At 45.2% G+C, this 143614-nt stretch overlaps 9 protein-coding genes across 12 annotated transcripts; 6 read left to right on the forward strand and 3 right to left on the reverse strand.

The window, feature by feature from the left end:
* Positions 1-7031: 7031 nt before the first annotated feature.
* On the reverse strand, positions 7032-9666 carry LOC109756933 (protein RER1B). Of its 2 annotated transcripts, XM_040403121.3 has the most exons (4): positions 9180-9666; positions 8716-8763; positions 7564-7744; positions 7032-7403 (listed from the first exon to the last, which is right to left on the reverse strand). In XM_040403121.3, the coding sequence occupies exons 1-4, from the start codon at positions 9542-9544 to the stop codon at positions 7353-7355; spliced, it is 645 nt and encodes a 214-aa protein (XP_040259055.1). In that variant the 5' UTR covers positions 9545-9666; the 3' UTR covers positions 7032-7352. The 2 variants fall into 2 exon arrangements, with proteins under 2 accessions (XP_040259055.1, XP_020171361.1); XM_020315772.4 differs by lacking the exon at positions 8716-8763 and having other exon boundaries at positions 9180-9664.
* Positions 9667-20266: 10600 nt separating this feature from the next.
* LOC109756930 (uncharacterized) lies at positions 20267-24086 on the reverse strand. Its single transcript, XM_020315770.4, has one exon. It carries the CDS (start codon positions 23634-23636, stop codon positions 20586-20588), a length of 3051 nt encoding a protein of 1016 aa, XP_020171359.3. The 5' UTR covers positions 23637-24086; the 3' UTR covers positions 20267-20585.
* A 2303-nt stretch (positions 24087-26389) lies between these two features.
* Positions 26390-27670, forward strand: LOC109756934 (uncharacterized). The gene has a single exon (XM_020315773.4). It carries the CDS (start codon positions 26521-26523, stop codon positions 27577-27579), a length of 1059 nt encoding a protein of 352 aa, XP_020171362.1. The 5' UTR covers positions 26390-26520; the 3' UTR covers positions 27580-27670.
* Positions 27671-30898: 3228 nt separating this feature from the next.
* On the forward strand, positions 30899-31852 carry LOC109756932 (uncharacterized). The gene has a single exon (XM_073509724.1). It carries the CDS (start codon positions 30960-30962, stop codon positions 31599-31601), a length of 642 nt encoding a protein of 213 aa, XP_073365825.1. The 5' UTR covers positions 30899-30959; the 3' UTR covers positions 31602-31852.
* A 2157-nt stretch (positions 31853-34009) lies between these two features.
* LOC120976318 (uncharacterized) lies at positions 34010-40264 on the forward strand. 2 transcript variants are annotated; one of them, XR_006671502.2, is made up of 3 exons: positions 34010-34334; positions 34436-38673; positions 38754-40264. XR_006671502.2 is itself a non-coding variant. In XM_045234491.2 (2 exons), the coding sequence occupies exon 2, from the start codon at positions 36362-36364 to the stop codon at positions 37424-37426; it is 1065 nt and encodes a 354-aa protein (XP_045090426.1). In that variant the 5' UTR covers positions 34010-34334; positions 34436-36361; the 3' UTR covers positions 37427-40264. The 2 variants fall into 2 exon arrangements, 1 of the variants encoding a protein (XP_045090426.1); XM_045234491.2 differs by having other exon boundaries at positions 34436-40264.
* A 12468-nt stretch (positions 40265-52732) lies between these two features.
* On the forward strand, positions 52733-55508 carry LOC109737146 (uncharacterized). 2 transcript variants are annotated; one of them, XM_020296359.4, is made up of 5 exons: positions 52865-53103; positions 53194-53244; positions 53340-53399; positions 55103-55174; positions 55260-55508. In XM_020296359.4, the coding sequence occupies exons 1-5, from the start codon at positions 52965-52967 to the stop codon at positions 55295-55297; spliced, it is 360 nt and encodes a 119-aa protein (XP_020151948.1). In that variant the 5' UTR covers positions 52865-52964; the 3' UTR covers positions 55298-55508. The 2 variants fall into 2 exon arrangements, with proteins under 2 accessions (XP_073365826.1, XP_020151948.1); XM_073509725.1 differs by having other exon boundaries at positions 52733-53103; positions 53194-53399.
* A 450-nt stretch (positions 55509-55958) lies between these two features.
* Positions 55959-60712, reverse strand: LOC109737145 (1-deoxy-D-xylulose 5-phosphate reductoisomerase, chloroplastic). The gene is made up of 12 exons (XM_020296358.4): positions 60414-60712; positions 59181-59359; positions 58982-59068; positions 58728-58853; positions 58577-58639; positions 58007-58156; positions 57826-57893; positions 57626-57737; positions 57423-57527; positions 57026-57147; positions 56791-56937; positions 55959-56361 (listed from the first exon to the last, which is right to left on the reverse strand). The coding sequence occupies exons 1-12, from the start codon at positions 60532-60534 to the stop codon at positions 56190-56192; spliced, it is 1452 nt and encodes a 483-aa protein (XP_020151947.1). The 5' UTR covers positions 60535-60712; the 3' UTR covers positions 55959-56189.
* A 6718-nt stretch (positions 60713-67430) lies between these two features.
* Positions 67431-68063, forward strand: LOC141042199 (uncharacterized). The gene has a single exon (XM_073509720.1). It carries the CDS (start codon positions 67431-67433, stop codon positions 68061-68063), a length of 633 nt encoding a protein of 210 aa, XP_073365821.1.
* A 51294-nt stretch (positions 68064-119357) lies between these two features.
* LOC141042200 (uncharacterized) lies at positions 119358-120005 on the forward strand. The gene has a single exon (XM_073509721.1). The coding sequence runs from the start codon at positions 119358-119360 to the stop codon at positions 120003-120005; it is 648 nt and encodes a 215-aa protein (XP_073365822.1).
* The last annotated feature ends 23609 nt before the right edge of the window (positions 120006-143614 follow it).

Below are 143614 nucleotides of genomic sequence, written 5' to 3' on the forward strand. Positions count from 1 at the left end.
GATGACCGACACGTAAACGCACCCCTGGGTTCGTCAATCGTGGAAATCACTCCGGGACCCCAAAACAGTGAGTACTAGTCCACGAAACGGGCCAGAATGGGCCAAAACAGTGGGTGTTTATGACCGACAAGTAAACGCACCCCAGGGTTCGTCAATCGTGGAAATCAGTCCGGGACCTCAAAACAGTGAGTAATAGTCCACGAAACGGGTCAGAATCGGCCAAAACTGCGGGTGTTTATGACCAACACGTAAACGCACCCCGGGGTTCGTCAATCGTGGAAATCACTCCGGGACCCCAAAACAGTGAGTAATAGTCCACGTAACTGGCCAGAATCGGCCAAAAATGCGAGTATTGATGACCGACATGTAAACGCACCTCGGGGCTCGTCGATCATGGAAATCACTCCGGGACCCCAAAAGAGTGAGTGATAGTCCACGAAACGGGCCAGAATGGGCCAAAACAGCGGGTGTTTATGTCCGACAAGTAAACGCACCCCGGGGTTCGTCAATCGTGGAAATCACTCCGGGACCCCAAAACAGTGAGTAATAGTCCACGTAACTGGCCAGAATCGGCCAAAAATGCGAGTATTGATGACCGACACGTAAACGCACCTCGGGGCTCGTCGATCATGGAAATCACTCAGGGACCCCAAAACAGTGAGTAATAGTCCACGAAACGGGCCAGAATGGGCCAAAACAGCGGGTGTTTATGACCGACAAGTAAACGCACCCCAGGGTTCGTCAATCGTGGAAATCAGTCCGGGACCTCAAAACAGTGAGTAATAGTCCATGAAACGGGTCAGAATCGGCCAAAACTGCGGGTGTTTATGACCAACACGTAAACGCACCCCGGGGTTCGTCAATCGTGGAAATCAGTCCGGGACTCCAAAACAGTGAGTAATAGTCCACGAAACGGGTCAGAATCGGCCAAAACTGCGGGTGTTTATGACCAACACGTAAACGCACCCCGGGGTTCGTCAATCGTGGAAATCACTCCGGGACCCCAAAACAGTGAGTAATAGTCCACGAAACGGATCAGAATCGGCCAAAACTGCGGGTGTTGATGACCGACACGTAAATGCACCCCGGGGTTCGTCAATCGTGGAAATCACTCCGGGACCCCAAAAGAGTGAGTAATAGTCCACGAAACGGGCCGGAATGGGCCAAAACAGCGGGTGTTTATGACCGACACGTAAACGCACCCCGGGGTTCGTCAATCGTGGAAATCACTCCGGGACCCCAAAACAGTGAGTAATAGTCCACGAAACGGGTCAGAATCGGCCAAAACTGCGGGTGTTGATGACCGACACGTAAACGCGCCCCGGGGATCGTCAATCGTGGAAATCACTTCGGGACCCCAAAACAGTGAGTAATCGTCCACGAAACGGGTCAGGATCGGCCAAAACCGCGGGTGTTGACGACCGACACGTAAACGCACCCCTGGGTTCGTCAATCGTGGAAATCACTCCGGGACCCCAAAAGAGTGAGTACTAGTCCACGAAACGGGCCAGAATGGGCCAAAACAGCGGGTGTTTATGACCGACAAGTAAACGCACCCCAGGGTTCGTCAATCGTGGAAATCAGTCCGGGACCTCAAAACAGTGAGTAATAGTCCACGTAACTAGCCACAATCGGCCAAAACTGCGAGTATTTATGACCGACACGTAAACGCACCCCGGGGTTCGTTAATCGTGACAATCACTCAGGGACCCCAAAACAGTGAGTAATAATCCACGAAACGGGTCCGAATCGGTCAAAACAGCGAGTGTTGATGACCGACACGTAAACGCAACCCGGGGTTCGTCAATCGTGGAAATCACTTCGGGACCCCAAAACAGTGAGTCGTAAACGCGCCCCGGGGTTCGTCAATCGTGGAAATAAGTCTGGGAACCCAAAACAATGAGTAATTGTCCACGAAACGGGCCAGGATCGGCCAAAACAGCGAGTGTTGATGACCGACACGTAAACGCACCCCGGGGTTCGTCAATTGCGGAAATCACTCCGGGACCTCAAAACAGTATGTAATAGTCCATGAAACGGGTCAGAACCGGCCAAAACTGCGGGTGTTGATGACCGAGACATAAACACACCCCAGGGTTCGTTAATCGTGGAAATCACTCCGGGACCCTGAAACAGTGAGTAATAGTCCACGAAACGAGCCAGAATCGGCCAAAACTGCGGGTGTTGATGACCGACACGTAAACTCACCCCGGGATTCGTCAATCGTGGTAATCACTCTGGGACCACAAAACTGTGAGTAATAGTCCATGAAACTGGCCAGAATCGGCTAAAACTGCGAGTGTTTATGATCGACACGTAAACGCACCCCGGGATTCGTCAATCGTGGAAATCAGTCCGGGACACCAAAACAATCAGTAATAGTCCATGAAACAGGCCAGAATCGGCCAAAACTGCGAGTGTTGATGACCGACACGTAAACGCACCCCAGGGTTCGTCAATTGTGGAAATCACTCCGGGACCCCAAAACAATGAGTAATAGTCCACGAAACGGGTCAGGATCAGCCAAAACTGCGGGTGTTGATGGCCGACACGTAAACGCACCCCGGGACTCGTCAATCGTGGAAATCACTCCGGGACCCAAAACAGTGAGTAATAGTCCACGAAACGAGCCAGAATTGGCCAAAACTGCGGGTGTTGATGACCGACACGTAAACGCACCCCGGGATTCATCAAATCGTGGAAATCACTCTGGGACCCAAAAACAGTGAGTAATAGTCCATGAAACTGGCCAGAATCGGCCAAAACTGCGGGTGTTGATGACCGACACGTAAACGCACCTCGGGGTTCATCAATCGTGGAAATCACTCCGGGACGCCAAAACAGTGAGTAATAGTACACGAAACTGGCCAAAATCGGCCAAAACTGCGAGTATTTATGACCGACACGTAAACGCGCTCCGGAGTTCATCAATCGTGGAAATAAGTCTGGGACACCAAAACAGTCAGTAATTGTTCACGAAACAGGCCAGAATCGGCCAAAACTGCGGGTGTTGATGACCGACACGTAAACGCACCCCGGGGTTCGTCAATCCTGGAAATCACTCCGGGACCCCAAAACAGTGAAGAGTGCTCATTTAGTGTTGTCTTCATGCTGTAAAAATTTGGTAGCATTTGGACAAACCAAAAATGCACTTCCTTCACAAAGGTTGCTGCTGGACAGGAAAGAAAACCTTAAAAAATATCATGACATGTTGTGTTATCCTGCACAATATGATTCTTAAAGATGAGAGAGGAATGAACTTGGAATTCTTCTACGATAATGTGGGAAGCCGTGTCAAACCAGCTAGAGATCCTAACCGCATTAGAGCTTTTCTTCAGACATACAAGGAGATTGAAAATGCAAACACACACTTTCAACTTCAGGAGGATCTCATTGAGCACCATTGGCAAAGGGCTGGACAGTGACTGATTTTTGTATTCATGAGAAGTTTTGTATTCTATTATTTAAGTTTGCTACGATGATTTGAATAATTATTTGTAATGTGGATGATTATCGTATTATGTTTTATTTGAATAATTTAGTTTTGCTTACGTTTGTTGTAATATGTTGGATTTGATATTTGCGGGCCGATGAGATGCGGGATGCAGCGGCGCAAAGAGCAGACCCCGCAAAGCCGACCCGTAAAAAAGCATATTTCACGAATATACTTTTATGCGGGTCCGTTTGGGGGTTCTGCATCTGTGGCCGTCTGCGCCGGCCCGCAAAAGCCATTTTGCGCGAACTGCAAACGCGTTTTGCGGGCCGGCGCGATGCGGGGTCTGCTAGAGTTGCTCTTAGGCATGAAAGGCCAAGCTTCAATAAATGGAGGTGTGCCTTCATTCATGATATCTCTCTCATTCAGCATAGAATCAAGCCAACTTTTAGAGATGAGTTGCTAAGATGGATTTCTTTCTTGCCTCCTTGAGGTTTTCTTCATGTACATTTTACTCTTTTTGCTAGCAATAAATTTCTAAATGTTTTTGGGGGGGGGGGTCCCTACAGTTTATAGTAAAAAAATTGCAAGGTAAGTTCATTCTTCAGAAGACATATTGCCTTAGAGCATCTCCAGCCGCGCCCCCAACAGGCCCCCAGGCCACTTCTTTGTCGCCGGCGCCGAAATTTTGGCCCAGTCGCGCCCCCAGGATCCCGTTTTTCGCCGGTTTGGGCCAAAACTGGGGCCGGCGGACCTAGGGCGAACCCGGCGTGTTGGGGGGCGTCTGGGGACGCCGGACGGACCGTTTTGGGCGCGAACGGGGATGGGCCCGCCTAGTCAGTGACACGCCGCTTCGTCGTCCTTATCGCCTCGGTTCTCGCGGGAATCAATGCCAAGGTTGCCGCGCTGCCGCGCCGTCGCCTCCATTGATGCCGCGATGCCACACCAGTCAGGCTCCCATTAATGCGCCGCAGTGAACTGTCGCGTCCACCCCGCCACGCGTCGCTCGGCATGCGCGCCTCGTCGCCCAAGCTTCGGCTATAAAAGCCGCCTCCCCACGCCGGTGAACGCCACAACAGCCACCTCGCCCTCCCCTCCCCCTGCGCAGAACCTCTCTTCCCCCGCCGACGAACATGGCAGAGAAGTACCCCGGCGATTCCGCGGCGAAGAATGGCTTCGGTCGTCGCCACCTCCATGAGGACGAGGCGCGCCTGCTGTTCGAGGCCAACTACCCGGCGCCACCGGACATGCGGGTGCCGAGGGCGTGGCGGTTGAGCGCCGACGGCGTCCCGGTGCCGCCCCTGCCCACCGGGGCGGAGCGGCGGTCGGAGATCGCCCGCATCCGCTCCTCGCCGTCGGAGGAGCACCGGAACCGGCCAAACTACGCCCTCGACAGCCATAACCTGTGGACGATGTATTTCGAGCGCCGCCGCGCCGATCTCATCGAGTCCTTCAATGGCGTCATCCCGCGCGGCCGGCACAACGCCGACAGGCAGCGCGAGTGGTGGGGCGTGCCCGGCTGCACCCTCGAGGCCGTCCTCGACTACATCGAGACGGGCAACACGCCGCGTCTCGAGTACCCGGCGCCCCCGTCCTTCTTTCGCCGCCGTGGCAGCTCGTGGACGCCGCGGCGGATGGACGCGGAGACCTCCTCCTCCTCAGGCAGCTCGCCGGTGGCCCATCCCGCCAAGCCGGAGCCACAGGAAACGGCGCAGGAGTCGCCGCTAGGGCGCCGCACCTGGAGCGGCGCCCTCACCATTCGCGGGGGCGGCGGCCCTCGTTCCCTCCGCCTCGTCCGGCCTAGGACCGAGCCGGAGCCGGAGCTGCTCCCGGTGAAGCCGGAGCATGTCGAGATGGCCGCCGCCGACGAGACGGCCATGAAGTGGGCACGGGACGACTACGTCCGCGAGCAGGTGGCGCGCCAACGCCGCGCCTACGAGGAGCTCAAGGCTCGCCACATCGGCCGCGAGGAGGACGACGTCATCGTCCTCAACGACGACGATGAGGCCGGACCGTCCCGCCCGCCTCGCGTCGGCGACCCAGGCCAGGGCTGCAGTAGGGACGGCGGCTCCAGCGGTCCGCAGGACGGCGACGATGACGACGACGATAGCGGGGACTACACCGACTTCTACAGGCGTCTCGACATGTAGAAGGCGGACGGCGGCGAGGCGTGGCGTGGGCTAGGGGGTTTCGTTTAGTTGTTTTGTACAAATTCGAATAAAAATCGACGAGTTTATGCCGAGTTTGGTCTTTTTTGGGGTCGTCCTGGGGGTCGGGGACTGGGAACGAACTCGCCCCCACGCCGAAAAACTCGCCGGTTCGCTCCAGGCGGCGTTTTTTGAGCGTCCTGGGGCCCGAACGGCTGGAGATGCTCTTAGAGTCCACATGCTCGCCCCATTTGCACAATGCACACCTTCACGCTTCAATAATCAGTGCGAACCAATACATAGAAGCTTTCCAAAACCGCTCCTACAGAAACAACAAGAATTCACATGGTCCGGCCCACTAGCTACCGTCTGCCAAATAACGAGATATAGCTCTCGCGTCAACTACAAGCATATGTACGATCATTTTTTTTACTTCTGTTTATATTTTCGAAATATTCTAACTATCCAAAAATTAATTTACTTATATTCTTAAAATCATTCATCGTACATTTAAAAAATGTTCATACCATTCAAAAAATGATCCTGATATTCTTTTTCAAATGTATGTGACATTTTAGAGAATAGTTCATGCGTTTCAAAAAATGTTCTTGACATTTTGTAGAAATATTTATATAATATTAAAAAAATCATCGTATTTAAATGGAAAAATATATGTAACATTTACAAAAAAAAATCACAACTTTCAAAAATATGTTCATGGCATTTTATGACAAATATTTATAGGATGTACAAAAAAATGATTTGTACAATTCCAAGAAAAGTTTGTGAGATTTCAAAAAATATTTACATGTTTCGAAAAATATTTGTGATTATTTTTTAATTATTTATACAATGTCAAAAAATGTTCTCTTTATTTAATAACATGTTTCGGACCATTCAAGAAAATGTTTCGTGACATTAAAATATGCAAGCACTTACAAATGTTTTGCATGTTTAAAAACAATGTTCAACATGTTTTTGGTTGAGTCACTTATTTTAGGACGGAGGGAGTATTTGAAAAATGTTGAACTTGCATACCAGAAATGTTCAACATCCAACATATATTTGAAAAAGTTTGCATGTATTTGAAACATAAAAGGCTAATAACAAACATAAAGTAAAACCAAAAGAAATAAAAAATGAAAGAACTAATGTAAATCGGTACAGAAAAAAGAAAACCGCACAGAAGCTTCTAAAACCAGTGCAAAACGGGCTTCCAGAAAAACCACAGGAGCAAGACGAGCAAGATATAGCTCTCGCGTCAACTATGAAGGCCCATATGGCTGCGTGACTGGGCCTGTGTCATACAATCATGTATGATTGATTCGCAAAACCAAAAGAGACCTTCGGTTGAGCTACTAATTACATTTTCCAGCAACATTCAGGGCACATGTTTTCTCCAAGCAAAGTATAGTTCGGGCGCCATATAAACAGCAGAGTTGGATCTGGGATTTCACGGCACCACCTACTTATTTTTGCTGCAATAACATTTGGAGCAACCAGAGCCGAGACGGTCTCCCCAACAACAAAGAATCGATCACGCTATACAATGACTGACAGTGACACAAGTAACACGAATATATCGAATTAAACCGTGAACCCATGTCAGAAACATAAGCAGCGAATGTCCCTCCTAGCTCTCTCTAGATATCATGAATGAAGTATTACACTTGTTGGTACTATGTAGCACATCGAATAAGCCTTGTCGTTCGACTGTATCTTCCGCCCGCCCTTCCATTGTTCCCTTGCACACCGGGGTGCGCCGCCGGGGATCAGTCTTTTGACGAGCTGCTGCTCGCGCCACCCTTCTTCCTGCCGTATTTCTGGCACCGCAACCGGAACAGACATTATATGATGATGAATGAAACGGTAAAGGATAAAGAGCGAGATCGAATGATATGCTATGCACACCCATGATGCCAACAGGAATTGATATCAACCAGTGGACAACAAAAACAGAGCGGCAAGCAGAGGCCGACTAACCTGCTTCCCGATGTTGAAGGGCACATATTTGTACTTGACCATGTGCAGAATCTGGCGCTTCATCGTCAGCACAAAGAGTACAATCCAGTAGCAGAGCAGTATAGGCCAGAACACAGGTACGTCGAACACGGAGAAGAATGTCATCACAAAAGCTATAACAAAAGCCTTTGTGATTGCGTACCTGAACCACGGGCAAACAAATATCATGGACATATCGTGTATAGAGGAACAATGTAATGTGCCACACATCTGAAACAGAGCAAACATAAGAAGCATTACAAACATAGAGACGACTGCATGCGGTACCTAAATATGCTTGCTAGTAAAAGCAGTTTCTGATGTTCTCTCTAAGAAAGGTTGCAGCTAATGGTGGTTCTATGGGATCACAATAGACATGCTCAAATTCCATCGTCATAGAACATGTAAACTCAACAATGCATAAATGAAAAGCTCGAAGAATCATTCTAAGTTCCTAAAAACACTGCTATAAGTTACATTAACTTTGATTAATTCAGGCAGATAGACGTTATTAAAAGAAGTGTTTTCTTCTAATGAAAAAAAAAATGCAGTTCAATTTGTCTGAATGGTACGGAGGTTTATTCAGGTAACTCGGCCGCAGTTCATGGTTTTCGAGTCGCCGACTAGTCGATGAGTCACAAAAAAATGTTGACTCAACTTTAGTGTCGACAAACGACTCGAGTCGCGACTTTTTCCGAGTCGCTACCCCAGAACAACTCATCGACTCGAAAACCATGCCGCAGTTACAGAGGCAGTGACATTAGTGACATGATTTGACTGCTTATCACGAGTATACTATCAAGCTGGTTTATATGACGATAGCAGTAGGGAGCAGAGAACCAAACACAGGGGTGTAGGCTGGCTCCTTATTCCCTGGTGTCAACGTATTGACCATAGATGAAAGTTTTTCTGACAGAATTATTAGTATTTTGGTGTGCCTAGAGTTACATGAATGCTGTGCAAGCGCATGCCAAGGTGTGTAGGCCATACATGAACAGGCAGTAAGGCAGCGCAGAAGAACAAACTAATTAACCGGCATATTTTTGACCTTTAAAGGGTAGCAACTCAAGCCCAGATATGTGGAGTTGGATGCTTTGTGAATGACCTTTAAATGGCACAGATTTGTGATCTTACATTTGCACTCGATATATCCTGCCTGGTGTGATTAGCCGAATGCTGCTGCTACAGTTGGTTGGCAAAAGCGTAAAAAAGATGGTCATTTGTTCATTCAAAAGATTCAATATACTCCCTCCGTTCCTAAATATAAGTCTTTTTAGACATTTCAAATGCAATACAACATACGGATGTACGTAGACATATTTTAGAGTGAAGATTCACTCATTTTGCTCCGTATGTAGTCACTTGTTGAAATATCTAGAAAGAGAAGACTTATATTTGGGAACGGAGGAAGTAGTTGACTAATGCGGGTATAAAAATAAATAGATAAGTAAATAAAAATAATGCGGCGGCCATGATTGACAGGGAGATTTCAGCTGGGGTGGACTAAGGCGGGCAGGCAGATCACACAAGTGGAGCGCAGATCTAGATCTGGCTGATGGCGAGGTAGATCTGGGTGATGGAGGCGGGAGCATACATACCAGAACTTGAACTCTGGGAGCCTCCTGATGAATGGCTTAAACTCGTCGGATCCGCGGGTGGGGAGGGCGGGCCCGTCGTGTGCGGCGGCGGAGGGGTCGAGCTCCGGGTCGACCATGGGGGAGAGGAAGCCGATGAGGAGGTTGAGGAGGTAGATCCCGAGGCCGTAGCTGACGATGTAGAAGCCGTGGATGGACAAGACCCGGAGCGCGTAGACGGCGGCGACGACGAGCGTGCCGAGCCAGCGGCCCGTGGCGTGCGGCGTGGAGCGGTCCAGGTAGTACTGGAAGGCCCGCGTCGCGTCCGTCCGCCACTTGGCCGCCGCCGCCGCCGCGCCCCCGCCGGACGAGTCGCCGCCGGAGTCCATGCTGGTGGTGGTGGTGGTGGTGGGGAACCTAGCGGAGCTGCTGCTGGGGTGGGGATCGGGTCGAGCGGACTCCGCTTTGTGCTCCGTTCCGTTTTTTTTTTTTTTGAGAGAAGCTCCGTTCCGTTGGGTGAGAGATTGTGGGGAGTTGTTTATCCTCTTTTTCCTTCTCCTCTTTTTTTGATTGATTGAGGACTATGCTTGTATGTTTGTATGTATGTATGTATGTATGTATGCCAAAATTTGGTGACTTTGACTACAATTTGGTGGTGTTTGGTTTGCATGCGGCCAAAAATTTACGAGCTTTGGTTTTCGACAACTCTGGTTCGGTCTCTCGTCAAATCCATAGCAAAATCTTGTTTGGCCATCTTACCCAATGTTAGTTTGCTCCAAGAGCAGCCGCTCTGCCTCCCTCGACACCACTTGTTCAAAAAAAAGACCAAACACCATGTGTTAAGCATGCATGTATTTACAATACTACTATTCATGTTTTAATTTGTGGTACCGTCTGATTGACCATGGAATAAATTTATGTTGACGCTAGATTAAGGATGTGATTTCCTTTAAATTTTACAGAAATAATGTAATGTGGGGAAAACTAGAACGCTATTGTCCATCTGCAATTCCTTAAGTAGCCATGAAATATGTTGACAGGTGTGATTGCTATTGTGCAACACCAGGATTTTACATTACATTTGTCTGATATGGTCCAAAACAAAACTCCTCTGATTAAGGACAAACAAATGATAACTCAAGTGACATGCACAACTTCTACTATTACAGGATCATATTAATCCACCACCTCCAATATCTTGAGCTGAGGACCCCTCGCTTACCAGCAAATAGGAGGTATGAGACCTGAGCGGAGCTCAGCTAGTCAGGTTCCTTGTGGTTGAACAAGACACCGGAGTTCAAGTCCTAAAGTTGGCACTGGTGCTCGCATTTCCTCGAATTATTTCTTGCTTTCGATGATGTTCCTTCAGTGGAGGTGGCGTTCTCATCGACTACGAGGCACCTGTCGTGTCTTTGTCAATCTCAAGATGTTGTGCCGGCTCGGGATCTCAGAGGTGCTCATAGGGGTAGGTTGTGCGTGCGTGTGTGTTTTTTTGAAACCTTGGGACAGTGAGGGCAGTCCCCCACTAACTTTATATTAACTCAAACACACAAACAGTTACATCACTCAGAATTACATGAAGGGAAGAAGTTGTTAGAATCTCTATCCACTAGGGAAGAAAGGAGTAGAAATAGTAGTTGGGGGTACCAAAGAAGTAGGAAGAGTCACAAAACAGTGCTAGATCGATGCAACAAGTTGTTCAACAAACGACATCAGGGTTTCCTTGACTCTGTGCCTCATCATCCCAAAATCAGCCTTGAACTTTTGGAGCCGGCTATTCTCGGTAGGCATGACCCCCCTAAAGTGCATGTTTGTTACGTTCTTTCCACAGACTCCAGGCCGTGACTATGAAATTTTCCATGAACATGGGCCGAGCCCACCTGCGCCTTGCCTCATGCATGAGCTGAAGTCTTTTCCCACTATCTGGCCAATTGATTCCCAGCTTCCCCCAGCAGGCCTTGCTGAACTCACACTCAAAAACCGGTGTTCCACAGTTTCCTCAGGGGGGGTTGGCGCACAGCAAGCGTGCATAGTCATCATCTCTCAGCTTCATGCTCTTTCTCTTCAATAAATTGCGTATGTTTAGTCTGTCGGCCAGCAGCAACCAGGCAAACACTTTCCACTTGTTAGTGCATTTAGTCCTCCAAATCCACTTGAAAGCATCATTTGCCACGACCTCACAGAAACAATGCAGGTAGTATTTACCGGAGGCAAAACCCTCCGATCCCCAGATGCACTTCCAGCTGTCTGTAGCTCCGCTCAGCTCTATCGTGGCCATGCTGGATTGCAGGTCCTCTAGCTCGTGCGTGTGTGTGTGTTCATAGGAGTAGGTGTATATGTGTGCATGTGAGCTTATGTGAATGTATTGTTGAAGGTTCAAAGATACCGATAATGTCGCCTAGAGGGGGGGTGAATAGGCGGCTACCAAATTAAATCCTTACTTTAGTTGATTTTAGAGTCAAGTGCGGAAATGTAAGTTCTCTAGAAATGCAACTAGGTGATACAACCCTATATGATGCGATACAACTAGCAAGCAAGCTACACAAGGCAACACACAAGCAAGAGTAAAGACAATAATAAAGCTAGGGTAAAGAGACAACCAAAAGTGGTGGAGACGATGATGTAATCCGAAGTTCACACACTTGGGGGTGTGCTAATCTCCGTTAGAGAGGGGAAAGCACGAGAGCTTCCACGGCACCGAAATGCCTCACCTTATTCTCCGAGAACCTCAAGCACTCCGAAATGCTTAGGCTCCCTTCCACTAGGGGTAGCTCTTGGGGCGAGCTCCAAACCCTCACAAACGAGCCCGGGGCACAACCACACGACTTGGAAGCTCCCGGGAAAACCACAACCGTCTAGGGTTCCCCACAAACCCAAGAGTAACAAGACTTGCTAGGATCTCGTGAGGAATCAACAAACTCGAGTTTTGATAGGATGGAATGGTAGATCTGGTGCTCCTCCTTGTCTCTCTAAAATATGAAGTGGATTGAGTGGCTAGAGAGGGAGGAATGGAAGTTTGAAGCTTTTGGATCAATGGCTGTGAGTAGTGGAGTTCGTCAACCTCCCAAGGAGGAAGAAGGGGTTATTATATAGTCAACCAGGAATCTGCCCATTACAACCAGTCCCGTTAAGTCGGATGTTCCGACTATGTCGGATACTCCGACATGTCGGATGTTCCGACATGACCTCCGAGGCAGCCTCCGACTTGTCCTGTGGGTACTGGACATAAGGTCGGATATTACCTCGGATAGTCTGACTGAAACTCTGACAGGTCGGACATTCCGACATACTCTCCGACCCTGAGACAGAGGCTTAAACAGGAAATTCTGGGACACTCTTTTCTCACATAGGGTGTGGATGGTATTTGGCTTTATAGGTTTACTGATTCCACACAAGATCCATGGCGCATCCCCTCTTAATAGTATGGCATACCTACGACTCAAAAACGAGAAATTGTCGGTGAAAATTGACGTGCCGTCTTCCTTTATCCTTTTTGCTTGGGGGGGGGGGGGGGGGTCGCCGACCAACAACATGTTTCACTTCAATAGATGTGTAAGCTGAAAGCATACTCGAAACATAGTTAGTCAACTAATCTCTACTGTCATTAACACCAAAACCCTCATTAGGGGTGGATGTCCTTTCAATCTCCCCCTTTTTGGTGGTTGATGACAATATGATTAGACACATATAATAAAGATATTATGATGAGATCAACAAGGGTTCTAGAGATTTTGGTTTAGCTCCCCCTACATATGTGCATACATAAGAATTATTTCTTTTGCATTTGAATACACTATGCACATGGTAGGATCAATGCTCACCCAAAACTTCTAGAAAGAGGGGTGCAAAAGTGAACATGGATTTGCTAGAAGTGTGTTCCACTTTTTGCAACAACTTGTAACATATGAGATGGCTTAACGAAAGAAAACATGAATAAACAAAGCCCATCTCAAAATGTAAAAAAGAGGTATGTGTGTGACAATATAAAGCAACATAGCGATCAAAAAGCATGAGACAATAACAATAGAGACATGGCATACCAAGGATAAGCAACGCAAGCTACCATGACTCATAAATAACTAGCAGTCTCCCCGAGACCTACTAGATCAACCCTTCTCCCCCTTTGGAATCAAAGACACCAAAAAGCAAGAAAGGAAGCGATGCTAACGTCCAGAACTAAGACTCCGGGGGTGGTGAGGATCTGCTTGCTGAAGAGACCTCTGCAAGCCATCCATAGGGATCTTCGAAAGAACCCTCATCTGAAATCTTCTCCTCTGAACCAGCCGGGATCTCCTCTCCCTGAGCACGCCGGGCATCAAGCTCTCTCTTGTAGCTGGTCTTGCTATGCACGTGATCACGGTACTGCCTGTGGTGAGTCTGCTTTACCATGCAAAACATAGACTTGAAAGCCCTCATGAATCTCCCACCCTCGGTGGGTGCCCTGGAGCCAGACGCTCCCTGTGTATCAAGTTGCCGTGAGGGCACAGAAGGGGCAACAACAAATGCATCAACATCCTCTGAATCATCATCCTCTGAATCAGCAGCAGTAGCCTGAACATCCTGGTCCACATAGAATCTGATCGGTCCAAGCACTTTGACCCTTAGCCCACTCATCACAGGAGGCACATCCTGAGCGCAAACATGACAAATGAGAGCATGAAGATATGGAGCATAAGCACAAGATCTCCTGTCCTTGACTATGTTTATCATCTCATTCCAAATGTAGTCCATGACATCAAAAGGACCCTCATGAGTGGCAGAGGCGTACATGAGATTTACCATAAAACCACGCACCTCGTGCGACTCTCCTGCCTTGGGAGCAATGGTCTGCCGATAGAAATGATGCAAGTTGTAGTAGAGGGGCTTCATACCAGTGACATGCCCAATCCGTCCACCTTTGTCACAAAGACGCTTCAGCTTGTTACGGTTCAAGAATTCACCGCGAGCATGGATGCGAAGGCCTTGATCAACACTATCTCCCATGAAGGTGTAGCCACAAATATCTGCAAGCACATTGAAGTTGACTACCCTCTTTTCATTTCCAGCCATGAAGGTCATAGTTCTCTCCTCATTAGTGCCAAAATGCACGGTTGCGAAAAACTGCATAACAAGTTCCTCACAATAATCTTGATGAAACTTAACAAGGGGCATGAGGTTGCACTCTTCAAGTTTCTCAAGGACACCAGCAAAATGCACAATATTCTCCTGAATATGCTTAAGATCAATGAGTTGTTGGGGAGCTACCTTTTGCTTCTTGGTTATGACAGGCTTCTTCTTATGGACAGCTTGAGATGAACTAGCTTGTGCAGCTCTTGGATTGCGACGAGGAGGGGGAACACGCACAGCCCTGTAAACAGTCCCTGCCTCAAAATCTTCATCTCCATGGTCAGAAAACTCTTCCTCAGAGACATCTTCTACAGCAGCACCAATCTTCTTTTCACGAAGATGAGAACGAGAAAGCTCACGATCCGACGACTCGATGGAATCTCCTGTGAATTAGAGTATAGGAGAGAGCAGGGGATGAGGACATATGATCTCAGGTGGAAAGAAAAAAAATCATAGTGCAAAAAATAGGATCAGCACAGAAGGTCAGAGGCAACTCGGAGGATGGCTCGGACATTATGTCGGATTATCCGACTTGTCGGATGATCCGACGAAATGTCCGACCTCGCAACTGGCTTCTGAGCGTCTGCATCAATGCTATGCACACTATGATTACTGGTACACTGGTCAATTGAACGAGGAACATTGCTGGATCGCTGCATCCCGGATTTGTTCGAAACAAAGAAGAAATGGAGATGAGCAGCAAGAATGGGGACGAACCCGAGGCCATGGCGGTGAGGAACGGCGGCGGAGAGGTGCTGGAGGCGCCCTACCGATGGATCCGCCGACCGGAGGTCTCGCCGGAGGTTCCGACGAGACGGAGGCGCTTGGGGAGAGGAGCTGGAGGCGCAGGTGGCTGTGTGCGTGGCGTGGGGGCGAATGGGTATGGAAACCCTAGCCCATCCCCGCGCCGCACATAACCTAGCCTGTGGGCCCCCAAGTCGGGTATTCCGACAAAGTCGGATATTCCGACATGTCGGAGACTCTGACATAGTGTCCGAGGTAATATCCGACTTGTGTCCAGTACGCTGGTCGTAAGTCGGAGGTTGCCTCGGATGCTAGGTCAGAACATCCGACACAAAACCCCAGAAAAGGATGTTCCAGGAGAAAGAAAGAGATCATATGTCATAGAGAAGAATATAGGATAGGTAAGAGGAAGGTTTTAGGCTAAGATCAAACTAAGGGGAGGTAGGTCCTTAGCCACTCATATTTTTGCAAAACCAAAAATAAATAAAACCAAAATTATGAGTGGTGGACAAGACAACTGCTACCTCTTGAGCACTGCATTGGATTTCCTTGAAGAGGAAAGGGTGATGCAGCAAAGTAGCGTAAGTATTTCCCTCAGTTTTTGAGAACCAAGGTATCAATCCAGTAGGAGGCTACGCGCGAGTCCCTCGTACCTACACAAAGCAAATAACTCCTCACAACCAACGCGATAAGGGGTTGTCAATCCCTTCACGGTCACTTACGAGAGTGAGATCTGATAGAGATGATAAGATAATATTTTTGGTATTTTTGTGATAAAGATGCAAAGTAAAATAAAAGCAAAGTAAAAAGCAAAGGAAATAACTAAGTGTTGGAAGATTAATATGATGAAGATAGACCCGGGGGCCATAGATTTCACTAGTGGCTTCTCTCAAGAGCATAAGTATTTTACGGTGGGTGAACGAATTACTGTTGAGCAATTGACAGAATTGAGCATAGTTATGAGAGTATCTAGGTATGATCATGTATATAGGCATCACGTCCGAGACAAGTAGACCGACTCCTGCCTGCATCTACTACTATTACTCCACTCATCGACCGCTATCCAGCATGCATCTAGAGTATTAAGTTCATGGAAACAGAGTAACTCCTTAAACAAGATGAGGGATAAATTCATGCAATATGATAAAAACCCCATCTTGTTATCCTCGATGGCAACAACGATCACCAGAAATCTGTCCCTTGAGCAAAATTAAGTCATATTCCACCGGTAGCCCATCAGCATTTTATCTGGCAACCAGAACTTTCATGATAAACTCCCTGCCCTGGAGCAGGCATAGATCAAACTACATGTGAACTTGGGTTTCGTAGCTTTAGGTTGCACACAGACGACTGAAAAAAATAGTTGGTGCTCCTGTGGCGCTGTGTCAGAACGTGTATGCCTGGTTTTAAGCTGAGGGACAACGACCCAGCATCTTGGAGATCTATACATCGATACATGTGATAGATGGTGAGATGGTCCAGGAGCTCGGGTGTTGGCCCGGCGAAGCTGCAGTCAGGCTCTGGGCAGAAGCATGGGGCATACCTGCATACCTGCTCGTGTCCTTCTTTCTGGTAGTAGGTGATACTTGGCATTGGAGCAAGGAAATGCGACTGACTGGACGACATGTTCCATATCCCAAAGCAGCGCTGGAAGGAAGTTTTGACAGAGCATGTAGGCATTTCCTGTTCAGTATCTTGTCGCGGCAGGACGAGCATATGAAATGCCCCACAGAACACTGTGGGAACGAAATGATTAATAGGGTCCCCATCAGAACTTTTAACATAAAAATAAAAGAATACCACGCAACAAGATAGGTTAGTACTACACATTTCATCATGTATTAATTATCTTACGTACACAAGAAACACTTTCTCGCCAAAGTTCCAAACTAGTGATAGATTCATAAAATTTATTCTCTTATCTTAAGCTTATAAGAAAAAGCATGAGTCCAAAGACAAGTCAATATGTACATATTCTTGGTGGCATTACCTGATAAATCTCAGACCTGAAGTGCTCGAAGCAAATGGTTTCCTTCAATATTCTGACATCCATCAAAGGGTCTCCCTCTCGTGGATCTTCGGCTCTTCTCTTGTTGGAGTTAGTACCGTCCATCGCCAACAAAACTCAAGGGCACCAGAGCTAAAATTGCTTGCTGTGCGCTGCTAGTACTGTAGACGTACGGGAACCAAGATCCAAACCGACTGATCAACACAATCTCACCACTCTGGTCGCCTGTTCCACAAGATACATATCAATGAAAAAAATAGCGTTGCCACTGAAAATACGTTATTAGCGTGCTAATCTCACCACTCCGTCTCCTGAAGGCAGCGCCGTCGCCGTCCAAGATGAGCTCTCGCGCTTGTTGGTCTAATATGCTCACAACCAAATTTTTTTCAAGACGCGGGACAAGTTTTTTTTTTTTTAAGGAGGAAGCGAGAACGCCCGCGACGGCGGCAAGGGTTTGTGTTTGGGAGGAAGCAGCGGGGAGGCTGTTTCACCAAGGCCTCGTCAACCTCGAGCTAGAGCTGGCCAAATAGGCCGGCCCGCGTGCTGCTCGCTCTGGTCGAGCGACGCTACCCCTTTTTTTTCTGTTTTTTTCTCAAATTTGTTAACTTTTTCAAAGTTTTGATAAACTTTTTTTTTCAATTCGACAAATTTTTATTCAAATTTAATGAACTATTTTCCAAAATCGCTGATTTTTTTTTCAAATTTGGAGTTATTCAGCAGCACGGCGATCAAGTACCTAGCTAAAATAATGATATAAGTTTTTTTTTTGGAAAAATGTTTAGCATGCATTTAAAAATGTTAAATTTGTATAACATAATATTTCCGATGTATAAGAAAAATGTATACTAGAGATATACAATGTGCATGGAACGAAGTAGACATACAAAAATATATTTTTTCAAAAAAATTTAATCATGTATTTGGACAATAATTAACGTGTATAGAAAAAATGAACCTGATGTATAAAAAAATATAGAATGTTTATAGAAACAGTAGACTTAAAAAATGTTTAAAAAAATGTTAACCATGTAATTGTAAAATGTTAAATGTGTATATATATGATGTTTTTGATGTATACAAAAATGTACAATGATTATCGACATTGTACACATGAAAAAAATATGTTTTACAAAATGTTAATCATGTCTTTTAAACATGTTAAACATGCATATAAAAAAATCTTGGTGTATACAAAAAAGGTACAATGTGTATGAGACAAGTAGACATAAAAAATATAAGTTTTCAAAAATGTTAATAAAGTATTTTTAAAAAGTTAGAAGTGTATATAAAAATTATTCTTGGTCTATACGAAACATGTACAAAGAAAACGAACGAAAACTAAAAAAAGGAAAAAGAAACACAGAAAAAAATGACAAAAGAATAACAAAAACCAAAAAATAAACCCAAAAAAGAAAGAAAGCTACATCTGCCCCTGAACTACATCTGCCATCCACGAACCACGAACCCAGCATACGATCCACCATCTTCCAGATGCCGCCGATGCAGACCACAATCTGCATCTGCCCCTGAACTACCTCCCAAGCTCCGCGCTGGCATTGGAGCAAACACGGTCGCAACAGCTGAGCCCGAGGACACAGGTCCACCACGAGGATGTCGCCGTCGCCACGCCATCCTTGCTTGAACAGACTAATTTTCAAATCCATCCCCAACCATAGGACCGATCGCCTTGTCGGAGTAGGATCTGAAGAAATTTTATTCAACGCCGCCATCGCCGTCGCCGAAGCCAAGCCAATGAACAACCTAAAAATCTAAACTGCAAGAGTAAAAAAACGATCCGCACGCGTAAAACTACATTGTTTGTACGTTTATGTATACATGCGTAAAAAATTCAATACACATTCAACATTCTTCAAATACATGACATTTTTGGAACATTTAATAAACATTTAGTATGTTGTTTTTGAAACATTCAACATTCTTCAAACTTCAAATACATGACAATTTTTGGAACATTCTTCGATATACATGTTTGGAACATTTCCTTTGAATAACATTTTTCCAATGCATGTTGAACATTTGTTTTGAATGCTGCAAAAATAATTCTTAATATTATGCAAACATTTGTCTTACAGTCTATTAAAAATTTTAAAATGTCACGAACAATTTGTTTTTGAAATGTGTGGGTTTTTTGAGTCAAATATATATTTTTTGAATTTTTCAACTTTTTTTATATTACATGACCACGTTTTTAGGTTGTATAAAAATTTGTTTTGTAAAAAGTGTCACTACTGTTTATTGGAACGATTGAACGTTTTTTAATCTCATGTGCATGTTTTAAATGGTATGAAATATTTTTTTTAAATTACGCAAACATTTTCAAATTGTTCAAACTTTTTTTCTAATGTCACAGTCATTTTTGGGAATATGTGAACATTTTCTAAATGTCACAAACATTTTTCTGAATGGTACAAAACATTTAATAAAAGTATTTTTACAAAGATTTTTTTCAGAGCCAAATGTATTTCCTGATCTCCTCGAATATCCACTATAAACAGCAAGTAAGTGTGAGGTATCTATCTGAAAACGCTCACTAATTATCTAGGTTTAGTTTTCTCTTTTGCACAAATTATCTGAATTTGCAAAAGCCATTGTTTCCTTTCTTAATTTCACACAACACATTGCACAGGCTAATAGGACAATAAATTCCATTCCAGGGACTCAAAATGATCTGATTCTGAACGAACAAAGTTGGACGAATCATAGTTGTGTTGAACACGACCACGACGAAACTATGCGGTAAAGAAACGCATCATGGACCCTCAGGGTGTGGGAAAGTAAAAGAAGATGGCAAGAAGAGTGATTGTGCAGGCAATGCAATGCAAAATGTACATGCATCTTGAGATAAATCCCTATTAAGATGTGGACTCTTGGTATTCACAGTACAATCAGGTAGCAGCCAAATAAGCTGCTTTTTAGGCAGTTGATGTTTCCTAAGCTTGTATTTATTATGGAATATCAATGCATCTATGCAATTAGTTGAGGTAAATCCTGCACAATGGATGCTAAATCCTACCCCCTAGTGTTGCCAAGATATATGTTGATTCATACTGGGAATGGAATGAATGAATGAATTCACAGCCACATAACTCTGTGGAGATGTCCCCTGGAATGGAAAGCATGGCAACTATGAATCCACTAACCACATGGCTGATTGCTTCTCAATCATCAGTGTGATGATACTATATATGATGATGATGAGATGCATAACAAAATAAAGCAACTGCGACGATGATGATGCAGAAAAGCAAGCAGAAATGATTTGATGATGACAAAATAACGTCTGCCATCCATCCATCCATCCATCCACACAGAAGAAGTCACTGGCTACTACTAGTACATCTAGTTCATCATCATCAACTCGACTGGAAATAATAAAAGCAACAGCGGCAGCATCTCTATGTAATAATCAACAAAAGACAGCCAGCATATGCGAGTGCGTGCGTTCATGCCTAGATCGAAAATATTAAGACGTAGTTCACTAACTAGCTAGCTAAGCTAGGGAGGAGCAACACAAGCCCCATCCATCCATCCATCAGTACGGCAGGGAAGGCCTACGACGACGGAGGAGCCGAGCCCGAAGGCCCAGGGGGCGGCTGCGTCTTGTCGAGCTTGGACAGGAGCCGCTGCATCTCAGCAAGGAGGCTCGCCGACACGGGCGCCGCTCCGGCTCCTCCAGCGGGAGCGGGAGCCGGCAAAGACCGACCGTTCTTCAGGGACGAGATCATGTTCTCCACGTTCTTCCTCATGTCGGCACGAGCCAGCGGGGGCTTGGCAGGACGGGCAGGTGCAAGCGTGATCGCCTCCAGGTAGTTGAGCCCCAGGGTGGCCCAGGGGGGCCCGAACTGCCCGAAGATGCCTGGGATCTCCGCCTTGGTGTAGGCCGCCTCCGCCTCGGTGCTCTTCCCAAACACCACGCGCGCGTCGCGGCGCTCTTCTGATATGTCGCACTCCGACTCCACCAGGACGCCAAACCTGCGGAACTCTGAGAGCAGCTCCTCCTTGGTGGGGACCATGGTGCCGTCCAAGAATTTCACCCGGATCTCTGCTGGGTTGGCAAAGTATGCTGCTGCGGGCTTCTTGTTTCTCCTCTTCTGGGCAGAGTTGGGTGCATCAGGGCAGGGGCTCCCATTGGTACCACCACTAGTACCTTTTGCAGGAGAAGAATGGCTAGCTCCATCAGCAACTGCCTTGTTCTGGCTAGTCTGTTCAACCTTTTGAGTCTCATCATCTCCAGCAGCGACCTCCTCCACTTTCTTGTACGTTTCCGGCAGCATCGCCTGAATCAGAGATGTGTATGACTCTTGAACTGCACGAACTTGCACACTTGCCTTGTCTTTGTTTTCATCGGCGGGCTGGGATATGATATCTCCATGGATAGGTGGAAGCGAGCCACTTGTAGCAGGCACATCTTCAACAGCAGCAACTTGTTCATTTATATCTAGTACAGGAATACTAGCTTCCAGCTCCATGGCTTCCATCTGGACACTTGTGACGACAGGCACATCTACAACACTTTCCACATTCATATCTAATAACTGAATACCACCAGTTTCAGGCACAGTCATCACTTGTGCGTGTGCACTTGCGGCAGGAACATCTGCGTTAAGAATATCCGCATTCATACCAGCAGCTTCAGGCATTTTAACGTCAGCCTGATGTTTGGCAGCAACATCTTGGCTAAGAGTAGTATCCACGTTCATATCCACATTCATAGGCACTGTAACTTGAGTCTGGGGCACATCTCCGTCCACATTCATCATATCAGTTGCTGGCTTTGTTGCTTCCTCCTCATTCTTTTTGGCAGATTGGTCAGATGAAGCATTCACAACGGATCCACCGTCCCCTTGCTCCTGCTCCTCTCCTGATTTTACTCCTCCAGACATTGTAGCTGAAATAGGGCTCTTGGACACCAACAAGCTGTTCTTCATCTTGGGATCAGGAACCCCAGCTCCCATGCCTGGTTTGACTTGGCTCATGATATCTTGAGCACTCACCTGCCTGATAGGAATAGCGGGTGTGATAACCAAGCCAGAGCCAGAGCCAGGCCCAAGAGTTGCTTTTGGGGAGGTTTTGTCCATCTTCTTCCTCTTGTTGATAACAGAGCCTTTTGGGGAGGTTCCATCCTGCTCCTTCTTCTTTCTGCCCCTCTTCTTCTTCTCAGAAACATTCTCCTCTTTCTTATTCTCCTCAGAAGCATCCTCCGCTGCACAGTCAAGAGCGGCCGTCTTCTTCTTGTTGTTGTTGTTGTTGTTGATAGAAGAAGAATCGGCACTGCCATCCTGATCCTTCTTCTTTCTACCACGCTTACCCTTGCCTTGTTTCGGAGTAGCAGCTGAATCTGAAACCAGGCCAGCAGCAACAGGGCCGTCTGCAGCAGCATTCTTGGGCACCGGGCATTCATGGTCCTTGTAGGAGTCATGGTGAGCACCCTCAGCAAATACGGAGCTCCTGAGCAGGCCAAGGAAGTCCTCCGCGGCCTTGGGGAAGTGCCTCTTGTGAGAGACGTCCTCCCCGAAGCAGCGCAGCAGCAGCAGGACCTCCTGAGCAGCAACATTGTCCAGCGGAAGCGGCGGCGGCACCACCTTGCTCTTCTTCTTCAGCTGCTTCTCATGTGGTGACCCCTTGTTATACTTGCTCTCATCCTTGTTAGCAGCGCTGGTGGGCGGTGATTTCTTTGGCGAATCATCTGACCTGTCCTCAAGAGCAAAGACGCCGATGTTGGTGTAGGGCGGCGAGAGATACTTGCTCTTCTTGCGCTCGCGCCTCCCGGAGAGGGCAGTGCCGCTCTCATCCTTGTTCTGGCTGCTGAGTTTCTGCTCCTCCTCCTCCTCGGAGTCCATGAGCGAGGCTCTCCTTCTCTGCTTGGGGGTCTTGTGTGCCATCTCGGCTTTGTCCTTGTCCTCCTCCTCCTGCTCCTCCTTGTCCTTGGGAGTGGGGGCTTTGGTGCGGCTCTTGCTCTGCTTGGGCGTCTTGTGCAGCGGCACCACCACGGCCTTCTTCTCCTCCTCCTCCTCCTCTTCAGAGGCGGCCAGCATGTCGAGATCAATCTTGTCGATGAGGTCGTCTTTGGTGCGGCGCTGGTAGCCCCATCCCTGGGCGAGCGCCTGGACCCAGCTCTTGAGGCGGGCGTGGTCCAGCAGGCCGAGGGCGGGGGCGTCGACGGCCGCGCTGCCGAGCGCGGCGAGGAACTCCCGGGGCTCGAGGAGGTTGGCGACGGCGGTGATGACGACCTTGTTGTTGTTGTCGTCGGCCTCGGATGATTCTTGGGGGCCGCGGGCGCAGGGGCAGGTGAGGGCGTCGCAGAGGATGCCGACGGCCGTGGCCCTGGCGTGGGCGACGGCGGCGACAAAGGCGAGGCCTTTGTTGGCCCGCGCGAGGGCGTCGGCGTCGGGGGCGGCGAGGAAGGGCTTGACGGCCACGGCGGGGCGGTGGTCGTCGGAGTACTCGGCGCCGAGGGAGGAGACGAGGGGTGGTTGGGTGGAGGTGGATGGGGCGTGGAGGCGCGCTGGCCACCAGTGGTGGCGGCCCTTGGTCTTGGCCCAGACGAGCTCCCCGGCGGCTAGGGTTTGGGGTTGCGGGGGCTCGGGATCGTCCGTCGCCATCGGCGCAGGGGAGGGGATTGGGATTGGGATTGGCGGCGGGTGGGTGGATGGATTTGGGGGAGGAGGGGAGGGGGTTTAGGGCTGGCGGATGGATGGATCCGATTGGATTGGATTTGGAAGGAGATTCCCTTAATGCGGGCGGGGCGGTTTGAGATGAGGAGGCGCCGACGGGAAAGAAAAAAAGGTTGGAGATTTGAGATTGGATGAGATCTCCTTCCCTTCTTCTCCGGGTCCGGTGGGGTGGGGTGGGGCGGCGCCGGCGCCGGCGAGGGTTGGGTGGGGAGTGGGGAGTGGGGAGAGGAGACGAGCAGGCAGCCTGCCTTCTTGCTATTCACTTCACTAGAGGGGAGTGGGTGAGTGGAGCGGTGGCATAGTTCTCCTGCACACCACGTGGAGATTCTCTCGCTCGCTCGCTCCAATCTTCTAGTACTACAATGGGTTTGTGATGAACCGGTGGAGAGGTGACGACCCATGATATTGTCAGCTCTGGCCATGGTGTGGAGGCATTTGATAATGAAGCCTGGAAGAACAAAAGGATGGAATGGGCACATGCAATATGGGATAACATAGGTCAGATAAGGATCTAAAGAAGAAGAAGAAGAACAATAGAGGAGAAGAAGAAGAAGAAACAACATAAGCATAACAAGAGGAAGAGGATGGACTTCCACCTAGTTAGCACCGATGAACTTTTCCCTATTCATCCATATGGCTCTTCATAATTTGTACTGCCATTTGTTAGTAGCTAGAATGAACTGTCATTTGTTTCCTAGCTAGAACTGAAGTTATGTTCAGATCATGTATAGTAAGGTTACCACTAGTGAGAAGTGATGACAAGATTTTATGCAGTTTGTAACCAAATAACGTGTGTTATGTGCACCTAGTCAACACACACAACAAAACGATGGGTCAATATTAGTTCCCTTGTGCGGAAAACCCTATTCGCCGCTCTCTGCGGCGAATTGTCGGGGTTTCGCACAGGGGCAAGTATGAGAGCGAGGAGACTTGGGCCGGCCCACTTACAGCTTTACACAGTGCGGCCAACGGTTTTGGAAACCTTCTAGAAGGTTCTTGGAACCGGGTTTTTTTCCTGTGCTATTTCCTTTCGTGTTTTCTCGGTTTTCATTCGTTTCTTATTTTTGTTTTTTCCTTTTTCCTTTTTTGCTTCTATTTTTCTTTTCTTTTTATTTTACTTTCTTTATTTTTTTCGTTTTTCACAATAAGTTTAGAAATTTCAAGAAAATCACATTTTCCAAAATTTGTACCAAATTTCACAAAATTTGCCTATTTTTCGTTTTTGTTCGAAATAGAAAAAATGTTCAAAATTCAAAAAAATTAGAATTTCCAAAGTTGTTCACTTATTTTCAAAAAACATTCAAAAAATTGATTTCTTTTTATAATTTTAAAATTGTTCAACATTTGAGAAAAAAAACATTTTCAAATTTTGTTCATAATTTCAAAAAATGTTCTGGAATTTCAAAAACTGTTCGCATTTTAAAATTTTGTTCATGAATTCAAAAAGAATTCATATTTTAAAGTTCACAAAATAAGAAAATGTTTGGGAATTTCAATAATTGTTCTTGTTTTCGAATTTGTTCATGTTTTTAATTTTTTCCACAAATTCTCAGTATGTTTGCGCTATTTAAGAAAATGTTTGCACTTTACGAAAAAATGTTTGTAATTGCATAAAATTGCTCGTGTTTTCAATTCTTGTTCACAATTTTTCATAAAAATGTACATGGTTTCAACAATTTGTTCGCAATTTAAAAAAATGTTACAATGTTTCAAATTTTGTTCACATTTCGCCAAAAGCATGCCAATTTTGTTTACAATTTCGAAAAAAGTGTTCATGTTTTAACTTTTTGTCCAGAATTAAAAAAATGTTCTTGTTTCCAATTTTTGTTCCAAATTTGAAATCTGTTGATAATCCGGTAATTTCAGAAAATGTTTGCATTTTTCTTTTTTTTTTTGATAAAAATCGGAATTACAAAATGGTTTCACTATTTAAAGAGTTTGGAATATCAAAAGAATTACGGCATTTCAAATCTCGACGACTGCAATGTGTTCTTGTTGCGTTTTGCGCCTCTATCACTAGTGGTTGACGTGTGGTGTATTGGTTTTCCGCTTGAGGTTTGAACCTGCGTAGTGCGAGGTCGCAGGATTGAATCTTGCTTCTATCAGTTTTTTTTGTTCGCGCGACAGGAAATAACAAGTGGCGTGTAGGTGGGCGGCCCAGGCGAAGGACTGCCCGCGCGAAACCCTGCCATTCTGCCTCGTGCAGCCAACCCTAGATGTGGGCAACCAAACTATTTGCAGATATTGGGTTTGGGGGTGTTTTACCTCAGCCAGACCCATGAGAGAAACACAAGCAATGTAGGAAAAATGGGCGCAGACAACCAAACACCATTTGCCTCAAGATGTGTTTTGCTCGAGTCTCACCCCCATCCATTTATTTTTCAGCATCTCTTTCTTCCTGCTGACAGGCAGGGCCCACACTGTCGATCCAAAAACCAAAGGTAGATTTTATTTTTATTTTTGCAGAAGCCCCTGGATGGACATGGATTCCCTTCCTTGTAAAAGCAGCAAAGGCACTACTGGAAAACTTGAGAGACAGGGCAGAGCCGGAGGGAGCAGAGAGAGATATTCCAAGTTTGTGTAAGTGTATGTAGGGGTGAGTGCACGCAGCATCTGATTCCATTTCCATGCCGCCGATCATCTTCGATCCTCTGCTAGCTTCGCCTTCCCCCTCTCGATTGAGACCGCCTTTCTCCACTATAAATAGCAATCCCACCGCCGTCGCCGTGTAGTCAACCAGCAGCCAAACACATTGCCATCGCCGGCCGGTGTCTTCAGCTTGCTCCCAGTCCCAGTACGTACGTTCAAAGCCATGGCGGACGGCGACCAGAACCAGCAGCCGCCGCGCTACTGGTTCCCCTACTGGAGCGGGCCGCCGCCCCCGGTGCGCCCGCAGATGTCGCGCCGCCTCTCCCCGCCCGCAGCGCCGTCCTCGCCAGCACTGCCGTCCTCGCCCGCAGTGCCGTCCTCGCCGCGCCGCCCGTCGCCCTCCCACCCCCGCCAACCCACTCCTCCTCGTGCGGCTCAGAGCCAGGCGTCCTCCCGCCCGTCCCCGTCCCGGGCCTCGCCGCTCGCGCCCATCCGAGAGCCGCCCAACAGCAACTCCAACGCCGGTGCTACTGCCAGGCCGCCTCCAAAGCCCAAGCACAAGGACGTGGAGGTCGTCCCGCAGCCGGAGAAAGCCGCCGTGCACCCGACTGCCGCTGCGGCTGAGACCAAGCACGGCAAGGCCGCCCAACACCACCACAAGGAGAAGGAGGCCGACAAGGAGAAGAAGGACGAGCACAAGAGCAAGGACAAGAAGAACCACGCCGGTGAGGACAGCAAGCACAAGGATAAAGAGAAGAAGCACCATGCCGACGCCGGCGATGAGGACAGCAAGCACAAGGAGAAGGAGAAGGAGAAAGACAAGGAGAAGAAGCACCATGCTGACGGCGGCGAGGAGGGCAAGCACAAGGGGAAGGAGCACGGGAAGCTGCACGGCGAGCTCAAGGCCGACATGGTGCGCAGGGCCACCGGCTCCGGGCACGGGCACCCGGGGGCGAGCGCGATCACGCTGGCGGGGGAGAACAAGGGCGCGTCCATGAAGGTGGGCGGCAAGAGCAAGGACGGCTCATGGAAGGAGCACCAGGGCGGGCACCGGCTGGACGGGAAGCCGGTGGACGGCGAGAAGAAGCAGGGGATGATGAGGGCGCTGATCAACAGCAACGTGCAGGTGATCAACAACTCGCTGCTGCTGCACAGCTCCTGCAGCGGCGGCGACCCAGGCGTGCACCTCAACCTCTCCGCCAAGTCCTCCGCCAGGAAAGACAAGCAGAAGCACGCGGCCGGAGCCGACAAGAGCGACAAAGCTGCTGCTGCAAAGAAATGAGCGCCGTCGCCGACTCGCCGGCCACTGGAAACGGCGGTAGATACTCAGTCGAGGATGTAACTATATGCAAATAAATAAGAGCAATCCTACACGCACGGGCTAACAACGGGGTGCCTTAACACTAATTAACCTCTCCCCCCTGATTTTCTCTTTCTAACCCCAATCAAACTATGCCAGCCCGTAAACCCTGTAAAATTCTGCCCGTGTGCATCGCCGGAAAATTTATTATCCTCGGCCTGAAAGCTCTCCTAAAAATACTCTTTTTTTTAGAAAATCCTAAAAATACTCAATCCGATGATGTGTCATGTACTAACATGAAACGGGCCTCTTATTTGGTGCCGGCCGACCAATGAATATACGCTTCATTGCTGGCCCAAACTCCACAAGAAACTGCTTCAAAAAAAAAAAACTCCACAAGAAACTTGTGAACTTTGTGGAAGTATCTAGAGTGTATGAAATTAGCAAATAACATGATAGATGTTTCTAAATCTACAAGACTTATATTTTTTAGGTGTAATAGTTAAAAGCAGAATTCGAGAGTGTATGAAGCATCAACGATTCTTTTTGTCTTTGAACCCCCGCACATGTCACAGTTGTGCTCCTTCCTTGGTCTCGCACTTGCTATGAAATCATAGTATTTAGAATTCAAAAGCCTTATCTGTTTGACTCTTATAGTAGTTCTTAGAGCAACAACAAAAAACTAGTGTAACGCGTCTAAACCTTGCAATGTCGCCTTAGTTAAAAAAACCCTTAGTAGATTCCGATGGTTAACAACGGGCGGTTTTGAAGGAAGTAATGTTAGTAACAAGCGTATGTAGAGTCTCGAAACAAAAATTTATCTCCCACATCGTTACCGGGAGTGGCTATATGTGCATTAGTAACACCAAAAGTGTTTGCGGTACCCTTACATGTTCCCTCTATGGATGTAATTGTTGTTGTGCTCCTTCCTTAGTCTTGTAACTTGTATCAAATCATAGTAGTTAGACTTCAAAGGTGCCTGGGTTAGGTCTTTGTTTGTTCGACTTTCATATTAGTTCTCACCACGACAACAATAACAACAAGAAGAAATTAGTGTAACACATCTGAACCTTGCAATGCCGTCTTAGTTGAAAACCCCTTGGTAAATTCCGGTGGTTAACAACGGACGACTAAAGGGACTAATGTTAACAACCAGCATATGCTGACGCTTTAGTCCTTGAAACAAAAATGTATGTCCAACATTGTTAACGGAGCGACTACATGCATCAGTGACACCTAGGGATGTAAATGGCACGGACAATTTCCGTTTAGAATCCACATCTGCATCTGTTTTTAGGGATATGGTATGCACTTGCACGAATCCACCGAGTATGGATGCGGATACAAATTTTGATCAGCCCAATATTCGGTGGATATGTTATCGATAATATCCGACGGATGTGGATTATGAGGGTCTTTTTGCAGATGACCCGAGGTTATCAAATAAGATTATTCGATAAATTTAACCCTTGACAATCCAAAAATACCAGATTAGCCCACTAATTAGAATAATCGTATATAAACTGTTCTAGAGGATTGACGTGAGTTATGACTTTAAACGCTTGGCCACTGTCTAGTGTTTTGCAGTTGGATAAAAAAATTGTGATCATATTATTTGCATAGTAGAGAAAATATCACTCTCATTGCACATATGACCCGATACTTTTGTCCGTTATTTTTATTTTTATTTTTTAGAAACAAGTTTTTTTTAGTTTTTGTAAATTTGCAAGGATTTTTTAGTTGGCCCAATGCCATGCATACCATAGTATTCTGTGGGTTGTGGCCCAAAAGCCCACCTGGCTGCCTAAAATAAACCAAACCCTAGGAGAGGAGAGAGCCCCCTCTCTTTGTGTCCACTGAAGCAACCAAGCAGCCCCTTTGTCTCTCTCTGTGGCTGCCGGTGGCCGGCGGCGAGCGATGAGGGCGGTCATCGGCGCCATCGTCTCCTCCAAGCCGTGCTCGCTCCTCAAGGCCAAGGGCATCCTCGCTGGGTTCTACAAGAGCTCCGCCTCCAACCTCCCCTCCTCCGACGTAGGCACGTACCTCCTCACCGCCGCCGAGGCCGTCGACGACCTCCTCAGGGCCCATCACGAGGTCAAGGTGGAGACGAAGACTGTTGCGATCCCCTATACTTGAAGACTGTTGCGATCCCCTATACTTTGTGGATTATCACGTGGCGGAGATGAAGTAGGCGATGATGCGGAGTCTCTGGACACGTCGAGGTATCAAAGGGAGCATGGTGGCTGCGTTTATGTCGACTGCGCGACCATGGAAGCTTCGGCCATGGCAGAAGCAGGCAAGGGAGAGCGAGGGGGGGGGGGCAGTGAAGGACGTTAGCTCGATTGGGACAACAACTCGATGCTTATCTGCAGCGTCCGTGAGGCAGGCAGGCTGGTGGTGGTGTGGCGCGCGTGCGTGCGCCGTGTTTGGTCTTGCCTCTGCCTATAGGCAGAGGTTGAAGATGATCGGCACAAGTCAGCACAGTGCTGGGCCGACCAGTGGGCCGCTAGGTAGGCCTTCCCTCTCTCTGCTTTTCTATTTTTTTATTTCTCTGTTTTGATTTATTACTAAATCATTTTAGTAAATTCTGAGAAAAATAGTGGATGCAATATGGATTATTCCAGAGACCCTCTATAACTTTTAGAATTATTGGAGCTATAGAAATATTTATAGGATTTTTATAACTCTAATTCAAATATAATATGAGTTAACTCAAAGTCCATAAATGCCATGGAAAAATGTGCATCATCTTTGGTTAAGGTTTTAACCTCTTTCCCTATATTATGAACATTTTTGAAGGGCATTTTGGGTTCATTGAGAAATTTATTTTAGTTGAACCTAGTTTATTAATGTGATGCTAGGGTTTAGTGAATCCCCAATTAAAACTCGTTTGAAATTTAAACCAAAAATTTACTAGCCTAGGACATTACAAAAATAGGGATGTGAAAAGTTTTTTTTCTAGATGTTTGAAATGTAATGAAGATCCGCCGTGTTTGCATGAATCTCGTTTGGATTATATGAAAATCCACCGTGTTTGTGTGAAGGGAATTTCGTCCGGTTAGTTGAAAAGTGGTTTGAAATGTACGCGGGCGATGGCGGCCTTGTGCATCCCCCCTCCACGGACAGATGCGGGGGGAAATTTGCGGGGTCGATGTTGGAGATGCCCTTATAAGAAGGATAGAAACAAGTTTTATTTTTTAGTTGGCCCAGTGGCATGCATACCGTAGTAGAGTATTTTGTGGGCTGCGGCCCAAAATCGCATCCCCATCAATCAATCCACCTAAAACCAACCAACCCAACCCAACCCAACCCTAGGAGAGGAGAAGCGTGTGTGGAGAGCGGCTGCCGGCGGCGCGGCGGCGATGAGGGCGGTGACCGGCAGCATCGTGTCCTCGAAGAGCAAGCGGTGCTCGCTGTTGAAGGCCGAGCGCGTCCTGGAAAGCTTCGGCGAGCGCAACTCGTCGGGCCTCCCCTCCTCCGACGCCGCCACCTACCTCCGCACCACCGCCGACGCCGTCCGCGACCTCCGCTTCTACCTCATCGACCTCCGCAAGCGCCTCCAGCTCCAACAGGTGGACGTGGACGTGGAGGAGGACAGTGAGAGGAAGCGGAGGAACAAGCAAGAGAGGCGTGTCGTCAAGCAGGAGGAGCAAGAAGATGTCCCTTTGATCCAACTCCAACAGGAGGAGGAGGAGGCGGCGGTGGTGTCCAAAGTAGGGATCAGTTTGCTTCCCAGGAAGAAGAAGAAGAAGAAGGAGGAGGAGGAGAAAGACATCATCATCATCAAGCAGGAAGAAGAACAAGAGGAGCACAAGAAGAAGCGGAAGCATGCCGCACAAGAGTTGGTCGAGGTGAAGAAAGAAGAAGAAGCTGATTTCGTCGACCCCGATTTGGGGAGCGACAAGAAGAAGCAGAAAAAGAAGAAGAGGAGCAGAGATGGCGCCGATGACAATGGCAACGCCGCCCAAGAAGCAGAGCATACCAAGAAGAAGCAGCGCAAGTAGTAATAATACTGTCTGGGAGGTTAGTTTAGGCCTTGGAACAAGAACCCATACTGCCTACTTGCAAATGTGTCATGAGGAGGATATTTTCAATGATTTAGAAGAACGGTGAGGTTGATTTAGCTGTCTGTCGCATTCTAGGCTTTATTATTCTAGTACAATTGAGTCTTTTAAAGACAGGCCACTCTGGTAGACTCTGTTTTTGTCTTGTGACACTTATCATTATGCAATGCCATTGTCTTGTCGCAATGAAATTACTGGCTTACTAACTTATCTGTCCATGCTTATGAGGATGTGTATGACCTTTTCCACTTATTGGAGCCTGTTAACAGGTGCCATAGATGAGATTTCTCACCTTCAGATTAGCATTTGGAATTATACTAGTATCTATTTGGTTTAACTCAAGTCCTTAGTGCAGCATTATCTTTTCACCTGCCCTCTAATCAAGCGTGTCATTTTGCAAACCAGCTGTGTGCAAAATAATGTGTCACGAATGATATAAATTCATAGGTTCATCCGTGCCTCAGTTCCCCGCCTTGAGATGCCTCAGTTCCATACTATTACTATGCTTAGTTGCTTACGCTACTGTTAGTGGCCTTATTCATCTGTGCTTATGATGTTTGTAGTGAAATCTACTTATTGGAGCCTGTTGGTCCTTCAAATTAGAATTTGAAATTATACTATATTTTGTTACAAGTTATACAGAAACATTTAACTGAGCGCTTAATGCAGCATTATTTCCTCGCTACTTGTCTTTACATCTATTCACAGATCAAGTGTGTCATTGTATGAAAAATAATGTACCATGACTGATATAAACTTCAGTAAGTTACAGTTTGGACCACGAGCCAGCTCTGAGCCTGAAAAACAAACACGAGCAATCGCTGATTCAGTGCTGTCTTTGCAGCTGATTCATTCTGTGTTTTGCCTCAATAGTCATACACTGATAACTTTTGTGCATGAGATGATTTTCCTTGCTGACAGCTGACACAGCTGTCTGAGTTAGTCAACATTTGCATTTTGTGTCCCATTATGTTGCTCGCGCCTTTGATATCAAAACTTTGCATAAACATCAACTTTGCTGTTTTAAGAGAAAATTATATCGGGCAGAATTTAATTTGCTTTAGAGACTATTGTTGCAAGCATTTTCTGTCAGCCGTGTCCAGTCTCAGATGCTCGCTGGAGCCGTCGCCGTGCCTGGAGCCAAGGGAGCTGATGTGCCGAGGATCGGTGCCAAACGGAGGATGATCACCCTGTTGGACAGCAGTACAAGGCAGAACAATCATGGACCAGCAGCAGAGTCGGATCCAGGTACACCCAACAGCTCTGTTCTGTGACACCTGATATGTACGCCATACTGCTTGGAGATGTGTCATGAGGAATTTTTTTGAAGATTGGTACAGTGAGGTTGATGTTTATTTTACAATCGAGGCTGCGGTCTTTTGACTCATAGCAGCTCTATTTTGTCTTTTGTGCCACCTGATCGTTATGACAAATTATGCTCACTCTGGTTCTGGTAGGCTCAACAGCTCGCTAAATGCAAACTTATTATGCCCACTCTACTGTTATGGCTTACTAATATCTGTGCCTGTGAGAACATGTAGGATCTCTGTAGTGAAGTTTATTACTGAAGCCTGCATTACTGTCCTGCAACTTGTGTGTACACCTGCCCTCCGGTCAAGTGTGTCATTGTATGAGAAAATAATGTACCACAAATGATATTGACTTTAGTAAGTTGCAGTCTGAACCATGAGGCAGCTCTGAGCCTGGAAAAGCAAAGACAAGTATTAATTTTCTATTTTGACTTTAGTAAGTTGCAAGCTGATGTGTCCAATGTTCATTTTCTATTTTGCTGCAATAGTCACACACTGACAACTCTTGTGCGTGAAATGATTTTCCTCACTGACAGTCTGAGTTAGTCAAACTTCGCATTTTAGGCCCAATTATGGTACTCACATGTTCGATATCGAAAACTTTACATAAACATCACCTTCTCTGTTTTAGGACATAATTTAATTTGCTCAAGAGACTAGTGTTGCATATCTTTTCTGTCAGCATGGTCTTTTAAATAGCAGTAGTAAGGTGTAATCATCACTATTTTCTTTTAAGATGTCAAGAGTTGATAAACCATAGTCAGGCGCAAAGTTAGTGGTGGAATGCTTATTGAAAAGAGAGGTTCCACAGTCACCGAGGTTGAATAAGACCCAAAATTATTTTTTCAGATGATTTATAATTACAGTCGGACATGGATGTATATGGATGAAAGACCCAAAAGTACTTCCTCAGATGATTTATAATTACAGTTGAACATGGATGTATGGATGAGTTCCTTCCTTGTGTGCAGAGCAGAGCAGATACTAAAGTGCACTTAATGGAAGGTGGAAAGAATTAAAGGGAAGGTGAGGGTTGTTGAAACTTAGCAATTGATTGTTTTGTAGGTGGAAATTGTCAGTCAACTTTATAATTCCTTTGACCACTTGAAATTGCAGCCAAGACCTTGCAGCGCACCGAAGCCAGCAGAGCATTTTTTGGTATTTGAATCAGGAACTATGACACTGGACAATGAGGAGGACAGGAGCAGGGTCCTGGTAATAAAATTGGTGGCACAGGTCACATAGGATAGGCAAGCATATTGTTGTACCTCTGTCCTCATGAGCTAGGGATGCTGCGCCTTTTGATCCAGCCAAGGCGCAGCTCCTCAAAAGCTTCATCGACTCCGGTGTTGCTCTCATCAAGGTATAAGATTAATATCATCATCTGTTGTGTGCTCTCATCAAGCTACACTCTGTTTTCACTGTTTTTCTCTGTGGATTCTTATTTGTCTGTCTGATGACCAGAGATATTTATTTGACCACGGGAGCCTCGTAGATGCAATCAAAGTTGTCATCTCTGCCGTCAGCTCGACGAGCAGATGAGGATTGTCATGGCAATCAAGGAGGCCGGCAATCTCATCAAGGTCAGTCAGGTTATCAACTTTGTCTTGTTTCTTGATGGAACCATGTGGCTACAGATCGATCACCGGATAGTTGATGTTCAGAGTTCCTGCCTGCCATCCGAGTTTGGCTCTGACGTAGAGAGGGTTCACACCGTGGATCCAGCGGCCACACTGTACACTGGTAAAATCAGACTTCACTGTCTGATCGAGGCAGAGGGTATACATCATACATTTGTCTGCTGCAACGGGTTCGCCGAAACCTAAATAGATTCTTGTTACTAGAGCAGCGCAATTGTTTTTTCAGAATTTCCCGACATTCATAAATAGGATTTTTTAAATGTAAAAATCGGGTGGTTGGGTGCACTGGATACTTTATATGTCCTGATTGCTTCCCTGATGGGGTAATCTTTAGCAAAAGCAAAAGCCAAAGCAAAAAGCAAAACGATCACCAACACGCAAGGCACAGCACCATCCTCAAAAGCCCACCATTCATTTGAGAACCTCCTCCTCCCCTTGATTACACAGTGACTTGCTACTCATATCTTTGTTCCTAGACTAGACAAATAGAAAGAAAAAAAAATACTCTTGACCCAGCTCGAGCGTGCATGGGTCTCTCAGGCGATGTGGTGGTGGAATGGTGGCAGGAGTGGCAGCTGCGCATCCTCGTCCTCGGCAGCCTCTTCATCCAGTACCTCCTCTACTTGTCTTTCTGGGTGCGTCGATCTCCTACCATGCGTAGGAGATTGCGAGTGCTGGTGTGGATCGCATACATAGGCGGCGACGCCGTAGCGATCTACGCCCTCGCCACCCTGTTTGACCGCAGGAAGCAGAGTTTGGATGGGAAGAGCAGAGGCGCCCTGGAGGTTGTATGGGCGCCTGTCCTCCTCATCCACCTGGGCGGCCAGCCATGGATAAGTGCCTACAGCCTCCAAAACAACGACCTTTGGCTTTGGGGACAACATAGAGATTGTAACCCTGGTATCTAAGGAAGGTCACGCTAGCCTTGTACCTCTTGTGCAAGTGGTGGTCTGGCGAGAAAACTTTGCTAGCAGCAGAGCTCTCGCTCTTTGTTGTTGGCATCATCAAATTAGTCCAGAAGCCATGGGCCCTCAGGACCGCCAGCTCCATCAGCACGCAGGCCCTCGGAACCATGCAAATAGATGAAGGGCGCACATACTCACTTGAAAAATATGTATATGAAGCAAAAATGTCTGTTTTACAGGAGGATCACGGTCAGTCTGCTCCATACTCTGTTCGGTATGAAGAAACCCTGAGCTTCTATATGTTTGTTACTTGTTATCAAACACTAGAAATGTTGAAGGAACACATTTTTTGATTACATGATTTTTAATGCATGAACATTTTTTATTATAAGAATACTTAAGAAATACATTGAACACTTTTTAATTACATGACCATCTTAAGATAATATACTGACCACTTAATTTTATTTCATGGATACATTTTCTACTAACATGAACATTTCTTTTAAATGCATTCAACTGTTTTTTCAATTACAGGAACATTTCTATAAATGTGTTGAACAGTTTTTTGTTACATGGATTTTTAATAGAAGAAAAAACTGTCCGCTCCATACTCTGTTCGGATTCAAGAGCTGTCATATTTCGTGAGGTTGGGTTATACGCATGCATACACTAGGCTTTATGGGAGCCTCGAATATAGATTCTATATCTTGTACACCAGAATAGTATCAAATTTGACTGGCCTTGGTGCGGCGTGCTCAGTTTACCTTTTTCCATCCCTGGCCTTAGCTTCTGTGGTGCTCTTTGCTGTGAGCCACAAGGATGGTCACAACAAGAAGGATATCATGGTGACTTACATTCTCTTGTGTTGCACCACCGTGCTGGAGTTGTTGCTTCCCTGCATGCTACTCGCCCAGTGCATCCCATGTTGCAAGCATTTGTTTTCTTCATATGGCCGCGAGCATTTATCTCAAGGGTGGCACGGTATGGTTTCTCAGTTCAACATGATGTCCTTCTGTGTTCGCAAGAAGAAGCCCACATTCCTGATGAAGCTTGCTGCCTTTGTATTTCTAAGGGAGTTTGTTAACCAGCATTGGTATATTCGGCAAGTACCTATAGCGTACCAGATCACAGAGACAGTTCAGCGGCACGTGCAAATTGGTTGGGAGAGGTACATGTACGACGCCGCAAGCTACAGGAGATTCAATGATCTCCGAGGCCAGTGGGCTCTAAGGAGGCACCGTCGGCTGGGAAGGAGCTTGAATAAGCCATTCGATGTGAGTGTCCTCATTTGGCACATCGCCACGGACCTCTGCTTTTATCACCCCAACACATCCCCTCAATGTCGACAAGGAGAAGCCACAAGGCGCGGCCGGGAGATATCCAACTATATGTTGTACCTGCTTCTCTCCCATCCTGAGATGCTAATGCTTGGCACCAGATCGGATCTCTTCACCTTGGCCAGCGGCGAAATTGTCAAACACAGCAAGGCGTCTACGGTCGACATGACAGACGAAATTCTTGCGAGGGAGATCCTTACGATGCCCACATCTTCAGGTGGTGTGATTTACAATGCAAACTCGCTCGCCCAAGTACTGATGGAGCTGGTGGATGAGGTGGAGAGATGGGATGTGATCCAAGGTGTGTGGGTGGAGATGCTTTGCTATTCGGCCAGCCAGTGCAGGGGGTACCTGCATGCCAAGAGCTTGGGTGAAGGTGGGGAGTACCTCTCTACAGTCTGGCTCCTTTGGTCGTTCATGGGGATGGAGGCGTTAGCGGACAGGCATCACAGGTCGTCACAGCCTCCTCAAGAGGTAGGAGAAGAAGAAGAAGAAGAAGAAGAAGAAGAAGAAGGAGACGAATTAATAAGCATGGACTTGCCGTTCCCAAGGCAGAGCCAATCAATGTGAAGACATGCATCTTTCAGCATGGCGCCTTTGGAAACTACCTACTCATCCCAAGTCTGTTTTTGGATGCTTCATTTATTTCTTGAATGTTTGCTTAGATTATGTTTCTTTCCCATGCTATGTGTGCGTGTGTGTGTGCAAATGCAAATCCAGAACATATGATGATTATCCATTGAGCGCTGCTGTGGTTTGGTGGTGCTGCTGAATTTCCATACTAGTAAATTTTAAATGCTTCAAAGTTTCAGATGAATTTTGTAGACTATCTATTCACGGCCAAGTCAAGCTTCTGAGCACGCTGCTGTGGTTTGGGGGGAATTTCCATACAGCAGCTGCAGCTTGGTTGTATCTGAGAATATTTTATTTTTATAAAGGGTGGGAGGGGATCATTTCTTCTAACTAACTTAGACCCAAATTGGTACACATGTCCTTTGTGGCGGTGTCATGGAGACAGAGAGTTGCAGGTATGTCCTCGTAGAGCCGAGTTTTAGGATCTGGTGAGTTTATGCTATTGCGTTTATATGTTGCTTCTGTAGGTTTGATTTTCTTTGGAGATGGGTTTTTGTGGTAAGACGACCTGAACATCTCCCCGGCCCAAGATATCTTCCTATCCTTTTGGATGGCCGACTCAAGGGGCTTTCAGAAACCTCTAGTAATATCAAGTTTATGCAGGTGAACGAGTAGTACGGTAAGGTTTTCCTAGCTGTCGTATCCTAGGATTGATTTCAGACTCACTCAACAGCTCTGTTTTCTGACTCCTGATACTTATGCCATGCTATATATTGTTGCAATGAAATTAATTAGTGAAAAATTATTGTGCCTCTGTTTCATATCATGGATGGTTGCTCCTCTACTAATGTTAATGTCTTACTGGCTTATTCCTCCGTGCTTCTAATATTTGGAGCCTGTTAACAGGTGCCATAGATGATACTTTTGATCTTCAGATTAGCATTTGGAATTATACCATTGCTCTAAACTGAATTGATAGATGTGGTAATGCAAAGAAAGAAGAATTACATAAAAGAATATATTTAACTGAAGTAAGTTACAGTTTGAACCTTCATTTTGTGTTTTGTCGCAATAGTCACAGTGACAGCACTTTCTTTTAAAGCTGTTGCTAGCCAATAAAACACCCATGCTATTGTTTTTATTTTTATTTTTATTTATTTTGGCTGTGTCCTTGTGAGAAGAGCAGATACTAAAGTGCTCTTAAAGGAAGATGGAAAGAATTAATGGGAAGAAAGAATTAATAGGTAGGAATTGTCAGCTTTATCATATATATAGGAGTATCACACAACAGCATATCTTATACGTACTATATAATTCATGTCAGCACTTGAAATCACACCCTTGCACCACCCCTGATGCTGGACAAGGAGGGACTATGGTGCTGGACAAGGAGGAGGAGAGTGTCCGACCTCTGTCCTCATGAGCTAGGGATCCAGCCAAGGCGCACGCAGCTCCTCAAGAGCTTCACTGATTCCAGTGTTGCTCTCATCTCATCATGGTATAAGATTGATATCATCTTCTGTTGTCTGCCTTTCAGCTGCTACTCTCTGTTTTACCGAAAAAGGCTTTCGTCCCGTTTTATAAATAAAGCAAACCGCCAAGAGCACACATACACGGACTAGTCCAGCACGCACACACCCAAGTCACACAACAAGAAGTACAAAGGTTCTGCTGAGGGCACAGCTCAACAAGCCCAAAAGAACACAAAAAAAGAAACGGCCGTAGCCGTAGACCAAGCCGGGCGTCTAATCTGGCTCCGGGGGAGGCGGCGACAGACGGACGGCCATCGAGCGCAGGTCGGCGATGAAGGCGGAGAAGAAGATGTGATTCGAATCTTCAGGGGTACCACACAGCGGGCATAGGCCGGAGCCAGGGCCATTGCGCTTGCGCACCTCCACCCCAGATGGGAGCCGTCCGCGGATTCATTGCCACATGAATATCTGGATTTTCAGTGGCAGGCGTATAGACCAAACCGTGGATCCAAGGGCCACACTGTACGCTGGTAAAATCAGACTTCACTGCTGATTGAGGCGGAGGGACCTCATACTGTTTCATACCATGGATGGTTGCTCTACTGTTAAATCTGTCTGTTTATTGGAACCTGTTGGTGCCATAGATGAGACCTGTGATCTTCAGATTAGCATTTGGAAGTATACTATACTATTGCTGTGTACTGATACACGTGGTGATGCAAAGAAAGAATAATTACATAAAAGAATACATTTACCTCAACTACTCAAGTTGTTAATGCAGCATCGTTGTCCTGCTACTTACCTGTACAAAGAAGGCATCAGTTTGGTTCCCAGGAAGAAGAAAGAGGAGAAGGAGAAAGACATGGTCGATCGTCAAGCGGGAAGAACAAGATGAGGAGGTGATTGGTGTAGAGGAGGAGCCGGAGCACAAGAAGAAGATGCTCCATGCCGTAGTTGGTACGGAGGACAAGGAAAGGAAGAAGCGGAAGCACGCCGCCCAAGAGTTCGCCGAGGTGAAGAAAGAAGAAGCTGATTTCATCGATGCCGATTTGGGGAGCGACAAGAAGAAGAAGAAGAAGAAGAAGAAGAAGAAGAAGAAGAAGAGAAGCAGAGGTGGAGCATACCAAGAAGAAGCAGCGCAAGTAGCAATGCTGTCTGGGAGGGGAGGTTAGGCTTTAGAAGAACTTTTTTGGAGCCTGTACTGTACCATGAGGAATTTTCTCAAGATTTGTACGGTGAGGTTGACCTAGCTATCTGTCATATTTTAGGCTTTATTTTGTGGTTTGCCGCAATGGCGCTTGCACGTTGTATGCCAAAATTTTCAGTCCCATTAGTCATCTAAATAAATGCATTAGGTTGTGTATCTTCAATACAAGAATGCACATGTACTGAAATCATCTTCAATGTTAGTAGTAAGCTGAGTAGTTATGGGTATTTGTGTGCGGTGCTGTGCACGGTCTGCATATCACCACCCTTGTACTAGTATCCAGACCAATCCGCCGTGCATTTATTCTACACTCTCTCGACACGACAGCCGAGAGTGTCCTCAATAACTTGATTGATTCCGGTGTTGCTCTTGTCACAATATAATTAAGATCAATATCATCTGGTGTTGTCTGCCTTGCCTTCCAGCTACTCTTTTATTTTCACTGTTTTCTGTGTGGATCCTTATTTGTCTGTCTGTCTGCCTGTCTGTCCGATGACAAGGGAGGCTTATTTGACCACAGGAGCCTCGTAGATGCCATCACAACCTGCCTGCATTTACCTGTACTGATCATTGGTATACACAGCTGTGTTTGTGGTGGAACAAGACATATATAGCTGCCTGTTAGAAGTATAATTATGTTTATAAGTTAGAGATTAGGAGTTGGAGATAGGATTGGTTTAAACCATGTACGACTTGTCCCCTACTCCAAGTCTCTCTCCCTCATATTGTACTCTATATATACCCCATACCTGTGTCAGATCAGTACAACATACAACAACAATATTAGTCATCCTACAATTTCCACATGGTATTAGAGCGGTTTGTCCAACAACGCCGATCCTAGGACCTTCAACCACTTTCGCAGCGCGCCGCCCCTGAGGAAATCAATCTCCTCTCCCCGGGGGCGCCGCACCCGATCGATCAATGATCAGATTGGTTCCATAGATTAGATTAGTTTCAATTTTCGAAATTCCAGTAGATTATCTTTTACTTTAGCCACAAATAAATCTGATGACCCTCGAATCCCGTGACCATGAGACAAGAAAAATCAAGCACCGACGTTCGTGTGGCAGCGGAGATCAAGACGAGCAGCCAACCAAGGGCGTTACGCACCACGCATCGTCTCGATCTCCCGACGCGAAGCTCCATCGACATGCTCAAGACGCCGCACGCAGGAGCTCCATCGACCTCCCATGAGCCTGCTTCTCCGACAACGACGCGTACCGCCCGATCATGGGAGGGCGAAACTCCCACAGCTTCCTGTTGGCCGGAATAAGCCGCAGCGACGGGTCGGGCACGTCGGGCGCGTGTATGGGGCGCGCCGAACGTGTCGGGTGCGTCGGGTCCGCGGCGGGGTCATGTGCGTGTGTGTGTCTATCAGTTAGACGGACGCGCAGGGTGTGGCCGCGCCGGGCGCTGGAACCAGTCGCGTCCCGTTGGCGTGCGGGCGCGGGAGCTGAGGAGCACAGGGCGGGCGTTGCGTGGGCACTGCGTCTAGTTGCATGCATGGCTGAGTCAGTCAGCACGTAGTTGTATTAGCTAGTCTGTTAGGAGTGGCCGATGGAGCTAGCGCGCGCCGTGCGCATGGCCGGTTCAATCGCTTGCATGTACTTCCTCTATTCCTAAATACTTCCTCCGTTCTTAAATATAAGTCTTTTTAGACATTTTAAATGGACTACAATATACGGATGTATGTAGACATATTTTAGAGTGTAGATTCACTCATTTTGCTTCGTATGTAGTCATTTTTATTGGAATTTCTAGAAAGACTTATATTTAAGAACGGAGGGAGTATAAGTCTTTGTAGGGATTCCATTAGGTGGACTACATACGAAGCAAAATGAATAAATCTACACTTAAAATGCATCTATATACATCCGTATGTGGTTCATAGTGAAATCTCTATAAAGACTTATATTTAGAAACGGAGGAAGTAGCGGAGAGCTATCTAGGAGAAAGCTGCGTCGCTGTGAGACTACAAAGCCACGGCTGCCAGTGTGTGTTTGTACTGAGTTCATGCTCAGGGGAAAGAAATATAAGCGGCCGTTCGTGCATGGAATCCAGGCTCCATCTGGGCTCATGGCCGAGTACGTGTACAAGACCGCAAGAGGCTCCACCTGAGGTATGTATGCATATTCAGCAGGTCTATGTACGCGTCGATACGCTCCACCGACACAGCGACCCACGAAATATTCTAGCCGTCCACGGGCATCTACACCGAGCAGTACGTCTGCACTGTGCCGACATGCCATCTACTCCCTCCGTTCCGTCTTTTTAGAGATTCCACTATATATGAAGCAAAATAAATAAATCCACACTTAAAAATATGTCTATATACATCCGTATGTAATTTGTAGTGAAATATCTAGAAAGACTTATATTAGGAACGGAGGGAGTACATTAAGCCGAACGACCACGCCATAGATCTGCAACTACACCGACACCTCTACATCAAGCCAAACATCAACAGCAAGCTGGTACGACCACATCGCCCCAATGAAAAAAAAATTCTTCGTCGAGCAGATCTACGAGAAGCTACCACTACATGCACCATCCACGCGCCAAGCCGGTGCGGAAAGCGTGCAGTTCTTCATCGTCTTCTTCAGCACGACACGGCATTGACACCTGTCGCCACGAGCAAGCGACGCATCATCGTCGACACGCCGCTGCATCGCTGAAACTTCATTGCCAAGGTCTTCATTAACGTGGTCTTCATCACCATCATCGTTAACACACTGCCGCCGCCTCGTCCACAAGATGGACATGTAGCGTCCTCTGACAGACTATTCTGCAAGATGCCACCTCGACGACGGCAATGACCGCGTCACGACGACGGCATCGACCGCGTCACCCACGACGGCACGACTGCATCGACACGGCGTCACTATAGTGACAACCCTACACGGCCACATGGTTCTGGCAAAACCGATGTGTGCTCGATGGGTTTCCTCCGGTCTTGGCAAAACCGGTGGACTCATCGCCGACGGCACCCTCTGACATTCGCAAGGTGCATTGTCCACGTCTGCAGCTCCGTCATAGCGCATTTTTTTGCGCCTTCGGCTTTGTGCGGCTTCATCATTCACGACGATTACACCATCGACCACGGCTACATCACCATGATCGGCTACCTTGACATCGACGTTAATGGCTTGTTCTATAGTAACACATCAGCAACAACTCCAGTCAACAACGTCCGCGTCGTCACCAACGTCCACGCCACTCCCGCTGTGACTGCGGGAGGGAATAAAGGAGAAGGCAGGAAGGCAACAGAAGGGGACGCAGTCACCGCCCTAGGTGCCGACCCATCAGAGACACACTTGATGATGGCGCAACGGAGACGACGACGGAAGCACAAGAGTTCAAATTCAGTCGTCATCGTCCGCTTCACTCCCGCCACGACTGAGGGGGAATGTTAGAAGTATAATTGTGCTTAAGTTAGAGATTAGGAGTTGGAGATAGGATTGGTTTAAACCATGTACGACTTGTTTCTTATATCATGCCCTAGAGGCAATAATAAAGTTATTATTTATTTCCTTATATCATGATAAATGTTTATTATTCATGCTAGAATTGTATTAACCGGAAACATAATACTTGTGTGAATACATAGACAAACAGAGTCACACTAGTATGCCTCTACTTGACTAGCTCGTTGATCAAAGATGGTTATGTTTCCTAGCCATTGACATGGGTTGTCATTTGATTAACGGGATCACATCATTAGGAGAATGATGTGATTGACTTGACCCATTCCGTTAGCTTAGCACTCGATCGTTTAGTATGTTGCTATTGCTTTCTTCATGACTTATACATGTTCCTATGACTATGAGATTATGCAACTCCCGTTTACCGGAGAAACACTTTGTGTGCTACCAAACGTCACAACGTAACTGGGTGATTATAAAGGTGCTCTACAGGTGTCTCCGAAGGTACTTGTTGGGTTGGCGTATTTCGAGATTCGGATTTGTCACTCCGATTGTCGGAGAGGTATCTCTGGGCCCACTCGGTAATGCACATCACTTAAGCCTTGCAAGCATTGCAACTAATGAGTTAGTTGCGGGATGATGTATTACCGACGATCGAATCTCGGGCAAGTAACATACCGATGACAAAGGGAACAATGTATGTTGTTATGCGGTCTGACCGATAAAGATCTTCATAGAATATGTGGGAACCAATATGAGCATCCAGGTTCCACTATTGGTTATTGACCGGAGACGTGTCTCGGTCATGTCTACATAGTTCTCGAACCCGTAGGGTCCGCACGCTTAAAGTTTCGATGACAGTTATATTATGAGTTTATATGTTTTGATGTACCGAAGGTTGTTCGGAGTCCCGGATGTGATCACGGACATGACGAGGAGTCTCGAAATGGTTGAGACATGAAGATTGATATATTGGAAGCCTATATTTGGATATCAGAAGTGTTCCGGGTGAAATCGGGATTTTACCGGAGTACCGGAGGGGTTACCGAAACCCCCCCAGGGGTTAATGGGCCATAGTGGGCCTTAGTGGAGATGAGAAGAGGCGGCCAGGGCAAGGGCCGCGCGCCCCTCCCCCCTAGTCCGAATAGGACAAGGAGAAGGGGGCGGCGCCCCCCCTTTCCTTCCTCTCCTCCACCTCTTTCCCCCCTTCTCCTATTCCAACAAGGAAGGGAGGGAGTCCTACTCCCGGTGGGAGTATGACTCCTCCTGGCGCGCCTCCTCCCTGGCCGGCCGCACCTCCCCCCTTGCTCCTTTATATACGGGGGCAGGGGGCACCCCAAAGATACAACAATTGATCGTTTGATCTTTTAGCCGTGTGCGGTGCCCCCCTCCACCATAGTCCACCTCGATAATACTGTAGCGGTGCTTAGGCGAAGCCCTGCGTTGAGACGACGCCTTATGAACTGTGGTTTGGCAAGAAACCAAAGTTGTCGTTTCTTAAAGTTTGGGGCTGCGATGCTTATGTGAAAAAGCTTCAACCTGATAAGCTCGAACCCAAATCGGAGAAATGTGTCTTCATAGGATACCCAAAGGAGACTGTTGGGTACACCTTCTATCACAGATCCGAAGGCAAGACATTCGTTGCTAAGAATGGATCCTTTCTAGAAAAGGAGTTTCTCTCGAAAGAAGTGAGTGGGAGGAAAGTAGAACTTGATGAGGTAACTGTACCTGCTCCCTTATTGGAAAGTAGTTCATCACAGAAACCGGTTCCTGTGACGCCTACACCAATTAGTGAGGAAGTTAATGATGATGATCATGGAACTTCAGATCAAGTTGTTACTGAACCTCGTAGGTCAACCAGAGTAAGATACGCACCAGATTGGTACGGTAATCCTGTTCTGGAGGTTATGTTACTAGACCATGACGAACCTACGAACTATGAAGAAGCGACGGTGAGCCCAGATTCCGCAAAATGGCTTGAGGCCATGAAATCTGAGATGGGATCCATGTATGAGAACAAAGTATGGACTTTGGTTGACTTGCCCGATGATCGGCAAGCCATTGAGAATAAATGGATCTTCAAGAAGAAGACAGACGCTGACGGTAATGTTACTGTCTACAAAGCTCGACTTGTTGCGAAAGGTTTTCGACAAGTTCAAGGGATTGACTACGATGAGACCTTCTCACCCGTAGCGATGCTTAAGTCTGTCCGAATCATGTTAGCAATTGCCGCATTTTATGATTATGAAATTTGGCAAATGGATGTCAAAATTGCATTCCTGAATGGATTTCTGGAAGAAGAGTTGTATATGGTGCAACCAGAAGGTTTTGTCGATCCAAAGGGAGCTAACAAAGTGTGCAAGCTCCAGCGATCCATTTATGGACTGGTGCAAGCCTCTCGGAGTTGGAATAAACGCTTTGATAGTGTGATCAAAGCATTTGGTTTTGTACAGACTTTTGGAGAAGCCTGTATTTACAACAAAGTGAGTGGGAGCTCTGTAGCATTTCTGATATTATATGTGGATGACATATTGCTGATTGGAAATGATATTGAATTTCTGGATAGCATAAAGGGATACTTGAATAAGAATTTTTCAATGAAAGACCTCGGTGAAGCTGCTTATATATTGGGCATCAAGATCTATAGAGATAGATCAAGACGCTTAATTGGACTTTCACAAAGCACATACCTTGACAAAGTTTTGAAGAAGTTCAAAATGGATCAAGAAAAGAAAGGGTTCTTGCCTGTGTTACAAGGTGTGAAGTTGAGTAAGACTCAATGCCCGACCACTGCAGAAGATAGAGAGAAAATGAAAGATGTTCCCTATGCTTCAGCCATAGGCTCTATCATGTATGCAATGCTGTGTACCAGACCTGATGTGTGCCTTGCTATAAGTCTAGCAGGGAGGTACCAAAGTAATCCAGAAGTGGATCACTGGACAGCGGTCAAGAACATCCTGAAATACCTAAAAAGGACTAAGGATATGTTTCTCGTTTATGCAGGTGACAAAGAGCTCATCGTAAATGGTTACGTTGATGCAAGCTTTGACACTGATCCGGACGATTCTAAATCGCAAACTGGATACGTGTTTACATTGAATGGTGGAGCTGTCAGTTGGTGCAGTTCTAAACAAAGCGTCGTGGCGGGATCTACATGTGAAGCGGAGTACATAGCTGCTTCGGAAGCGGCAAATGAAGGAGTCTGGATGAAGGAGTTCATATCCGATTTAGGTGTCATACCTAGTGCATCGGGTCCAATGAAAATCTTTTGTGACAATACTGGTGCAATTGCCTTGGCGAAGGAATCCAGATTTCACAAGAGAACCAAGCACATCAAAAGACGCTTCAATTCCATCCGGGATTTAGTCCAGGTAGGAGACATAGAAATTTGCAAGATATATACGGATCTGAATGTTGCAGACCCGTTGACTAAGCCTCTTCCACGAGCAAAACATGATCAGCACCAAGGCTCCATGGGTGTAAGAATCATTACTGTGTAATCTAGATTATTGACTCTAGTGCAAGTGGGAGACTGAAGGAAATATGCCCTAGAGGCAATAATAAAGTATTATTTATTTCCTTGTATCATGATAAATGTTTATTATTCATGCTAGAATTGTATTAACCGGAAACATAATACATGTTTTTTCATTTTGTGAATATTTTTCTAATTTGCGAACTTTTTTTCAAAATCATGACTTTTTTCAAATTCGTCAACATTTTTGATTTTGTGAAAATTCAGAAACTAATTGTCTACTTGACATTTTTTATTTAAATAAAAGTGGTAATGTGGTCTTAATAACATGAAACGTGGGATGGATTCATTATATGTCCTCTAGAAGCTTGGGTTAAGTTTTGAGAAAGTTATACAATAGTTTTGATATACGTTGCTTAGAAATCGAAGGATATCCGGGGAGGATCAAAGTTTCAAAGGGGAAGTGTTAGTTTGAAAGAGAGCTTATAGTTTTGTTCCACATTTGACTTTCAAATTTTTATACATTGTGTATAGACCATTTCAAGTTTCCTCAAAGGTTTTATGTTTTTAGAGATAGTTTACTAAATTTTGGAGAATTAAATATATTTATAATTAGTGGATTTTGTGTTCTATTGCACACCACCAGTATTCTTATTAGTTGTGTTGGCGGTAGCATGCACATCACTAGTTATGCTTCAGTTCTTTAGCATATATTTGGGTATTTGAACTATTTTAGGACTTGGATTGTGTTAGAACATACGTGATACAATGAATATGGAACATTAAATTATGATGCAAACATTTTACAATTCTTAGGTTTGTTTTACTATATTTATTCTTTATATTACACAGATTTTTGTAAAAATTTGAAGTACTAGTACATTAAATTGATCAAAATTGGAAGAAAAATATATTTAAGCTTTTTAGTCTAGTGTTATGGAAGAAAATGTTGAAATGTTGAAACATCTATATGAGAAAATTCAAACACTAATTTTGTATTTTATAGTTTTGAATATAAAGCAAATGTAAATGTGGCATGAAGATATGAAACTTTGCATGGGGTCATCATATGACCTCTAGATGATGCCTCTACATTTTGAGAAGGTTGTGAGATTCATGCATCACTTGATTGGTAAGGTTTCACCAAACAAAAAAAATGTAAATGTGGCATGAAGATATGAAACTTTGCATGGGGTCATCATATGACCTCTAGATGATGCCTCTACATTTTGAGAAGGTTATCAGATTCGTGCATCACTTGATTGGTAAGGTTTCACCAAACAAAAAAAGAATGTGATGCTGATGCCAAAATGGTCAGGACTTAGCTTGTTGAATACATCCATGATCCATCCGTGCATGTGCCAGCAGCAAAAATTAATATATAGTTCCTGCATCCAAAAGTTACAAGCGGATCACATGTATGTATGTATGTATGTATGTATGAAGTTTGAGCTGCAAAACAAGGGATCTGGGCAATGCAAGAGAAGAGAAGCAAGGGACTGCACCCATCAGTGTAAACACAAGCAGTTAGGCTTCAAATTCAATACAAGCAGAGTAGGCAGCTCCTGTTTGTTTGAGCTCCTCTAGCTACCTGCATCAAGGAGGCCGGCAATGTCATCAAGGTCAGTCAGATTATCAGTTTGTTTGTTGGTTGAACCATGGCTGCAGATCAATCACTGAATCAGAGTTGCTGCCGTCTGAGTTCGGCTCGGACCCAGACTGTACGCTGGTAAAATCAGCCTTCGCCGTCTGATCGAGGCGGAGGGTATACCTCATACGTACATATTTATATATGAGGGGCGACCAAGCCAACTTCGACATCGAGCCGTCTTTTGGTGTTGAGGCCACCGAGCTGTACCCTGACGTGAAGTACACCACCGTCAACGAGTACCTGGACCGCCCGCCTCCTCTGACAGTTCTTGGCTGGATGGAATGTCAACCCTGACAAGATTTGATGGCCTCTCCAAATCAACAAAGCAATATATAAAAATGTTTCGCGTCTCGCGTGCGTGTGGTGTCTCGGCGAGTTGTGCGCCATCGGTCGATCCAGCCGGCGAATTGTATGTGAGAATCAATCCACCTGGGTGCTTGCCTGCTTGTTTCCATGGCCTGTGCGTTGCCTTGGATCGATCATGACGTGTGCATCGTCGACCTCGTCGGCAAGTACGCGACGAATCATATCGGAAGGCTTGGCCAACAAGCAAGCAAGTGGGATGAATTTCTCCAACAAAGTTTTAAAAGGCAACAGCAAGCTGAGCAGACCTCATACACCCAAACTGGGTATCCAGATTTTGATCAGACAAGTGCACATTTTTATGTTGCTACTGATAATTGATTCAAACAAGACATATCCATATGCTACTGATAACTATTCTGCTCCAAGACGTTATGCTGCTGCTTATGGCAAGTTTCAGCATGACGATTTAGGAAGGACCTATGGGCGATATTTTGTCATTTGTCGAAATGTTGTCTTCATTGTCTCCTTGCCAAAAGAATCTGGATCTGAAATAATCCAGTCTTTGCAAGACCCCTCTTGGGAGTTGGAAAAAAGAAAGCATATAGAGAACCATGCTTGTGAGAACAGAGTTGATCAAGACCAGTCGTCCTCCAACAGAGAGCAACTTGCCTTTCCAACTGCTCAATCGTTTCTCTAAACGCTCCTCTACATATTTCCACTCCGCATTAGTGAGACGACGGTAATGAATCGGAATTCCCAAATATTTAATTGGGAATTGGCCTTGTGCACAACCAAACAGGTCAGCATAATCAGCTGCCGCCTCAATGGCTTCTCCAAAGCAGAACAATTCACTTTTATGGAAGTTGATTTTAAGGCCCGACATTTGCTCAAACGCCGAAAGCAAGAGTTTCCCTGGAGGTGCCATAATATGATGATACATTTAAGGATTATTGCCATGCTTCCTTATTTCCAAGTTAATAGTTCACATATATATTCCCTGGAGGTGCTCTACTCCACCCTCCTGGACCTCATCAACCTCTGCAGCACCAGCGCCCGCCCGCTGAGATGATAAGACAAGTGTGCTGCAGTGTTGGATTGTGTGTTGCGCGATGTTGTAAGCGCTAAGATAGATAGAGACACCGTGTTGCAGTGCTAGATTGTGTGCCGCGCGATGGTGTAAGAGCGAAGATAGATTGACACCGTGCTGCAGTGTTGCAGTGCGCATTGTTATAGCATAACTTTGGCATGTATTCTAAGTTGTGGTTGTTATAGCCTCTGAGCACAATCTTTTTCTTTTGCATGGATCGAAAAGATGTGCGCATCAACCAACGAAGAGTTGGGGTTGCCCCTTCATAAAATAAATAAATACATGTGCATGATTGTCTCCTGCATTTGAATGTAACTTTCTTGGATAATTATTTCCGGTCTACCACCCCAACACAGTTGATATTACAAGTCAAAATGCGTCTAAAAGACATAAAAAAGGCTTCTAATCATTTTTCCTGCTTTCATTAAAACGCAAGAGATGATAGCAAAGGGAAGGTCAACATGATGTTCCTCGACAATGCCTCGAATGTGTTGGCGTTTTTTAATTGAGAAAATTAATTTATGTTGTTAATCCAATCAAAGAGAAGGTGTTGTCATACTCTGCAAAGTTAGTCTATGTTGTTAATATATTATTATTATTATTATTATTATTATTATTATTATTATTATTATTATTATTATTATTATTATATCATGTGTTTGTTTATATACATACTATCCTTAGATTTGCGCTAAACTTGGGAACTTTTAGAGCCATCTAGAGTGCATAAAACTAGCAAACAAATTGATAGATGTTTCTAAATGTACACAAACTTGTATTTTCAGGTGTAACAAAAAGAGTATTCAAGAGTGTACGAAGGATCAAAAATTGTTCTGTCCTTGAACTCATGTGCATGTCACGGTTGTTGTGCTCTTTCCTTCTGCCGTACTTGCTATCAAATTGTAGTATTTAAAATTCTAACATTAAAGATTTGTTTAGGGTTCAACGGCGACGACCGCGGCTCCAGGGCGCTGGTCCATAGGGGCACGTGCACGAAGATTTTCAGGTTGGCGTCGATAAGGTCAAGCCGGCTCCGGTAAGGGAGTAACGACATCGGCACGTCAAAGGCTCGTTCTGGCGGCACTAGTGGTTGTTCGGTGATCTTGTAATCTCAATGTAATTTTATTATGTTTGAGATGCTTTATACTTTTGATGAATTTTCTGCAAAAAAAGATTTGTTTGTTTGACTTTTACAGTAGTTCTTGGAGCAGCAAAAAAGAAAACTAGTGCAACATGTCTAAACCCTGTAATGTCGCCCTACTTAAAAGGGAAATGTTTTTTTGTCCCTCAACTCTTTTGAAAGTACATAAATGGTCCCTTTGTTTGAAAACCAGTAAATATTAGTCCTTGAAGTTTAAAACCGGATAGGTTTAGTTTCTCATATCGTTTCAGGTGGTTTCATGGACATAGTTTTGACGAAAACTAGACACATCATACAGGTTTGAGCGGTCTTCAGCCCACAGGGAAATATTTCTCTTCCCTTTCATCTATCTACTCATCTATCTACAGTGTGGACATTTTTTTTTTGCGGTTGTACAGTGTGGACATTTCATCGTGCACCTCCCGGGAACCATACATATGTTGGATTTGATTTCAGTGCCTCTGAAGTTTGGGGGTCCTGTGTGCGTCAAATAGTCCATGTTTGGCATAGGGAAACGATCGAGGTAAGGTGTGATGGGTTGGCCTATCTAAGATATCCGCGTTATACAGATCCTGGTTTTGGAAACCTTCTAGAAGGTTCTGGTTCTGTCTTTTATTGTTTTGGGAACCTTCTAAGTGTCTAAAGGATTATGGTCAGCTTTTGTGTTATTTTTCACTTACCAATTTTTTGGCTATTTATTTTTCGTTTTTTCATAAATTTTGAAAAATTCAATTTTTGCAAACTTTCATAATATAATTTTTTTTGCATTTTCTAAAATAATGTTTGAAAACATAAAAATTGTTTGCATTTTTTTATGAAATTTGAAAACATGTTCGCGGTTTTAAGAAATGTTCTCGATTTTTTTTACAAATCACGCTTTTCCAAAATATATTCTCGTTTTCTAAAAGATCATATTTTTAAATAAATTTCCTATTTTTTTAAAAAAATCTTCATGATTGTCAAAATATCTTCTTAAATTTTCAAAATATTATCATATTTTTTAAAATTCACTTTTAAATATTAATTTTCCATATTTTCTAGAAAAAGGGAAAAAATAGAAAAACCTGAAAAGACCGAGTTGTGACTGTATCCCCCAAGCCGAGTTGCTACAATACACATCGCTCAGGTGCGTGATAAATGGGCTGACCCAGTTATGGCCTCCTCTGTTCACTGGGTCCCTATTATGTGATTAGGACGGAGACACTTGGGAGGGGGGAGAGGCCTGCCCCCCTTATGGATCGAGACTTTGATTTACCCTTTCCAAAGGTCACTCCAACCTCCTCAGGTGCTGAAAAATGTCGCACTGCATGTGCACCACTTGTCGCATATTGGGAGTCTTTTTTGTAGATTCGTTTATTAAAAAAAAATACATGAAGTGGTTAGGAATAGCGACCATTGTTGCTAAGATGGTGGCTTCAGACAAACTGTACTACTTTGTAAGGTCTTTATGAATAATTAATAAAATGGATGCCTGCATCGCCCAGATGCAGAGGCCGGGTTAGTTGTTTTTGAGGAAATATGAATAAATAAATAAATCGAGAATTTAGAGAATAGATGAGTGGGGCCTCTTTGGTTTTTGAACCGAAATCTGATTCTGAAATCAAATCAGAGTCGGTTTTGGTTGAGAGAGAGATAGATAGATACGGCCCAACCCCACGGCGCAGCAGCAGCAGCCCCAAAGAGAAGAGAAGAGAAGAGAAGAGAAAGAGGAAGAGGAAGCCCAACCAACCCCAGCACAGAGAGCAGACAGAGACGCAGAGAGAGGGAGAGGATGTCGGCCATGGAGACGGACGCCCCCGACGCGCCGCCGCCGGCCCCCGCCGCCGACGCCGGCGCCGGGTCGTCGTCCCGCAAGCCGGGCAAGCGCTTCGAGATCAAGAAGTGGAACGCCGTCGCGCTTTGGGCGTGGGGTAAGCGCCGATCCGATCCATCCCTAACCCTGGATAGCTTGGATGGATCCAGTCTCTCTGATGTATGATTTGGTTTGGTGTGCACTGCAGACATCGTGGTGGACAACTGCGCCATCTGCCGCAACCACATCATGGATCTATGTATGTAATAAGCTTTCTTTTTCTTTTTCTTTTCTTCATCTTGGGGAATTGGGGATCTGATCCGAACTCACTTGAATCTTGCTTGGTGAGTGCAGGCATCGAGTGCCAGGCCAACCAGGCCAGCGCCACCAGCGAGGAGTGCACCGTCGCATGGGGTACTCTCTCTCTCTCTCTTAAATTTTCAAATATCACTCTTGCTTCCTTCACCGCCGAGTGCCAAATTTAATTTATATGCCTCTAGTCTAGATTAAATTGCCTGTTTTGTGCGGCGTCAATCAAGTCATAGTCTCTTACAGGCGGCTACACTGATATGTTTAAGCCCTGCACCCCCCTGTTATGTTTAACCCCTGCCCGCCCGCCCTGGACAACCATACGTCTTCTCAGTTGATTCATATTTATCATGTCATGGTGATTTCCATTTCCATGTTTTATCTACTCTACTAGTTGATTCATATTTACCTACCTCACCGATTATGGGCTCTAGTTGCTGAATCAGCCAGGGCCGCAACCTCCTCTGTTTTCTGCATGTTACACCACCTATACTAACTCTATATGGGATAACTAGTAGTAAAACCTGTTACTCTACTATAGCTTAAAGCTGTGCATCTCATGTTGTTGCAGAGTGCGACATGATGCTAAATAAATTGCTTGTCTATCTGTCTCTTGAAATGATAAATCAACTTAGTATCTACTAGTATTTATTCCATAAAGTGCAACTCCGTCTGTCTGCGTTTCTTAGGCCAGGGGGATATTTCAGCAAATAAGGCACCACAATTAGCGTGCGCGCCAACTTTTTTCACTTTAGAAAATCACCTATAATCCCGCTAGATTTAGCTGACATGATATCCCCCAAATTGTCTGCTTTAATTAACTGCCACAATAAGCAGATTGTCCCCTTGCGTGCTCACTTGTATGCTGCCTCGTGCGCTCATCTTGCATGCCTGTAGCGTCTGGGAATTAATTTCCCTTGATGAGTGGCCTAATATGAGTGGGCGCAGCTCCCTTGCTCGCTGGCCTGATTAACGCTAACGGACTAGATATGCTCTATTTCTCCAATATATACCTGTCATGCATCTATAGAGTTCTAGGGCTTGCATCTGGAACTATTTATTATGTGACCATCCACTCTTGGTGAAGCCTAAGCTAGGAAAACATGTCGTTGTACTTATGGTAGTGTTTTATGCATCATTTCCATGCTCCTTTTGTGCAACTTGCCTTATCGATCTTAGCCTGATATTACTGCATTAATAGTAGGAATATAGTTTGCCCGTTTGTAGATTTTGAAAATAATAATCACTGTTGGTGGATCATGAGGTGTCATACAGTGCTTTTATGTTTGCACTTGACAAGTTAGTATGTGCTACTTGTAGTTTGGATTGTCTGTCTCTTTGCTCGCTCATGGAATTATGAACTTGTGAGATATGGATTTTTTTATGCTATACCTGGTCATGTTATTGTCTCAAGGCCCAGAAGTTAGTAGGATGCCCTCATGGGGCAGTTAATGGGGTGTTTGGTTAATTCAAATGTTTGATATTTGGTACTCAAGTCAGTAATATCTTGTTGCGAGCGAGTAACTTTACTCCCTCTGTTCCTAAATATAAGTCTTTTTAGAATTTTATTAATATGGACTACATACGGAGCAGAATGAGTGAATCTACACTCTAAAATACGTCTATTTTCATCCGTATGTAGTCCATAGTCAAATCTCTAAAAAGACTTACATTTAGGAACGGATGGAGTATCTTAACTAGTTTCTGGGGTCAAATATTTCCCTTGTAAATAGATTTATTATTGTAAAGCAAGCTGTTTGGTATTAAGCTTCAGTGGACCTAACATGATGTGCTCTTGTGCACTACAGGTGTCTGTAATCATGCTTTCCACTTCCACTGCATCAGCAGGTGGCTCAAGACTCGCCAAGTGTGCCCACTAGGTAACCACAGTTACTGTATGGCTTAAGTTCATCTTGTTGGAAATCTTCATACTGACCAGTATCTTTTTGTTGCTCCATGTTGCAGACAACAGCGAATGGGAGTTCCAGAAATACGGCCACTAGACCACCCTCTGCCGCCCAGTGGCGGCATGTTACTTGCGTACTACCACCCCACCGGATGCCCAGGACTATCTCTTGTCGAACGTCGCTATCTCCAGCTACTTTAGAACATTTGCATCTACATCTCAGTGTTTGATGAGTTTGTATAAAGGATTCATGTACTTGCACATCTAATGCTATCGTATCGTATTAAGGGATTCCCCCATTAAATTTACCCGTGCTGCGGACCTGTGGTTGGTGCCTTTTCTGAGCTTGCTGGGATAAGGAATATCGCTTTGGGAATGCTGTCCCGGGTTGGTTATCTTTTTGAGTAGAGATATGTTGAGTGTGGTAGTATTATTATGGAAGGGCATCAGATTCTGGTGAGTGCTTTTGATGCTACCTAAAGCTGCATGGCTTCTCCCGGAATCCGGTGGGAACTGTCTCAGGTCGGTCGCGTGCTTCCTTTTGTCGGTGATTTGATAGACTACCTTTTGTCGGTGCTTATCTTTGTTGCAGTTCTTGTGAATTGTAATGTGGATGATGATCTGGGGAGCACCGCCTAGCGAAAAGGAAGAAAAATACCACAATCTTGGCTAGGTTCATTCTCTTGACACAATTGTGGCTCCACCTTTGGATGTTGTTGGATTCTTTTCTGAACTTGTCAGTCAAAACTGTAGGGATGTATGTGTTTGATTCTTGCCTATTTCATTCACCCATCCATCCATCCATCCATCAAAACTTACATGATTTATTTGTGCGAACACATGATTTACATTTCAGGAAGGCAACCTAGGTGTGCCTTGTTGAAATATCTAAGCTTGGTTTCCACATGGCCAGTTTTAGCAAGGCCAGGCCATGGGAGTAGTAGTGTACATCATCTGTGCTTCATCAGCCAGCTCCAGGAAGAAGGGCCTTAGGCGAGCACAGGGCTCCGTCCAGACGACGATGGCTGTAGGTTGGCGGCGAACTTCCTTGCCCACTGGTCGTAATGTATGATCTCCTCGAGCGACGGCCTTGTCACCAGCTCGTTGCGGTGCGCGTCACATGTCATCTCCACCACCTTGAAGATGTCCAGGTAGCTGATCCTGCAAAAACAACAGGGGAGGTGGATGAGGACTTGTGCCTTTTATGTCCACATGTTCATAAAACAGTTTTTACCGCAACAAATATGCAACAACAACAACAACAGGTAGGCCAAACTTAAGCTAAACTTATATCAAGTGCTCATGAAATCAAGGTTCCACAGAGTTATTATAATCCGTAACGTATAGGTTATGGTTGAAAGTCAGACTACGCAAAGAATTATTAGCAGAACATACATTCTCCTTTCAAGTCAGACTACGCAAAGAATTTTTGTGAACCTTTTTAATCGTGATGCTGTTATCAGCAGAACAGACACGCGGAACATAGTTACGTCAACCAAATCAGAACAATGGCATCCACTATGCAATGCTTTGTCTAAAAAACAAGACAGAAGAAAAGGATGATAGCATGTAGAAAAGAAAGAATCATACTTTTCGTCGATGAACAGCTCCACTGCCTTCTCATTAGCAGCGCTCAAAACTCCCGTCATGGTGCCCCCTGCTCGCCCTGCTGCATACGCGAGATCCACCGATGGGTATTTCACGTTGTCAGGAGCTTTGAATGTCAGTGAACCCAGCCTGCATTATCCAATTACAGTTAGCCAAAAAGTAATTAAGTGGCCATTCTTGAACTGAATTATGGAGTTATTAGGGAGAGTGCTTTTACTTGCAAAGGTCTAGCCGGGGCCAGGTGACCTCGGAGCAGTAGACTCGGTCTGGCCAAGACAAGGTGTATAGGATCGGTAGCCGCATATCTGGCCATCCCAGCTGAGCCAGGACTGATGAATCCTGATGAAATAATAGAGCTTCATGAATACTTGAAGATTAACTTTAAGCCATATGTGAATTCTTATAGTAGAAACAATTTAGCATATCAGTCCCAAGGACCTGAAAGAACATAAACCTCAGATTCTGCTGGTCTGATGCGCTAAACGTACTACCAGAGAAAGCAAGAATAAACGATATGCACCGCATCACATCGGCATGACGTGTGCACGTGTTACAGTGTCCTTAAGAATATATGCTTCTTGGAAAAAGGGGATAACTATGTTGTAGGGGCTCACCTGGGTTTCAATCATAGAGTGTATGATGGACTGTGGGTGAATCACAATCTCAATGTCATCATATTCAGCACCAAATAAATAATGCGCCTCGATAACTTCCAACCCCTGCAAGAATCAAGTTGTCGCTATAGTGATTAAGCAGACACACACACACACAAAGAGAAGAAAGTTTTGACATAAAAGTTGAGGAAATTTCTAAGCACCTTGTTGAACAAAGTAGCAGAATCTACTGTGATTTTCTTCCCCATGCTCCAGTTTGGGTGCTTCAAAGCATCGGCAACCTTTACGTCTTTCAGCTTCTCTACTGGCCAGTCCCTGTCATCATCAATTGGTATAAGATGGAGTTCGATGCTTCCAGAAGTAAAACATGTAGTACAATACACATGAAAACAAACAGACTTACCTGAAAGCACCGCCAGACGCAGTCAGAATAACGCGACGAAGTGATCCTTCAGACAAGCCTTGTATACACTATGGGATAGGAGCAGCAAACTTAAATTCAGACAAGCCTAACTGTGCTAAACTTGCAGCATGGTGAATTTTTTTTTAACTGCAATAATAGGTAACTATTTTATGGTATGTACCTGAAATATTGCAGAGTGCTCTGAATCAGCAGGAAGTATTTTCACATTGTGCTTGTGCGCAAGGGGAAGCACGAACGGACCGCCTGCGATGAGTGTCTCTTTGTTCGCCAATGCTATGTCTTTCCCAGCTTCAATTGCTGCAACTGTAGGCTGTCACACAGAAAGAAAATAATGGATATTTTAGCTGCCCTTCGCAGTAGCTTCAGCAAGCATGGACAATCTGATTTGGCTAGATCTATATTTTTTTTCAATCCATCCATCCAAAGTGGAGGAGAGAAAATTTAACAATAGCATGATAATGTTGACTTCTCCGGAAATGCGAAGATAAGATAAGATACTAAGCAGAGTCTGAAAGTAGCACCACTGAGGCACGCATGATGGGCCTACTGATATGCAGTTTCATAAAGGAGCCATGGACCAAGGCTCTAAACTGTTAAGGATAGGATATTGGTTGCACCACTACGGCACTATTGAATTAGGTTGTTCCATACCGACTTGTCTTAACGCCTTAATAGAACCATTAGAAAGAACGGATGAAGGAAAATATACAATATAGAAAGCATAAATTACCTTGAGTCCTGCACACCCTACTATGCCTGTCACGACTGTAACTGCATCCGGGTGACGAGCGACCTATTATTGAAGAGTTGAATATCAGTGAAAATTCAGTATAAAGCATTGATTCCTTCTGCATATAGGATCAGAAGAGATGTCTTGTTACCTCTATGACACCCTGCTCCCCAGGAATAATTTCCGGCATCTCTTCACAGCCAGCTAATGCTTCCTTTAGCTCGTTAAGTAATGACTCGTTTCTTACAGCCACCAGCTTTGGCTTGAACGTTTTCACCTGTTAAATTCAGCAGTAACTTTCATAGCGTTAATACTACGATATGCACGCAGTTTTCTCTTACATTTCACAACAAGGGGTGAAACTGAAACCGAATAAATATATACTCTGAAGAGAGATCATTGAACCTGATCAGCTAGAAGAGTGACGTTGGAGCCAGCAGCAAGAGCGACAACCCGGAACTTGTCAGGATTCTCCGCAACGATGTCCAATGTCTTTTCAGTTACGCAAAAAAAAAAAGCAAAGAAAAACTGTTAATTATCAGCGGATCCACCAAGTTGAACAAAAAGAAGCACTACTATCTGAACATGTAACATTGCATCTTACCTGTGTTCCTATGGAACCGGTTGAGCCAACGATGGAGATGGGCTTAGGGCCCTCCCATGACCTCCTCTCGGGCTCCGCGACGGCTCGGCCAGGCCAGGCTGGCGGCGGGCCCTGCTGCATCGAGCAGCATGTCCTCAGGTAGGCTGCTCTTTTGTCCCTCCTTTGAAAGGTGAAGTCCACTGGAATGGGGGCACAAGTCAAGTCAAACTAAGATTAGTTGAAACTTGAAAGCAACATACACCACTAACCAACCAAAGTTGCACAGTTCCACTAGAATTAGGCCACTATGCTAAAGGTAGTTTATAAATTCAAGCCCTGAATTATTGCGCCCTATCCCTATGTAATCTATGTTGAGCATGAACGTTGATGTTTGGTCACTCATGTAAACTCCCACCCAGTTCATGTCTAGTGCACCAACCAACCAACCAATCAGCCTAAAAGGATAGGCTAAAAAATAAAATTCAAAAAATCAGCTTAAAAGCAAGCAAGGCACTGAACAGAGCAGAGCAGTGAAAGTTGGTGTGAATGAAAATATAATGTCACTGGAAAGTAGGAGGTGGAATGGGATCCAGGCCAGGCAGAAGAGAATATGTTCTTGGAACTTTGGAAGGAAGGAACATTAGATATTCCAGGCAGGCAGCGCAGTGGGATGGAATTGGCAAACGGCCCCCCGGACGATATTTCAGAATTTGATGCAGCCGGTTAGTGGATTGCAAAAGAAGAGGGGATTCTCTTCTTTCTGGACTGAATGACAGGTAACTGACAACTGCTGCCTAGACAAAAAAGCAAGTAAGTTGTAGTATGAAATTTCTGCCTTTTTTTTTCACTCTAATAAATGTGTTTTTTAATATGATGAAAGGAAAGGAAATCGTGGCTTTTGAAGGACGTCCAAATCAAAACGGTTAGGCATCGTCAGAATATGAGATCACAATGACAGACAGACAGACTGTATTTACTATGCTTGTTATTCTCCGAGAACCCACCCGCTTGCGGCTGCCATGCGCCGCGCAAACGGAAGAAATGATTTCGGAGCAGAGCTCAAACTTTTATTCTCTGTTCTTTCTTGGCAAATCAAACTGACGACTAATTGCTTAAAAGAATGGAGTAGTACACAATTAAGTAAGTAGAGTAGTAAAACAAGAATGGCAGGAGATTAGCAAGAACAGTAACGCAATCCTAGGGGATCCGGGAAACAAGGAAGGGGAGGGGAAAAGAAGAGTCCGGCGGCCCTACCTTTGCTAAGCTGGTGCTGGTGCTGGCGGGGGCGGAAGGCGGCTCCCCTCCTGCTCCTGGTGGTGCCGGAGTCCAGGAGGGAGGAGAGCTCGCCGGGGAAGGAGGCCACCTTGAGCGCCATCGCCGACGACCTCTGCTGCCAAAAATGGAATGGGTGGAGATAGATAGTGGAGGCGGAGGCGGAGGTGGATGGGTGGAGGTAAGCAAGGGACGATGAGCCTTCTGCTTATATAATCTGAAAAACATGTGGATGGAGATAAGACGACGAGGGCGGCATCTGAGACTCCCATGGCCTTCATGATGCTCTTTTCAGGATTCAGTTTGTTAATTGCAGAGCCGGACCGGCCACGTCACCCGCCGCCCGGTCCCACATGTCATCCTCCTCCCCCTCGTCATCATCATGCTTAAAGCATGCAAGGTTGGACGGCAGAATATTTATTTATATCCGCATACTAGACTGGCGTCCACGTGTACGCGCGTCTGGGACCCACCAGCGTCCTCATGCCTAGCTTGCAGGGAAGGGATTACTGTCTTCATTTTTCCCTTTCTAAGTATCTTTTGCCGTCTCGCTTTCTATTCTACTTATTATTTAGCGAGCAATAAGAGTCAATTTATACTACTCATAACCAGATTATCTTACAAAGGGTGCTGAGATTTTCTTTTGAAGTAAACTCCTTTTTTTCAAAAAAATAATAAAATCTTATCCTTGTATTCCATAGAACTACTGGTGGGCTAGCCGATTTTTTCATCACCCATCTTCTCTCCCTCTCGCTGGTGCTTGACGGCGGCACTACCGAAGCTGGTTTAGGTTTCCGGCGAATCCATCTGGATTCGGCCAGTGTTGATGGTCATCGGAGTTTTTACATGCCCTTATCGGCATTTTATTCTCCCGGGGTGGCGATTTGCTTCGCAGATCGTGGTCGTTGTCGTCTCCTAGTCCGCATCGATGACTTCCTAGCCGTTGCTTGTAGAAGCTCTTGGGTTTTATAAAAGCCTGCTCCACCTCGGTCATCACTCACGATGTCCTGATGACTCTCATTATCGAGCCGAGTCCCTAGTGGGCCTGACTCAAGGCAATGAATCCCCACCTTGTGGGCAAACAATTAAGAAAAGCTCAAACCCTTGAGGAATGTGCGCCAAATTTCATGTTTTCCTAAGGTTTAGAGCAAATTTGATCCCCTTTTGAACGATTTTTCACCGTGTATTCTCAATTAAAGGCTTATTATCTAGAGACTCATTCTGGCGACACACTTGACTTATTATGGTACGTTTGGTGAGACCTTGGGTTAGCGACTAGCCTCTATGCGGGTTCCTATATGGCGCATAGGGCGCCGCCGAGCAACCTGGCGCGTAGGCCCCCCCCCCCCCCCCCCCCCCGGCGCGCTGGCCGTTTGTATGGGCCGACCCATATCCCATTTATTTTTCTTTTCGCTTTTTATTTAGTTCTCCTTTTTCTTTTTCTTTTATGTTTCCTTTTTCCTTTTCTTTTTTCTTTTTCTTTTCTTTCCAAATTCGTGAACATTTTTTAGTATCAAATTCAAAAAATGCTCGACAATGTGTAAAAATGCTCATCGATTCAAAAAATATTCATCAAAATTCCTTTTGTGATCATCGGATTGAAAAAATGTTCATCAAAATTCAAAATTTGTTCATCAAATTCAAAAAATGTTCATCAAATTCAAAAAATGCTCATAGATTTAAAAAAGTGTTCAACAAATTCAAAACAATTTCATCGATTTTTTTAAATTTTTTCAAGATTTAAGAGAATGTTAACAAATTTGTAAAAAAATTCAACATTTCGAAAAAATGTTCACGATTTCGAAATAATGTTCGTGATTTTTAAAATTTCGAAAAAAATGTTCATGATTTAGAAAAATATGTTCATGGTTCTGAAAAAATGTTCACGATTTCTAAAAATTGTTCATGAGTTTTAAAAAATGTTAACGGTTCCAAAAAAATGTTTATGATTAAATAGAAATGTGCACGAATTTGCAAAAGCAAAACCTAATTTTTAAAAAAAACACATATTCTAAAAAAATTCATTATTAAAAAATCTTGAATTTAAAATATTTTTGCAAATTGAAAAACAAGAATAAACTGATAACAAAAAAAGGAAAAAACTTCATCAATTTCAAAAATTGTTCACCAAATTCAAAATTTGTTCGTTCATTTCAAAATTTGTTCATCAAATTAAAAAATTGTTCAATGAATTCAAAATTTGTTCATCCATTTTGTCAAAAAAATATTCATGAATACAAGTTTTGTCCATCAAGTTCAAAAAATGTTCATCGTATTCGAATTGTGTTCGTCATATAAAAAAATGTTTATTACTATTAAAAATGTTTATATAAAATTGTTCATCAAAATAAATAAATTTTCATTGAAATTAAAAAAATGTTCAATATTTTGAAATCACAAACATCCTTTTTTAATACAAAAATCACTTTCGTTGAAATTTGGAAATTTTAGAAATTACGAATTATGTTGAAGAAAAACGAAACGCCAAAATAATAATAAAACGAATTAAAATACTGGGGTGTACAGGAGCGGAGGGGTGCGTGCTGGCATGTTCGCCAGCACGTCACGCGCCATATAGGAGCACTCAGCCTCTATGGCATGAATTAATATCCATTATATTTCAGCGTTCCTAATGTTTAGAGCATTTTGGCCTCTTTTTTAAAAAGAGAGCATTATAGGTGGATTTCATATGGGCCTGCGTACGTGGAGTTGGGCTGGCCTTCCTCTTTAGTTGTTGCTAGGCCCGCCTTGGTTCTTGTGACAGATGGTCAAGCATGCATATGCATGGCGTGGACTGGAGAAACACGAGTCTGAAGATGGCATGCGTTTGAATTTCTACTTCACGACAGCACAACGAATATACTCACTAATTTATTAATTTTGTTGAAAAGGTCACACTTATCCTTGGTCGCTACCAACAAAAAATTCAACATCGGTCCTGCTGCTTCCCGGCCGGCATCCAGACTAGACTAAGTCGTACCATTATCCAGTAAAACAGTTTTTTTTAAACGAATCAAAAGATTTGTCATTTTAATTGATTAAGAAAAAGAGAGTTACGTTGTTAATTAGCGGAAAACCAACACGCCCATCGAATAGGGCACTCCGGCCGACATGGCACTCACGAGACCACAAACACCGCTGAGGAGAGGACACCGTCGATCAAGGCATCCATAGTAGACTAAGTCGTACCATTACCCGGTAAAACAATGGATACAAAACTAATTAAGCCCATAAGTACATACAATCTCTCCGCCTCAAGTTAATCACACAAACTAATCAAATTGCATGACTAATTATTTCCACTCTGCAGACAAGTGAACTAGACAACAACATGATTTGATGATTGCACTAGAACAAGGCATACAAACTTCATTGTGTTCTGTGTTCCTCGCGCTAAAATCAACAATGACAATTCAATTCAAACTCTTTGAGATCCTTATCTTTCCTTCGTCCTGTTGTCTCATGTTCCCAAGGTTTCCTACATTCCTTATGTTCAACTCGATCTCAGCCCCTCCTCGTCTTTGTAATTGTATATACATCAGTTTCACCTACTTGGCGTACTAAGCTTACTTGTGCTGCAGACATGTAAAAGTGAAGTGGCTTAGTGCACTTTCCTATCTAGCCATGTGAAGGTGTATGGTGGTATATATATATATATATATATATATATATATATATATATATATATATATATATATATATATATATATATATATCAAACAACGGAAAGTTAGTTGTTGTGCCTTTTTTTTTAAATCATCATACAGTAGGATCTTAGAAGCCCAAAAGCATGCACACCAGCTTGGTCATTGATTAAAAAACCAAATAGTATTTTATCATTCGTCCCTTGAACAATTTCAAGTAGATCCGGACTAGAAGGCGGTTCACACATGTAACAACCAATCAACATGAGCAAGAGATCACGAAAAACCAAAATAAGTTAGACCAATGGTTTGTTGGCAACTAGATCATTCATCTCTCCAGCATCGGCGATTGGTCGTTTGGCGCTTGACTTCCTCTGGTGAGTTCCTCGTCCGTTGTTTTGATGACTTCTCCCATCTTCTCTCCCTCTCGCCGCCGCCTGATTTGCATAAGCCAGTGCTTGACGGCGGCACTGGCGAAGCTGGTGGCGGTCAGAGGGATCTGGTGTGACAATCTTTAAGGCAGCAAGCTCGATATCATACCCGGACATGGAAGGCAACGAGCTTGATATCATATCCAGAGGGATCCAGAAGCGCACATGCCTGGAAGGCAGCGAGCTCGATATCATATCCAGAGGGATCCAGAGGCGCACAGGCCTCGAAGGCAACGAGCTCGATATCATACCTGGACATGGAAGGCAACGAGCTTGATATCATATCCAGAGGGATCCAGAAGCGCACATGCCTGGAAGGCAGCGAGCTCGATATCATATCCAAAGGGATCCAGAGGCGCACGTGCCTCGAAGGTAGCGAGCTCGATATCATACCCGGACATGTCGTGCAGCAGCATGGGTAATTTTTCTTCTGGTTTTCTATAAGGAGTCTTCGCGTTTGGTTTGAGGCGGTGAGGTGGCGGCACTCCCCAATTGGAGGAATAATGCTCTCTCGCCCTTTTCCCTTTCCATTGGTGGGCTTATCGCCAGCGGGGAGTGCCGTGTTGTGTCTCTGGCGGGTTTTCTGGATCAAGTGGGTGTAGGGTTAGTTCTTTTGGAGTTTATGGCTGGATGTGGAAATGAGTTGCGCCCTCCCTAGCTTATTCTAGAAGCCTAGCCTAAAATTTTATTTTAGAAGCCTACTAGTTAACACTTAATTAGGAGGCTTCTAAAAACATTTAGATTGGACTTCTAGAATAATTTTCACAGTCATAACCGCTGAAGGAACCGACCCTTAGGTTTCTGGTGAATCATCTAGATTCGGCCAGTGTTCATGGTCATCGGAGTTTTTACATGCCCTTACTGACGTTTTCTTCTCCGGGGTGGCGATTTGCTTCACAGATCGTGGCCGTCGTCGTCCCCTGGTCTGCATCGATGACTTCTTGGCCGCTGCTTCTACAAGCTCTTGGGTTTAGAAAAATCTACTCCGGAGGCAGTGCCCCAGATGCGGCCTCGAGCTATGCTCACGGTGTGTCACGTTGGATGCAGGAGGAAGAGGACCTTCGACACTCCCAAGAAGACTTTGTGGCAGGGATCGATGGCTCCACCGCGGTCGTCACTCACGACCTCTTGATGATCCCCATTATCGAGCCGAGTCCCTAGGGCGAGGCAATTAATGCATATCCACCTAGTGGCCAAACGAGAAAAAAGCTCAAACGCTCAAGGAATGTGCGCCAAATTTCATGTTTTCCTAAGGTTTGGAGCATTTCATCCTCTTTTCAATGCCGTGTATGTAGATTCTCAGTTAAAGGCTTATTATGTAGAGGCTCATTTTTTGGCGACACACTTCCTCGGGCCAGACGGACATTGGTCCTCGAGTGCAAAGGCAGAAGGGAGCTTGACTGCAAGACTCACGAGTTATTATGGCATGTGTTGGTGAGACCTTGGGTTAGCGACTTGCCTCTGTAGCATTAATTAATTAATGTACTTTATTATATTTCAACTTTCCTACTGTTTAGAGCATTTTGGCCTCTTACCTTTTTTTTTGAGGTAGATTTTCATATGGGCCCTCTGTACGTGGAGTTGGGCTGGCATTGACCGCCTTGGGCTGGGTTGGGCCTTCCACTTTAGTTACGTTGTTGCCGCCTTTATTTTAGTTCTGGTGACAGACAGATGCAGACGGTGAAGCATATGCATATGCATGGCGTGGACCGGGGAAACACGAGTCTGAATTGGATCAACACATTCCTAGGCATGCGATGACACACTTATGAATTTTCTACTTCACCAGCGAAAGTGAAGGCCCGGTCGAGACCAACAAATATAATCTATTTTGTACTGTATTTTGTAGAAAAGGTCATGAGCTACAATACACTTGCAGCTTGTAGTATCTGTCACACTTATCCTTGGTCGCTACCAACCATATGAAATTCAGCGTCGGTCCTGCTGCTTCCGTATTTTGGGCTCTTCCCGGCCGGCCGGCGAACTTGCATCCAGATCCAGACTAGACTAAGTCATACCATTACCCGGTAAAACAATGTACGTATACAAATTAAACTAAGCACATAGGTACAATCTCTCCGCTAATCAAAAGTTAGTTACTACTATACTCCCAATATTATCTATCTAAGTCAGCCACAACAGTGACCCTTTTGCGCGACTAATTAATTCCACTCGATCGGCACCCATGATTTGATGATTGCACTCGAACACGACACACAAACAGCACTGTGTTCCTCGCGCTAAGATCAACAATGACAATTCAATTCAATTCAAGCTCTTCGAGATCCTTATCTTTCCTTCATCCCGTTGTCTCCTGTTCCCAAGGTTTCCCACATCCATTCTATTGAGTATATATTTTGTATTGCACGTGTATTAGACTTGTGGCTCATCTCCTAATTTTGTATAGTTGAGGTAGAGACCTTTCTTTGTATTATATATGCGTACACCAGCACCCCATCAATACATCGCATTGCAAATCATCTGTTAACATGGTATCATCCTTTTCGATCTAACTCCGCCGCCGCCACCGCCGCCGCGCCTCCCCGCGCCGCCGCCGCCGCCGCGCCTCCCCGCGCCGCCGCCGCCGCCGCACCCCACCACCGCACCCGCGCAGCCGCCGCCCATGCGTAGCTTCCGCCCCGCTCGCCAGCCGCTGTCGCTGCCTTTTTTCCTCTACGCTGCCGCTGCTTTTTCCTCTAACGCTGCTGCGGCCTCGCTAGCCAGCCGCCGCACTGACTTTTCTTCACGTAGCTAGCCAGCGCGTCCGCCTCGCTCGCCTCTTGTCGTGCCCGTGTAGCCGCCTCGCTTGCCCACTGCCGCGATCTTCCACCCGCGCCGCAGCTTCCTTCAGCCGCCGCGCCCGACGCCGCTGCCACCTCCTACACAAAACCCTAGCCGCTATCCCGCGCCTGCACGCCGCCGTCATGTCGTGGCCGTCCTCCCCCGGCTCCTCCACCACCCACTCGTCTAACTCGTTCGCTGGTCCCGAACCCTCAGCCGCCGCCATCCGTGACCTCAATATTGAGGACCGGGTCCCTATCCGTTTCGACAGCTCCAGCACGTCGTACTACGCGTGGAAGACCTACTTCTACCTCGTCTTCCGCGAGTACTATCTCACCGAGCACATCGACGGTTCCGTGGACAGCGCGTACATGCGCGGCGACCCGGAGTGGTCCGCCATCGAGGCCACGCTCATCCGTTGGTTCTACCAAACGGTCTCAAAGGACATCTTCCACACGGTTGTCGCCGAGGACGACGACGCCTGCACCGTGTGGGCCAAGATCAACGCGCTCTTCACCGACAACAAACTTCAGCGCCTTGTTTTCTTGCAGCAGGAGTTCTTCGGCTGTCACCAGGACAACTCCACCATTGACGACTACTGCATGAGGCTCAAGATGCTTGCCGACGAGCTTTGCGACATCGGCGCTAAGGTCTCTGACGACCTCTTGCTGAGCACCCTCACCGCCGGTCTTAATGAGGACTTCGGCAACGCGGCGTCCAACCTCACTCTGCTGCCGCAACCCACTTTCCAGCGCGTCGTCGCGTACCAAACTTGAGGAGCGCCGGATGACGCAGCTGAAGCAGCGGGTCCAGCACACCGCTCTCGCCGCCGGTACCACCCGCGGCGGCCCTGTCTCCGACCGCCCCCGCCAGCCCGCGCTGCCAGCACCCGCCGGCTACTACCCGCTGCCGCCCGCGCCCCCAGCGCCTCCCCAGCAGCCGCAAGGTGGCGGGGGCGGGCGCAACAGGCGGGGTGGCGGGGCCGCCGTCAGCAGCAGCCGCCGCCGCAGCAGGCGCAGGGCGCCGGGGGGCGCCCCACTTCCAGCAGCCGCCTCCACCGTGGTCCGCCGGGCAGGACCCATGGACGGGCGTCGTCCACGCCTATCACATGCCCGTCCCGCGGGCTCCTACACCGGGTCTCCTTGGCCCCCGTCTAGCGGGCCACCAGGCGTTCGTCGCCGCCCCCTACCAGCCCTACGGTGCCCCGCTCGTGCCGTCACCCCTCGGTGGCTACGGCGCGCCCGCCCAGGCGCCGACCTATGGAGGCCCGCTGCCACCGCCGGCACCTGCACCGTGGGACCCTGCCCTCCTGGCCGCCCTACACTCGGCACCGTCGCCGAGCAACTATGGTGGTGGAGGCGACTGGTACATGGACTCGGGTGCTACTACGCACATGGTAGCTCATCCCGGTAACCTTTCCTCTTCCACTCCAGTTCACACCCCTACTCGTATCACCCTTACCCATCAGCCATGTCGGTAGCACTAGTTTTCCTTCCAATTCCACACCTATCACTATGTCTAATGTTCTTGTTTCACCTGACTTAGTCACTAACTTAGTCTTCGTTCGTTGTCTTACTCGTGTGAACCCTCTTACTATTGAATTTGACGGTGTTGTTTTTTCTGTGAAGGACGCCCGTACCCGGATGGTGCTCCACCGATGTGATAGCCCTGACGAGCTTTACCCCGTGCACGCCGGCGCCTCCACTTCCACACCCGTCGCCGTCTCCGCCGGCATCGACCTTTGGCACGCTCGTTTGGGCCACCCCAACCCCGCCATTTTGTGTCAGATTCTTAGGAGTTTTTCTTTCTCATGTAATAAGCTCGACAAGCATACTTGTGAGGCTTGTCGTTTGTGCAAGCACGTTCGTCTTCCTTTTAGTGCATCTACTTCAGTTTCCACTTTTCCGTTTCAGTTGATTTATAGTGATGTTTGGACGTCTCCCGTTGCGAGTAACACGGACTATCTATACTATTTGGTGATTTTAGATGATTATTCTCATTATGTGTGGACTTTTCCTCTTCGTCGTAAATCCGATGCTTTAGCCACGCTCACCGCCTTTTACTCCCATGTCACCACTCAGTTCGGCCGCCCCATACTTGCACTCCAAACTGATAATGGAAAAGAGTTTGATAACGTCGCTATTCGCTCACTTCTCGCCTCTCATGGCACCATCTTCCGACTGACTTGCCCCTACACCTCACAGCAGAACGGCCGCGCCGAGCACATTCTCCGCACTCTTAATGACTGCGTTCGCACGTTGCTCTTTCACGCTAACGTGCCCGCTCGGTTCTGGCCCGATGCCCTTGCCACCGCCACTCTTTTAGTTAACATTTGTCTGTGTCGTCCTCGGTGGAACTACGCCCCTCACCACCTTCTCTTCGGTACAACACCGTCCTATGATGGTCTCTGCATCTTTGGGTGTCTCTGTTATCCTAGCACCGCGTCCACCACGCCACATAAGCTCGTACCCCGATCCGTCCCATGCGTCTTCCTTGGCTACCCTCCCAACACCAAAGGTTACCGGTGCTATGATCCTGTCACTCATCGTGTGTACACCTCGAGGCACGTGTACTTTGTCAAGACGGTGTTCCCTTTTTTTCAGGTTCCTCCGGCCGCGGCCTCTTCGGTGTCGGCCCCCGCGCCCCCTACCTGGAGCGATGCGCGGCGGCACCCCCCGGCCCGGCGCCTTCTGCCGCCCCCTCCCGGGTTCTCGACTCCCTCCCCCGAGGTTGAGTCTGACCGGGACTTCGGGTCCCCGGCTCCCTCCGACGAGGTCGAGCCGGTGGGCACACCGCCCACCACCCCGGCTGGCACCGCTACCCCTGTGACGGGCTCGACCTCGACCTCGCCCATCGCCTCCTCCGCCGCTGGCTCGGCTGGCCCTGCCGCCGCCGCGGCCCCCGCCGTCGTGGCCCTTGACGCATTGGCCCCCGCTCCTGATGTCGCGGCCCCCGCCACCACGGGTGCACCCGTCCTGGCCGCGGCCCCTACCGCCGCCAGTGCCCCCGCTGCCGACATCGCTGGCATGGTTGCTCTGCCGCTCGGCGTGACTACCCGTGCCCGTGCAGGAGTGCATCGGCCGAGCACGCGCTACTCCTCCAACGAGTATGTGTGTGCTGCCTCGACATCAACGCCATCACCCATCCCCACTTCCGCTCGTGCCGCCCTTCGGGATCCCCATTGGCTGGCCGCGATGCAGGAGGAGTTCGACGCCCTGCAGCGCAACCACACGTGGCAGCTTGTTCCACGACCCCCTCAAGCCAACATCATCTCTGGCAAGTGGGTGTTTCGCCACAAGACTCGCCTAGACGGTTCTCTCGAGCGTTTTTTTTGACACCTGAAACAGTAGGAGAGCCTCCTACTGTGTAATTAAATTAATAAATGGGGGGATTTACATATGGAGCTGTACATGCCATCCCCTTTGGGGATGGTTGGGGGGTGGGAAAGTAACAAGTCAAAGGGTAGCTACGAAGGAGGTTAGAAAGGAGATGTGTTTATCTCCAACCTTATGAGTTAGGAGAGATAGGTCTTCCTTTAATCTTGAGATCCAGGATGTTTTTGCGGGTGCTATTCTTCTGAAGACTTTATTATTTCGTTCCTTCCAGATGCTCCAAGCAGCTTGTAAAAATATTGCCATGAACATTGGCTTGTTCCATACAGTTTTAGCTGTGCTTATCCAATCCAATCGTGAGCCCTGAGAACTCCAGCAAATGGCAATATCAGACCAGCAATCCTTGCTGAAAGCACAACCAAAGAAAAGATGTTCAAGTGTTTCTTCCACGTTGGACTCGTAGAGGGGACAAGTATAGTCATTGCCAATGTTGTAGTGTCTTCGCTTCAGCATGTTTCTGGTGTTAAGTCTATCAGATAGAAGCAGCCACCCAAAAACCTTTATTTTCATTGTAACCTTGGACTTCCAAAGCCAGGTATAAGTTTGATGGGCCTGAACCTCCCTGAAGTAGAAGTTGTAGTATTTGCTGGCCGAGTACTTCTGAGTCATCCAAGTGCAGTTCCAGCTATCATTCCCCGAGAGGCTATCGTGCAGTTGAATGTCACGTACAAGACATTGAAGATCTCTAGTCTCTTCATGCGCCTGTACCGAAAGCGGTAGATGAAACGTTTCGCGCAAAGTCGTGGCCCCCAAGAAATCTCTAACCGAAATATCCTCCTGGGTGACGAACGAAAAAGCCCGCGGGTGTGTTTCTGCCAGAATACCATCCATCCAGTGATCTTTCCAGAAGAGAATGTCATTCCCCGTGTGAACTTGGGCTTTTGTAATCCCTCGGTAAATTGGCATTAGTCTCATCACATCTCGCCACCAAAAGGACCCACAGGGATCAGCTGCATGGGGGATCTTGTTGCTATAATATGTGTTCCAAATGAGCTCCACCCAAGGCAAGTCCCATCGGTTATAGAATTTGTGGAGGTATTTTAGCAGGAGGGCATCACTTTGTACCTTGATATTAATGACACCGAGGCCTCCCGAAGCCTTGGGTTGGCAGACCATGTCCCAAGCCGCAAGAGAGTTGCAAGAATCCCCATTCTCCATTTTTTTGGTCCATAAGCATTTGCGTCTGATTTTGTCCAAAAGTTCAATAATGCTCACTGGCAGCTTGAGAGTACAAAGAGCAAAGATGATTAGGGAGGTGATGACCGAGTTGAGTAGTGATAGTTTCCCCCCATAGGAGATCATGTTGAGTGTAGCAGAGAGCCTTTGTTCCACCCGACAAACAAGAGGGAACAGATCTAGCACAGATGGCCTGGTCGTCCCCATAGGCAAACCGAGGTATGTGAAGGGCATCTTACCCACCACACACCCGAAGATGGTTGCAATGCAGTTGTACGTGTCTTCATGACAGTTTATGGGGATCAAAGTAGACTTGTGGAAGTTTATTTTGAGACCGATAGAGGTAGCATAGTCCAAGAGAGTATCTTTGATGATCCTTGCTTGCGTTGTGCATGCTGGCATGGCGAGAATAGTGTCGTCCGCATATTGAATGACAGGGTAGTCCGTTTGAATGGTCGTGGGGAAAGGCAGCTGGATTGCTCCTCTAGTGTAGGCGTCATTGATTGCTGCTTGCAGGAGATCAGCCGCCAATACAAAGACCAGAGGCGAGAAGGGATCGCCTTGCCGGACTCCGCATTTACAATGGAATTGCCGTCCAGGTACACCGTTCAAGAGAACCGCAGATTTACCAGACCCAAAGATGCATTGCACCCAAACAAGCCACTTGTCATTAAAGCCCATATTCTTCATTATTGTAAGCATGGCTGTATGATCAATAGTGCCGAACGCCTTGGCAAAATCAAGCTTGAGTAACACAATATCTTTCTTAGAGGCCTGGCATTGGTAAATGCATTCAAATGCCCAAGCAAGGCAATCTTGGATAGTGCGGCCTTTGAGGAATCCATATTGGTTTCGATGAATTATGCGTAGGATCACTCTTTGCAGTCGGTTGGCAAGAAGCTTTGTTATGACTTTGAGACAGCAGTTTAGCAAAGTGATTGGTCTATAATCATTGATTGATGATGGGGCATTATTTTTGGGTATTAACGTGATGAAACCATCATTAATGCATTCAAGATTAAGATTACCATCAAAAAATTGGAAGCAGAGCTTATAGAAGTCATGTTTGATAATGTGCCAACAAGATTTCAGAAACGCACCATTAAAGCCATCTGGGCCAGGTGCACGATCAGCAGGCATGAGCTTAATAACATTATCGATCTCATCCGTGGTGAATGGAACAGTGAGCTCCTCTAACCCATCAACTTTTTTAATAATTCTGTCCAGATTGAATTTCATCTCATGATGTGATGCCGAGCCCAATCTTTGCTTGAAGGTATTAAAGATGAGTGCCTCTTTTCCAGCATGATCCTCCACGATGGTGCCATTGTCATTGGTCAGGGAGGCAATGTTGTTAATTCTCATCCTTTTAGAGGCCATCGCTTGAAAGAACTTGGAATTCTCATCTCCGAATTTAACCCAACGTATAGTGCAACGTTTTTTTCCAATATTGCTGCTGATAGGATAGGAGACGCAGAATATGTGACTTGAGAATCCTCCTAAAGTTTGCTTATGGTAATGATAGTGGGCGTTTGTTTTCCAACTCATCAAGTTCAAGAAGTTCCTTATTGGAATTTTCAATGGCAATAGAAAGTCTAGAAATCCCTCTGCTCCAAATCTTAAGAGCATGTGTGAGAGCCTTTAGCTTTCTGCAAAGCACCGTGGCCATATTGTCAGACCGAATCTGTCTGCCCCAAACTTGCTGGACAATATCAAAGAAACCCTAATGCTGTACCCAATAGGATTCAAAACGAAACACCCTTGATCTTGGAATGGAGGTCTCAATTGTGACAACACAAGGTATATGATCCGAAACTGGTCTCCCTAGAGGTTTAACCATGGTCTTGGGGAAAGAAGCGGTCCAATTGGAGCTAGTAAAGAACCAATCTAGTTGCTCTAGGAGGGGGTCGGTTTGCATATTGCTCCATGTGAACGATCGACCTTTAATAGGTAATTCAATAAGGGCTTGTGAACGAATGAAATCATTAAAGGTTATCATGTCATTAAGATTACCACCTGGTTTATTGCGGTTGTCGGGGCTTCTGATGTAATTAAAATCGCCGACTAACAACCAATCTTCATGGTGAGGGATGTTTAATTGGACAAGCCATTGGATGAATGCAAGTCTCTGTTCCCCCTGGCAAGGTCCATGTACATTCACAAGAGTCCAACGGTGAGCGGATTGCATTAATTTGAAAGTGATGACCTGATTCTGGTGTTACAAGGCTCGATGGGTGGTTCGCGGTTTTCGGCAGGGCGCGAGCGTGGACTTCACCGACACCTTCGCCCCGATTGTGAAACCGGGCACGATCCGCGCCGTCCTCCAGCTGGCGGTCTCGCGCGCCTGGCCTGTGCATCAGTTGGACGTTTCCAACGCCTTCTTGCAGGGCCATCTTGCCGAGCAGGTGTTCTGTGAGCAGCCCACTGGTTTTGTCGACGCCGAGCACCCCGACTTCGTGTGCTTGCTCTACCATTCTCTTTACGGGTTGAAGCAGGCACCTCGGGCTTGGTACCAGCGTATCGCAGCCTTCCTGCAGTCTCTGGGATTTCGGTCCACTCGCTCCGATGCCTCACTCTTTGTGTATCATCAGGGAGCTGACACTGCATATCTGCTGCTCTATGTCGACGACATCATCCTCACGGCGTCCGCCCCCGGTCTCCTTCAGCGGCTGACTGCTTGTCTTCGCGATGAGTTCACACTCAAGGACCTGGGGCCCCTGCACTACTTTCTCGGCATCGAGGTGATCCGCCGGGCCGATGGCTTCTTTCTGCATCAGCAGAAGTACGCCCACGAGCTTCTGGAGCGTGCCGGTATGCTTAACTGCAAGTCGGCGCCCACCCCCGTCGACACGAAGCGAAGGTCTCTGCACTGGAGGGGTCTCTCGCGTCCGATGGAGCGTTTTACCGCTCCATTGTCGGTGCTTTACAGTACCTGATGCTGACTCGACCCGACCTGCAGTATGCTGTTCAGCAGGTGTGCCTCCATATGCATGCCCCGCGTGACTCTCACTGGACCCTGGTGAAGCGTATTCTCCCTGACGGCCTCCGCCTCCACCGACCTCGTGGCCTACTCGGACGCCGACTGGGCTTGCTGCCCCGACACGCGACGCTCTACGTCAGGCTACTGCGTTTACCTTGGGCCCTCGTTGATCTCTTGGTCTTCAAAGCGGCAGCCCACGATCTCCTGCTCCAGCGCCGAGGCAGAGTATCGCGCCGTGGTGCTCTTGGATATGTCAGCTGCTCCAGGAGTTGCTTTGGTGATGTTCACAAGGCCACTCTTGTCTACTGCGATAACGTCAGCGCGGTCTACCTCTCCGCCAACCCGATGCACCATCGACAGACGAAGCATATTGAGCTCGATATTCACTTCGTGCGCGAGCAGGTTGCCCTTGGCCGTGTTCGGGTTCTTCACGTGCCGACGACGCAACAGTTTGTTGATGTGATGACTAAGGGATTGCCTACTCCCGTCTTCGAGGAGTTTCGGTCCAGTCTCTGTGTCTCCGGCGACGCTTCGACTGCGGGGGGTGTTGAGTATATATTTTGTATCGCACGTGTATTGGAGTTGTGGCCCACCTCCTAGTTTTGTATAGTTGAGGCAGAGGCCTTCCTTTGTATTATATATGCGTGCACCAGCACCCCATCAATACATCGCATTGAAAATCATCTGTTAACACATTCTATTAAACTTAATTTCAGCCCTCCTCTTCTTTGTATACAATACATGGGTTTCACCTCCTTGGCGTACTAAGCTTACTTGTCTTGGCTGCCGACATGTCAATGTGAAGTGGGTCAGTGGACTTTCCTATCTAGCCAGGTGAAGATGTATGGTATATATAAGGGAACATCCATTACTCAAAGAAGTGAAGGTTGTTGTGCATTAACTTTTTCTTCCTGGCCAAGTCGGCACTCAGCAGCCACAGCGGAACGAGTATCGAGTAAAACAATGAATATAACCCTAACCTCCTAACTACAGTCTCTCTGTAGAAGATATGCACACCGCACCGTGCTCCTCCCGCGAAGATCAACAATGACAATTCAGTTCTACCTTCTCAAGATCATTGGATGTTTCATTCATCCCGTTGTCTCCTGTTCCCAAGGTTTCCTACACCCCTTCTGTCCGACTCTCATCATCTCCTTGTCTTTTTACTTGAGTTTCACCTAGCGACTGCTCCCGGCATATATAAAGGGCACATCACTATTCAAACCAGTAAAGGTTGTTGGAGCATTGATAGTTTTTTCATCATCATGGTATGAATGTTCTCGAAACATGCTCTCGCCCTGCTTTATATATAAAGCACCACAACCAAGTTACATGGCCGAACGATACACGGTAGTGAGGTGGCCCTCTTACAAAGCGGATCCTGGGATAACTAGGCAACACAAACGCATGCGACTGTCATGCCGAAAGAAAACATAGAACGTCAAGATACAACACCACAAGATGCCCTAGAACACTTAAGCTCCACGACAACGCCCACAAGATGGGAAATGGTGTCAAGTGTCGCCATTGTTGAGCCCGATTCAGCGAGGGTTCTCATCCAGAACTTTGGCACGGAGAGGAAAACCACAACTGCGTCCCCAAGAGGATAGCGGTACCCGCGCGTCTCACCACCGTCGGCGCCAAAGCATGGAGCTTTCGCTCGGCAGCTCACCCGTGCCACCACGTGGCACCGAGGACACTCATGATGCGCACCAGCCTCCAGATCTGGATCTGGGCAACCCATTACCAAAGACAAATCGTGTCCCCGAGCTATCCACCGCTACACCCTTGCCATCGTGATGACCAAGAAGTATTGCCAACACCGCTGCCATGGCACCCGCCGACGAGCCATACATGCAAACCATCATCCCGGCCGCCGCCCCGGCATCCATGTATCGAGATACCACCAACCATCCTCATACCAACGCACCAACCACGGTAGGAAGAGTGGAAGACACCTTTATCCACGCCTTGCCCAGCTTCAACCACAAGGTCTGGGTCGACACCTCCACCGTAGGAGGCGTCCACACTTGTGTCCCTAGCCTGTCCTGGTGGACTGGAAGGGAGCACAACCTAGCGGTTGTTGACGGCCGCCGTCCTGCTAGCCTCAGCCCATGATATGAATGCTCGTGAGTAGAGATCTCCAAACACCAAAAGCAAACCAGTTTGATCATTGATTTCAAACCACATATTTATCATTCACCCCTTGAATAGTTGCAAGTAAATTCTGGATGACTCATAGGCAGTTTCACACATGTAACAAGCAATCAGCATGAAACAATCGGATTTGTTTTGTCAAAATAAGTTAGAATTTTAAGGCATGTCTATAACAAAAGGGGAAATACTTCGTACACATGGGCACATCGATATATATATATATATATATATATATATATATATATATATATATATATATATATATATATATATATATATATATATATATATATATATAGTACTATATATATATAGTACTATATATATATATATATATATATATATATATATATATATATATATCATGGAATGAATGCTCGTGAGTTGCGATCTCTGAACTACCAATCAGCACGAACAAAATCAGAAAAAAATCAAAATAATTTCGAATTTAAAGGGAAAAAAAGTTAAACCTATATAAGGTAGCGGTTGGAATGTGAGTGCTGAGGCCCTCATAATTGTTGCTTCTTGTGACTAGTCGAGCGAACATACAACCTCGATTTTATCTCGTCCTCCTTTTTTTTCCCTCACCAACATGGACGGATATCCTCAAATCACCATCCCATCGTAGCTACGCAAGAAAAAAACACACACTAATGCTTGCTCTGGATTTTGTTTGATTGTGGCTAACAAGATGGAAGGATCAGGAGGGCGTGACACATAGCGGATGGAGAATAGTCCTGGCGGTAGGATAAGAGGGAAAATTTGGACGTGTTTATCACAGATGAATAGATGTTGTAATTTCGAGGATCAATGGGTGATTGTTCTTTTCTTAGGACAGCCTAGCTTGCTCTTTGTAATGGAGCTGAGTGGTATCATCGGCATGAAGTTAGGCATCATCCGGTATGTTAATAGCTAAGCATCTTTTGTTCAGGAACTTGGTCCTTTGTTCATGTTTTATAGACTTTTCTTTTTGAGAAGGAAAAACTTTATGGAACGTCTAACCTAGCCATTAAGCTGGTGCACTTAGAAAAAACACTTTAATGGAAGAGAAAGCACAATGGTTAATGTTTCATCCTTGACCAACCTAAGTAGAATCAATGTCGTTAGGTCCAAATGCCATGTTGCATATTGGCATCTGCTTGAGAAGAAATATAATGGCAGTACTTAGAAAAACAACTTTACGAACTACTAGTTGTTGTGACAGTTGCAGACGGTGAAGCATGCATATGCATGGCGTGGACCGGAGAAGCACGAGTCTGAATTGGATCAACACATTCCTAGGCATGCAACGGCACGAGTTTTAATTTCTATTCTAGGTCATGAGCGGAAGTGAAGGCCAACAAATATAATTTATTTTGTATTTTGTAGAAAGGTCATGAGCGAAACTCTCCTCCAGTTATATATATACTTCCTTCGTCCGAAAATACTTGTCATCAAAATAGACAAAAAAAATATATCTAAAATTAAAATACATTTAGATACATGCCCTTTTATTCATTTTGATGACAAGTATTTCCGGACGGAGGGAGTACATCTCTGTCACACACAAAATTCAGCATCCAGAGTATACTAAGTAGTACCATTATCCATAGTAGACTAATTAAATCAGCCACAACAGTTACCCTTTGCGTGACTAATTACTTCCACTCGGCAACAAAATGCACCGTGTTCCTCACGAAGATGGTGGTATATATAAGGGAACATCCATTATTCAAGCAAGTGAAGGTTGTTGTGCATTAACTTTTTTTCATCATCATAGGATAAATGCTCATGCGTTGTGATCTCAGAACCCTAAAAGCACACCCGTTTGATCCCTTGAACAATTTCAAGGAAATTCTAGATGACTAGAAGGCAGTTTCTCACATATAACAACTAATCTTTTTTTTGCGGGTCATATAACAACTAATCAACATGAACAAAACCAGAAAAATTCAAAATAAGTTAGAATTTTAAGTAAACAAAAAACAGAAGAAAAACCAGAAGTACGTCTACAGAAAAACGGGGGAGTGGTGGGGGTATAGTTCATAAGTGTGGGCACGTCTATATATAACCACAACAGAGTCTATATGGTGTTTTCTACCATTACATTTGTCTAAACATATACACTTCTTTTGCGGGTGTTCATGAACTATTCGTGGCCAGCCATATTTTCTTATTTTATAGGATACTTATGATTTGTTTTATTTTGATCTAAGAAAATTTCTGTTTTATTTACTTTCATTTTTTCATTATTATTTTGGTTTCCTTTCTAACCCTTTTGGTCTTTTTTATGCCGAAGTCAAAGCCATGTCATTCAAAATTGTACGTCTTGCACTGTTTATTGACAACATCCGTATGGTTTTGAGTTTCAATAGTTAACTATTAAACTTGTTTCAGGGTGGCATCATCGGCGGGTGGTTGGTTGGTGACTAGATCATTCATCTCTCCAGCATCGCCGAGTGGTCATTTGGCGCTTGACTTCCTCTGGTGAGTTCCTCGTTCGTTGTTTTGATGACTTCTCAACCACAGGTAGCAAAGTCATGCCGGCTCCAGGAGTGGATCGGAAGTGGCAGTGTGCCACCGGCTCATTTGGGAAGTAGAAGATTATCGGTCCCTAAGGACTTGGATGTAATTATTATTATTTAGGGTGCTTTGTAACACTAGACTCTGGCTAATGCTTTTGATGTCCCGTGCAAAAAAAAGGACGAAACCTAGAGTCCGAGAACAACGAGGGGAAAAAGTATACTTTCCACTGGTAGAAAAAAGCCCTTTAGTCCCGGTTCGCAACAGCCTTTAGTCCCGGCTGTGCAACCGGGACTAAATATGCGCGACTAAAGACCCCCTTTAGTCGCGCCTCTTACGGACCGCGACTAAAGGCTTTAGTCCCGGTTCTTGTGGCTGACCGGGACTAAAGGCCTGTCCACGTGGCCGCCAGTGGTCCGTCGGGGCGGAGGACCTTTAGTCCCGGTTCTCGTGGCCAACCGGGACTAAAGGCCTCCTCCGCAGGTTTAGGATTTTAGCCCCCCTAAACCTGGTTTCTTTTTAGTTTGGAGTGTTTTATTTCTTTTATATTTTATTTTGTGTTTTATTTTAATTTTGATGAAGTTTCAGTACACATATTCTACGCTACTATATACATGCATATGAAATTTCAAACAAGAAGAATTCAAGAGGAATATATAATATATATTCAATCTCGGGTGACCATATACAACTTCGAACAAGTTTCCATACACAATTAGGATGGATGACCATATACAACTTCGAACAAGTTTCAATCTCGGGTATGCATATAAATTTCTTCGTCCTCGGTATAGTGTTCTCCTTTAGGATTGATGACTTCCCTCATGAAAAATCCTGCTAATTCTTCTTGAATTGGTCGGAAGCGAGCTTCTGGACTAAGCCTCCTCCGCAAGTTATCCGTCGTGTTCCGCACGCTATCCGATGCCTTCCGCTCAGAGGTGTGTCTCCGGATGTTCTCACAAACATAGTATCCACATAGATTGGTCCCCGGTGGCTGCTTATCCACATTAACTAACCTTCTGAAATCTAGCTCATGTTTGAATTCACCGACAATTTCTTCTGAGAACCGTCTCCAAACCCTACAGGGCAAAGAAAATTAAATGAACAAGGGAGTTATTAGTTACTTGATATTAGGAAATGAACGAAAGAGACCGATCGATATAGAGCTCAAATGATTGAAAATAATTACTTTTGCAACATTTTTCTCATGTCGGCCCAACGCTTTGGATCCGAATCCATAGAGTCCATGATTAGAACTCTGGAGGTGTGAAGTTCAATATTTAGCAGAATCCAGTGAAACCTGCGGACACGTTACATGCACAGTCATGCATAACTCATCGATTAGACATACCATGCATGGAGTAAACAAAAGAGAATGGGCACAAGAGAGAAACACTCACCCAAAATGGTAAGGAAATAGAATATGACTTTTGAGTTGATGCTTTCTAAGAAACTTGTACAAGTCTTTCTCCACGTCTTCGGGGTGATGTTGTAACACATGTCCATTAACGATATGTGGGTCAATGAACCCAACATCATGGATGTTTCTTATTTTGCATTCCCAAATCTTCAATCTGCATAATAGCGTACGCAACAATATAGTTAGGACTATATATATATATATATATATATATATATATATATATATATATATATATATATATATATATATATATATATATATAGTGCAGGCAATGAAGAACGAGATGAGGTAGAAATAAATCACTTACAGAACGTAGCAACTCAGCATAGATTTGTCGAGGTCGCGCAGATTGAACAGCTGGAACAATTCAGTCATATGAACTTGTACAGAGTACCGTTTGGTGTGATGCTCCTCTGTAACATCCGCATAAACATATTCTTTGTCGGCCCATGTTATGAATTGCTTGTACCAACGTAGCAGATTTCGCATTTGTGGTGGTAGACTCTTTTCCCGCGCAGGCTCGACGAGAGGCCCATTCCGCACATATTGTAATGCTATCTCACATACTGGCGCATCCTCAAGGCCTAAGAAGGCACGAAGAGTCAAACCCATCTCGGGCGCTTGTTTCATGGCACTCGCTACAGTCAATCCAAGTGCTGCCGCAGCTGCTATGATCTCGGGGTCCTCTTCCGGACCGGCTTTCACTATGAGCGGGGGGATCGATTGTTTCTTCTGCATCCCGAGCTGGTCAACTTGTTTCCCGCTTTTTTTACTTTCTTCTTTCTCCTCCTTCAATATTTTTGCTTGCCTACGAAGTTCATGTCCATAGTCGTCAGGCATATTCAGCTCGGCTTGGGACGGTGTCGTCAAAAAATCCTTAGCCCACTTCTTTTGCTTCTCAGTGAATACTTGCTTGGGCTCAGGCTCTTTTATCGCCTTCATATCCGCCTTCCATTTCTCATAATCAGCAGACGCGGCCAATTTGGTTTCAGCTTCACTAAGTTCCCAAGGCCTTGGGAGGAGAGGCTTCAGTGATGGCTCCGGTACCCTTGTGGTCTTAGGTACATAAGGGTCCGGGTTAATAGTCCAGGAGCGGGTTTCCTTGCTGTCCGCCTGCTTCTGCTTCTTCGCCGGAGGTGGATTGGGGGGCGTCGTACCCGCCGGAGGAGGATTGGGGGGCGTCGTACCCGCCGGAGGTTGTGGATCGGGGGACGGCGTCGAATGGCGTGAAGGAGGTGTAGGTGAACCACCACGACCACCACCACCGCCACCACCGCCACCACCACCACCACCACCATCGGAGGGGGATGGACTTGCTAGCCTTGGCGCCTCGCCTGGAAACACTATGTACTTCTTTTTCCATAGAATGAACTGGCGCTTGACATCTCCAAGTCTTCTCTCCACTTCGGGTGTAGGTTTGTCAATCTCCAGGTCCTCAAACCCTTGGACTATGTCTTCCACCGTGACACGAGCATAGCCATATGCAATGGGGTTGTTGTGGTGGAGTGCTCCAGGTGTACAGGGTAAAGCACTGCCGCTAGCTACCTTCGTGGAAACGTTCCCCACGGGATAATGCAGATCACATTCTTTCATCTCCTTTACATCATCCACGGGGTAGTGAGGCTCCGGTGCACGAATCTCGATCATCGGTGCACTAGCACCAGGCGGGGCATCCGTGGAAGCCACGCTGCTTCTCCGCTGCTGGCTTCCGCGATCCGCTTCATGATCTTCATGCGGCCCTGCAGCCGATTTTTCTTTTACTAGTTCATGCACGGTCTGCTTCAACTCATGGAGTTCCGATGCAAACTTCGTCATAAGATCTGCATCCCGGTCCGTCTTTCTCTTACGGCTTCTGTAACAGTACGGATCATTGTCCTGGGAAAACCCTACTTTCCACGGAACTTTGCCTTTGCCTCGTACACGTCCTCCGTGTTCATCATTCCCGAGGGCTGTTGTCAGTGCGTCTTTCTCTCTATTGAACTTGATCAAGCCCTCTTGAGCTTGGGTCATTGCGTCAATAAGGGCTTGGGTGGGAGCAAACTGTCTCTGCCGGTGAACACACACCCCTGTCTCCGGGTCTAGCGATCCCCCATGCCCGTACCACCAGCTTTTGGCCCTTGGGTCCCATCCCTCTGTACCTAGAGGGATTCCTCGCACCCTCAGGTCCTCCTCCATCTTCTGCCACCTAGGCTCCGAAAGGCGGTATCCTCTTGGCCCCATAATATGATGGAACTTTTTCTTACTCGCATTATCCTTATTTTTTTTCGATATTTCCTTGAAATGCTCCGATTGCTTTTGCCTCACAAATTCTGGCCAATCATCTTTCAGTTTCTCATGTTGTCCATTGAAATCCGGAGTCTTGCCCTTGTTGACATAGTCACGGGTTAAATTTTTCTTGAAGTTCCGGAATGCTTCGCCCATCTTCTGAAGAGCGAACTCTTTAACTAGCCTCCTCCTCTGACGTCCACCCGGAACCTCGTTACCGAATTCATCGACTTTGTTGTATTCCGGAGGTAGAATGAAATGTTCCATAAGCTTTCTCCAGCAATCCTTTTTCGTTCTCTTGTCGACAAAACTGAAACCAAGACGTGCCTTCTTTGGCTCCTTCCATTCCTGGACGGTGATCGGGACGTTGTCTCTAACAACGACTCCGCATTGGTTGATAAACTTTGAGGTGTGTTGTAGGGGCTTGCCGGTTTCACTGACAAACTCAATGGCATATGTTTCTCCTGTTTTCATCGCCTTGGATTTGCCACGCTTTGTCGTACTCGATCCGGAGGGCTAAAAAAGAAAGAGAGTCGCGCGCGTTAATACATATGTATTCACATTTCAGTAAGTTTGTATCACAAGAGGCTCAATGTATATATATACCTCGCCGGAGGTGGTTGCTACTTGCAATTCGAGATCGTCGTTTGTTGACGGTTGACCTCCATCGACAATGTCCGTTCCTTCACCTTCTTGATCATCGACAATCTCTGTTCCACCGTCAAGGTTCAGAAAAGAAGAGACTACATCCTCTTGTTGCTCATATTCTGAGCCCGGCACATAAGGAATCTCGTTGTTGATGATGCCCATTAAATAACGTTCAGCCTCTGGATCCCTAAGCGGCTCGGCTCTATCATCCGCCATATGTCACTCCTGCATGTAGTAAAAATTCTTTAAGTATAAAGGAATTAAAAAATAAGATTAAGGGGACATAGAGGAGGAGGAATTAGAAAATAAGATTATTGAGCACTGCCAAGTATTTTGTTTTGTTTTCTTTGTTTTTCTTTTTGGTTTTCATTTGGTTTCTTTCTTCTTCCTTTTTTCTTCTTTTTTTCTTCTTCTTCCTTTCTTCTTCCTCTTTCTTCTTTCTTTCTTCTTCTTCCTTTTTCTTTCTTCTTTCTTTCTTCTTCTTCCTTTCTTCTTCCTTTCTTCTACTTTTTTTCTTCTTCCTTTTTCTTTCTTCTTTCTTTTGGTTTTCATTTTTTTCTTCTTCCTTTTTCTTTCTTCTTTTTTTCTTCTTCCTTTTTCTTCCTTTTTCTTTCTTCTTTCTTTTTTTCTTCTTCCTTTTTTCTTCTTCCTTTTTCTTCTTTCTTTTTTTCTTCTTCCTTTTTTTTCTTCTTTCTTTTGGTTTTCATTTGGTTTTCTTTCTTCTTTCTTTTTGGTTTTCATTTGGTTTCTTTTCTTTTGTTTTCTTTTTTTTCTTCTTCCTTTTTTCTTCTTCCTTTTTCTTTCTTCTTTCTTTCTTCTTTCTTTTCTTCTTTTTTCATTTGGTTTCTTTCTTCTTTCTTTCTTCTTCTTCCTTTTTCTTTCTTCTTTCTTTCTTCTTCTTCCTTTCTTCTTCCTTTCTTCTTCTTTTTTTCTTCTTCCTTTTTCTTTCTTCTTTCTTTTGGTTTTCATTTGGTTTTCATTTGGTTTTCATTTTGTTCTTCTTCCTTTTTCTTTCTTTTTTCTTCTTCTTCCTTTTTCTTCTGTTTTCTTTTGTTTTTCTTCTGTTTTTTCTTCCTTTTTTCCTTTTTCCTTTTTTCTTCTGTTTGTTTTTCTTGTGTTTTCTTTTGTTTTATTTTTTCTTTCTTCTTCCTTTTTCTTTTGTTTTCTTTTTTTCTTCCTTTTTCCTTTTTTCTTCCTTTTTCTTGTTTTTCTTCTGTTTTTCTTTTGTTTTCTTCTTCCTTTTTTCTTCTTCTTCTTCCTTTTTCTTTCTTCTTCTTCCTTTTTCTTTCTTCTAGCTTCTTCCTTTTCCGGTGGCGGGAGGCGCGCGGAGGACGGCAGGCAGGGGCAGCGGGCGGCGGGCGGCGGGCGGCGGGCAAGGGCAGGGGCTGCGGCGGGCAAGGGCAGGGCACGGGCGGCGGCGGCGCTCACTGGGGACGGGGGCGGCGGCGCGCAGGGCTTCGACGTCGGCGTCGGCGTCGGGGCAGGGCTTCGGCGTCGGCGTCGGCGTCGGGGCAGGGCTTCGGCGTCGATCGGCGTCGGGGCAGGGCTTCGGCGTCGAGAGAGGAGAATGGGAAGTGGCGGAAACTACTAAGTGCAGTATATATAGACGTACCTTTAGTCCCAGTTGGGGAGGCGGACCGCGACTAAAGGTACCCTTAGTCGCGGTCCGCCTCCCCAACCGGGACTAAAGGGTTTTGGCGCCGCTTTCGTTCCCGCGCAGAAAGACCCTTTAGTCGCGGTTGGGGACAACAACCGCGACTAAAGGGTACCCTTTAGTCGCGGTCCGCCTCCCCAACCGGGACTAAAGGCATTGTGCTACTACCACTGCCGCTCCCCTCGCTAGTTTAGTCCCACCTCGCTAGTTGAGAGGGGCGCGCAGTGGTTTATAAGCCCCACTGCCGCTCCCCTCTTGAGCTCCTCTCCATTGCAGGCTTACGGGCCTAATTGTCACTGCTATGCCTGATGGGCCTACTGGGCCTTCTGCGGGCCTGAATCCTGGCCCATCGATGGGTTTCTAGTCGTATTCAGGCCGTGGTGGCCCAGTAGGTGGCATATTTTTTATTTTTTGCCTGTTTTTTGTTTTCTTTTTTGCTTTATTTATTTTGTTTTGTTTCTACTTACAACAAAAAACTTATTTATTTTATTTTATTTTGTTTCTAATTACTTATTTATTTTACTTTATGATAATTATTTTTGCTATTAAAGTTTCTAACAAAAAAAGTTCTTTATGAAAATTCTTTTAGCTTTCAATGATTTTGAACAGAAAATACTTCGATAATTTTAGTTGAATCAATTTTATTTATGTTATTAAAATTTATTTTATTTTGTTTGTACTTATATATTTTATTAAAGTTTATATTATTTTGTTTCTAATTCATTTTAAAATCTTAAAAATACAATTATATATCAAAAAAATCAGAAAATAAAACTAATTCATTTTAAATTCTTAAAAATACAAATAATATATCAAAAAAATCAGAAAAATAAAACTAATTCATTTTAAAATCTTAAAAATACAAATAATATATTAAAAAAATCATAAAAATAAAACTAATTCATTTTAAAATCCCTTGAAGGTTTGACAAAAGGTTTGATACATCATTCAGTTCATCGACCAAATACAAAGTTTGGTACAATAAATTATTACACATCAATTCTTCCCTTGTGTCCCTGCTTGCTTACGATTGTGCCGTATCCATGGAGCATCCTCATCATTTAACTTAATGCTTGGGTCAGTGTTCACTTTGAAGGGCGGAATTTCACCAAACATATTATAATCTTCTGACATGTCTGTCTTGTCCTCCACTCCCACGATGTTTCTTTTCCCTGAAAGAACAATGTGGTGCTTTGGATCATCGCATGATGTACTGATCGTTTTCTTATCTTTCCGTTTCCTCGGTTTGCTACTCATGTCCTTCAAATAAAAAACCTGAGCGACATCTTTGGCAAGGACGAATGGTTCGTCAAGGTAACCAAGATTGTTGAAATCCACCATTGTCATTCCGTATTGCTCGTCCACCTTTACCCCACCTCCTGTTAGCTTGAACCATTTGCACCGGAACAAAGGGACCTTAAAGGAGGGTCCATAGTCAAGTTCCCATATCTCCTCTATGTAACCATAATATGTGACCTTTCGCCCATTCTCGGTTGCTGCATCAAAGCGGACACCACTATTTTGGTTGGTGCTCTTTTTATCTTGGGCGATGGTGTAAAATGTATTCCCATTTATCTCGTACCCTTGGAAAATCGTTATAGTCGAAGATGGTTTCTTGGCCAACATGTACAGCTGATCTCCAACATCATTGTCATTCATTAAATGTTTTCGCAACCAACTGCCGAAAGTCTCCATGTGGGCCTTTCTAATCCAGGATTCAGGCTTCCCCGGGTTGTCCGAGCGTAAAATATTCTTGTGTTGCTCGAAGTACGGAGCCACAAAGCTGGAATTTTGCAGAACTGTGTGGTGTGCTTCAGTCATAGAATGACCGTCCATACATATCGTGGATTTCCTTCCGATCTTGCCTTTTTCACTTAGTCTCCCCTCGTGCCGCGATTGAGGAATACCAATTGGCTTAAGGTCAGGAACATAGTCAATACAGAACTCAATTACCTCCTCATTTCCATAGCCCTTGACGATGCTTCCTTCTGGCCTAGCACGGTTACGAACGTATTTCTTTAATACTCCCATGAACCTCTCAAAGGGGAACATATTGTGTAGAAATACAGGACCGAGAATGGAAATCTCTTCGACTAGGTGGAGCAGGAGGTGCGTCATAATATCGAAGAAGGATGGTGGGAACACCAACTCGAAACTGACAAGGCATTGGACCACATCGTTCTGTAAACGTGGTAGATCTTCTGGATTGATTACCTTCTGAGAGATTGCATTGAGGAATGCACATAGCTTCACAATGGCTACTCGAACATTTTCCGGTAGGAGCCCCCTCAAAGCAATCGGAAGCAATTGCGTCATAATCACGTGGCAGTCGTGAGACTTCAGGTTTTGGAACTTTTTCTCCGCCATGTTTATTATTCCCTTTATATTCGACGAGAAGCCAGACGGGACCTTCATACTGCTCAGGCATTCAAAAAAAATGACCTTCTCTTCTTTGGTAAGAGCGTAGCTGGCACGACCTTGAAACCATTCCGGATGCCGGTCATCTGGGTCTTTCAAAAGTTGCTGGTCCTGCCGTGCTTCCTTTGTATCATTTGTCTTCCCATACACGCCCAAGAAGCTTAGCAGGTTCACGCAATTATTCTTCGTAACATGCATCACGTCGATTGCAGAGCGGACATCTAGGACTTTCCAATATGCTAGCTCCCAAAATATAGATTTCTTCTTCCACATGGGTGCGTGCCCGTCAACTCCCCGTGGAACTGATTGTCCGCCAGGACCCTTTCCAAAGATGACTTTCAAATCCTTGACCATATCAAATATCTCAGCACCAGTACGTTCCGCAGGCTTCGGCCGGTGATCTGCCTTGCCGTTGAAATGCTTGCCTTTCTTTCTTACGTTATGATTTCGGGGAAGAAATCGACGATGACCCAGGTACACGTTCTTCTTACAATTAACCAAACGTACACTTTCAGTCTCATGTAAGCAGTGCGTGCATGCATTGTATCCCTTATTTGTCTGTCCCGAAAGGTTACTGAGAGCAGGCCAATCGTTGATGGTTACAAAAAGCAACGCTCGTAGGTCAAATTCCTCTCCTTTGTGCTCATCCCAGACACGTACACCAGGTCTGGCCCACAACTGTAAAAGTTCATCAACTAATGGCCTTAGGTACACATCGATGTCGTTCCCGGGTTGCTTTGGACCTTGGATGAGCACTGGCATCATAATGAACTTCCGCTTCATGCACAACCAAGGAGGAAGGTTGTAGATGCATAGAGTCACGGGCCAGGTGCTATGGCTGGAGCTCTGCTCGCCAAAAGGATTCATGCCATCAGTACTTAGACCAAATCTTATGTTCCTTGCGTCAGCTGCAAAATCTTTGAACACTCTGTCGATCTTTCTCCATCGCGTTCCATCAGCGGGGTGTCTCAACTCCCCGTCGGACTTACGGTCCTCTTTGTGCCATCGCAACGACTTGGCATGCTTTTTGTTCATGAACAGACGTTTCAACCGTGGTATTATAGGAGCATACCACATCACCTTGGCGGGAACCCTCTTCCTGGGTTTCTCGCCCTCAACATCGTCACCAGGGTCATCGCCTCTGATCTTATAACGCAATGCAGTGCATACAGGGCATTCATTCAAATTCTCGTATTCACCGCGGTAGAGGATGCAGTCGTTAATGCATGCATGTATCTTCAGAACCTCTAAACCTAGAGGGCAGACAACCTTCTTTGCTTCGTACGTACTGGCGGCAACTCGTTATTCTTCGGAAACATATTCTTCAACATTTTCAGCAAATTTTCAAATGATGAGTCACCTACACCTTCCTGTGCCTTCCATTTTAGCAAATCCAGTGTGCAGCCCAGCTTTTTCAGACTATTATCGCATCCTGGATACAACGACTTTTTGTGATCCTCTAACATGCGATCCAAATTCTCCCTATCCTTGTCAGTTTCGCAGCGTCTCCGTGCATCAGCAATGGTCCGACCAAGATCATCAGCGGGCTCATCATGTGCCTCTTCTTCACCTTCACCTAACCCTTCCCCACCTTCAGCATCATCCTCCATGAAAGTATCACCGAAATGATCATGATAGTTGTCATCGATATCATCCCCTTCTTCATCTTCTTCCATTCTAACCCCTCTTTCTCCATGCTTGGTCCAACAATTATAGCTTGGCATGAAACCGTGCCGAAGCAGGTGCATGTGAACGTCTCTTGAGGAGGAGTAACCCTTCTGATTCTTACAGACAGCACATGGACAGATAATAAAACCTTGCTGCTTGTTCGCATTTGCCACTACGAGGAAATCTTTCAAACCCGTAGTGAACTCGCCGGAGAGTCGGGGACTGTACATCCATTGCCGATTCATCTGCATTATTATTATATAAAGTATATAATTAACCATCATGCATTTGTTAAACTAACTAGCTAGAAATAATACAAATTAAACAATGAACTACACACATGCGTATTTTATCAATGACACATGAAAGGTTCAAGTTGCTAACCGCGATCGCGGAGGAAAAATAAATGAGAAAGCTCAAGTGTGGCTCGGACACTTCATATCATGTTTGTTTCAGGCTCTCGGGCATTTCATCGAACACCTTGTGTGCATAGGAGGAATCAAAAGCAAACCCACCACCCCCTTCTGAAAATTGTGAAGTGAGCTGAGTGAAGTGAAGTGAGCTGAGTCCTATATATAGGGATGGGCCTTTAGTCGCGGTTGGCCAGGCCAACCGGGACTAAAGCCCCTCCCGTCCGCCAGCTGGATGGGCCTTTAGTCCCGGTTAGTCCACTATGCTAGTTACCTCGTTACCGGTATTGTTCTCTTTTCTCGTTATCGTGTTCCGGCATCCCCGTGATCAAATCACAAAGTGTCTGGCCAGACGATGATGGATACCGTAACACCGAGAGGGCCCAGAGATATCTCTCCATCGTCGGAGGAGCAAATCCCAATCTTGAGCTATCAAGTTACTTGACACACTTTTCCATGAACCCGTAAGCCGCCGTAATATCCACCCATTTACGGATGACGTTTAACAAACCCCAAAGTTCATGAAGCAAGCATGAAGAAACTCGATACTCTCATGGTCTAAGGAATCATGCAAACGTTAACCATCTCTGTGTTATGTACCAATAAACTTGTGACGAATGAATCTCATAGCATAACATCAATCCGGGTCGATTCAACACAAATGTTCTCTTAACATTGTGCCCTCAAAATTGTTGGCATAGACATGCCCATGACCAGGAAAACAGAATCATCATGCAACACTTGAGCTAGTCTTAGAGGCCAGACTAGGAATACTTTTTACCGTTTATTATTCCACACGTGCATTTGAGTCTTCCTCCAAGCCTCGTGGATATTGCAGACTCGAGAATCATTGCAGTTATAGCATGGAACATAAACATAATTATGAACTCGGAGATAAATAATATCATTTATTATTGCCTCTAAGGCATATCTCCTATAGACTCCCACTTGCACTAGGGTCAATAATCTAGCTTATGCTAATGCACTTCACACCTGTGGAACACCGGTGTAAATATGCTTCGCTTGTGGTATAGCCTGATGTCCAACGGATCTGACGACTTCAGTTCCGTGTGTATCTTTGCATGTCCTCGCGTTTTCACGTTTTCACAAAATTCATATTTTGTGTGGACTTGGCTTTGTATGTATGTGAATCACAGGTCGAACCTGGATTCCTCAGACTGAGTTATGGAGCAACTACCTGCAGTAGTGTCCCATTGTCAAAAGCCATCTTGGAACTATACTAAGTTCATGAATGAACTATATGATTCAACATCTTCTTTGTCGCTTCTAAAGCGTCAACATACTTAGCCCTTGTTATAGAATTCGCCACAGTAACTAGTTTGAACAAATTCCAACTAACTGTGCCACCACATTGTGTGTTACACAAAACCCTTAATTTAAATCGAAAATCGCATGGAGAAAAGATGAAGACTCTATCGATGTAACATTTTACAACGAACTCTTCATGATCTCTGCTTGCGAGAAAACCATGTCATCAGTACTTACTCTAGTACTCTGTGACATCTTTCACTGTTGTCCCATGATCACTAATTTGATCACTTTGGTATCCATACTCGCAACACCTTGGGAGTATCGGACATATCTGGTTGTTTTACATACCATGGAATACATGATTAATCCAAACACAAAAGTGTGTGGAATCTGCATCATGTATTTTACTCATCAGTGTTTTGGGACACCGAGTCTTGCAAAAACTCTTTCCATGTGACTTTGGCAAGAATCACTCCTTGGCGTTTTAAATGCTAAAAGGTTTTAGCATCTTGTCAATATGTATTCATTGCTTAGCCCCATTAGGTAAATCTATCTCCATAGATCATCATGCCTAATATTGAGGCTATTTAGCCTAAGCACTTCATCGAAAAATTATTTTCAAATGAAGTCCTAATTTGTGTCAAGAAATTTATTTCCAATTACCAATGTGCCAAGCACATAAGGTTTTTAGAAATATTATTACGCTCCCACTTACTTTCTTGAATTACAAGCATCTTCGTTACCCATTGATGAAGTCAAAACCCCTTTGACCATTTCATCAAAACACGAAGATTCCAACTCCATTTTGCTCTCTTCTGTCCATTGCTGGAACTCTGAAGTTTGCATACCTACTAGCATCCTCTGGATCGACAAATTACTTTGGACTGTATCATATACAAGTCCCAGCTTTCATTTCCATCAGATGGAAATGCTTTTATCATCCATGTTTCATATCTCATGATTGAAATATGTAATAATTGCTAGTTCAACCCGAACCGACTTTAAGCATCGCTACGATGAAAACAACCTCATCGTAGTCAACTCTTGAACTTGTTATTTCAAGAAGTCGAGCTTTATGGATAAAACATTTTATCCGTATCAGTTTTAAGTTCCATAAATATTCGTTAGACTCTAAGTCTTCCGAAAGGTGTATCAAGGTTTTAATCTTGAATCACTTATATGGAAACTAACTCGGGTTGTATTGGCATTTAGCCAATTCCAGAGTCAGGGCCCATCAACGCTTCCTTGTGTATCGTAGGTATAATGTTGTCTAACAACAATATCTCGTTTGCGCACCTGAGAGGTTTGCACGAGCCTTGCCTACGTGGTTCAGCTGCAAGTTCGACCGAAGTTCATACATTTTATTGTAGAGACTTCCGTATCAGTCGCAGTAGGAAACTCTGGAATTACTTCCAAGGTCTCTTTCCTTTGATCTGATGAAGATACTGTTTATCTCGTCGAGTTGCACTATTCTCCCACCCACCTTTTAGAAAGAACCATTCTCTTTTAAAGCATACAGTTCTTTGTGGCAAACCTATTTGCCTCGGTATAGTGAGGGAGGAATACCCAATGACTTGGGATAACCTACAAAGTAGCACTTGTCTGATTTGGAATAGGTTTGTAACCTTTTACACAAGCCCCATATTCCAAATGTTAAGAAAAGATACAACATGGTTGGGCGTACCATACCATGGCTTCATTTCAACAAACCCGATGTAGCTCTTTTTAGTGTAAAAGCCGCAGTCTCTAAAGCATCACTTTAAAAGGGATAATGGCAAATTTATTTATGTCATCTTTGACCTTACCATGTCATAAATGGTTTCATTACATCTCCATGGACTTTCCACTTGCAGTGGTGTTCCGGGAGGTGCAAGTTATGAAACCCCTTTCACAACTCATCAGACATTCGCTAAACATGTAACTCAAATATTCCTTTGTGCAATCAAATTGCAGAAGCATAATTTTCTTGTTACAATAACTTCTACTTCATTTTTGAGAACCTTTCGAATGATTTCAAAAGATCCAGACTTACGTCTCATCAAGTAAATATCCATATATCTACTTGAGTCATTTCTGCAGATAAATAAATCCACCACTAACAACACTTATCGGACTACACACATCAAATGTATGATCACTAATAAGTTTGTTGTTCATTCCTTATGGCCTGTGAACGGTATTTTAGTCACTTCACTTTTCGGAGGAAAGTTGCAAGTGTCAGATGATTCAAAATCAAAAAGACTTCAAAATCCATCATAATGGAATTTTCCATGCGGGTTTCTCAAATGTGACCAAATGTAGTGCCACACTTGTGTGGTATTCTTTTAGTCTTGCGACATTTAGCGTCAGTGTTATGGATGTATCATATTACCCTCAATATTCATAACATACGTCCCATCGATGATGGAAGTATGGCCATTATGTTATTCATAATACTTAACAACAATTGTTGTTTTTATGAACAACTCTTTTGCAACAAACATTGTGCAATGGGCTAGAGTGTATGAAACTCTAAAATGAATTATGAAAGTAAACCCAGAGGTATTGTATTATTATCAATATTCAGAACATACATCTCATTCATAATGAAAGTATGGCCCTTGTGTTATTCATAACATCGAACATAAAAAGTTCTCTTATGAACAACCTTCTTGCAAGATACCTTATGCAATGGGATAGAGTTTGTAAAACTCTAAATGAATTATGAAAATAAATACAGACGGCAATACACCGATGGAAGGTATAGTAACATTTACTATGTTCCCTGTGTATACCTTAACCTCATTTCTAGCTAGTCTTTCAGGCCATAGTAGTTCTTACATCGAGTTGCAACAGAATGCAATCGAGCGGGCATTTTTGTGATGAACTCACAATACCCAAGAATTAGTGATTAACATGTTTAACCATAATTCGCAAGAACTATATCTTTGACCAGCCTTCTATACATCAAAAACTTGTATGACATTCATACATGAGCTGGATATTCCAGTCTTCTTTCCTTTTGCCTTTATACTTCTAACAGTTTAACTTTTAGTATTTCTCCTACTCTCAGAAGAAGCACCCAACTTAAGAGTGGCATTAGCCCCGGACTTCCTAGGTGTGTAAGTCATACTAACACCCTTTGGACACTTCCTTTCTCTTTAAGTTGTTGTTTTATTCACCTTTCATTATATGACAGGCGTTTTTCTGGATCCCTTTCCCAACAGTCAAATGCATAGTAAACACTTTTACTAATGCTTGCAAACAAACATTGCTTTGTTTGTATCTGAAAATAATTTTCAGTTCCATGAATATCATATAACTATCCCAACTTTCGAAGTTTGGGTTTCATGGAAGCAAACATATTCCACTTGACCATAACAGAATTCTAGCTTTTGGATCGAAGGACGAGAGTCACATGATCCATAGCATTAGCGGGAGGATACGGAAAGCATGCGATAGGACAAAGTCCTTCTCGGCACTTTTGAGGACAATCCTCATATTACGTTACCAATCGTAAAGTTTTAACCAGATATTTAACAGCTATTCAATTTTAGTAGGGAAGGTGGAAATGCGAGCCATTATTCTACACCTATTATGCAAGAAACACTTAGACAGTGTTCATAATTAATTGCACTGAGAATTAAACTTTTTAATTCAACAGTGCGCTCCCACTCAAATCAATATCTCTCACAATTAATTTTGAGTGATACAAGATCCAGACTTCAATTCATCGCCATAGAATCATCATCTCATAACGGGAATTTTAATCGGTAGGCCAACTTGCCGATCACATCTCTATGTGACTCTTGCTCATCTTTCGATGCGTGTGTTCCGAGCTCAGGACGATCCTGCCATGAACGTCAAGGCAACCAAGTGATCTTGCTGCGAGGTCTAACCTCACCTGCCTCACACTTCTCTAATTGTTCGTACCCATGCATCCATGGCGCACCCCGAAAAGATAGGTGCCGTGACGGTGCTACACTAGGGAGAACACTAGCTACTTGATATTTTAAGTGAGAGATCACCCTAATAAAAGCGACTACCGCGCAATCAAGAAGGGTGCATCATAAGGGATAAACATCTCAGGCAATTCATAATAGCATGATATGGTATAGCCCTTTCTGACGGAGAAGTATTTCATTTCTTCGTCTTCGGCATTCGCGTCGGTGTTCACCTTCGCGAAGATTGCCACCACCTTGTTGATGCACCAGATAATATTGCTATCTCTATAGCTAACAAAATAATGCATTACAACAAGGTTGACATGCAGGTCATTAAAGTGCAATCATATGGCTCCAGCCATCATGCCGAATCATGACACGCAGGTCATGTTAATCAAATTACATCATATAGTCATCTCATACATAATCGAATTAGTATGAGCACTGCTATACCACATCACATGCACATCCTGCAAAACCAAGTTAGACGCCTCTAATAGGTTTATGCAAAATTTTATTTTACGTGGCTTGTAAGGTTTTGACTTAAACCGCAGCTACCAACATTTTATCATCAAGTATGATAATTCAAGTTGCTACATTAACATCTCGGGGTGTATGAAACACGAGATAATTAAATCTCGAGCCCCATACTAAACTTCGTCATACGCATGACCCCCATGCAGATAATATCTGCAATGCCCTTTCATCTGCGAATTTCATCTTTCTTTTGACTACGGCAGAACCCAAAGAACTGATAGCACTTCCATGATCAATCAGGATCACGGATTGCCAGAACTTTGTCAAATTCCACCATGCTGTCTCGAGATTGAGCAAACACAAATTCTAGGGAAGCAACAAGAACGTCGGGTAACAGATTTCATCTGTCACCCGCATAAATAATTTTCAGCAATAGATCTCATCTACTACCTAATTATATTATGCAATACCCATACATCTCCATGTATTCTAGATCGAAACCTGCATCTACGCATAGCACGGCTCTTGATGCCACTGAAGGGGTACGCAGCAGAAAACAAAAAATTTCCGACCTACGCACCAGCCCAGGACCACTATGGAGACTGCATACATGGTTTGATCTTTTTCGTTACCGACTCGTAGCGCAGCGGGAAGTAGAGTCGATGACGATCGGCGGTGCAGATCCCCGCAGCTAGGATTTACAACCTCCCAACCGCGAGGATGTATACCCTCATCTGCTCCTCAGACAGCTCTCCGGGAGGCGGTCGAACAGCCCCCCGGACGGTGTCGCGGACAGCCCTTCGGGAGGACCTTCGAAACTCGAACGGTCACTCGGACAGCCCTTCGGGAGGACCTTCAAAACTCGGACGGTCACACGGACAGCCCTTCGGGAGGCACTCACGAACTAAGACCGAAACTACGATCTCTCTACAGAGTTGCACACATACGGTGTCATCTATCCAGCAGGGCTTCGCCGTCCAGAACTAGTTCCTGCCGGAACCCAGACAGCCTTACGGCTCTACGAAACTCTTTTCGTGGGAGGGAGAGAAGAAGCCAGATAATGCATGGCATGTGTATGAGAGCAAGGGATGAGTGTGGAGGGCTGCCCCTCCACCTCTATTTATAGGAAATCCCAAGGGGGTAGGGTAGTTTCACAAAAAACCCAAAATGCACATGAATGAAGTCCTTCCACAAGGACCTAGGAGTGAAACCAAGGAACAAGAGGGTCCCCAAGGGGGGATACCCCATGTGGCCGGCCACATCCCCATGAGGGGCCTAAAAAATGGCTCCTATCCATCCATGTCATCCCCAAGATCTTTTGGAGCAAAGCCCCAAAAGGTGGCTTTCCATAAAGTAACCATAAAGCTGATTTTCACTATTCACGACGACATTTTTCAGCGTCTGATCGAACTGAAAATATTTATGTGGGCTAAGAACATTTCCAGTACCCACTAAAATGATTTTCAACGCGTTCCGAAACAATTCCGGTTTTAGTGATTTTCATCTGCGAAACGCATCTGAAGTGGCTCCGGCAGCTCCGGAACATTTCCGGTTTTTATCTCAGAAAATTCCAAAAAGCTTCCAGAATGATTCTGGCATCCTCCAAGAATTATCAGGCATGTGCCGAAACCAATTTGACTTAATGGTGTATCCGAAACAACTTTTCGGTATCATCGAAACTTATCCGATGACCTCTCTCTGCGGTACGATTCCGCTGTCCGAAACTTTTCGGTGTCCGAAACTTTTTCGGTGATTTTCTCTCAGACTCCCTGTCTAGTATTCAGCAGATAGATGACCCTTAAGCGTGTGACCCTATAGGTTCGGTGAAGTATAGACATGACCCGGAACCCCTTCCGATCAATGATCAACATCGGAGCCGTGGACACCCATATTGACCCCTATACCCACACGAATAAATATTCGAGTGAACCTCCAGTTGCCGTGTGCTATTCCTGTTGCTTCGCAATATGTTACAAATACCCGAGGTGAGACATGTTGGCATTCCTGTGGATCAACAACTTGTCCACTATGCTAGTTACCTCGTTACCGGTATTGTTCTCTTTTCTCGTTATCGTGTTCCGGCATCCCCGTGATCAAATCACAAAGTGTCTGGCCAGACGATGATGGATACCGTAACACCGAGAGGGCCCAGAGATATCTCTCCATCGTCGGAGGAGCAAATCCCAATCTTGAGCTATCAAGTTACTTGACACACTTTTCCATGAACCCGTAAGCCGCCGTAATAGCCACCCATTTACGGATGACGTTTAACAAACCCCAAAGTTCATGAAGCAAGCATGAAGAAACTCGATACTCTCATGGTCTAAGGAATCATGCAAACGTTAACCATCTCTGTGTTATGTACCAATAAACTTGTGACGAATGAATCTCATAGCATAACATCAATCCGGGTCGATTCAACACAAATGTTCTCTTAACATTGTGCCCTCAAAGTTGTTGGCATAGACATGCCCATGACCAGGAAAACAGAATCATCATGCAACACTTGAGCTAGTCTTAGAGGCCAGACTAGGAATACTTTTTACCATTTATTATTCCACACGTGCATTTGAGTCTTCGTCCAAGCCTCGTGGATATTGCAGACTCGAGAATCATTGCAGTTATAGCATGGAACATAAACATAATTATGAACTTGGAGATAAATAATATCATTTATTATTGCCTCTAGGGCATATCTCCTACAAAAATCGCATGGAGAAAAGATGAAGACTGTATCGATGTAACATTTCACAACGAACTCTTCATGATCTCTGCTTGCGAGAAAACCATGTCATCAGTACTTACTCTAGTACTCTGTGACATCTTTCACTGTTGTCCCATGATCAGTAATTTGATCACTTTGGTATCCATACTCGCAACACCTTGGGAGTATCGGACATATCTGGTTGTTTTACATACCATGGAATACATGATTAATCCAAACACAAAAGTGTGTGGAATCTGCATCATGTATTTTACTCATCAGTGTTTTGGGACACCGAGTCTTGCAAAAACTCTTTCCATGTGACTTTGGCAAGAAGTACTCCTTGGCGTTTTAAATGCTAAAGGGTTTTAGCATCATGTCAATATGTGTTCATTGCTTAGCCCCATTAGGTAAATCTATCTCCATAGATCATCATGCCTAATATTGAGGCTATTTAGCCTAAGCACTTCATCGAAAAACTATTTTCAAATGAAGTCCTAATTCGTGTCAAGAAATTTATTTCCAATTACCAATGTGCCAAGCACATAAGGTTTTTAGAAATATTATTACGCTCCCACTTACTTTCTTGAATTACAAGCATCTTCGTTACCCATTGATGAAGTCAAAACCCCTTTGACCATTTCATCAAAACACGAAGATTCCAACTCCATTTTGTTCTCTTCTGTCCATTGCTAGAACTCTAAAGTTTGCATACCTACTAGCATCCTCTGGATCGACAAATTACTTTGGACTGTATCATATACAAGTCCTAGCTTTCATTTCCATCAGATGGAAATCCTTTCATCATCCATGTTTCATATCTCATGATTGAAATATGTATTAATTGCTAGTTCAACCCGAACTGACTTTAAGCACCGCTACGATGAAAACAACATCATCGTAGTTAACTCTTGAACTTTTTGTTTCAACAAGTCGAGCTTTATGGATAAAACATTTTTATCCATATCAGTTTTAAGTTCCATAAATATTCGTTAGACTCTAAGTCTTCCGAAAGGTGTATCAAGGTTTAAATCTTGAATCACTTATGTGGAAACTAACTCGGGTTGTATTGGCATTTAGCCAATTCCGGAGTCAGGGCCCATCAACGCTTCCTTGTGTATCGTAGGTATAATGTTGTCTAACAACAATATCTCGTTTGCACACTTGGGAGGTTTGCACGAGCCTTGCCTACGTGGTTCAGCTGCAAGTTCGACCGAAGTTCATACATTTTATTGTAGAGACTTCCGTATCAGTCGCAGTCAGAAACTCTGGAATTACTTCCAAGGTCTCTTTCCTTTGATCTGATGACGTAGATACTGTTTATCTCGTCGAGTTGCACTATTCTCCCACTCACCTTTTTGAAAGAACCATTCTCTTTAAAAGCACACCATTTCGCGGCAAAACTATTTGCCTCGGTATAGTGAGGGAGGAATACCCAACATTTTGGTAAAACCTACAAAGTAGCACTTGTCTGATTTGGAATAGGTTTGTAACCTTTTACACAAGCCCCATATTCCAAATGTTAAGAAAAGATATAACATGGTTGGGCGTACCATACCATGGCTTCATTTCAATAGACCCGATGTAGCTCTTTTCAGTATAAAAGCCGCAGTCTCTAAAGCATCACTTTAAAAGGGATAATGGCAAATTTATTTATGTCATCTTTGACCTTACCATGTCATAAATGGTTAGATTACATCTCCACGGACTTTTCACTTGCAGTGGTGTTCCGGGAGGTGCAAGTTATGAAACCCCTTTCACAACTCATCAGACATTTGCTAAACATGTAACTCAAATATTCCTTTGTGCAATCAAATTGCAGAAACATAATTTTCTTGTTACAATAACTTCTACTTCATTTTTGAAAACCTTTCGAATGATTTCAAAAGATCCAGACTTACGTCTCATCAAGCAAATATCCATATATCTACTTGAGTCATTTCTGAAGATATATAAATCCACTACTTGCAACAACATTTATTGAACTACACACATCAAAATGTATGATCACCAATAAGTTTGTTGCTCGTTCCTTATGGCCTGTGAACGGTATTTCAGTCACTTCACTTTTCGGAGAAAAGTTGCAAGTGTCAGATGATTCAAAATCAAACGACTTCAAAATCCATCATAATGGAATTTTTCCATGCGGGTTTCTCCAATGTGACCAAATACAGGCCACACATGTGTGGTATTCTCATAGTCTTGCGACATTTTGCGTCAGTGTTATGGATGTATTATATTACCATCAATATTCATAACATACATCCATCTTGGATGGAAGCATGGCCCTTCATGTTATTCATAATACTTAACAACAGTTGTTGTTTTTATGAACAACTCTTTTGCAACAAACATTGTGCAATGGGCTAGAGTTTATGAAACTCTAAAATGAATTATGAAAGTAAACCCAGAGGTATTGTATTATTATCAATATTCATAACATACATCTCATTCATAATGAAAGTATGGCCCTTGTGTTATTCATAACATCGAACATAAAAAGTTCTCTTATGAACAACCTTCTTGCAAGATACCTTATGCAATGGGATAGAGTTTGTAAAACTCTAAATGAATTATGAAAATAAATACAGACGGCAATACACCGATGGAAGGTATAGTAACATTTACTATGTTCCCTGTATATACCTTAACCTCATTTCTGGCTAGCCTTTTAGGCCATAGTAGCTCTTACATTGATTCGTAACAGAATGCAATCGAGTGGGTATCTTTGTGATTAACTCACAATACCCAAGAATTAGTGATTAACATGTTTAACCATAATTCCCAAGAACTATATCTTTGACCAGCCTACTATACATCAAAAACTTGTATGACATTCATACATGAGCTGGATATTCCAGTCATCTTTCTTTCTGCCTTTATACTTCTAACAGTTTAACTTTTAGTATTTCTCCTACTCGCAAAAGAAGCACCCAACTTAAGAGTGGCGTTAGCCCCGGACTTCCTAGGCGTGTAAGTCATACTAACACCCTTTGGACACTTCCTTTCTCTTTAAGTTGTTGTTTTATTCACCTTTCATTATATGACAGGCGTTCTTCTGGATCCCTTTCCCAACAGTCAAATGCATAGTAAACACTTTTACTAATACTTGCAAACAAACATTGCTTTGTTTGTATCTGAAAATAATTTTTAGTTCCATGAATATCATATAACTATCCCAACTTTCGAAGTTTGGGTTTCATGGAAGCAAACATATTCCACTTGACCGTAACAGAATTCTAGCTTTTGGATCAAAGGACGAGAGTCACATGATCCATAGCATTAGCGGGAGGATACGGAAAGCATGCGATAGGACAAAGTCCTTCTCGGCACTTTTGAGGACAATCCTCATATTACGTTACCAATCGTAAAGTTTTAACCAGATATTTAACAGCTATTCAATTTTAATAAGGAAGGTGGAAATGCGAGCCATTATTCTATAACTATTATGCAAACCACACTTAGACAGTGTTCAAAATTAATTGCATTGAGAATTAAACATGTTAATTCAATAGTGCGCTCCCACTCAAATCAATATCTCTCAAAATTGATTGTGAGTGATACAAGACCCACATTTCAATTGTTCGCCATTGGTGTAACACCACTGATGACGAAAAATCTCAACCGGTAGGCCAACTTGCCAATCACATCTCTATGTGACTCTTGTTCATCTTTCGATGCGTGTGTTCCGAGCTCATGACGGTCATGCCTGAACGTCAAGACAGCCAAGTGATCTCGCTATGAGGTCTCAACTCACCCGCCTCACACTTCTCTAATCGTTCGTACCCGTGTGACACGGCGCACCCCGAAAAGATAGGTGCCGTGACGGTGCTACACTTGGGAGAACACTAACTACTTGGTATTTTTGTGAGAGATCACCCTAATAAAAAGCGACTACCACGCAATCAAGAAGGGTGCATCATAAGGGATAAACATCTCAGGCAATTCATAATAGCATGATATGGTATAGCCCTTTCTGACGGAGAAGTCTTTCATTTCTTCGTCTTCGGCATTCGCGTCGGTGTTCACCTTCGCGAAGATTGCCACCACATTGTCGATGCACCAGATAATATTGCTATCTCTATAGCTAACAAAATAATGCATTACAACAAGGTTGACACGCAGGTCATGAAAGTGCAATCATATGGCTCCAGCCATCATGCCGAATCATGACACGCAGGTCATGTTAATCAAATTACATCATATAGTCATCTCATACATAATCGAATTAGTATGAGCACTGCTATACCACATCACATGCACATCCTGCAAAACCAAGTTAGACGCCTCTAATCAGTTTATGCAACATTTATTTTACGTGGCTTCTAATGTTTTGACTTAAAACGCAGCTACCAACATTTTATCATCAAGTATGATTATTCAGGTTGCTAGATTAACATCTTGGGGTGTATGAAACACGGGATAATTAAATCCCGAGCCCCATACTAAACTTCGTCATACGCATGACCCCCGTGCAGATAATATCTGCAATGCCCTTTCATCTACGAATTTCATCTTTCTTTTGACTACGGCAGAACCCAAAGAACTGATAGCACTTCCATGATCAATCAGGATCATGGATTGCCAGAACTTTGTCAAATTCCACCATGCTGTCTCGAGATTGAGCAAACGCAAATTCTAGGGAAGCAACAAGAATGTCAGGTAACAGATTTCATCTGTCACCCGCATAAATAATTTTCAGCAATAGATCTCATCCACTCCAAAATTATATTATGCAATACCCATACATCTCCATGTATTCTAGATCGTAACCTGCATCTACGCATAGCACGGCTCTTGATGCCACTGAAGGGTAACGCAACAGAAAACAAAAAATCTCCGACCTACGCACCAGCCCAGGACCACTATGGAGACTGCATACAAGGTTTGATCTTTTTCGTTACCGACTCGTAGCGCAGCGGGAAGTAGAGTCGATGACGATCGACGGTGCAGATCCCCGCAGCTAGGATTTACAACCACCCAACCGCGAGGATGTATACCCTCATCTGCTCCTCAGACAGCCCTCCGTGAGGCGGTCGAACAGCCCCCCGGACGGTGTCGCGGACAGCCCTTCGGGAGGACCTTCGAAACTTGAACGGTCACTCGGACAGCCCTTCGGGAGGACCTTCGAAACTCGGACGGTCACACGGACAGCCCTTCGGGAGGACCTTCGAAACTCGGACGGTCACACGGACAGCCCTTCGGGAGGCACTCACGAACTAAGACCGAAACTACGATCTCTCTACAGAGTTGCACACATACGGTGTCATCTATCCGGCAGGGCTTCGCCGTCCAGAACTAGTTCCCACCGGAACCCAGACAGCCTTTCGGCTCTACGAAACTATTTCGCTGGGAGGGAGAGAGAAGCCAGATCATGCATGGCACTTGTATGTGAGAAGGGATGATCCTTTAGGCAGCCCCCTCCACCCCTATTTATAGGCCAAGCCCAAGGGTGGCTTCTCCAAGAAGCCAAGGGGGGAAATACCAAAAAGGCCCTCAAGGTGGCTTCTCCAAGAAGCCAAGCAAAAAGCACTTTCACTATTCATGACGACATTTTTCAGCGTCCGTTCGAACTGAAAATATTTATGTGGGCTCAGAACATTTCCAGTACCCACTAAAATAATTTTCAACGCGTTCCGAAACAATTTCGGTTTAGTGAATTTCATGTGCGAAAAGCAAACAAGAATGCGTTTTCACTATTCATGAAGACAATTTTTCGCGTCCACTAAATCCGAAAATATTTCTGTGGGTCTTAGAATAATTCCAGTACCCACTAAAATGATTTTGGATTCGTTCTGAAACAATTTCAGATTAGTGAATTTCATCTGCGAAAACAGCCAAAGCGGTACCGGCAGCTCCGAAACATTTTCGGTTTTTATTTCTGAAAATTCCAAAAAGTTTCCAGAATGATTCTGGCACCCTCCAAGAATTATCAGGCATGTGCCGAAACCATTTTGACTTAATGGCATACCCTGAAACAACTTTTTCGTTTTCACCGAAACTCATCCGGTGACATCTCTCTGCGGAACTTTTCCGCTGTCCGAAACTTTTCGGTGTCCGAAACTTTTTAGGTGATTTTCTCTCAGACTCCCTATCTAGTATTTAGCAGATAGATGACCCTTAAGCGTGTGACCCTATAGGTTCGGTGAAGTATAGACATGACCCGGAACCCCTTCCGATCAATGATCAACATCGGAGCCGTGGACACCCATATTGACCCCTATACCCACACGAATGAATATTCGAGTGAACCTCCAGTTGCAGTGAGCTATTCCTGTTGCTTCACGATATATCACAAACACCTGAGGTGAGATTTATTGCATCCCCGTGGGCCAACACTTTGTCCACTAGGCAAGTTACCTCGTTACCGGTTTTGTTCTCTTATCTCGTTTCGTGTTCCGGCATCCCCGTGATCAAATCACAAAGTGTCTGGCCAGACAATGATGGACACCGTAACACCGAGAGGGCCCGAGTATATCTCTCCATCGTCGGAGGAGCAAATCCCAATCTCGAGCTATCAAGTTACTTAACATACTTTCCCATGAACCCGTAAGCCGCCGTAATAGCCATCCAGTTACGGATGACGTTTAACAAACCCCAAAGTTCATGAAGCAAGCATGAAGAAACTCGATACTCTCATGGTCTAAGGAATTATGCAAACATTAACTATCTCTGTGTTATAAACCATTAACTTGTGACGAATGTATCTCATAGCATAACATCAATTCGGGTCAATTCAACACAAATGTCCTTCCTGACATTGTGCCCTCAAAGTTGCTTGGCATAGACATGCCCATGATTGGGAAAACATAATCATCATGCAACACTTGAGCTAGTCTTAGAGGCACGACTAGGAATACATTTTACCGTTTATTATTCCACACGCGCATATGGGTTCTCCCCAGAGCCTTTATGGATATACGGGCTCGGGAACCATAGCAGTTATAGCATGGAACATAAACATAATTATGAACAAGGAGATAATCAATAACATTTATTATTGCCTCTAGGGCATATCTCCTACAATACATGGATATGAGAGCCTTCCCGGCTTTGCATTTGCATCTATCAATATGCCCTGCAGGGTTTTACGTTCATTTGCTTGATCATTGATTTCTGTATTACAAAAATTCATCGAATAAGACCAACTGTAGTTCTTCTTGCCACATATGCTAGACCGAGCAGGCCCCAGGCCATGGTAAAAGGTGTGGGGACTAGGGCCCATCTCAAATAAGGCCAAACGCATCTACATATCTAAATAAATTACAAAATATATATGTTTTGTAGAGCATAACGTCAACACTACTATGGTGTGGATGGGGGCATTTGCCCCCCTCCCCCTCGACGCACTTTATCACATTGTATTTATTCAGCAGTTGTTTATGGTTGAGTATATGTATCTTATAATCATAATTTGCATTATATAATCACATATACATGATGTATTGACTTTATTTGCTAATTAAAGTTATATTTTTATGTTTACGCCTTCATATTTTTGTGATATGTGATATATACCGGTAAAAGAATTTATATTTAATTTCTAAGTTTTTATGTCTATTATACCTCATTCACACGAGGGCCAGACCATTATAATGCTAGGGCCGGCACTGGGGCTTGGGATTCAGTCATCCAGATGCAGGCGCTTGCGGCCATACTCTCCTCGGAGCTTTGCCAGCTTCTCTCTTAAGACGGTTATTTTGGGATGGAGGGACTATATCTTTCTGAGCTATAGTAGGGACGGAGATCAGGTACGTGTCACCATCGAAAAGTCTGCACGTACTGAAACTTGGTTTCTTTTTTCACATATATAGAAAGCAACAACTATCTTTCGAAACAACATCCTTCAAGTCTGCTTATTTATTTATGAACTAAAAATGACAGCTGCTGCATAAAATAAAAAGCTAACGGATTAAACATGCCAGCCTAGGAAACACATAGTCAACAGTTCAGGTTCAGCCAAACAACAAACTTGACATCATTAAATACAATGATACCACAAATATTCACACCTTTTCAGGTTCACCCAAAACTAGCAACATCATCGGGACATGCCTGATAAAAAATTACACACTTATCATTAGTGAACTGGTACAACATCACCCACTCAACTCTTCAGGCATAAGCGAGAAATTACACCACAAAAATCACTGAATTCGACTGGCAACTTAGCTTTCCACAAACTCATCAACGATCTGTTACACCTCGCCAAAATACTTGGGGGATCGAACGGTAAACTTCCTAGGTATTGGGTTTTACAACTCCTAGCTAGAAACGTTGGCTTAATGCTGAAATGCCTGTCTACGCACTCATCTGCTGTTGGAGTCGACTCATCATCGGGACTGAGGTGTCCGGTATGTATTTTCCTTGCCCTCTCACGGCTTGCTCTCTGTTTCTGTAGTTGTCTTTCCTTTATTTGTTTTTGGTTTGTGAAATATGTTAGAATGAATTTTGCTGCAATGTTTTCTAGTTATAAGTTAGCACTGTGGAGGACGTGTGTAATGATTTATCTGAAGAAAGGATAGTTACTATGGGTTGTTCCTCTGTTTTCATTTTAGACATGTCTGAAGAATGGGTGGTCCTACAGCCTTATATAAATGGCAGAGAGCTATAGGCCACAAATCTCGAATGATGTCCCCGTTTTCAAATAATCACGCTTGAGTCAAAGATAGAAAGTGAACCATATTACTTTTCCAACCAAGATAAGTCAATTAACTTGCTTGAATCTTCATGCTTTATATATATTATTTTGCATTTTAGACTTCTGCATGGGTTAGGAAGAGTCATCAGAACATTTCACTTAAGCTTTGGGAGGGGAGATGACCTTCTCACCTTTGGCCCGTCGGCCAAATTGGTCTTTGAGCCCATTGCATTGTGTTTCGTCTGCATCCCCCTTGCTCTCTCACTCCCAAGATGTTTTCCATTCTGCTTCTTTCTTGTGCAAAAGAGAATAATGAAATGGTCTATGCGCAAATAAACTTGTTTAAATCAGGCTCTTGGTTTTTCTTCTCATCGATTTAAGGTACTTATACATATATAATGGTTGTCATTATCAATAGAATTCTCCGTTTTAATCGGCTTCGTGTGCCATGGGCTCAACGGGTCACTTAGTACATGTAAGGGATGACACATAACGGACAAGAGATTGACACCTTCGTATACAAGCACATCTCTCTCTCTCTCTCTCTCTCTCTCTCTCTCTCTCTCTCTCTCTCTCTCTCTCTCTCTCTCTCTCTCTCTCTCTCTCTCTCTCTCTCGTAATGATCAAGGAGTCCAACTTTTGAGATTCAATTCAAAAAGCATCCATTCCATCTTCTGGATAGATCACTCAAAAAATAGCGTACTATAGCGCCGCTGATAGCACACTATTACGTGTAGAGAATTGTCTAGCTAAATTGATGAGTGTATAATGTCTCGCTAATAGCACGCTAATAGCATATTTTCAGGGGCGGCGCTATTTTTTGTAGCACGCTATTTTTTTTCTTGGTATAGATACCTAAGTTTACATAGGATCCATCAAAGGATATGACACATCAAGGTGTGGTGTCCGTTGACAACATCTGTGGAGTTTTGATATTTAGATATTAAACATGTTTGTTCGCACTAATAAGGAGCAAAATTAAACTTAAATTGCAAGTTCCTAGCTAACCACAGTAGTTATGAGAGAAGCCCTCTTCCAGCTATATATGTACGTCTGTCACTTATCATTTGTTCCTACGAACCAAAAAATCTGCACCGATCCTGCTGCTTCCGTTGGGCTCTTACCGGCCAGCAAACTAGAATCCAGAGTAGACTAAATTGTCCCATTTACCAGGTAAAACAATAGATATAGACCTAAGCTCATAACTACAGTCTCTGGTACAACCTTATGAGAGCACGAATTTAGTCACTAGTTACTACACTCAGTGTGACCTAATTAATTCAGCCAGGACTGCGTCCCTTTGCATGACTAATTAATTCTACTCAACTCACAAGTGAACAAGACACCCATATTTTGATCACTGCACTAGTATAAGATATGCTGACTGTACCATGTTCCTCGCGTGAAGATCACCAATAGCAATTTAATTCTAGCTTTTCAAGATCATTGAACTTTCGTTCATCCTGTTGTCTCTTGTTCCCAAGGTTTCTGTATCCCTTCTGTTCAACTCTCATCCCCTCCTCATCTTTGTACATAAGTTACACCTACTTGGCATATATAAGCTAGCTAGTGCTGCGGGACATGTCAAAGTGAAGTGTGGCCAGTGGAGTTTCCTATCTGGTCAGGTGAAGAGAGTGGCATATATAAAAGGCAAATCATTATTCAAACGGGTGAAGTTTTATGGAGGACGGTCCATATTGCTTTTAATATTACGCCACCGAGTTCTGTCAACACGTTATTTGGAACGGGCTTAACGGGATAGAGCCTGAGTTAGCGAGACATATTCGTGTAGGAGTCTGTGCCTTGTTGTGGGCGCTCTGGAATTGCAGAATGATTTGGTTTTTAACAGGACAACACGCATTCATTTTTTGCAGGTCATTTTCAGAGCCACGGCATTGATCCGTTCGTGGTCGCTACTCGCTCCAACGGAGGCCAGGGAGCGTTTGGTTACTGGATCTATCCGCTGGGAGATGGTAGCTCGGGATATCTTCAACCGGTTTGGATGGCGGTCATGTAATAGGATAGGCAATTAGTTTACCTATCTCTTTTTTGCCAGCCGGTTGTGGCGTCCTTTATTAGGCTAGTTTTGTCTTCTAGCCTTTCTGGCTCTGCGTGAGCTACTTTTTACTTTTCTTTTGGAGACTTTGAGACCTTGTTGGAACCTATTTATTTGTTTTAATAAGATGGCTGTATGCATCGTTCTGATGCAGAGGCCGGGGAATCCCCCCTTTTCGAAAAAAAAATCATGGAATGAATGATCGTGGGTTGTGATCTCGAACAACCAATCAGCATGAAGAAAATCAGAAAAAAAAAATCATAGTGAGCTAGAATTTTCAGAAAAAAAATAAAAAAATTCAGAATATGATACGGTGCCTTCTACTATTAAATGTGTTTAAACATATACACTTCTTTTATGGGTGTTCATTTATTATTCGTGTCCTGCCTTGATTTTCCATTTCTATAGGGTACATATGATTTGGTTTATTTTGATCCAAGAAAATATTTGTTTGATTCACTGTTAGCTTTTTAATTATTACTCTGGTTTCCGTTCTAACCCTTTTAGGTATTTTAAATGTGAACGTCAAAGCCATGTTATTCAAAATTAGACATCATTCCCATTGACATCATCCATAGAGTTTTGAGTTTCGATGGTTAACTGTTAAACTTCTCCAGCAACTGGAACATTCATGCTCAACAACAGGTAGGAAAGTCATGCCAGCTCCAGCAGTGAATCGGAAGTGGCAGCTCGCTAACTTCATTGTTACTCGCTCATGGTTTTACAGCCGCAATCGATCTAAGCATTTCCATAGCTCTGTCTGCTTCAAGATCAAGCGGATCATTAACGGACTTAGCAACCTCCCCACTATTCGTCCCCAGAGAAACCCCTATCTTATCAGCGTTGTGAACAATTTCTACCAACAAAAGATTCACCATCGGTCCTGCAGCTTCCGTTGGGCTCTTCCCGGCCGGCGAACTTGCATCCAGATTAGACTAAGTAGTACTAATATTACATGGTAAAAAAATAGATATTGTTGGAGTATAATATCCGGCCCTTTCCCATAGCTTGAGCTCATCAGTGAACTGGTTAGATGCATAAACTAGCAACCAAGAGGTTCAGGGTTCAAAACCCAGTAAACGCAATAAAGAATTGTTGCCTGCCCCCGCTTCCGTTGCCCACGTCATAACATCCAAAGGAGCATAGACGTGAGGGCAGTGTTGGAGTATAATGTCCGGCCCTCTCTCTCATAGCTTTGACCTTTTGGGTGAACTGGTTGGCGCGTGTACTTCTCACAACTAGAATCTCTGTCATGGTACAGACGAGTTGGAGCAGGAAGCTAATCACGAGTTAATCAGTACTCCGTCGAGTGGGACCAGGAAGTATATACATACGTTCATGCGCATGCAACACGTTCTTTGAAAGGGAAGGCCGGGCAAGACAAGAAACAGTACTATAACACGTCTGGACTCTTTCCGGCCGGCCAGCACCCACGTATAGAGCAGTACTATGACGCACCTATATATGAGTGGAGGCAGTTAATCACTACTAGTTACTAAACCTAGTGACAGTGTGAGCTGACTAATTTAGCCACAGCTCTGGCCCACTTCTTAATTCTACCACAAGATCATCGTTGCCCCTCGATGCACAGGCGTGATCGCCATACTGCTCGAGTGAAGATCAATGATGGTAGTTCAATTCTACATTTTTCATGATTATTAGATATTCCGTTCTTCCCGTTGTCTCATGTTCCTGTGGTTTCCTATACCGGTCCTATTGTTCACCTTTCATCTCTCCTCATTTTTGCACGCGAGTTTTGCCTACTTGACATACTGAGCTAGTGTTGCCAACCCTGACCAAATTCTTCGAAGCTTGCCGGCTACGAAAACCTCCTTCCAATAAGATACCCCCCTCTCGGTGTGGCAAGTTAAGAAGGTGGATTTCCAATTTCTCGAGGACAAAGTGGCGGCGAAGCTTTCCCCTTTGGAGGGCAACAACATCACCACTGGGCGTACCTCTCTTGTCAAATCGGTCATCTCCTCGCAAGTGGTACTACATCACACCATTGCCCCCCCCCCTCCGAGCATCCTCCACAACACAAACTAAATCGAGCGGGCCTTCCTTTGATCCGGTCCGGGTCAGACCACTGGTGCTAAATGCAAGGTAAATTGGCACATGGTGTGTCCGCCTTTCGAGCGTGATGGCCTTGGAGTCCTAAGCAAGTCAAAATTCGCGAGAGATCTAAGATTTGAGATGGGCTTGGTATGAATTGAAGGAGCCCACAAAAATGTGGGTTCGCATGGGAAACCCATGTGCAAGATGGACCTTGACCTCTTCTGCAGCTCCTCCACAATCACCATCGGCAACGAAGACAAGACCCATTTTTGGGTTGCACCTAGGGTGCAAGATCGGAAACCCAAAGAGATCACACACCACAACGATGCATGGATATCTTAGATAAGATCACTGTAAACTTCACCTTCGAGCATGTAAGAAAATTCATATACCTATGGACTCTCCTCCAAGGGTTCCACCTTGAGGAGCATGCTGAAGATGATATCGTTTGGAAACACATGGATAATGGTCATTACTCCGTGACCACCACATACTTGGCTTAATTCATGGGCACTATCTACTCTCCAATTCCACACACACGGTGTGGAAAGATTTGGCACTCCCTAAAGTCAAGTTTTTCGCATGGTTGGCGATTAAAGAAAGGATTCAGACTGTTGATAGGTTGGTAGAGCGTGGTTGGCCAAATTGCCATATTTTCCCCCTTTGCAAGAGAGAACAAGAATATGATGCTCACCTCTTCTACAAGCGTGGATTCACTCTTCGTGTGTGGAACTTTGTCAATGAGTGGTTAAATCTTGAGCACCTCAACACCTCCTCATGACATCTCATGAAAACGGTCAAAGTTGGTGGATCAACCACTCCGGCAAGAACATTCAAAATCGCAAAGCATGCGCTTCCCTTACAATTCTAATTTCTTGGTCTATATGGAATGAAAAAACCGTGTGTGTGGTTTGCATCAAGTGTTCACCACCAACAATTTTGCTCAGCAACATCAGACTTGAAGCATCTCTTTAGTTGGCCGTGGGAGCCAAAAAATTAGGGACCATCATTCCGGGATACAACCCTAAAGCCGCTTGCATAATAAACCAAACGGCCCGTGCAAAGCAACATTCAAAGAAAAGGTGTCGAATAGTCTCATCTTTGTGACAAAAGCACCAATTTTTACTGCCTTGCCAGTTTAGTTTAGCCAAGTTATCCCTAGTTAGAACTACTCGAGTCGTAAGTACCAAAGGAATATCTTAACTTCGAGTGGCGCCCTGATTTTCCATAGGACTTTGTTGATATTGGGAACATCACAGTGCACAAGAGCAAGATAATGAGACTTCAGCGAGAACCCCCATCAGGAGTTAAGTTCGAGTGAAAACGTCTTGCTCATGTATAAGAACAATATTAGCAACTCGAGGAAGTAAATTATTCAAAGCTACTAATTTTGGCCCCACAAGGTCTCTCCTCCATTGCAACATCGGAGGGGAAGTTTGGAGGACGTCTGCCACAGTAGACTGTTTGTGCCCTACAATTTAGTAAAGATTTGGATATTTTTTCCACAGCGGGATATTACCCAACCATCGTGAAAGTCCCAAAGCAGAGAAAAATCTCCCTTCAGTTTGATGATGGTGAACTAATTAGCAGCCACTCGATAGTGGTGAACTAATTAAACATCCTAGGTCGGTTGTGTACACTAGGAAAAAACAGAGAATCTACACAGTGGCGCTTCTACAAAGATCCATGATGGCATTCCGGTTCTATATTTTCATGATCATTAGATCTTCCATTTTTCCTGGTGTCTCCTGTTCCCTCGGTCTCCTATATCCCTGTTGTTCAACTTGCATTCCCTCCTCATTTTTCTACATGAGTTTCACCTACTTGGCATACTATATATGCTAGCTAGTCCTGCCAACATGTCAAAGTTAAGTGGGTCAGTGGAGTTTCATATCTAGTTGGGTGAAGATAGTGGTATATATAAAGGGTAAATCATTATTCAAACAAACGAAGGTTGTTGGAGCATTGATTTGTTTGGCAACTAATGTTTGGAAAAGTAGTATTTCAACCATTCAGTTCTGAAAAAAGATAAATAATATCAGTTCAGCTCAAGATATTTGCCATCAATTATCTCCATAGTCTAAATGTCCAAACTCCAAAATCAGATAAGAGTTTAGCCTTTAATTCAAGAGAAAGTTGTTAATGAGCTCACATACAGGTACACTCCTTATCTCAGCCATTCTTGTGCTATGGGATATGTGTCACTGGCAGTGCTTGTTGGACGCAAATAAGCCGTGGCGAAGACGAGGACGCAGCGAGCGCGTGTACGTGCGCGTGGTGGCTGCGTCGGGCGCGTCGGGTCCGCGGCGAGTGTGTGCGTGTAGGTGTGCGTGTGTGCGTGCGTGAGCCAGCGTGTGTGTGCGCGGGGCCACGTGAGTGTGTTGGCGAGGTTTAGGGGGAGTGGACCGCGTCGGGCGCGCAGCATGGCCGCGGCGATCGCGTATGGGCGCGATCGAAGCGCGCGAGCCAGTGCGTAGCGGGACGTGGTGAGTGGCAAGTGGGCACGTTCGAGCGTGGCCCGGCATGTCAGAGCTCACGGGCATAAAACCCACTCCTCCTCTGTGTAATCGCTGAGGCAAACGAGTTCGAGCTCGTGGAGTAATACACTGAAAACCCATTCGTGCGGGGGCGTTTGTGCGCCGGCATATCCTCTGTGTTCCTCCTCCTCCTCTCTGATCGTGTCTCCGGTGATCACCGTTGAGTGCTCGAGCCCGCTGCGCCAACATTTGGTATCAGAGCGAGGTTAGGGAGCGAGGTGACGGAGCGAGCTGACGGAGATCGCCGGCGATGGCTCTGGTTCCACACGGCGGAGGCAGCGCGGGCGGATCGATGTCCATGGGGATGCCGGTGCTCGCGCCGGACGGCTACACCGTGTGGGCGATCAAGGCACAAGCGATCCTTGATGCCCACACGCTGTGGGAGGCGGTGGCGCCGGCGGGCGACGCGGCGGTGAACGCCAAAAAGTGCAAGACGGCGAGGGCGATGCTCCTGTCGGGGCTGCCGGAGGACGTGCTGCTCTCGGTGGCGACGAAAGCCACCGCCAGAGAGGTATGGGACTCTCTGAAGGTGCGCTTCGTCCGCGCCGAGCGGGTGCGCGCGGCGAGGAGGGCGACGCTGCGCGGCGAGATGGACCGACTCAAGATGGAGGACGGCGAGTCCTTGGACGCGTACGCCGGACGGCTTGCGGGCATGGCGGCGCGGTTCGCGGGCCTGGGGGAGACGCTGGGTGAGACGGAGCTGGTGAAGAAGCTCCTGGACACCGTGCTGGACCGCCTCTTCCCCGTCGTCGCCGGCATCGAACAGTTCTGCGCTCTGGAGGAGTTGACGTAAGACGAGGCGGTCGGGCGGCTGCGCGCCTTCGACGAGCGGGTGAGGCGCCGCGGGCAGAACATCGGCGAGTGGGCAGACGGCCAACTACTGTACACGGCGGCGCAGTGGTGTGCACGGGAGCGGCGTCAAGGGGGAGCTCGGGACGATGACGACGACACGCGCAGCGTGGCGACGCGGGACGGAGGTAACAGACGTGGCCGCTGCTACAAGTGCGGCGAGCGCGACCACTTCAAGCGCGATGGCCCGGAGCTGCGGAAGGCGCCGGCGGCGGAGCGGGCACTGGTGGTGGACGTCGATGTCGAGGACAACGGCCTCCTCTAGGCCACGACTTAGGGGGAGAGTGTTGGACGCAAATAAGCCGTGGCGAAGACGAGGACGCAGCGAGCGCGTGTATGTGCGCGTGGTGGCTGCGTCAGGCGCATCGGGTCCGCGGCGAGTGTGTGCATGTAGGTGTGCGTGTGTGCGTGCGTGAGCCAGCGTGTGTGTGCGCGGGGCCACGTGAGTGTGTTGGCGAGGTTTAGGGGGAGTGGACTGCGTCGGGCGCGCAGCATGGCTGCGGCGATCGCGTACGGGCGCGATCGGAGCGCGCGAGCCAGTGCGCAGCGGGACGTGGCGAGTGGCAAGTGGGCACGTTCGAGCGTGGCCCGGCATGTCGGAGCTCGCGGGCATAAAACCCACTCCTCCTCTGTGTAATCGCTGAGGCAAACAAGTTCGAGCTCATGGAGTAATACACTGAAAACCCGTTCATGCGGGGGGCGTTCGTGCACCGGCATATCCTCTGTGTTCCTCCTCCTCCTCTCTGATCGTGTCTCCGGTGATCACCGCCGAGTGCTCGAGCCCGCTGCGCCAACAGTGCTGCACCAGATGTTAGCATTGCTATTACCAGAACCATGGTTTGACATCGTTAATAAGGCTTCAGAGTGGCATGCTCCCTCTTCATCTTCTGCAGTGACCTACGGCAGGTGAGGGGGCTGTTCGGCCAGGCACTCAACACTAGCCTCTGATGGCTCCAACGGCTCTGGAGCGGTCTGGCAACGTGGAGGGCGATGGGGGTGGCGAGGTGGCGGAGGGCGTCGGCAAAGGCGTCTCGGAGGCCTGGGTGGTGGTGCGCGCATCGGGGCGACCGGCGAGCTCGCCTTCGGCGGCATCCGCGGGCGCGGCGTCGTCCCCGGGCTGGTCGGGGAACAGGTTTTGGGCGTTGGCAGAGGTAAGTGACGGCGAGATCTCGGAGGAGGAGGACGACGCGGGCGCTGAGAGGCGTGGTGGCGGTGTGCTGCCGTCGGTAGGCGAGTTTGTGGCCAGGGCGGAGGAGCTAGGGGGCTCGCTCAAAGCCGGCCGGCGCCGCGCGTTCGCGCCTGGCGGCCGCGGTGCTCGCAGACCAGGGGAGTCGTGTCGAGCTCCGCATCGGGGCATGGTGTCGGCGTAGAGGGCCTGCGCGTCGCGGGTGGCTTCGGGCGGCGCAGTGGTCGCGTCGTCGTCGGCGGCTACCCCGCCCTGGTCTGCGCTGGTGCCTGCGCCGGTGTCGGCGGCGGAACCAGAGCCCTGGCCTAGGGTTGGCTCGGGCGGTATGGTTGGGCCGGTGGGCCAGTTTCCCACCACGGGGCGCACCGTTACGTGCGCGCCTTGGAAGGCCCAAGTGGAGGGCCCGTCAGCGCTGGCTGAGTCCAGTGGGGATGAGGGTGGCGCGGGGCGGCCCAGGCCCGGTCCAGTTAGCGCACGTACGCCGCGGCCGGTACTTAAGTGGCTCTGGATCCGGCGGGGTGCCCTGGACTGCTCATTAGGGTTTCCAGCTAAAGCATCGGAGGTGCGGCATTTCGGTAGATCCGCCAGCTCCTTCTCCCCACCCTTCCCTCCCCCACCCCTCGTGCGCTCGTTTGCCGCGGTGGTGGCCATGGGCTCCAAGGCAGAGAGGCGTGCGGATAAGCGGGTGGCACCGGATCCGGAGGCAGAGCGGCGTCGCGAGCGAGATCTGCGTGCTCAGGCCAAGGTGCGTGCGGCGGAGCGCGCCGGCGAGGAGTGGGGCTGGGGGCCTCCCCCTACCTGGTGGCTCAAGGAGCAGGAGCGCAAGAAGAAAAAGAAAGAGGAGTACAAGAAGCGGGGCCTGGAGCTCAAGCGTAAGGATGCGCTCCTTCCCCACGGCGGCGACCGCGTCGGCGACCCCTACGCCAAGCAGAAGCAGAAGAAGCACAAGCCGTCCATGCCGGCGCCATCCAAGCCCTCCTCTCCCAAGGGCACGGCGGCGGAGCCCATCCCGGTGGAGGAAGTGGAGGGGCCCGAGTGCTTCAGATGTGGGCGCACGGGGCACTACCAGAATGAGTGCGCCTTCAAGCAGCTCTGTGTGCTCTGCAGCCAAGAGGGGCACGCATCGGCTTACTGTCCCACGCGGGGTAAGACGCTGATGCTGCAGAACATGGGCCACGCTTTCGCCGGCGGAGGCTTCTTCTGCTTGCAGTACCCTGAGGAGGCGGATGCGGTGCCAGCGGGCCTGCTGGGTGCCAACGCGGCTCTGGTCTCGGCGACGCCTGGTGTTCTGTCCAAGGAGCTGTTGGAGGCGGAACTGCCCCATCTCTTCGAGGGCGAGTGGGACTGGCAGGTGGCCCCTTTCGACTCCGAGTGCTTTTCGGTGGCCTTCCCCGATCCCGTCATGCTGAGAATGGCGACGCGCAGTGGCAAGCTTTTCCTCTCCATCAACAACATCATGGCGGATATCCGCGACGCGTCTCTCACCGAGCCCAAGCCTCTGTCCATGCCGGAAGTTTGGGTGGAGATGTGGGGCATCCCTCCGAAGCAGAGGCGCGTGGAGCAGCTAATGGCAGCCACGACCATGATCGGCAGGCCAGTGGTGGTGGACAAGCTATCGCTGATTCGCTCGGGGCCGGTGCGCATGCGCTTTGCATGCCGCGTGCCGGCCAAGCTGAGTGGATCGGTGCAGATCTGGTTCAATGGCGAGGGGTACACCGTCAAGCTTGAGCTGGAGTTGGACCGCCCCCGCCAGGTGGCCCCTGCCCTTCCCCCTCCTCCACCTCCCAGCGGTAGGGGTCCAGATGGCAATGGCAATGACAAAGACAGGTCCAAGGACAAGCGGCTTGACCAAGATGCAAGCATGGATGATGATGACTCGATTGACACCGCAGCATGGGACAAGCTCGGATTTTGGGCCAGGGATCTGCTGCGCCGGCGGAAGGGGCGACGGCGACTCGGGTGGTTGAGGAGCTGGGCTCGGTGGGGGTGGCACTCTCGATCCCCAACCAGTACGGCTCCAACTTGGGCTCGGTGTCGTCCCCGCCCTTGGGCCCGGCCCCTGCCGTGGTCGCGGGCGCGGTCGGTGGCCGTTCCCCGCTGGCCCTCTCCCCAGCCCGTCTTGTCTTCGTCCGGCTGAGTCTCCTGCCTCTGCGGGCCGTGGTTCCCTGAGCGGCTCAGTGAAGCAGATGAAGAAGACGGCGGGGCGCAAGGTGTGCGTGGACGCGGTGCGCACGATGGAGACATTGGGCGCGCCTCCCACCCCACGCCAATCCGTCATGGCGTTGGCTGCCCCAACCGTGCCTTCTGCCGTCGACCCGCTGCTGCATGAGGCCTCCAAGGCGGCTGCGTTCTCCAAGGCCAAGCGGACCAAGACGGTGCCGGCGGCGCCGGTGCGCACCAGCTCGCGCTCCAAGGGGGCCAAGGGCAACATGCCGTCCCTGCAGAGAGCTCAGCTTCTCCAAGCGCAGAAGAACATGGAAATCTCAGGTAATCCACCTCCCCGCTTCATGGTGCTTGAGTCTTTTTCGGATGATCATTTGCATGAAGTTTTGGAGGCGAGCGGTGTGGATGCATCCTGTGTGGGTGGGGCGCGTGAGTTGATTTCGCTCGTCCGCGCTAAGGAGCTAGCGCAGGCAGCGCTTGCGGCTACGGCTGCAGCGCGTGCCGAACAGAGAACTGGGGATCCCGAGGGAGGGGAGGCCGGTGCTCTATCTCTACCCGTCGAGGGGGTTCAGGCAACAGGGGTTGCCCCCTCTCCCACGCCTTGCAGGGGCAAGGCGAGGCGAGTGGCAAAAGCGGTCACCTCGAGAGGTGTCCGGCTGCGTAATCGTGTGATCTAGATGCGCGCCATTTTCTGGAATAATCGCGGGTTTGGCCACGCAGGGCGGCGAACCCAGCTCAAGGAATATATGCGCAAGGAGGGCATCGATATCGTTGGCTTGCAGGAAACGATCAAGGCGGAGTTTTGTTTTCACGACTTGTTGTCAATCGACCCGCTCGAGCGTTATGAGTGGCAACATGCCCCTGCTGTTGGGCATTCGGGGGGCATGTTGCTGGGTTTTAGCCGCAGCACGTATGAGGTGATCGCTTGGGACGTAGGGACGTTTTTCATTGCCGCTCATTTCCGCATTCGTGCTTCGCTCCATGAGCTTGTTGTCATTCAGGTTTACGGCCCAGCCGATCACTCTCGATCGGCGGAATTCCTGGGGGAACTCCAAGCCAAGGTCACCACGGTGACCGCCGCTGCGCTCCCGGTGCTAGTGGGTGGGGATTTCAACCTGATTCGGTCGGGAGCGGACAAAAACAATTGCAACATAAACTGGCCTAGGGTGACCATGTTTAATTCTGCCATTGCTGCCATGGCCCTTAGGCAAGTGGCCAGGACGGGCGCGAGGTTTACTTGGACTAACAAGCGACTCGACCCGGTTCGCTCGGTGTTGGATCGAGTGTTCATGTCTTCGGACTGGGAAATGGGCTATCCTCTTTGCTCGTTGGTCGCGGAAACGCGTATTGGTTCGGACCATGTTCCGCTGATCTACTCCTCAGGGGAGGATAGATTGCGCCGTAGCCCTGGTTTCTTCTTCGAAACGGCTTGGTTTGAGACGCCAGGCTTCGAGGAGATCTTCAAGGAGAAATGGTGGGCTTGCGTTCACTAGGTTGGGCCGCAGCGGGGCCCGATGGAGTTCTGGAACGCGGTCGGGGGCCGACTTCGGGCTAGCCTCAAGGGGTGGGGAGCCAACCTAGGGAGAAATGACAAAGTGCTTAGGGCTTCGCTCCTCGATGAGATTAAGAGGATTGATGCGGAGGCTGACGCTCGAGTCTTCTCAGAGCAGGAATGTGCTCATCGATATGCCCTCGAGGGGCAGGTCGAGGCTCTGCTGCGTGTGGAGGAAGAGTACTGGCGTCATCGTGGTGGTCTAAAATGGACACTTAAAGGCGATGCCAACACCAAGTACTTCCACGCCTACGCAAACGAGTGGCGTAGAAAATGTGCTATCCTCAGGTTGCAATCGGACCAAGGGCTCCTGCTGCGACAAGAGGATATCTCCCATCACATATATGAATTTTACATCAACTTGATGGGTTCTTGCGAGGCTCAGGGGAGAGGCCTTCGCGCGAACGTGTGGGATCCAGCCCAATACGTTCTGGAGAGGGAAAACGACGAGCTGGGGCTTGCTTTCCTCCCCGAAGAAATTGACGCTGCCCTAATGGGCATGAAGTCGGACACTGCCCCGGGACCGGATGGGTGGCTGGTGGCTATGTTCAAGCGCTTTTGTCCAATTCTTAGAGGGCCAATCTTTGACTACAGTGGAGGGTGCTTGTAGTACACACGATTCTTATCGATCCTGGCTCGTGCGCCGTGCGCGGCCGGCCCAACGCTTGGCCGGTCACAATGGTTTACCTATTTCCTGTCATTACTGCAGATGTGTACACTAACCAAAGTTTTAAATAGCGCGTGGCGGACCTTCTTAATGCTATAGCGGTGCTATAGCGCGCTATTTAAAATGTTTGCTTATATATTTGGACAAAAGAACCATAGCGCAAGACCTCTTCTAAATGCCATAGCGCTTAAAACCATGACACTAACTGACAATTTTTTGGGCTGGGCCTGGTATTTGGGCGTACGTTGGAATTTTTTTTTTAGGCAGAAACACGCACTTTATTACTCAATAACAAGGTTTACAGGTATTTTGTTGGGATCAAAAGGTTGACCCAACCAAGTATGTCTTCCAATACCTAAAGTAGCTGCGTGTTTTGCGAGGCAATGAGCCTCAAAATTGAAATTTCTATGCTCATGAACTAAAATACATTTGTCAAGCATATTCTTCCGATCTACGAATTCTTTGATGGTTGCACCATATGGACCAGCTGCTTCTTGTTCTACGTCTTTGATGACCTCTTGACTATCAGCTGGTAAACAACATTTCTCGGTGTTAGGTCTTCAGCTAGTGCTATACCCTCTCGGCAAGCTAGAGCTCCCATTATAGCCGGATTTGATATATTCTCCACAACAATCGCTGAAGCTCCAATGTATGTTCCATCCACGTTTATTTTTGAACACCCCCAGAAGGCGGGATCCATCTCTGAGTCCTGTCACGAGGCGGGACTGGGCCTGTGAGCCTTGGAGTCTTGATTGACTCAAGCTCTGCTATAAAGGATAACACAAACTGTTGGACGGAGCGTGGACGCTGAAAAATGCTTTCGAGGATAGCTTTCCTTCTCGCGTACGGGCACACGTTGGAGATGCTGTAACGGCTGCCGCCAGGAATAATCCACGCTTTGACCGCCTTGGCTGCGTTGTTGCCTCCTTGGTCCTTGTGACAGTTGCAGGTGGTCAAGCATGCACGTACACACTTCTTTCGCGGGTGCTCATGAACTATTCGCGGTCTGCCTCGATTTTCTTATTTTATAGGATACTTATGATTTGTTTTATTTTGATCTAAGATAAAGTTTGTCTTATTTACTTTAATTTTTTCATTATTATTTTGGTTTCCTTTCTAACCCTTTTAGGCCTTTTAAATGGGAAATTCAAAGCCATGTCATTCAAAATTGTACGTCTTGCACTGTCTATTGACAACATCCATATGGTTTTGAGTTTTAGTAGTTAACTATTAAACTTGTTTCATGGTGGCACCATCGGCGGGTGGTTGGTTGGCGACTAGATCATTCACCTCTCGAGTATCGGCGAGTGGTCGTTTGGCGCTTGACTTCCTCTGGTGAGTTGCTGCTCCGTTGTTTTGATGACTTCTCAACCACAAGTAGCAAAGTCATGCCAGCTCCGGGAGTGGATTGGAAGCAGCAGTGTGCCACCGGCTCGTTTGGGAAGTAGACGGTTATAGGTCCCTAAGGACTTGGATGTAGTTATTACTCCCTCTAGTTCAAAATAAGTGTCACAGTTTGGAAATAAGGCTAGTTCAACCTTTGTTCACAACTGCGATAGAGGGAGTATTATTTAGGGGGATTTGTAATGCTGGACTTTGGGTAATACATCTAGTGTCTCTCGCAAAAATAAGGGTGAAACCTAGAGTCAAAGAACAACCAGGGACAAAAGTATTAATTTCCCATAATTTTAAAATTTTATTATCAACCAGGTTGTGCTAGAAGCTACAGCTGATGTGGAAATTCTGTCCATTGCTTTGAGGTGAGCAGGTTCTTTATGATCACTCCACCGTATAATCACTGGAGAGGAGGATATATATAAATGTTGCTAAGCGGCATGACACAACACAAATGTCGATATATAAGCAAAATAAGGCATAAAGAATATTGATCGTGGTCAGCCTCAGCAAACTGCTTGTTGACAAACCTTTATGATCAAGGTAATAGCCATGTGGTTTGAACAGGAAACATGAGTCTGAATTTTATGATGACGCTCATGGCCAGCAACACCTTCTTTGGAACGGAAGACCGGGGCAAGACCATTGAGTCCATAATGTTGAAAATATTGTATTAGTTCATGCATATAGTCATATTAGGAAAGGTTTTGTAAACCGGTGTTGTACCAGGTCGCGTCAAGTTAGGTATGTGTTGTCTTGAACGCAAATTATATCCTTATATATAGCAATGAAAAGGACACTGAAAAGTAGCTCATATTGTTGCACCAAATTATCTTCTTTCTTGTTTTCTTGTCTAGGGTTTTCTTGGCTAGATATTATTGAGTTCTGCATATTAGTTTTCGCCCTAAGATACAACAGTTGGTATTCAGAGACTGGCTGCATACTAACCTAGTAACGGGAAGGCATGGGCGAAAACGATAAGAAGGAGACATGGGCGTGTATATGTGTATTATTTCAGCATATTAAAGGTAAAATTAAATACTTCTGCTTCGGTACACCCCTCTAAACATATCGGCGGCTGAGAATACCTCATACCCCTTCATAATAAAGGGTAGGATGATCTTTCTTGAAAGTAGGTTTGTCTGTGCCAAGCGTGCCGATACGCAACATTTCCATCTCCGCCATGGGCCGGCCCATTTATGCCCTTTTTACTCTTATGTTAAAATTCAAAAAATCCACGCCCAACATGATTAAAAGTCCAGACCCCTAGGCAGCATACGAACATCGGTAACCAACGGGACACCTTAGTTGTTGTGACTTTTATACTTCCTTTTCTCCTTCAATAACACTAAAAAAAACACAGTGATTTCACATATTTTTGGTTTTATTTTTGGTTTTATTTTAGCTTTTTGGTTTCTGTTTGGCCGGTTTTTCCTCTTGTTTTTCCGTTTTCTCTTTCTACTTCTCTTTTTTTCATTTTTAAAATTCAAGAAATTTTCTTAAATTCGTGAATGTTTTCAAACCAAGAACTTCTCTTCAAATTCGTGAACTTTTCTTAAAAATCATGAACTTTTTTTGAATTAACACATCTCTTTTTTTTCAAAACACATGATTTTTTTCCAAATTCATGAACTTTTCTCAAATCAGTGTTTTGTTAAAAATAGATGAACATTTGTTTCAGAAACAATGAACATTTTTCAAAATCGATGAACTTTTTCAAGACTAATAAACTTTTTTAAAATTGATGAACTTTTTTCAAATTTAGGATTTTTTTACGACCACAATCACTACAATCAGACATGCAGGATGTAGGGTATTACCTGAAAACTACGTCCAGAACCTGGGTAAATCTACGTCCCGTTTGTACCCTAATCTATCGTCTATGCATGCTCCACCCCTGGAGGAACCCTGTCCAGACTTGCAGAGATCAATCAGTTTTCGGTACCATATTTCCTCACAATCAACAAAGCCACACAGTCCTAGTCCCATCGTTACAAAATCACAACTAGAAAATGTATGTGGTCATTATTACTTTTAACGATGAAGCCTATATTAACCAGAAAGATGTCGTCGTTATTAACTTTTAACAACCAGATTCTAACTTTAACAATCACTTATCTTTTCATTCAAAATTAGTTTCCTACTAGGGTGTTGTGTCCATCGTGGTGTATGGCCTCGTCCTCTTCCTCAACAACGTTCCCTTCATTTGCCATGGTGTGATCCCCGCGGCAGCTTCATCCTCTCCGTCACTGTCTCGACATCCACAATGGTGTCATCGTGGTGCGGCCCCACATACGACCCCGTCCTTTGCGATCCTCGCGTCATCCACATCGGCCCTGCTTGCTGTACACCTCCCATGTACTGCCTCGTTACCCACAGCACACTCAGCACACATAAAACAAATCTAGGACATGAATGATGTGTGAATTTACAATAAAAACGAATATATGAATACGAGGCCCGAGAATATTGCCAGAGCCAAAGATATCTCTTATTCAGAGGATTTTTACATCAATTTATAAGCATTATAATCTTAGGGAATTCATCAGGATGTTAGATTTGTAGGATTAAATAGTCTCATGAAATAAGGGATTTTTCTGCTCTGTATGTTATCAAAATTTTCATCTAGTCGTAAAATTTCAAAATTTTGTATATTTTTCAATTCGGGCAATCTATTTTGGACATAATCCGGCCATATAGAATTCAAGTGGACATGATAACTTGTATTGGGTGTTTGTACATTACTGCATTTTTTGGATTATGTGAATCAAAGAATCCTTGAATCTTTTACAGCTCCACAACAGAAAGGAAGATGCTAGATCCAGTATTTATATGTCATATAACTTTCGTCAATTATTCTTTCTTGCAATCTATTGGCAGGCAATAATTAGAATTCAAGTTTTATTGGTAGGGAGCGGCTCATGGATTGGGAAGCCCTTCGAGCTTGCCCCCCACAATATCCTTTGGTTTGGCTGAAGGTATCAGAGCATAATTAGATTTCCTACAACAGGCTTTTAACCTGTCATATGAGATCCACTATGTCCTTGAGGGAGGAAACATGTGCAACGGTACTTTGGCTTCTTTGTATGATTGCTGCAAGGGCATTGTGGCTATCTCCGACCCGTCCCAAGGCCGGAGCATTGTTCTAGTTAACGCTGGATGCTAGGTCACTGACATTACCACCAGAACATGACTACCTTCCAAGGTCAGGCAAACTAAGGACACACAATATTTCGCAGTCTCTTTCCCAGTGCCTCCTTTTCCCCATATATATGAATGCACAGTTATTGTACATGCATATATGCAATCTCATATGGTTTGGTTTTGGCTTTTCGACATGCTTGACAAACACAAAAGTGCATAAAGATTGGGTTATGGAAAGAGAAGTTGTCTATGAGTATTTATGTAGAGAGAGATGTGGTCCGTAAGATGGATATCTATCGACCCTTATCATTACTTTCAATGGTCATAAAGTGTTGTGGCCCTACAAATAATTAGGAATGTGAGGACAGACAAACCAAAAACTGGCTGCCATATATTAAATATCTCATATTATTATGTGGGAAATAGGACAATCATCAGCGTAATTGCATGGTCAACATATTTCATTGTAAGATTTACATTATTGTCCATTTTACAATACCTTTAGTGGCATACACATGCATACAATGCTTTCTAGAACATAGTGTCCATTTAATGCAGATACTGAATATAACAATAGTGAACAATGTGTTGTTGAGGAATAGGCTGGAGGTGGCCGTCCAGAGGGTTTCGGCAGTGGGCATGCATTGTGGAAACCAGCCCTTACAACCAGCAACCATTCACTAGTCAACTTGAGTCCAAGTAACATCAGAGAGGTGTAGTTTGGCATTGTACGTGCCGTCAATCTGGTCAAAGATGCCGAACGACTTGTTCCAAATGTTGTAGTTGGGTGGTGACAGGCTTAGTGTGATGGGGATCTGGTCATGGCTGTTGGTGTAGTAAGAATGGTGGTTAGAGGGATGGCGAAGAGGCTAGCCGTCGAAGGCGGGAGAAGCGAGGTCGGAGCAATACATGAGAGGAGAAAGAATCATGAGTCAAAGCAGGTAGGCCGATGGCGCAGTGGGACAATCATCTACACATTATGGTCAATCTGGAAAGAACGAAATAGGCGCGTTTTCACAGGACTACGGTTGACACACCATGAGGTTGCAATGTTGGCCTTCGAGGCAATTAAACAACGTGAAGTTGGCTTTTGCTGCTGCCATGCCAACATTGGGTATTGGCTAAGCCAGCATTGGGTGTGTAGCGGTTTAGGCAGTTTTTGCCACGTTCCAAAAAACGTGCACCACTCTGCACATCGAGTTTTTTTTTTGCTCCCCTGCTATAAGAAAAGGCAGTGCTCCTGCCGGTTCCTAAAAAAAAGAATCATGCTAGGGACGTCGGAGGTAGTCATGTACGAGCTGCATGTCCATAGGCATGATTGCAACACATCCATCTGTTTTCCCTCGGCCACACCTCGATAAATCGACACACGTTTCTACCCCGGTTTTTGCACCGTTGTAGTGTTAGATTTCTCGTTGACAATGTGTCGGTGATGTCCCCTACTGAATAAATTTTCATTAGTTTCTTACCCAGCAGGGCAGGAAGATCTGTTCATTCAGGTGTGGCCAGTGAGACCCCGGCGCTGACCCCTTGTCAAGATGTTCTATGCCACAGCTGCGTAGAAGCAGATTCAAATAGTGATAATGGTTTTATTCTTCATCGCAATAGCTTGTGCTCCGGACTGGGAGCTTTTTCCTCTTGTGTCCTCTCCTATTTTTGTTATTTGTAACTTTCTCAACTTTTCCCATGGACCCTCATTAGATCACATATTAGCACAAGTGCTTATAAGCATTTTATCTTATAAATTTGCACCTGCTATTTTCCAACTAGCTGGTTTTCATTTTTGGCATCATTCAAATTTGTTGTCGGTTTTATCCGCTAAATATGACAAGCACCAAAATGATTTTGTACCAAATTGGAAATCCGGGCGCGTGTGTGGTTTCGTTTCTCCATGAGGAATACAAATTAATAGATGATGATTTGCACCGTGTTGGTAGAAATTTTTATAGCACAGGGAACGTAATTTGTGTCAAGAATTGCACAAAACAAAATCGGAAGGGTGACGAATAAATGAAACTGCAATTACGAATGCAGGACCATTGAATGATTGTCGGGAGCATCCTCTTTTTAATTAGATCGTAATTGGCCATTGCATTGTATGATCGTACTAACAGATCATATGATAGTAGTTGGCCATTGCATTATATGCAAGACCATTATGATGGTATTTTTCTTTGTTAAACCATGATTTTGCTAGTTTTTGCCTCTTCACTAATGGATATATTTATCAAAAGAAGAGAAATCTTGTATTCTTGATTGATTATTGAGGATCAAACACTTTCGTAAGGACATAAAACCATATTTGGATCATTGAGGGGAATTATATGTGGCGTCCACAGAAGAGAAGACGACGCTAGTAGTGGTACGAGCGATCACTCATCTACACCAACAACTTTTTTAACAGGTGACACACAAAAGAGCGATGGAGGAGGAAGACCCATATACCAGAGCACATGAAGAGAGATCCGTAGGAGAATTGCTTTACTTAGATCCATTTGGGGGTCCTCTGCAGTGAGATCCTCCATTCCACCATTGACAACACCTCCATCAGGGAGAGGTTCCAACTTGTAAGGCTAGAATTTGTAAAATCTATTCATAATTTGACTCGGAGATCACAATTTGGTCAACCATTCATCTTATTTGCCCAAGTCGTCATATGTACACATGCCACCAACACCGCCCCAGCCGCACCAATGGGCTATCGCCGTCACCTTCGAGCCTCAGGCACCTTTGGAACTGGCCCCACCGGCGCCCGGTGGCAGCGGCGGTAAGGGAGCCACTTGGGTTGGGATGGCTGCGCTAAGGATCACCACAGTGTCGCCCTAGGGAACGACATGGGAGCCTTCTCAGATTGCCTTTTTTTACTTGGTTGGTTTAAGCAGCTATGTTGCGTCATCCAGGAATGGTCACTGTCTAGTTTATATCTGGCAATGATGACGACTAGGGAGAAATGCAAAAGGAGGCGGCACCACGGGCGTGAACGCTTGGTGTATGGCTATATATACACGCTATATGAAAAAAATGTAGTAATGAAATAACAAGTCAAAAAATTGTGAAAATATTTTGGAAATAAAGTAGATCTTCCATTGTACTCGTAAAAAGGATTCCACAAAAGAAAAACCCACGTTGACTTCAAAGCAAAAATATATTTTTCGGCCAAAATAGTGTGAATAGTGACTTCTTTATAGCAATATTTTTTTGGCCTGAGGTCAGTGTTGGTTTTTATTCGCGAAATTAATATACTAGTATAAAGGATAGTCAAATTCATTCCAGAAAAACTTCTGAACTTGTTTGAATCCCTTCTGTTCATCTCTCAGCCCCTCCACTTCTTTGTACACATGACTTTTACCTACTTGGCGAACTAAGCTTACTTGTGCTTCTGACATGTCAATGTGAAGTGGGTCAGTGGACTTTCCTACCAAGCCAGGTGAAGATGGTGCTATATATAAGGGGTTAATTCTCCTTTTGCCCTCAGATGCGAATTGTGCTCAGTTTTGCTCCTAGTCCGTGCGCACCGACTCGTTCCGTGAACTCTGCTGTCTCCGTCAGGTCAACCTTTTAACTCGGCCCTTACAGGTGGGACCAGGCGGCAGAGACGGCCAATTCTATTCAGACCGTTGCACGCGTGGCTTGTGGGACCCAGCAGAGAGCCGTTGAGCAGAGAGCCATTGCGAGTGTGCTATATAAGCGGGCGACAGCGGCGGTGACCACGGCGACAGAGAGCACGGCGGTGACCACGGCGAGAGAGAGAGAGCACGGCGGTGGGAAGCTAGCTGTGGAGGGCGCGGCGGCGTTGAGATCCCCTTCAGCTCCGAGCTCCATGTCTTCCTCAAGCTCCCGCGCCACCTCGCGGATGCAGAGCCGGGCGTGTGTGGACATGCCTGTCTTCGTCTGTCCGCGGTGCCGGGCGGCCGTTGTTCGGAGGGTTTCTCACACACGAGGAACCAGAATCGTCCGTTCTACGTGTGCAGCGAGAATGGGGTAAGAATCGGGGCAATTGCACCATTTTCGTGGTCGGGATCTTTGAGCAATGGGTTGATCTGTTTGGTGCTCATGCAGGTGACATGCTTCTTTCTTTGGGTCGATGCTCTGGCCAAGACTCTGATGAATGAACTGCAAGAAGAACATGAAGAATGGTTGCGCATGCTGCCACGAACGGCAGCGGCCGTAGCACGAGCTCCGGAAGAAGAGATAGAGGGCGAAGCACGCACTGACAGAGAGCTAGCTGTTGAGCTTAGGATGTTGAAGAAGAAGGTTAGGAAGCTTGAAGATCAAGCACGAATACCAATACCCATTTGCAATTACTTTTGGGCATTTGTAGGTATGGTAATCGTACTGGTTGTAATGTTGAAAATGTATGGAAATGCATGAATTATGGAGGAATTTGTAAGCTTGAAATTGTATGAGAAATTCACCTAGTTTAAATGTTGGTCAAAGTTGTTTAAATGTTGAAAAAAGAGAGAAAGTGACCAACATTTAAATATGTTAAAAAAGGAGAAGAAATGAGGAATTCAGAAACTTTTGATCAATGAAATGCAGCTCTCTGCTCTGCCTTTCTATATAAAAAAAGGTTCCTTTGTGGGCCAAATTCAGAGCGTAGAGCCAAGTGCAGGCTAGACTAATGGGCCAACTGCATCCAATTAGGCCCATTCGGGGGGTTCTCTTGCGTGTTTTTTCTGTTTTCTGTTCTGATTTAATTTAGGCAATAAATCATAATGCTGAAACTTTTTGTGGAAGCTAATTGAATTATTCGAGAGCCAAACAATTAAGTTTAGATTTTTTTTGGAGCTGTTAAATATTTAATAGCAATTTAATTACTCCAATTCAAATACACCTTGATTTAAATCAAAGACCAAAATGTCATGGAAAATGTGCCTCATCTCTGGTAGAGGTTTACACCTGGTGCCAAAATAAATGAACATTTTTTAAGAGCATTACATTGAGAAAAAAATAATTTGTCTAAAAAAATGAAGGGTGGAAAATGCACAAAAAATTGGTGCGGCTGGGGACTCGAACCCAGGACCGCGTGGGTTTGTGGCATTTTGGGCTGCTCTGGTAACCACTAGGACAGATGGAAAGACTTTGACATGGGTAGGGAAGGAAGGTATACATAGTGAGACCGTGAATGTTTGCACACGCGTGAGAGTGGTTTTCCTTTGTTTTGCACTGAAATTTTGGAGGGTTGGAAACGTATGTTTGCACTGCCACATGATTTTGGTTAGAGTGGCACTTGGTTTAGGGTTAGATTGGCACTTGGTTTAGGATTTAAAGGGAATAAATTTGCATGTTAGTTCATGACTTGGTTTCTTTTGAATGAAAGAGAGGGCTTCTCACCCCCTCTGATTTTCATTAATGAAAACCACAAGTTCTCGAACTTCATGACTTGGTTTAGGGAAGAAATGATATGTTTGGGCGCGGACATTTTTTAACACGCATAATAACTTAGATAAGATCCAACACACCGTACCCTTACATTAGGCAATAATAATAACTTGGACCCATAAGTTCACGGACACGACACGACACGACACGGCACGCATGACATAGAAAAGCAACAAAATAAAAACGAAACATGACGAGCTTGACTCCGGGCTTGAACAGCTTCATCTTGACCTCCTTCTTCCACCTTGGCCACGCGCCCCTTCAACACCGTCTTCAACGTCACACCTTCTCCTCCTCGTCGTAGGGAAGGGAGTGCATCTGGCCTGGAGTGGGGAAGATGCTCTCGTAGTTGGTGTAGATGTTGTACACCGTGAAGGAGATGGCCTCGCAGCCGCACCAAAAGACTTGGCCGAGGAGCTCGCGCGCGTCAAAAGGGTTGGTGAAGGTGACCGTGAGCAGTAGGAGGATGCCGCCGCGGTCACGAACCTCGTTGAGGGTGAACATCCTAGGCGAGCCCCGTGGGTGGTGGGCATAGCCGGCTCTGAGGAAGGCGCGGGTGAGTTCGACAGAACCCCTCCACCTTGAAATCGCCCAAACACGGAGCTCCCTCTCCACGAGCACGCCCGGTGGGTAGCGCAGCTTCGGCACGACAGGCGGACGGTTGAAGGTCGGCTCGTTGAACTGCATCTTCACTTGGTCGCTTGGAGAGGGCTCGGTCGCTTGGGTGTTTGAAGTTGGAGAGAATGGATCGGATCTGGCTTGTGGGTGGGAGAGGAAGAGAGGAACCCCATTTATAGGCCTGTGGGTGGGAGAGGAAGAGAGAAAGGATGAACGGTGCATGTGTGAATCCGGACGCGTGTGTATCCGTTACGTTTTGCACCCTTTAATTTTTGCACGAAAACAATGCATGGGGCGCGTGCGTGCATCTGAATCACTGCATAGCAAAGCTCTTTAACCGGGCCCGTGCATCTGACTCGCTGCCGTAATCTGAACCACTGCCGTAATGGCCTAACTGTGAATCAATACGTGCATGGCCACCTATCTCGCCTCGCTAGCCTAGCGCCCCTCGCTCGCCTCGCTCGCATGCATGCACGTCCGCCTCCCGCGCATGCAAACCCACGTCGCCACCCTTCCCATGCATGCAGGCCTAGAAAGGCTGAGAAGGGCTATTAACTGCGGTCTCAGGCCCAGACAACGAGACGGCCCAACGGTCCATCCAGCGCGCCCGGTACTTGTTTAGAAAAAACAGTCTCCCAGCCAATCAGATTGCATCTCGCGGATCGCCCCCTCCTCCCCGCAGATTCCTTCTAGAAGGGTTAGATCGATGGCCCTTGATCGCCGCTAGGGTTAGATGGACGGTCTTTGTTCAGCGCTAGGGTTAGCGGGGTTTGGGAGGGGTTTGGAGCAGTCAAAGCTATGTTTAACCAGATTTCAAATGAGCATAATAAATTAAATAGAGATCAGAAAAATGAAAAACCTGCGCACATAGTCTTCTTATGTCATATACTAACGATTTAAGTTGATAAACAAGGTTTACATACATTTAAACGATAAGTTCATGAACTTTTTCTTAAATCCGTGAACTTTTCGAATTCTTCAATATTTTCTTAAATTCGTGAAATTTGCTTCAAATCTTTAAACTTTTTTCCATATCCACGAACTCTTCTCAAGTTTTACAAATTTTGTCCAAAGCCCACAAATGTTTTCCAAATTCCTGAACATTTTCATAATTAATAAACGTTTTTCAAATCATAGAAATTTGAAATAATTCTGGAATACAGAAAATTAATGTTTTCAAATAATTTTTGCGAAATTTTAAAATGTTTTGGAATTTCCAAAAATGTCCCCGTATTTGAATGTTTTTGCTCACAAATTTAAGAAATTGTTACATTTCCAAAAATTTGATAAATTTCATAAAAAGTAGGTGGTTTGTAATTTGTGCACAACATCAATTGTTGGGAATTTATTCACAAATTTGGAAAAGTGTTCAAGTTTACAAACTTTTCGTTCGCAATTTGAAATTCCAAAATTGTTGAAAAATTTAAAGAAATTATTTGGCCATCAGAAAATGTTCATGTTGATTGATAATAGCGAATATTGCGAATAACAGAGGCATTAAAATTAGGAAAAAAATACATGTAAGTACTGTACTGTTCGTGGTTTTAGTCCTACCATGTCTGGTGACACAGAAGGAGGCAGGAAGGTTTGCTATATAATAGGGCAGTCTGGTTAAAAGGTTGCCGTTTTTAAAATTTAAAAAATATATTCTAAGATGAATGAAAATTCCACAAGTTTCAAAAATTTATATTGATTTTAAAAAGTACATGAATGTGACAAAAAGTAAGCTAAATTTGAAAAATTATATTGATTTGAAAAAGTTTAACGAAGTTGACAAAAAGTTTCACGAATTTGAAAAAATTACACAAATTTAAAAAAGTGCACGAACTAAAAACAGTTCATCGATTTCAAAAATGTCCATGAATTCGATATTTTTTTTGAAATTGAAAAACATTCATTTATTTGAAAATAAGTTCATGGATTCAAAAGATAAGTTAACGGATTTGAAACAAGTTCATGAATTTAAGAAAATATTCAGGAATTTAAGAAAATGAAAAAGAAAAAATAAAAAGAGGAGGAAATAATAAAGAAAAATAAAAAGGAATAAAACTGAAACAAAACAAAAAAGGGAGAAAAACAGACCTGGAAGATGCACAACAAGAAGAATAAAAGAATTAACTACACACAACAAATGAGCTGTCCTAGTCTTTATCTTTATCTTTACCTAATATTAAAGGGAGGATTGTTTCTCCAGTTTTTTTGGTTTACGATGGGACCCAGAAAATTTTTGTACGTCCCAGGCATTTCCTCGTGCGGGCGTTTTCTCCTTCTCCCGATTGGTTTCCTCGTGCGGGCGTTTTCTCCTTCTCAAAAAATATCACAGGACGCACAAAGCAGCAATGGGCCGACCCATTAGTGTTCACACAGCCCGCGCCAGTAAAAAAAATCAAGAAAATATACTGCGCCATGAGGAATCGAACACAATTGCTCAAACTTGATCGCTCAGAATGCTAGCCCACAGTCGCGCGAAATTAGCAGCGCGAAATTTAAAATTAAGCTCATAGTCACGCCAGATACTGAGATGAAAAGTTTTGTTTGAAAAAGTGAATATATTTTAGAACGCGAAAATTTTGTAAAGTTGGTATAAAAAAATGAAACTCAAACATTTTTTTAAAAAAGAACAAATTTTTTGAAACATGACTATTTTTTAAAACACAAACAAGTTATAAAACTAGGAGGTACTCTTGCGATTATTTTTCGAATTTGCAAACATTCAAAAAAAATTGTGCTTTGTATTTGAAAAGTCTTTCCCGCAAAAAAAAAAGAATTTGAAAAGTCAAATAGTTTTTTAAAACAAGATGCCCACCTGATGTAGCTAAATTGTGTTAATCTATACCTATTAATAAAACTTGGCGAGTTTTTTAAATATGACCACCTGATGCATTGTTTTAGTTCAATTTATTAAACTAGGGAGATGGAAAGAATCTTTTTCTTTGTCGCGTCTTCGTGTAAAACACCAGTCTCACTCGGCCCAGTGACTCCCGTCAAAATACATGAGGAGTCCAACTAAGGTTTTATGGTCTATCTGACACAAACTACTCAATTTACATGATGACACGAACATATATTATGTGTAGTGATTTTCCATATTATATTAGCCAGATGATAAAAAAAAACTTTGTTCAACGCTCTTGATCTCCGTCGGACACGAAGGCGGCTCAACAATCCACTGGCCAACCTTGGTTTGTGACAACTGGTGCTGCGACCATCGGCGACGAGGACGGCAAAGACGACAAGCGGAAACATATGTCTGGTGTTATATTGAATGTGGACCTGAGGATGAGGTATTAGTCATGTTTATTATGTTATGGGCATGAGGGTGAGGTCTTTAGCCATGCTCAATGGGTAAGGGCGTGTGAGGGCTGTTTTCTCCCGTTGCAACGTACGGTCATATTTGCTATTAGTTACAATGTGTAGAAGTAAACCAAGAGGCTGGGAGTTTAAATCCTACCTCACGCACATATTTTTTGAAGGTTAAAAAAATGGACCAACCCAGGAGGGAGGGGTGTGTGCACCGGTTTGTCTGACAGGGCGGCGGATCGGGTGTGTACGTCTACGAGCCGCATACGTAGGTGGGTATACCTTATAGTTAAATGACCATACTGCCCTTATACGGTTTGTCTAGGGGGTGTACCGAAGCAATGCTCACTTTATATCAAAAGTGTTACAACACCGTGAAAGGAGGATCTGAAAGAAAAGACATACACCCCTTTGGAACACACCAAGGAGCTTGAAGCCCACTGTACAACATAGATTTCTAGTGTGCGTGCGCAGGTAGCACGGAAGGCACAAAAGGGGATCGAGGATTAAACTGAGTTAATTTCACGTTAGTATGATAAATTCATAATTGGGGCTAGGTCAAAGAATTGGTACCAACTTTTCTTTTTGCAGATTAGTACTGGATTTGGGTCGAGTCAAAAGGCTAGTCACAGTGGGAAGTAATTTAGACTAGTAACACACATATGTTACTAGTCTGTATTACTACCTGCATAGTGAATAGTAACATATGTGTGGTGCCATGTAAACCTTCATTATTAAGATGTAGACTCATTTTGTCTTGGGATGCGTTATGTTATGGTAACATATTATGTTACCACAAACACCTCTCTACTTATTAACTATTTTCCACATAAGAAATTTTGCCTTGGGGTGCGTTATGTTACTAGCTAAATTACCCCATTGTGACTAGAATAACAAACCGCTCTAGTTCTCGCAGGGATGACGTGGCAACAAAACATGTTGACTCCCATGGTAACTTCTCCCATGGGTCTCTGCCAACTGCTCCATGATGGGAGACAACGGGGCGGAGGCCAGGAAGGCTGCTAGGGGTGGCTGACATGGTGCTGGGTTATGGGGAAGGGGCAGTGGACCTCCATTCTCCTCCCTGGCTCCTTGCTGGGTTCTCGGGGTAGGTGGTGGACGAGCCCCTGAGACTCACCATCATCGGTGGAGGGGAGTGTCCATGGCCAGGGGCTCCTCCTACTCGTGGCTATTGATGATAATAGTGGGAAGGGCTGGGTCATCCTCGACGGTAGCCCACGAGGAACAGCTGGCAACGTCCTTCTTGAATACAACAATCCGTCCTCCAGCCGAATAGTGCGGGGGCTGACCTGGGATAGGAGCAGTTTCGCTGCGGCCGCCAACAATGAGCGAGTGATCCAAATCAGTGGAAGAAGGGGGTGCGTGGGATGATCACATCACGGCTCATAGTCGGCGTCTACCTGGGCAACCTGGGTATCCTTGGGCCCGACTCAGGTGAGATCGACAGGTTCAAGTTGCAGATGAAGAGGCTCTTCAAAATGTCTGACCTCGGTTTTCTGAGTTTCCATCTCGGGATCAAGGTGCAAGAAAGCGTGGATGACATTACGATCAAGGTGCAAGAAACTACTTCCTACGTCCCATAATATAGGACATTTTTTGTCACGTGCCAATGAACCGCGCTTCAACATGCCAGGCCGGACTACTGATAACACCGAGTACCGCAACATCTTGGAGAGCCCGTGGTACTTGGTACATGCCAGGGACGGACCTGACACGTCTTCCGGTTCATGGAGGCGCTGACTGACGTGGCGCATTCTACACTATATCGCCGACACGTCTCATCTCGGTGCAGGTTTGGAAGGAGTACCAGAGCACCACGGCTTGTCGGCCACAGCGACAACGACTTGGGGGCGGAGATGTGGAAATGTGCACGAGCACATGCATGACGCCCTCTTCTTCCTTGGAAGCAACCCGGCAACCTGGCAATCCCAGAAGCAGAAGATCATGTCTCTTTGCGAGTCCATATATGTAGCCGCCACCATGGCTGCCTGTCAGGGGATCTGACTAGCATGTCTGCTAGCTGAGTTCAGAGACAGCGCAACAGAGAGCGTCCTACTCAAGGTGGACAACAAGTTTGCATTTCCACTCCATGTGGTGAGCGAAAGTGAAGGCTCCAGACAAACAATATAGTGTCGAAAACTGGACGCGAACTAGGAGCACACGGCGACGCACTCCTCTGTAATCAAAGCCACTCATGGTTCATTTGGGGACCAGTGCATGTTTTCGTTTAATTGATAGCAAGGTCGCAATACTGCATGCTTGCGTATATGCCAACAGTAAAAAGCTGTCCATACTCATTGAATTCGAGATAGTGTGTCTGACAACATATCACAGATTTCAACTAAGCATTAAATGACAAAGACTTTGGTACCCATCCATTTAATAACAATGGCCAGGAGAAGCACCGTAAAAATATATAGCAATTTCATTTGTGTGTGTGACATCGTACATTAGATTTGACTGTGCGATTAATTATACCTTTCTTGGAATTTTTATTATTAGATTATCAGATATTTAGAAGAAAGTTGTGACGAGATTTCGATCGGATTTTGTTAGGGTTTAGGATATGTCATGTGAGGTTTAGGGTTTATGTTTTCAGAAAGTTCTGACGAGATTACGATTGAAAGGAAGTGTAAGTCGGATGTAGCTAGGACATATTGAAGGACTTAGTTAGGGTTTTGTGGCATGAGAAAGTTGTCATCAGATTTGGATTCAAAGAAAGTTATTTTGGATTTAGTCAGGAAATACATTTGAATTGAGTTTCGAGATATTTTGGATTTAGTTAGGAGATAATTAATTTTGTATGGAGTTTGGACTTATTTTGCATTTAGTTAGGAGATAATTTGGATTTAGTTAGGAGATACTTTTGGATTTAGTTAGGAGATAATTTGGATTTAGTTAGGAGATAATTTTGAATGGAGTTTGGAGATAATTGATCTATCAGGGCATTTGAAGGACTCGTGGACTTTGGGTTTAGTTAGGAGATCATCAGTTACAGCTACTACAATCAATTAAAAATTTCTGGATTTAGTCAGGGCATATTTACTTACAGATTTTGAAGGACTGAGGTTGTGCATAATTTCGGTAACGTATGCTATCCATCCGTAACATTGACTATCTACTTTCGTTGGCAGCACAACGACATGGATGATAAAGGCAACGATGGCAAAAACTTGGGTGATACAGGCACGGATGACAAGGACATGGGTCATAGAGGCAACAAAGGCAAAGGCATGGATGATAAGGATAATGAGGATGCAGGCAAGGATGGCATAGACATGGATGATGTACACATGCAAGGTAAAGGAATTGATAATAAAGGCATGGCTGGTTCAGACCTGAATAAGTGTATGGAATACTTAGAGATTGTGAAGAAGACTTCCATGACTGAGGAAGAAGCCTAAATGTTCTACGTAGGCTACGCGAGAAAAAAAGGGTTTGGTGTTAGAAAGGATGATCTGAAGTACAGGGGTCCGGGTCCGAAACAAAATGCATACAGAAGGACATACAAGTGCTGCAAACAAGGATGGCGGGCCCTTAAGCACTTTAACAGAGCTGAAAGGAAAAGAACACCCAGGGGTCTTTCTCGGTGTGGGTGTCCCGCTCTTTTTCAGGTTGAGCTACAAGATAGCAGTGGCCTCTGGTTCGTCAAGAATTTTGTGGACAAGCATAACCATCTGTTTGTCCCTGCTGACCTGACTCCCTACTTATCGGCTCATCGTAGAATGACTGATGCGCAAAAGGCCGATGTCATCGAGTATGCTGTCGGTGGACTTCGAACACATCAGATTATGAATGTAATTGAGAAGAATGCCGGAGGTCCTGACAAGTTTGGATTTATAGATCGAGACCTATACAACCATGTTTCAATCCAGAAGAAGCGCAAGATAGAAGGCAATGACGCTAGATATTTGCTCACCTATATGATTGCATAGAAAAAAGCAGACCCGGAATTCTTTTTCAAATACACAAAAGACAGCGAAGGCCATTTGAGGAACATATTCTGGGCTGACTCACAATCCCGCATTGACTATGTTGCCTTTGGTGGTGTCGTGGTGTTCGACAGTACATATCGGTCTAACAAGTACAGGCTTCCCTTTGTTCCATTTGTTGGTCTGAACCATCACCGCAACACAGTTTTGTTTGGGGTCGGTCTAGTGTCAGACGAGACAATTGCATCATACCAGTGGCTTCTTCATGTATTTTTGGAGGCAATGTCCCAGACGACACCAATTTCAGCAATCACCGATGGGGACGGTGCAATGGCTAAAGCAATAGCTACTATCTGGACCGGAACAGATCATCGTTGTGCACGTGGCATATCGAGGAGAATATGGTGATGCACCTCCGCAAGAAAAAGCTTGAGGAATTTAGGGAATTCATTTACCGTCGTTGGGATGTTGATGAGTTTGAGAAAAGATGGGAGGCTTATAAGGTTCGGTTCAAAATAAAACCAACAGGCAAGAGGTCGTCATGGGTTAACAGGATGTACGAGCTGCGACACAAATGTGCTGCTGCGTACACAAAGGATAGATATTTCCTAGGCATGATGAGTAATCAGAGGAGTGAGTCTCTCAACTCAAGGCTTCATGTGCACCTGAACAGGAAGATGCAGCTTGTTGATTTGTTGCAGCATGTTGAGCACTGTGTATCCATAATGCGTAAGAATGAAGCAGCATTAGACGCAGTAGCGACACATACGATATACCCTTCACTAAGCTGAATGCACACCCTCTGGAGATTGCTGCCTCTTATATTTATACAACTGTGATGTTTCCACGGGTAAGCGTCAGATTGTCGAAGGAACAAATTGGCAGGTCACAGACCGGGTAGCGTGTGATGGTTTGGTCATGTTTGGAGTTTTGCGCAAAGCCCCATATGATAAAGTCCCATATGGCAGGGATGCTAGAGAATTGCAAGGTAAGGAAGGTAAGTATGCTGAGGACTTGCATGCCAAAAAATTGGGTGCGGAGGATTCCAATGACTTAGAAGGTAAGGATGCTGAGGACTTGCATGCAAAAAACTTGGATGCTAAGGATCCCAATGACTTGGAAGGTAAGGATGTTGAGGACTTGCATGCAAAATACTTGGATGCTGAGGATCCCAATGACTTGGAAGGCAAGGATTGTGTGGACTTGCATGCCAAAAACCAGGATGCTAAGGATCCCAATCACTGTGAAGGTAAGGACAGTGAGGAGTTGGATGCATAAGGCGTGGATGCTAAGCCTCTGGATTTTATTTATCACGTGACTTGTCTGTTTACAGGAGCAAGACTGGATGATGCGGCTTGTAAATGTAAAAAGTTGGAAAGTCAGGATTACCCATGCGCACATATATTCTGCGTTCTGGATCATCTTGGTGTACGCACATTTCCAAAAAAAATTGTCAAGAAAAGATGGACAATGCATGCCAAGCCAGCGTTCCCTTCTTCGAGGACTGCGAATACTCATGTATGGTCTGATCACATGAATAAGTATCATCAACTACGCAACATGGCTAGTGACGCTTTATTTACAGCCGCAGCTAGCGATTCACAGTCAGAACAGGTGATGGAGCTCCTGCGGAGTATATTGGTTGATGGAGAAAAAACTGATTTGGATGAAGGCCATAAATCGTTTGTTCCTTCGCCGGCATACTTCTCTGCTGCTCGCGAATGCTGCACTGATGACGTGGAAAATCCAATCAAAATAGTTCCAAAAGGGGGACCATCTACTGAAGAATCGAACAAGAGGATTAAATCCAGGCGCTAGCGGATGAGAGGGAAAAAAAGCAACGAAGTTAGTGCACATGTTTATCTCATTGTTCATTTCCATACATGCTTACAATGTTAATATGTTCTCTCTTTTTCTTCAATTTACTCAGGAACAAATCGGGAAAATCAAAGGTCACAAGGAGGAAGAAGCGAAAAGAGAAAGACTCAGAGACAGAACAAGACACAGATTCAGATATAGAAGAAGAGGAAGATTCAAAAAAGCAATGAAGTTAGTGCACATGTTAATCTCATTGTTCATTTCCATACATGCTTACAGTGTTAATATGTTCTCCTGGAGAGTGTTCACATTTTTTTCTTCAATTTACGCAGGAAAAAATTGGGGAAATCAAATAGCACAAGGAGGAAGAAGCAAAAAGAAGAGACAGAGTCAGATACAGAAGAAGAGACAGAGGCAGATACAGAAGAAGAGACAGAGGCAGATACAGAAGAAGAGGAAGATTCAGGTACAAAAGAAGAGGAAGATTCAGATGCAGAAGAAGCGGGAGATTCAGATGCAGAAGAAGAGGGAGATTCAGATGAGGAAGAAGAGGAAAATTCAGATGCAGAAGATCGTGGGCTAAGGAGGGCTAGGAAGAGACCATTGGAGGTTGCAGAAGAGGATTACGCAAAACCAAACAAGTGGGCATTAGCACAATTGTGCGTACTTAAACATGTTTTCGAATGCTGGCTGCAGATTCATCTATTTCATTTTTTGCAGGAAACGCAAGGGCGCTCCAAATGTCAATGCTGGGAGGAAGAAAAAGAACGATGACAAGGGTGCGCGAGGAAAACCAGTGAAGTTAGTGTCTGTACTTACATGTCCGCTCTAGAAGTCGGGTATTTGCTAGTACTGTGTTGACGTTTCTTAACTTTTCCTGGAAAGACTCTAGTAAGGGCGGTAAAGAACAGGCCAAAGGGGTGATGAAGACAAAAAGGCCTGCTAGGAACGTACCACAGGCTGAGCGAATAAGAGCTGTCAAGTTAGCTTCTGTAGCTATGAAGAGAAAATCAGTGAAGTTAGTGTGTTTTCTGTTATAGTGTACTGTACATGCTCAAATCTTCTTTGCTATCCTATTAACAAACGTTGTTTCATGCAGGAAAGCTGAAGTGAAGTCGAGACAGGATGTTTAGATGCACAGGGTCAAGCAGAGAAAACAAAAGGAATTTTGGGTTTGAAAAATTGAGAACAAACTAAAGTAGACAATTTTTCATGCCGTGATCCACCTTGTTTCTGATGTATTAGACCTATTTGATGGACTACCAGTATTTTTCTGAATTCCTAGTTTGATTGATACACCCTCATTTTATTATGGACGGGTCGACATGGTAGGCTAGTTATGATTTATCAACATCGATGAAACAATGCATTTTTAGTGAAGTTGGTTTTCTGTATTTTTTTCATTTTTACATAATATATTGCTGAAATTTGTTCAAAGTGTAGTCAAATTTCATACTTGAAATATAAAATAGAAACCGAAAATATATATATATATATATATATATAAGAAAATAGAACGTTAATAGAAACCTCGTTTTCCAATAACATTGAAAACCGTTTGTTTTCAAATAGAAAATAAGCATACTGATATTTTAAAAATAGCATGCTCATTTGAAAAAAGCATGTTCAATTCAAAATAAAATAGAACGAATATGCTGATTTAAAAATAGCATGCTGATTTTAAAAATAGCATGCTGATTTTAAAAATAGCATGCTACTTTTAAAATTATAATGCTCTTTTCAATATGATACTTTTAAAGTAACATGCTGATTTCAAAAATATCATGCTAATTTTAAAAATAGCATGCTACTTTTAAAAATATAATGTTCTTTTCAATATGCTACTTTTAAAATAGCATGTTGTTTTCAAAAATATCATGCTAATTTTAAAAATAGCATGCTTATTTTAAAAATATAATGCTCTTTTCAATATGCTACTTTTAAAATAGCATGCTGATTAAAAAAATCATGTTCTTTTGAATACGTTGTTTTTAAAAATAGCATGCTGATTTCAAAATAACAGCCTCATTCTAAAAATATAACGATGTTTTTAAAATATAACGCTGTTTTTAAACTAATTTTAAAAATTACATGCTTTTTTAAATATGCCGTTTTGAAAGCAGCGTGCTGATTTTGATGATTTTGTTAACATCATTTTTTTAATTACTCTTTTTAAAAGATAGCATGTTTTTTAGTATATACTGTTTTTCAAATTGAAAAAAACATCATTTTGAAAATAGCATGCCATCTCGAAAGTAACAGAAACATCATTTTTTGCATTGCATTTCGACCCGCAAGTTTTTGTTTTGCATTGATTTTTTTTGTGCGACACACATACAAACCGCATTTTCAATATAACTCGTACTAGCCAACACAAAAACCTCGTTAAAAAATGAAAGTATTGTCTAATCCATTTGAAACCCGGGTAGATTTGATTCTAAAAATACTAGCATCACTGTGGCAAAAAAAGGAAATATAATTGCAGTCCATAAAGGTAATTATATCAAGGAGGGTACCAGGGTGCGTTATATATATAGACTTGCATAGCAAGTACATTACGCCACATAGGGTTCATACCACCACCAAGTTACTGCCAAGTTCCACTTACTGGACGATCTTCATATCCAGTCGGACCCAAAAGTTATACCACCAAAGTACCAGTTACTACTAAGTACCAATTACTACTAAGTTGCACTTACTGGACCCAAAAGCTGATACTACCAACTTGCAGTTACTGGCTAGTACATACAGATTATAAAACTAGTGGCAAACTACTGCCATGGGTCAACGAATCCTCATGCCACTAACCATGTTCACCCTAAGCCCACCTCCACTCCTTTCCATGAACCTGAAGATAGCCATTTGATCTTCTTTCATTCTGGCGCCCTCAACGACTTCTCTCCAGTTCTTCGTCATGATCGCACGCCCGTCCTTCTTGCCCATCTTGAACAAGACCTTTTTATTACCTTCAAATGTTCGTTGGTGACACGCACAACCATGGGCTTTCGCAGATAATTTTTGAGGTAGGCTTGACTATAATCCTTTGAGAAGCACTGATTGCACAGGGAAATAAATAATGTTACATAAAAAATGAAGTATGATTTGCGCAAAAAAAAGTTAGTATGATTTGCACAACCACGCCCGTCCTCCTCTCTGTCTCTACATGATGGCATTTTCACTAGTGAAGTATGATTTGCAAAAAGAAAAGTCCAAGTGTTTACCATCTTGCTCTTCCCTCTGATGACTGCCGAGCGAGTGACGGTGCTGACATAGTATGGTATGGGAGGTTGGCACTGCTTTACTATGGATTTGAGACAGTCCCACCGATCCTCGTTTAGCGATACATGGTTGCCGTAGAAGATGCGATCCTCGAAAGTTCCTTTTCTCACAAGGTATCCCAGACCTGTATCAAAAAAATTAAGATGACAGAGTAGTAAATAATTTCATACGTAAGATCTAGAACATCAACACTGGGTTAATGATCAATGCCTACTCCAATGATCAAGAAATGAAGGACATAGATAACCCAATCACATCCACCCAACAATATCTCGTAGAAACATGGGCAAATTGAATATTTGATTTATTTAAACTAACAACTAAACACTGCTCTATGTAAGCTCTAGTTCAGTCAATGTTGATTTGGAAGGTCATCTAGAACCCAAACAGAGTAATGTGTGGTAATCAAGTGTCACTCAAACATCAACTTTCAATATTTCACGGTTCATTTAATATCTGACCAGCCAAATAGAACTTTACCCATAGTGCCAAGATAGGATCGTGGTCCACATCTCCATCTCCATCAGGACTATTATCAGTGTCATAGTTGCTAGAGGTGTCGTCATCACCGCTATAGCCGTCACTCCCACGTGAAGTGCCATCTGAAGCATCATCTGAGGTGGTCCGGTGATCACTCTCTTCACTGCTGATGAGGATGGTTTC

This window comes from Aegilops tauschii, chromosome 3, assembly GCF_002575655.3.
Source record: "Aegilops tauschii subsp. strangulata cultivar AL8/78 chromosome 3, Aet v6.0, whole genome shotgun sequence".
NCBI lineage: Eukaryota > Viridiplantae > Streptophyta > Magnoliopsida > Poales > Poaceae > Aegilops > Aegilops tauschii.

Bases quoted from the DNA above. Each gene is read 5' to 3' on its own strand.
- LOC109756933 (XM_040403121.3), bottom strand. From the start codon at position 9,544: ATGGACTCCGGCGGCGACTCGTCCGGCGGGGGCGCGGCGGCGGCGGCG. The intron at 8,764-9,179 runs GTATGTATGCTC...AACCAACTGTAG, and splicing joins CTCCCAGAGTTCAAGTTCTG to CAGCAGCATTCGGCTAATCA. The intron at 7,404-7,563 runs GTTAGTCGGCCT...TTGCGGTGCCAG, and splicing joins CCTTCAACATCGGGAAGCAG to AAATACGGCAGGAAGAAGGG.
- LOC109756930 (XM_020315770.4), bottom strand. From the start codon at position 23,636: ATGGCGACGGACGATCCCGAGCCCCCGCAACCCCAAACCCTAGCCGCC.
- LOC109756934 (XM_020315773.4), top strand. From the start codon at position 26,521: ATGGCGGACGGCGACCAGAACCAGCAGCCGCCGCGCTACTGGTTCCCC.
- LOC109756932 (XM_073509724.1), top strand. From the start codon at position 30,960: ATGAGGGCGGTGACCGGCAGCATCGTGTCCTCGAAGAGCAAGCGGTGC.
- LOC120976318 (XM_045234491.2), top strand. From the start codon at position 36,362: ATGGTGACTTACATTCTCTTGTGTTGCACCACCGTGCTGGAGTTGTTG.
- LOC109737146 (XM_073509725.1), top strand. From the start codon at position 52,748: ATGAGTGGGGCCTCTTTGGTTTTTGAACCGAAATCTGATTCTGAAATC. The intron at 53,104-53,193 runs GTAAGCGCCGAT...TGTGCACTGCAG, and splicing joins CGTCGCGCTTTGGGCGTGGG to ACATCGTGGTGGACAACTGC. The intron at 53,400-55,102 runs GTACTCTCTCTC...TGTGCACTACAG, and splicing joins GGAGTGCACCGTCGCATGGG to GTGTCTGTAATCATGCTTTC.
- LOC109737145 (XM_020296358.4), bottom strand. From the start codon at position 60,534: ATGGCGCTCAAGGTGGCCTCCTTCCCCGGCGAGCTCTCCTCCCTCCTG. The intron at 59,069-59,180 runs GTAAGATGCAAT...GTAACTGAAAAG, and splicing joins CCGGTTCCATAGGAACACAG to ACATTGGACATCGTTGCGGA. The intron at 58,854-58,981 runs GTTCAATGATCT...TGAATTTAACAG, and splicing joins TCACTCTTCTAGCTGATCAG to GTGAAAACGTTCAAGCCAAA.
- LOC141042199 (XM_073509720.1), top strand. From the start codon at position 67,431: ATGTCGTGGCCGTCCTCCCCCGGCTCCTCCACCACCCACTCGTCTAAC.
- LOC141042200 (XM_073509721.1), top strand. From the start codon at position 119,358: ATGGAGTTCTGGAACGCGGTCGGGGGCCGACTTCGGGCTAGCCTCAAG.